This window comes from Cajanus cajan, chromosome 8, assembly GCF_000230855.2.
Source record: "Cajanus cajan strain Asha chromosome 8, NIPB_CcT2T_4, whole genome shotgun sequence".
In the NCBI taxonomy this organism is placed as follows: Eukaryota; Viridiplantae; Streptophyta; class Magnoliopsida; order Fabales; family Fabaceae; genus Cajanus; species Cajanus cajan.
The window spans coordinates 18623665-18760247 of NC_138524.1; the positions used below are offsets into that span (position 1 = coordinate 18623665).

The following is a 136583-nucleotide window of genomic DNA, read 5'->3' on the forward strand; positions in this document are numbered from 1 at the left end:
ATTTTATGATTTTCATAAGAGTTGTAGTCTTGGAATGTTATTTTTTAAGGGCACCAAAATCAGGTTCAATGGAGATCTAGAACTTCCGATATAATTAGTTTATTGAATAAAGGTCTAGCTGTTAGCGCTGATTATATCTATTACAATTTTTGGAATTTTTAGCTAAGTATATGATCATTTTAGAATTTTAAGTCTTCCTAAGAGTGATAGCTTATCTTGATAGCTTTCTTTTCGTAATAGGTTTGAAATCATTTGGCGATAGCCTGTATAATTTTCTATGTATCATTTTCTTTGATAGTTGTTAAAGGGATATATATGTTATCATGATATTTGTGAGTTATTAGGAAATCAATTTTATTCTGATGTTCTGAGGTGTTGTCTTGTGGATCAAAAGTTTCTTTAAGGTTGTATGATGTTATGGGGAAAAGGTTGTTCATGTACAGGCTATACGGAGTAAACGGAAATTGATTCATACATGCTTAAGGATGGTATATATATGAAGGTTTAAAGTAGGCATTCTAATTGATATGCATGTATGTTGATATGTGGATAGATGACCTTAGGGATCCATTAATGAATATTTGTGTGTTTAGTGAGATTGACCTTAGGATGTGATATCATCATATTGAAGTTGAGGATGAAAATATATTCAAAACAACTTTACACCAAGCTATTTAAGTATGAATTTCTATTGTATGAGGTGAACTTTCTAGGTCTTGTAATTTTTAGTGGAAACATAATGTAGATCTATCTGTGGTATACAGTGATACTTTGAAGACAGGTTTCGGTGGATTATTCCCATGACCTTGAATTAGAGGTTGTGATAGTTACGCTTGAGATTTTGGAGACATTACTGATATGATTCTAAGTTTAAGGTATTTAGTAATCATAAGGATCTTAAATATCTGTTTAATCCGAAGGAGTTGAATATGAGACAGAAGAGATAGTTGAAAATCGTAAGGATTAGGATTTTAATCTTAATTGTTATCTGGGTAAATCTAAAGTAGTGGTCGAAGCTTTGAGTATGAAATATCTATATTTATCTTTCTTTATGGTTAAAGAGATGTATCTTTTGGCTCAAATTAAGAACTTAAGTTTGACTAGTGAGATTACTCCTAGTAGTGTGAAACTAGGTATGACTTGAGTAACAATTGGATTCTTAAAAGAAATTGGAAAAGCACAATTAGTTTATTCATTTTTGGTGATAAGATATGAGACTATAGGATAAGGTGATGGATAAGAGTTTGACTTGGGTGTAGATGGAATGGTGAAATTAGAGATCTGGTATGTGTACCTAGTGAACTTATGCTTAAGTGTTTGATCTTTGGAAAGGTTGTGGAAAGGCTCACAAAAGTTAAACCAATATTGTGACAGATGCCTTGATTATGATGATCACTGATATATTATTTTTGATTATTTAAGGATTGGATTTGATTGAAGAATTTCGAGACTTATGCTTGATGTGTAAGATTACCCTTAGGAGCATTGAATTGATTATGATTGAAAGTAACTAGTGAATTAGTGATGAGATTAAAGAAGCTCAGGGGTTAGAGCCTTTCTTAGTAAATCAAGTGAAAAAGATTAGTAGGAGTATGAGTAACCTTTTCTAAATAGAAATTGATGTTGTTTTGAGAATAAATTTGGATGCTTAGTAATCTTGAATTAAGAAAGATGATTTTAGAGAAAGGACATAAGAATACTCTTTTATTTAGGAGCTACTAAGACGTATCAGAGTAGCGCAGCGGAAGTGTAGTAACCTAAGGTGAAGAGAAAAGAAATCATATACTCGTGTTTAGTATGCAAGAAGTCTTTAGAAATTTTGTAGCAATTAGACTTCTCATTTTGGAAGTGAGATGGTGAATGGATAGACTTTAATTATAGGTTTGTCTGAGACGTTTAAGAGATTGATTCTAATTGTGTTTTAGTAGATAGGCTTGCCAAATTTGCTTGTCTTATCCTTATAAATCCTTGGATGAAATTGATAGAGTTGTATATCGATAAGATAGTGAAGTTGCATAAGAATTAGAAGGTAAGAAGCGAAGAGCCTTCCATTACAAAAATTTCGGGGACGAAATTTTTAAAAGGAGGGGAGAATTGTAACACCCATTTTTTTTATGGCATTTTCGTAATTATTGATGGCATTTTCGTAATTTTATTAAAGTTATAGGGGTAATTTGGTAACTTGGAACGGGCTGTTCCAAAAATGGAACGGGCCGTTCCAAGCATTAAAAAATTTGTTGTTTTTGTTGTTTCGGAACGACCTTGGAACGGGCCGTTCTGGTATGGAGAACGGGCCGTTCTGGAAGCAGTACGGGCCGTTCTGCTGAGTCTGGAAGAAGAACGGGCCGTTTCGGAGGGAGAACGGGCCGTTTTGCTAAGATTGAGAACGGGTCGTTCTGCTTTTTGGGAACGGGCCGTTCCGATTTTGGAATGGGTCGTTCCAGTTGAGAAATTTGCCCACGTTTGAAGGCTCTGGAACGGGCCGTTCCGAAATCAGTACGGGCCGTTCCGGGGACCCCAGGATGCCTATAAATAGAGACTGGGGGGGTGAAAAATTATAACTGAGTGAAAAGTGAAAATTCTAGAGAGAGAGGGAGAGAGAGAGAGAGAGAGAGAGAGAGAAAGAAAGAAAGAAAGAGAGGGAAAGAAAGAGGGAATCTAGAGGAGGAGGTTCTGCTCAAGTTTTAGTTCCTGCTTATTCAGGTAAGGGGAAGGAGAACCTTATCTCTTTAAAATTTTATCTACTACTATTTTTATTTATTTATGTTATTTTTTATGTATATTTATTTAGTGGGGTGTCCCTAACCTCATTTATTTGCTTAACCTTTGATTATTTTTGTCTATAATAATTATTAAGGTGTTCATATTTTATATTGTTTCATTATTTTATAATGATTGTCATTTTTATTTATATCATTGGTATTCTTAATATATTCTTTTTACATAGATATATTTATTGTAAATATATTTATAATCAACTATGTTATAGTTGTGATATCTTGGACTCGTTTTGTTGTTATTTCTTCACGTATTTATGAAGATAAATATTGTTCTATGGCCATAGAAGATAAAGTTTGAATTATTTGTAGCTGGAGGTTTGACCTTGGGGATTTAAATGAGTAAAGAATGAAGGTGAAATATCCTATTGTTGGTTAAGGTGAAATATCCTTTTATTGGTTGATATTTTGATGATGCTCATTTATCCTGACTAGTCACTGCAAGTATAATTCAAATTTTATTGTATCATGAAAATCTAATATATGATTTGTATATATATTATATATATATGTATGTTTAATATTGATTATAAATAATTCTTTATATTCTTTTGAATTATTGTATTTATTGGATATTGTTCTTACTCCTCTCTTTTCTTTGTTTTTTTTAAATTAAATATATTATAAAATAGATGGATCTACTTGGGATTCCAGAGCATTTTACAGTGATTATAGCTGTTGTCTTTCTTGAAAGAAATTGGAATGTGGAGGCTATTTGATGAATCTATTATAATTGTTATTGTAAATTTATTTCTATTATCAATGTAAAGTTTGTAATAGAAGTGAAAGAAAGAAATATTGTGTATAATAATACATTATTATAAATACTTATGTTATGTATTAAATTCACAAAATATTCTGTTTCTTTATCTTTATCCATAAAAAAAATATTGTTAACGATATATTTACGAAAATATTATATAAGAAATATATAAATATTATTATATAAATTGGGCGTTAGAATCGGGCGTTACATTCCTCACACTCCGACTAGTAAGATTCGTTAGGCAGTTCACCAAATAATTCGTTATACACATTAGAAATATATTTTAATATGTATATCAGATCTATGTAAGATGTGCATGTAATGGTGGTGAACATGCTTACGTGCAGTAAGAACATGTGAGCATGACATGTGTAACTTTTGGAATTTGCCACAGTCACACCACTATTAATCTAGTCTATCTATGAAAGATCCAGTCGGTCATCCTTCCGTTGTGTTATTGGTCTCTTGCACTAGAAAACATGTATTATGACGATCTAGCTCGAGGACATGATGACTATTTGCCTTGGATTCTGCACCTCTCATAACCCTATTTATTATTTCTGTATAAACTTGGTCAGCTCTGAGTTTAGCATCAACTTCCTTCCCTCTCTAAATGAATAATGAATTACATCTCTTATAAGTCGACATGATAATTGCAGATATTGGCAAATTTCTTATTTTCCTAAGAATAGAATTTATTGCCTCTACCAAGTTGGTAGTTATGTGTCCCCATCGTCGGACACCGTCCCATGCAAGAGCCTATTGTTCTCTAGGAATAATGTTGAGCCAATCAATTACACCTTTAGTTTCTAGTTCGCTTCTCAATATATTAAAGTAGAATTGAACATAGGCTCAGTCATCCCATAAGCTGCAAATTTTGAAAAGAAATAAATCATCAATTTATTATTGTTGAAATATAGTAAAACAAATACGAATAAATGTTTAACTGATGATAAAAAAGAAATAAAAAAGGAACTACATAACCATGTTGATGCTTAATTTTTTTTTTATTTCTGCATTCTTGAAATGCCTCATGAAGTTTTGGGCAATGTGGCAAATGCAAAACACATGCATTGAGTTCTTTGGTGTTCTACCACTGCCTTGTCTTGAGTAGGAATTTTTTATGGACTCGTGCTTATAAGAAATTAAGCAAAGGCCATCTTGAAGGAAAACATGTCTTTTTAGATAATGTAGAAAGAATACCATGCATCTGCTATTTAACCCTCAACAATGGCAAAGACAATTGAAAATATTTTGTTGTTGCCATCTTGTGCCACGACCACGAGGAGAGTTCCTTTGTATTTTTCATACAAGAATGTGTCATCAACTTGAACAGCAGGCCTTCCAGTATTTAAAACCATCGATAAAAGGTTTAAATGTCCAAAATACTCGATGGAATTGAACATAATCAAGAACCATTTCACCTTGTTGGTTGTATAGTGGCCTTTTCTGCTTCTCAAGAACAAATCCATTAAGAAATATTTATTTGTGTGAGATTCGCATATAATTTAGCAGAAGTAAGAACTTTATGGCTATGAATCAGTTGAATCATGCCATGAACGTCTTCATTGTTGATAAGTTTGACAGGTTGGTAATGAAGCATTCCTCCACCTACCACTTGTGGATATCGAAAGTAAAGTTGATCAACTGAATAATATTGTGGTAACTTGATTCTTCTTTGGATTTGGTTTCTCAACATATCAAGTGTGATACATGGATTAACTGGCAAAAACATTGAGTCAAAAGATACAAAAGTGTCCCCTTCATTTGTTTGAGTGATCTCACCACTGTAAATAGTGCTAGTTGGGGAAATAAATTAGCACAGTTGTTATTTGGGTAAATGTTTTTTAAAATATATTATTTGAGTAAAAAACTCAATTAATACCAATAGTTATTTATGTGAAAAAATATTTAGAGGTTTTGTTTTTACGATTGGATTTTTAGCCAGTTTTTTAATTACAGTATATGAATTTTTTTAAATTTCTTATTTATTTTGATCCATATTTATAATATATATTTCTAACTTATGATAACTTTATTTTTAAATAAATTTTTAATTTAAATTTTATTGATAGAAGAGATGTGATATCTTAAGGAAAAAAAGAATTATAACATCTTCTCTTCTTCTAATAGGAAGAGTACAAATGTATTTTCTTTACTATTAGTATTTCTTTATTGTTGTGTGATAAAATTGATTATTTTAAATTATTTAACTAGAATCTTATTAATAATTTACTATATGATTTTAATATTTTTGTATAACTAATATATGATTTTAAACTTGATATGAAAATATTATGATATAACTAGATAAGATTTTAAATTAGTATTTTATTAATGGTTGATAATTAGAAAATAAAACAAGGATAAATACATTTTTTGAATTTTATATATTAGATTTAAGATGAATAAATATATTAAGTTAATTAATAATTTATTTAAAATGTTAAAATTTAATTTATAAAAATAATTTTAAAAGAGAAAGGTTATAATAACATCGGTGTAATAACAACAAAAAAAACACAAAAAAATAAAAATAAAAGTGGAAAAAAAAAAACTTATTTGGATGTGTAAAAAGGATAAGGTGCAGAAAAGAAGAAGACAGAACTATAAACAAAATTTTGAAACACAAATTGTGTATTTGAATTAAAATTTTAAAGATTTTTTATGTCGAGTATTATTTCATCCTTATAAAAGTTATTTTTATATATCAAGTGTCATTACACACATGATGGAAAGGTTAGAGTTAACCGTAAAATTAACCTTTCCCAACACATTTTATCATGATCTTAAAATATTGTCATATTTACAACTTTATCATCATATCACTTTTTATATTGTATAAATTATACTTGATATAAAACCTTCATCATAAAAACTTTTTTTACACTAGTAGTTATTTTAATATTTTACACCATTAGGTGTTTAGGGTGTGTTTTCAGCAGGATTTTAAGGTTTTAAGGTCCTTTCAAGGGTTAGTTTGAATTATTAATTTAGATCCCCTTCTATTGGATTTAGGACAACACATTGCTAGACCAAATTATTTGCCCAGCCCAAACCCTTATAACAACTATATACTATACATCTTATATTATAATTAATTATATATACCAAGGCTATTATTATTATTATTATTATTAATTTCAAACATAAAACCTTATGACATTAATTAACTAAACCTTGTATCAGCTTAATTAAATTAATTAATTAAAAATACAAACTAAATTAAATGAATACTATTCATTTAAATACTCCAGATTTATAAAATCGGGTAAATTCACGAGACCGTAAACTTTTCCGTATATTTTAAACATACACTTCTTTTTAAGAAAATTTTATTATTCTAAATTTAATTAATTAAATTAGAATAATTTAATTATCATAAAAAAATAAAATAAAAAACACTTAAAACCCGATAAATTTCTTAAGGTGAAAATTTGGTCGTCGTTACAAAACACACTGTCTAATAACAAATGATGGTATAGGAATAGGAACGGGAATAAAAAAAAACTTCACATATTTAGCAATATCATTTTTTTTAACAATTTGAATTGTTCTAGTTTATTTACAACTTGTCTAAGCATAATATGAGGTTGACAAACCTTTTGTACCCATAACACATGCACGATGTATATCAGTCAAAACCTATATGAAGCAAACCTAAAACCATGCAACACCATATACTTTAGAACCGATTTGGCTAAAAAAGGAGTTTGCATCTTCTCTATTTTTTATTTATTTTTATTTTTATCCATTTTTATGATTTTGAATGTATAAATGATATTAAATAGTAATAAAAAAATTGATTAACTATTACATCATTTATGCATTCAAAACTATAAAAATGGAGAGAATATGTCAATTCTAAAATAAGTGGTATATATTTTCCAAAAATAACTTAAACATCCACCTTTAAAAGCCCATCAAGATCCTCATTGTTCCTCAGACCTGCAAGCAAAGAAGATAAAGCAAAACACAATTGTTTCATCATCACACTCGCAGGTCTCCAAAACAAGTCACATTTTGTTCATCATGGACATGAAGAAGGTCACCTGTGTTGTCCTCATTGCTGCTGCCTCCATGAGTGCTGCAGTGGCTGCGACTGAGGTTCCTGCCCCTGCCCCTGGCCCAAGCAGTGGAGCCTCAGCTACCTTGCCCCTCGTTGGCTCCTTGGTTGGTGCCTCTGTCTTGTCTTTCTTTGCCTTGTTCCACTAAGCTTGCATGACATGGCATGCCAAGATTCATGCAAAAGAAAGAAAGAGTAATTGTAAGAATCGCATGCAATAGAATGAAAGAATGGATTATGTGATTTTGTAACGGAAAATATTCATATTGATATTACTTGATGAATGAGAATGTCCATGCTATTATTGTGTTAGCTCCTTCCTAATACGAGTACCTAATTCTGAAGCAAGATCTCTAATATATGTCTTGTCCAATCAACTAAAAAAGGCAGCTACATCCTCCATCTTGAGTAATAATCTAATTAATAAAACAGAAGTACTATTTATAAGGAGAGAGCGCAAGAATTCACACAGAAAACACAATTGTTTTTCTTTTCTTTCTAATATATAGTCATCAATTAAAACTTAAAAATATAAGACTTACATCGATGGAAATCATGCCTTCGGGTGGAAATGAAGGAAACGATTTTCATAACAATTAAATTAACAACTAGTAAGTAACTTGTACCTATGCACAAATAGGACGCATTGTCAAGCCTGTATAATATATTTTTTTTATTAATTAACATTTTTATATGCATGTTAAATTACTTATTTATTTTTTATTTTTATATTAAAATAAATAGATGAATGCTATTTATTTTCCTTTATTTTTAGCAAAAATTATAGAGATAATATTAGTACGCTTTTATTTTCTAATAAAAAAATTGAGTATCGTTTTTTTACTTTTTAATTAAAAGTCTTTTTATTTCATATTCCATTACTGATATTTTAAAAGTTATACATAATTGTATTTGCACTCAAATGAATTAATTGATTATTATTCTCTTTGAATAAATAAAGAATATTTATTAATATTGACTTTTAACTGTTTCTAACTAGTCAAAATTGACATAATTGAACTATATTCCCTTTCAGAAATAATTTAAATATTGATAATTGTTAACAACTCGAAAATATATAGCGTTAATATTAAGTATGCATTCAATATAACATATTCAATGAAGTACCAAAAATCAAAGATAAAATATATTCATTAATTTGATCAATAATCTCAAGGATAGGAAAATACTTCTAGAGTACTATAAAAAAATCCTTACTTTCTTGTTGTTGAATTACATTAGGATACATGCTTTGAATAATGACAACTATGTGATCATCAATGTTAATTTAGTATTAAAAGTTTTGGTGAAATATCAATGAAAACATAACTATCATTTAGTTTTGATATTTTGTCATCTTCAATTTCTAGTATCTATTGTAAAAATTGATTGAGTTATTATAAAACACTTATTTTATTTTGTATGTAAAGACAATTTTTTTGCGAGAGTTAATACGTGATAAAGATTTCAAATACCTGATGCATTAATAATTGTTATATGAACAATATAAAAACTACTCCTCTTGATATGTTGCGTAAAATTTGCCTGAAGTTCCACTCAAGACAATGACTTTCCCTCCAATGATTCAAGTATTGTCATGATGTATTTTCATAATGTCTCTTAGGATTTTATCAAGTGATTCAAAACAAAACTTACGTGCCATTGAAGATTCATCACATATAATCAACTTTGTTAATTTGATTAATTAAGTTCACTCGGTGAATGTTATAGAGTTATCTAATGTGAGATCAAAAATCTTGAATTTTGAGCATGTAGTTCTACTTCCAAGTAACAAGGTAATGTCACTTGATATAACTATTAGTACAATTTGTCGCTGAGACTATATATAACACGGAATCTAATGTTTTTCACATTAATGTTTCTCAATGCCCCCGCAACCATATAAGAAAAACATGTCACCTTGTTGATTTATAATTGCAAGCATTATTCGGTGAAATATGTTTTCTTGTTCATCTACGATAGTTATCTCTCCAAATTTATAAATAGTTAATTTATTAAATCAAATACGCAATGAACGTAGTTTACAGTTTGTGAAAATAATTTCTGTTAAATGTAAGAGAATTAAATAATTTTGGAATTGAGCATGTAAATTAGCTACATCATAATCATGTTCAACATATATATATGCGTTGCCAAATTAATTTATAATATAGCCACTTAGATCTGGGAGTGATAAATAGTCTTTTAGGATCCTTCAAAACTTCAATTGTTATCTAAAGTGAAGTCTATTGAAATGTAAGGGAAGCTCCATTAGTAAGGTTAGGAAATTTGTGGAAGTGTCAATATGGACCAACTCTCATTATAAAATTGATATTAAGTACCTTCAAGTGACTCTAAATTAAGATTACTTTTTTACACCATAAATCAACTAATCAAGATTAAAAAATCAAGATTATTTAAATTATTATCTTCATTTTGAGTACAACTATCATTTGACTTGATCCAATGTTCTAATCAAGATCAATCCATAAATATAGGACCAGATCGAACCTTTGAAAAGGTGGATTAAATAGGACTAAACTAGGCCTTAAGAAAAGTGGTTACACAAAATTTAAAGAAAATAAAAAGAAAGTTTTTTTTAGAATTAATTAAAAATAATAATTTTATACGGAGATCACAAAAAGAAATTAAAATTTAATTTAAAAAAATTCTTTGTATAAAAAATTCTTTGATTTGCGACAAAGTTCTTTTAAAAAAAAAAAATTATATTTGTCAAATAATATTTAAACAGGTCGTTTGTTTCACATTACTTTTTTGTAGTTAATGTATTATTTAGTAACTTTAATATTTTTTTATTGGTTAAAACCCTTTTTTGGTCCCTGATAACATTTTTTTGTTTCAATTTAATCTCACTTTAATTTTTGGTCTCAATTTGGTCTCCAATAATTTAAATTATTGCAATTTGGGACTTCTGTCCAAATGATTTAAACGGAGTTAACTGTTGGTCACGTGGATGCCACGTAGATGCATAGGTGAACGCCAAATTGCATGAATACATCTAGAACCAGAACGACCCATTCTAAAACCAGAACGGACCGTTCTGCTTGCACATGGTATGTGTTAATTTTGCAACTGGAACGGGCCGTTCTAAATGCAAATTTCACACACCATGAGTGTATCAGAACGGCCCGTTCCAAAAAGCCAACTTTATGCATGCGTTGACCAAAAATGCCGCAATGTGATTCAAAAATTGAAAATAAAAATTCATGACATATCATAAATTCAAAGACAGAAACATGATTCAGAAAATGAAAACATGATTCAGAAAATGAAAACAAAAATTCAGAACATAACATATACTAAAAAAGTTCAAAGAAATTACTAAGAAAGGAAATTATTTGGGTAACGCTCAAGGAAAAACACCGTTTTGTTTCATCCTTGACTGTATAGTGTCAATTTGGTAGTAAGTGGTTCACCCCAATTTGACTAACAATGAAATAAAATCTGCTACCATTGTCTTTAGTGATACACTGTATTGTCCTTATTGATACACTGTATAGCCCAACTATTTAGCAATTGAAATTATCAATTTTCATTGACAATATTACCAAATCTAGTGTTTGAAATGCTTTGTACCTTGGGTCTTTTTTCTTTCACGATTCACAACCGTAAACTATAATCAGTGATCATTTGTGTTTGGTATTCTGGAACCAGAATGGCCCTTTCTGAAACCAGAACGGCCCATTCTGGTTGCACTCTTAGTATGTTAATTTTGCACCTGGAACGGGCCGTTCCGGATGCAAAATTAACACACCAAGAGTGCATCCAGAACGGCCCGTTGTGGTTTCAGAAAGGGCCGTATTGGTTCCAAGTTTTTCAAAAAATTTGACGTCCACGTACGCATCTACGTGGCATCCACGTGACCAACAGTTAACTCCGTTTAAATCATGTGGATAAAAGTCCCAAATTACAATAATTTAAATTATTGAGGACCAAATTGAGACCAAAAATTAAAGTGGGACTAAATTGAAACAAAAAAAAGTTATCAGAGACCAAATAAGGGTTTTAACCTTTTTTATTCAAAGTTTGTTTGTAACACCTTGATTTTTCAGATCTAATAAAAAGTATTTTAATTAGTCATTGGATTTTGAAAATAATTTAAATGATTATGAAATGAAGGGAAAATGTTTTAATATATAATTTAATATAAATTGTTTTATTTGTAAATGACTTTAATAATAAAATGTGAGGGAAGGATTTTGTAACTGGAGTTAAAAATGGTTAACAAGGGAAGTTATATGGGGTTAAGGGTTATTTTGTGAAGGTCAAAGGTTACATTTTATTTTTTGCACTTAGGCTCTTCATATAAATTGAAGAATAGGAAGAGTAAAAGACAAAAGCATCACGAGCACACCTCGAAGATCTTCATCCTTTATCAAGCATTCATTTAGGTAAGAGGGAGTGAGTGTTTTCTCTTTTGAGTGTGGATCATCTATTACATGGAGGGTTTGACCCCAACCCCGTTGTCTGTGGTTTGTGTTCTTTGGAGAATTTATAGTTTTGACTTGTATAATGAAAATTTGTGTTTTGTACGCTTCATGTGAACCTTATTTGAAATAATTGAGTTGTATATGTAATTAATTTCATGTGCATTGCTTTGATCATGAAATCTTTGAGTACTTGTGGTTTCAGTAGAATCCCTTGATTCATAAAGTAGTATGGAGATAGATGTTCTTGATGATATATGTAAATGATGCATAAAATAAGAGGACAATGTCATAAAAAGTGGTAAGAGTAAACATTCAATTTGGTCTCTAAAAAATGGTAGAAATGATCGATTGGTCCCTAAAGATTTTTTGTGACATTTGGATCCTAAATTTAACTATGTTATTCAAGTTAGTCCTTCTATCATACTCAGTAACTAAATTTGTTAGTCTCATAATTAGTCAACAATTAATTGTCACATTGGCATATATTCTCTCTCTCAATTGACATGCAACAATTACAAATTAAGTAGATTTAGACACATGATAAAGATTAAGTAGATTTAGACACATGATAAAGTAAAATTTAATTTTTAATTAAATTTAAATTTAATTGAAGTGATGTTTGAATGGGTTATTTCTTCCCACCAACTCTCATTCTTATATTCCATTTCACCCTTGAAACTAATCTATGCAAGGCGCAAAACTCATTTCCATAAGACAAGGTTTTAAGACATTGTTGAAGACGAACATCATCCAACAATCTGTTTTAGTCTTTGAAGTTGTTAACCATCTTTTGGGCTTAAATACCAAAGTTTTACTTTTTACTTTTGAGGCTGGTTTTTTGTAAGTGTTTGTGGTTACATGTTTTTGTTGAAGGTGTTACATGACTGGTTTATTGAGTGAAGTACTATAAAAATGTATAAAAATAGAAACTTTATAGGTCTTTGTTTCTTGATAAAGGGAAAAGTAGTTGTTTTTGTTATTTTTTTTGTGGTAAATATTTGTATTTGTTGTTTGGATTTGATTTTACAAGGATTAGGGTTTCATATTAGAAGTTGTGGTTAATGTATTTGTGCAGGATGGTTTTCAAGCTTACTTTCGTGCTCCACCATGGAGGAAGATTTGTTAGGAATAAGGTTAGGTTGGGGAGCTTTGTGTTTGGGAAGGTTTGGGTGAACATTATATGAATACATGGATTCTAAAGGACCTGGCCATGCAAGGATTCTAATGAAGTTGGCGACATGTAATTTGTGTAGACTAGAAAAATAATGGAAGACGAGTTACACGCCATTGTTGATGACACTAACATTGTAGTTCTTGTGGATAATTGTGTAGCAAATCCTGGTAGGAAAGTTGATGTGTACTTTGGTCATAAACCCAACCCCACACCTAGAATTATTGAAAAGCCACCTAATCCTAAATTGGACCCTATACTTAAGGAGGAGAATGAGGAAGAACAAATTAAGAATGATGTTGGGAATAGTGCTAATGTGGAAGGTGGTTTGGGGTGAATTTTGATGTTAAGGGGGGAGGAAACCGATGTTGATGGGGAGGAAACCGATGTTGATGGGGAGGAAGGTGTTTTGAGGAGTTTATTGATATAAAATTGTATGCGAGTATTGAGAATAACCTATATAAACCATCCCCACTAGGTTGTGAGGATGATATTTCAGAGGATGAGCTTGAAGAATTGGTTCCTACAGGGAAAGGGGAAATCTATAGCAAGTGTTGCAACTTCTGTAGGGATAGGAAAGTCACTGGCACTACTAGATTTTCTCTTGAATAGGGTTCAAGGGTGAAACATGCATTGTCCTGATAGGTTCTCATTTCTAGGCTAATTTAGAAAGTTCATCAAGTGAAGACAATGTTCAACAAAATGTGGTACAACCTACATTAGTTGAGGGAGAAACGAGTTAGAATCAACCACAAAGGACCAATCCTACTAGTCTGCAACCAACTGTTTAGATGAGGCTACTAATCATATTGAAACACAACTACAGTATGAGTTTGAGCGCTAAGATCACTGACAAGCTCAAATGAAGATTCCAATAAAGGGGAAAGATATGTGTTCTCAATTGAATGAAAATGCACAATTTGGTGGCATTGAGCTGAAGGTTGGGATGGAATTTTCCAACCTACAAGTATTAAGAAAAAAAGCCTTTTTTAACTACACAATCAGAATTAGTATGGAAATTAAGTGGGTGAAAAATGACCTAATCAAGGTTAGAACTTCATGCAAGGTAAAGGAATGTCCATGGACAATTTATTGTGACAAGACTGTTGGTAGAATTTCTTTTTAGATAAAGACATATATTCAAGAACACACATGCTTCATATTGTTTAAGATTAAATATGCAACACATAAATGGGTAGCAAATAAATTTGAAGAGCAACTAAAGATACATCCTATAATGACCTCTATAGTACTATTTTACTACCTTAAAAGGGAATATGGAATTCAAGTTGCAAAAAACAAGATCTTCAAGGTCATGAGGGAAACTAGGGAAATGATTAAGGGTAACTACAAGGAAAAATATGTCCAAGTGTATGGCTATGAACATCAGGTGATGAGCAACCCTGATTCTACATACAAGATTGATTGTGTGCCTCTTCTTGCACCTTAAATTGCACCTCAGTTTCAAAGGTTATTTTTTTTCTAGATGTGTGTGAACATGTAATTAACTCATTTAAGGTAGAATGTAGACCATTTATTAGACTAGATGGTTGCTTTCTTAAGGGGTAATTTGGTGGTCAATTGCCATTAGTTGTTGGCTAAGATGCAAACAACCAAACTTTTGTTAATGTCTATGATAGAATGGATGTTGAAAACAAAGATAATTAGAATTGGTTTTTAACTCTGCTATAGAAAGACCTTAGAGATCATGCAACCAACAAGTAGAATTTTATAAGTGACATGCAGAAGGTACATGTACATGTAGTGTCTTAGACAATTTTCTTATTTGTTAAATGTTTTAAGAATGTAATTGATAGTTAATTTTGCAATATTACAAAGGACTAATTTGTCACTTAATTTTTCATATACAAGGCAGGCTTGAAAGAGGTCATGCCTACCACACCTCATAAATTCCATGTGATGCCTTTGTGGAAGAATTTGAGTAAATAATGGAAGGTCAACTATCATGTCTTCATTTGAAGTACATATGTAAATGGGTGTGCAATTCTTGAGGATAAAATGAAAAGCATAATAAGAAAATATTTTTACAAATTATTGTTGAGTTTGATTCGTACACATGGACCAAAACTTAAATTGGTACCTATAATACACATATGCGCACATAATATAATTTCCCAAAGTTTGTTAGTGATGGTTAAAATAAAAAACTTAAATATGTATTTAGTCTCGGTAAATTTATTTTAAGTTTGTCAAATTTAAAATTGATCTTTTTATTCTCTATAATTTTTTTAAAAAAATCCTATTTTAGTTATTATAATCAAATTTTGTTAGAAAATTTATCAAATACTGTCGCTTAAAATTTACAAATTGGTCTTCCTATAAATGAAAACATGACATTAAATCCAGCTAATGGTAAATAACTATCTTAATTTGTCACTTTCAGATATATTATTGGTGACCTGATGCACTAAAACAAGATTTTTAAAAATTACAGAAACTGAAAACATATTTTCATTTAAGGAACAATTTGAGGGATTATAAACATATTTAAACTATTAAAAAAAATGAGCTCTTGATTTTAAAAATAGTCACAAACATAAAGTTATGCAATTTGAACATTTACAACCTACCATTAAAGGAACAATTTTTAATTATCTTCTAGTACTATAGTAGAGGGAACACATATTAATTGAGAATTGAAATATCACTAGTACTACAGTAAGAACTAGAAATATAAATACAATTTTATTATTTTTTTTAATAATATATTTGCTCCTATATTTTATAAATGCAATATTTTTTAGTTTTAATTAATACTTTTTTTAATATGTAAGTTTAATAATTTATTAGAAGAAAATAAAAATATATTTTTTTCATGGACATTTTTAATATATTATAGTAAGTAAAATTAAGATTTCAAACAACATATGAAATTGTTAAAATTAACTTTGAATCAAAATAATATAAAGAACAAAATAAAAGGTACGATAAAAAAACATTTTTGAAATTATTATTATTGGTTTGAAGTTCCCATATAATACAAACTTTTTTTTTCTTTTTATGACTAAGATCTCTACACATGGACTAAAACTTAAACAGGTCCGTATCATGCACAAATGTAGACATAATATAATTTTCACTAGTATAATGTATTTCTACAACATATAATTGTTCTGTTGTTATTAGAGCTTTTTTTCTTATTCAACATTATCAATTACAATATCCTAAAATTCATTTCAACCCTATGAGTAACATATGACAATTATATTATGACTTACATTCATTAACCACTAAGATTGTGCAACTAAATTACAAATAATGAGAGTTTTTCTTTTCACTATAGGGCTCATATGACTAACAATAAGATAATTATATTATGTAGAAAAGTTCTATTACATTTTAAATACATGTTAGAATTTTTAGAAATTATAAATTTTTAAAAAAATACACCTTTTAACCCAATTTTCGTAAATTAACAGCAATCACAAATAGGTAGATAATAGTGGAGTTTCGGTAAACCAATAAAGTTAACAAAATACTTATAGTATAACTTAAGAATAGGTATATACATATGTAAATTTATAAGAATAGCTACAATGATAGAATCTCAATGATCTGACCAAAATGTAAAATTACCATAGATAGAGAGGTTCAATAATTTCTATGATATGTTTTTTACTTGTCATTTTTTACCCTATTTTGTATTTAATCGAATTTGTGCAAACATACTATAACTTCACATACTCGTACACATTATGCAGGTATATACCATGTCAACATGAATATGTAGCAATAACATACAAAAAATTTCCTCTAAAGGACTTTTGTGATGCTTTGTTGTCTACATGTGTATACAATGCAACACACCAACATTTCATCCAACCAATACTCAAAGTTCTTAGTATTGGCAAAGGACTAGTTATGCTAGGAGAGTTTCCCTACCAGTTAAGAGGAAATCAAGGAGGCCCAACACAAGAAATGACAAAACTAAAGAATTTGTTCAAAATAATAAGCTAAAAAGAAAATATGTTATTGTCCAATGCTAAATGTGTGGACACACATGACATAATCAAAGGGGATGTAAAACTGACGGATGTGCACCTAATCCCAATTTGAAGAAGAAGAGAGAGACTAGAGCAACCACTGCCCAAGTTGAAAATGTTGAGACTGAAACATCACAACATGAAGCACAAGTTGTAGGTGAAGATGCAGACTAACAAGCTGAAATAGAATTTCCTAGATTGCCCCAAATACTAGATGCCCTCAATGTCAGGATGTTAATCATGGACTTCCACCAATGCAATTTATCCCAACTCTAGGGCTTTACCAACAATGAAGTGAAGACCACAATTTAGTGCAACTTAGGAAAAAATTGAGCTTAGAATTTAGTAGATATTTACACAACTATTTTCTGTGATTTTTTTGGGTTTAATAGTTTTCATTTTGTTTTGTTTAGTACAAATGCTATTATATAATTTGAGCTCAAATTTCAGTTTTTTTTATTATATTTTTTGGGGTTTGTTATTATTAGGTAATTTAAGCTCAAATTTCAGTTGTTATTATGCTTTTTTTGAGTTATGTTATTATGTCATTTGAGCTCAAATTTCCCAAAAACATATGAAACTCATGTTATTCAATGTGCATGCAATTATGGTCAATATCCTAATGTTATTTGTTAATTTCTAATTATGCAAACAATGTTATTTATCATCCCATTATTTTGTCTCTTAAAATACAATTCTCATGGGTTTGCATCTTCAAGTCAACAAATAAAACTTAAACTTAACTATACAACATATAAAACACAAGACTCATGAATAATCTAATTTTTCATTACTACAAGTCATGCCAATTACATTTCAGTATAGTCATGTCACTTACATAACCAACCAAATACACTTATTGGTGGCAAAATTCGAGAAACTATTTCTATGTTAGTATAGGCTTTTAGTCCAAACGTATGTTGTTTGACCTAGAGAAGAAAGGTCTTTTTTTGTTGTTGGTTCAATAAGGTCAAAGTACTTAAATTGCTCACTTGTGTGTTGATGGAAATCTCTTGAGTTGAAATGTGTAACGACACTTATAAATGTTGAGTTGTTTCTTGTGTTACTAATTAATTTGTTTACCATGATGCTAAGGTGTATATGTAAGTGTTGATAAGTTCTATAACTGTGTTGTTGAGTTGCTTATCTTAATGAGAAGTTGTTGTTGAGTTGTACAATTGTGTTGTGAGTTGTATTTTTGAGTTGATGTGTTGTTTTTGTGTGAAGTTTATATGATGAAGATGTTCATGTTGATATAGATAGCTATTGCTTTCTATTTATATATGTTGTTTCTTGTTATACTAGTTGTCTCTTAATTTTTCTTTATGTGTTGAACAGTGATGATCATACTTAGTGTGAAAACATTTCAAGAATAGGTGAAGGCCAATTCTAGAGTTGGTTAGCCATGTGACCTTTTGATTGGAGTTGTTCTAATACAACTAGTTATTCTTATTTTACAATGGTAGGGACAATTGCTTCCATTACTAACCAGAAATACACCAAATCCTCCTTTAGGTGCTTTAACAACGATATAGATAGAAGGAGTTGGTAAGAAAAATTAAACCTTCTATATGAAGTTTGAAACGGTGAATTGAGCTAGAGTAGACGGATGATCTTATTTTCAGTCCTATTTTGTTGTAGATATTTGTACATCTTGTATATATGTATTTAGGATAACTATAACTCCATAAGGAGGCTTTATGGTTTTTAAATATGGGAAAGTTTTGTTTCATATTTTCTTGTACACACATATATTATTGTATGAATATCTAGGATCTTTTGCATTAGAACCCTACGTTAGCTGATTTTATGTTTCCTAGTGCCATTGTGTTGTTGTGTCTACATGTAGGCCTGTCGAGTCCTTATAATAAAAATATTTATTAACATTTAAAAGATTTAAGTCATGCATATATATCTTAAATAAATTATATAAGATAAACAATAATATATATCATATAATTAATAGAGATATAGACTTTGTTAATATTTATTTAATGAAATTTCAACTTTAATCAAATACTATAAACTGTGTTTTAATTTTTTTTATTATACATTTGTTCCGTTAGACAGAACCTCTAATAAATAATAACTAAAAATGGTATATAGGAAAAGCATCGAAGATAAAACAAGGAAAAAAAAACTACACATATTTAGCAACGACTTTAACAATATCAATTTTTGTAGCCATTTGAATAGTTTCAGCTTAATTAAAACTTGTCTAAGCATAACGTGAGGTTGAAACCTTTCATACCTGGATACAACACACGTATAATGTATATCAAGCAAAACCTAGGATAAAGACCCTAAAACTATGCAAGACCATACACTTAGAACCATTTCACTAGCTAAAAAAAGTAGTGTTTTCCCAAAATAACTCAAACCTTCGACTTTATAAGCCCATCAAGAGCCCCATTGTTCCTCAGACCTGCAAGCAAAGACAATAAAGCTAAACACAATTGTTTCATCAACACATTCGCAGGTCTCCAAAACCAAGTCATTTTATTCATCATGGACATGAAGAAGGTAACTTGCGCCGTCCTCATTGCTGCTGCCTCCATGAGTGCCGCAGTGGCTGCAGTTGAGGTTCCTGCCCCAGCCCCTGGCCCAAGCAGTGGAGCCTCAGCTACCTTGCCCCTTGTTGGCTCCTTAGTTGGTGCCTCTGTCTTGTCTTTCTTTGCCTTGTTCCACTAATTAAGCCAACATGACATGGCGAGAGACATGAAAAAAAACGAAGAATGTGATAATCACAACAGAATGTATGAATGGATGATGTGATTTTGTAAGAGAAAATATTCATATTGATATTATTTAATGAATTAGAATGTTCATGCTAATGTGTTACGATCTTGATATGCGTTTTAGTATAATTAGTGGATAAAATACACTTTGTGACTTTAGATGAATATACATATCGGTTAGTAAATATAATAGGTGGCTATTAAGAAATTTAAAGAAAAAACTAATACATCAAAAGATTTTTTTTTATTTTTATTAATTATTATTGTAAAGATTTATAAAGGATTAAAATTGTCAAAAATAAAATATACACGAAAATAAGAAATCATCTTTATATACAAGTATAAATTTTAGATGATAAATTATATTATGTAGTCTCACAGTAAAAATTATAATGAGATAACATAAACTTTTAAAGTAACAAAAAAATTTAAAGTAGTAGGCACCAAATTATTTTTCTAAAATTACTCTTAACATCTCTTAAATTAACATCCTCACTTTTCACTTAATCATTTCTTACCTAATTTATGTTTGGAAATATAAGATAGAGTTTTTATCCATTTAATTTCAAGCATTTATTATCTTTTATTTAAAATAATTATTAATTAGATAAGATTATTTTAAATTAGAAAAGAATATCATAAAAAGGGATAAGTAAAATAGTGAAAAGACACTTATATATAGAGATAAAACCAGTATATAGCATGTTCATACTTGTCAAATAGCATATGAACACATTAATTTCTCCATATTTCAACCATACAAAGAAAGCTATAAATCTTAATAACATGTCACAACATGCATCAACATAAAAGTACAACAAAACATACATAGAGTGAGACGGATTTGAGAGCCAAAACCCTTCTCAACTCTCCCACAGAGAAAGTATATATATTGATGAAAGAAATATCCTTCCCCCAATACCTTAAGCTAGGTATGACACTCTTGGGAGTGAGAGATAAATTCTCCAAACTTTTTTCTTCGTTCTTCTAGCTACCTTTGAACCCTCTAGGAACTCCCCTCTCTTAAGAAATTCTTTCGGGGACATTGTGATAGTGTGATGATAAATAGGTTAGGAAGGTTCGGAAAAGTTTGGGGCTAGAAAAAGGGTGACAAGGAAAGTCAATGGAGCTAGTCTCAGGGGCTTTAGGTAGGCAGCTACCTAAAGTATAAAGTGTGCATTGTATAAGAAAGAGACTAAACGTGATCCTCCCAAATCTTCCATATTGGATATGCACACTACTCCCTCATTGAGTGTGACACTTTTAATAATGAGTAAAAAAAAATAATTTTTTTATCGATATTAGACTTTGTCATGGATTCTAATTATATAAAATCTTATTTTTTAGGTTAATAATTGCTTCTATGTTACACTCTTTTTCTCTCATCACATCTCTTTATATTTTCTCACCACGCTCTTTTCTTCTCGTTGTTTCATCTCTTTGTATTTCACCATAACAATATTTAATTTCTCTCTGGTTGCATCTCTTTGTCTTTCACTACAATATTTTTTTTTCTCTTATCACATCTCTTCACACTAGTAGAAAAAGATGTTTAAGATAAGTTATTTTTTACTTTTAAAATTAGTTACTAAATCAATTTTAAAAGAGACGATCTTAAAAGCTAGACTTTTGAGATCAATTATTAAATAATCGATCTTAAAAGTATCAACATTTAAATGTCATAGTAGATGCGACAATGATAGAGCTCCGAGGGTTTCTCAAAGAGCTTGCAACCTCCAAGTTTGGGGATGTCGACGATGTTGTCATCGAGGTCAATCATCTCAGCGAGGTCAAGAATACGGTGCTCCTAGTGGGACTTTTTGCGAATGATTTTTTTGTCTCATCATTGAGGTCGTAAAGATGATGCTCCTTGAGGTCGTCGTTCTAGATCTCCACCACTTTGGCCTGATGTTGCGTATGATTTGCTAGAATCACTCTGCCTTCATCGTGATGAAGTGATTCAACATCAACTATGCCTTCTCCTCGTCGTGAGTCATCATCTTCGAGAATGGAACCTAACAGAATCATATTTTTGATTTTATTGATGGATAAGATGAGATGAGGGGGAGCGAGGGAGACCGAGAGAGACAACAAACACAAAGGCATAAACAAATACAAAAGGGAGCACGTTTCATTCATACTTATAAGATTTTTAAGGTCAATTAAATTTTAACTAATCTTAAAATTACTTTTATGATAGGTTCTTTTATAACTAATCTTAAAATGTATATTTGATACAACTTTTAAGATCAAGTATGAAAAGAACTGATCTTGTCTACCAATTTTATGATCGATTATTTTATATCTGATCTTAAAAGTTATATTAGACATATCTTTTAAGATCGGTCATAGAAGAATCGATCTTAAAGGTACTTTTAAGATCAATTAAAATTTAATCGATCTTAAAAGTGGTCACACTATTTATAAAATTGCCACCACGTCGCTTTTAAGATCAGTTCCCTCTTAACTGATCTTAAAAGTCTGATCTTAAAATTAATTTTTGCACTAGTATCATGTTTTGGCATTGTACTTGTCGTGTCTCTTCGTAATTCACCGTCATGTTCTTTATTTCTCATCACATATTTTTGCATTAATTATTGCCCTTTTTCCCTCTCATTTGCATTTTGGCATTATACGTTTTGCATTTTGCTACCACCATGTTTACTTCCAAATCGTCACATTATCAATATTTAAATAATAACAACAAAAGACACAAAAAATAAAAATAAAAGTGAAAAATAACTTACTTGGATGTGTAAAAAGGATAAGGTGCAAAAAGAAGAAGACAGAACTATTTTAAAATTTTGAAACACAAATTGTGTATTTGAATTAAAATTTTAAAGCATTTTTTATGTCGAGTATTATTTCACCCTTATAAAAAAATTATTTTTATATATCAAGTGTCATTACACACATGAAAAGGTTAGAGTTAACCGTAAAATAATTAACCTTTTCCAGCACATTTTATCACGATTATAAAATATTGTTATATTTATAACTTTATCATCATGTCGTATAAATTATACTTGATATAAAACCTTCATTATAAAATCTTCTTTTACCCTAGTAGTTATTTTAATATTTTACAACATTAGGTGTTTAGAGTGTGTTTTCAGCGGGATTATAAGGTTATAAGGTCCTTTCAAGGGTTAGTTAGAATTATTAATTTAGACCCCCTTCTATTGGATTTAGGACAACACATTGCTAGACCAAATTATTTGCCCAGCCCAAACCCTTATAACAACTATATACTATGCATCTTATATTATAATTATATATACCAAGGCTAATATTATTATTATTATTATTATTAATTTCAAACATAAAACCTTATAGCATTAATTAACTAAACCTTGTATCAGCTTAATTAAATTAATTAATTAAAAATACAAACTAAATTAAATGAATACTATTCATTTAAATACTCCAGATTTATAAAATCGGGTAAATTCACGAAACCGTAAATTTTTCCGTCTTTTAAACATATACTTCTTTTTAAGAAAATTTTATTATTCTAAATTTAATTAATTAAATTAGAATAATTTAATTATCATAAAAGCAAATAAATAAAAAACACTTAAAACCCGATAAATTTCTTAAGGTGAAAATTTGGTCGTCGTTACAAAACACACCGTCTAATAACAAATGGTGGTATAGGAATAGGAACGGGAATAAAAAAACTTCACATATTTAGCAATATCATATTTGAATTGTTCTAGTTTATTTACAACTTGTCTAAGCATAATGTGAGGTTGACAAACCTTTTGTACCCAAATACAACACATGCACGATGTATATCAGTCAAAACCTATGAAGCAAACCTGAAACCATGCAACACCATATACTTTAGAACCGATTCACTGGCTAAAAAAGGAGTTTGCATCTTCTCTATTTTTTATTTTTTATCCATTTTTATGATTTTGAATGTATGAATGACATTAAATAGTAATAAAAAAAATGATTAACTTTTACATCATTTATGCATTCAAAACTATAAAAATGGAGAGAATATGTCAATTCTAAAATAAGTGGTATATATTTTCCAAAAATAACTTAAACATCCACCTTTAAAAGCCCATCAAGATCCTCATTGTTCCTCAGACCTGCAAGCAAAGAAGATAAAGCAAAACACAATTGTTTCATCATCACACTCGCAGGTCTCCAAAACAAGTCACATTTTGTTCATCATGGACATGAAGAAGGTCACCTGTGTCGTCCTCATGGCTGCTGCCTCCGTGAGTGCTGCAGTGGCTGCCGTTGAGGTTCCTGCCCCAGCCCCTGGCCCAAGCAGTGGAGCCTCAGCTACCTTGCCCCTTGTTGGCTCCTTGGTTGGTGCCTCTGTCTTGTCTTTCTTTGCCTTGTTCCACTAAGCTTGCATGACATGGCATGCCAAGATTCATGCAAAAGAAAGAAAGAGTAATTGTAGGAATCGCATGCAATAGAATGAAAGAATGGATTATGTGATTTTGTAACCGAAAATATTCATATTGAGATTACTTGATGAATGAGAATGTCCATGCTATTACTTGATTTCTCAATTGGATTTTTAATTTCTTTTTGGCCGAATGAAAAATTGGTTACTTAAAACCGATTTCTCAACTGGACCTTTTTTCGTTTATTTGTTTTCTATTTTTTTGAAATATAAAAAATGATTTTTATTTAATTTAAAAATTCAAAATTTGAATATTATTTTTATTATTTAAATTTAACATTTTTAAGAATATATATATATATATAATTGTATAATTATATTTAAATTTTAAAAATTATATTTATTATTTAAATAAAATTTAAAAAATATAGAAAATTGAAGAATGTAATTTAATAATTAATTTGTTATATTTGTAAATATGTATACTTTTTTAATATATTTATTTTGCATTAATAATTATAGATAATTAAATTTGTTATTAAAAAATTATAATACTTTTTATTATATATTAAAATTCGAATTAAAAATAAAAAATGTTGGCATGAAAGACAAATTAAAAGTATAGGACATGATATTTGTAAAAAGACACGCAACAAAATCAACCAAAATTGATATGTAGGCCGTGAAAAATCGTCCATTTAAACTTGTTGACTTAAACTCACTTGACGATAAGAACATTTTTTCTTACAATGACCTACATTCCTACATAGAGAACATATTTTTGGTTGTCCTAGTTTAATCATATCCCACTACAAGAAAAATGATAATTTTTGACGAAAATTTCTGACGAAACAAGTAAATTTCTGACAGATTTTTTTTTCTGACAGATTTAAATCCGTCGGAAAAAATGACATTGAAAAAAAAAATCTGTGGGAAATTTTCAGCGAAAAATTCCGTCAAAAATTATAATTTTTTTTTAAAATTTTAATAAATTTATTAATGTAACAGCCCTCATATTTGGCCTTTCAAGGGTTCTATTTCACGATATTTCACTTTTTAGCGTGTTTTATCCTTACTTGCGCAATTTCTGGAAAACTTCTCAAAAGGTCACCCATCCCTATATTACTTTAGGTCAAGCACGCTTAACTGTGAAGTTCTGATGAGTAAGCTACCGAAATGTATATGTATGTTGTCAGTGTAACTTCTACAAATTAATTCATTTAAGTCATCTTCAAATATACAATCTCATACTTGTACTATAATAATAATATATAATAATTTTATATTACGAATAATAATAATAATAATAATAATAATATATTTAATTATTCTTTATTTATATGTACTTACTTTTATAATTAAAAATCTACTTATTTTTATTTAAAAATATAATTTAAATTATTTAATTTTATAATTTATAAAATTATAAATATTTATTTATTTCATACTTATAAATTAAATTTTAACATTTTAAATAAATTATTAATTAATTTAATATATTTATTTACCTTAAATCAAACATATAAAATCCAAAAAAATATATTTATCCTTGTTTTATTTTCTAATTATCAACCATTAATAAAATACTAACTTAAAATCTTATCTATATCATAATATTCTCATATCAAATTTAAAACCAGATATTAGTTATACAAAAATATTAAGATCATATAGTAAATTGTCAATAAGATTTTAGTTAAATAATTTAAAATAATTAATGTTTCAATTATATTGTTAATTAGAAAGTAATTTATTCCAAAGCTAATAAATTTTTTTTATATTAATTATTAGTAAAATTTAATAACTTTTAATTTAACAATTAATTGGATCGATGAAATTCAACACACACCATGAGTTATTGAGCGGAATAACTTTACCAAGAATTATTTTGTAAGTTATCTTAAATCAAACATATAAAATTCAAAAAATGTATTTATCCTTGTTTTATTTTCTAATTATCAACCATTAATAAAATACTAACTTAAAATCTTATCTAATTATACCATAATATTTTCATATCAAATTTAAAACTAGTTCTTACATTTTCCATAAATATAAATCTATTGGAAATATTCAATCAATAATATAGATTTTCCTACGAAATTTTTTTTTATCGAAAATATAAATTTTTCGACAGATTTAATTTTGTTTTATAAGAAATCATCTTCGATTAATATAACATTTTGAATATATGATTTAAGAGTAAAGAATTTTCAATTTAACGGTTGGATTTACAAAACTCACATTTAATATAAAGTTATTGAGCGGTGTAATACTCACCGGTGTAATTATAACCCCCTCATATATATATATATATATATATATATATATATATATATATATATATATATTAAATGTGACTTTTACTAAGTATTATATTGCTCAATAACATTAATTATATTAAATATGAATTTTGTAAATCCAACCGTTAGGTATTGAAAGTTCATATCTCTTAGATTATATATACAAAATTTTATATTAATCCAAGATGATTTGATACTTCATCTATATAAAAAAAAATTGATGTAATATATTCATTTCAAAATACACTAAAATATGAACACTTTGATTATCTTCCAGTTGTTGTTCAATTTTAACAAAATTTGATATACATGTATAAAGTGATATGAACTTTCAATTTAACGGTTGAATTTACAAAATTTACATTTAATATAAAGTTATTGAGCGGTGTAATACTTAGTAAAAGTTACACGGGTATAATTATAACCCCCTATATATATTATATATATGTATGTAATTTTAAGCTTATTACTTCTAGAAAATAAAAAATTTATATTTTTCCTTCTAAAATATAAACTACTATTTATGTTAAATAAACTAAGATTATTTAATAGAAAACTCATGAAACACACAAATATGAAAATATTCACACTTGAACTTGCTTACTATAATTTTAAAGACAATATTCTAACATCTCTAAGTATTTTATAAATCTTTAAAAATAAATATTATTTATATAAAATAATTGTTAAGATCGAAGATATTAATTTTAGAAGGTTTAAATATATTTTAGTCCCTATAAGATGAGTGATTTTGATTTTGGTCTTTGTAATTTTTTTTCCTTATTTTTCATCCTTGTAAGATTTATAAAGATTGTTTCGTACTTGTAAAATGAGTAAATTTGATTTTAATCATTGTAAAATATTTCTCTTTGATTTTCGTCCCTCTGAAATATAAATTCACTAGTTTGATTATTTTAAGGTAGATAAATAATATTTATTTTAAAAAACTAAAAAAAATTTAGAGGTGTTAAATATCAATATGATAATAATAATTGTTGTAGGTGACACCTAAGATAATTATTTATCTTTTTTTATAAAAAAAATAAGTAGTTAAAAATGGTTACATAAAAATAAGAATTAAAAATAAAAATTCCAATTTTAGAAAATGAAAAACAATTTTTTTTTACAGAAACTAAAATCAAAACTTATTAATTTTATAAGGATTAAAGACATATTTAAGTCATTTTAAAAGATAAAATTAAAGAAAAATATTTTTAAAAAAATAACAATAAAATTTATTTATTTTATAATATTAAAAATAATATTTATAAATTTAAAAAAGAGCGATCATCAGATTCTCGAAGAGTTCAAACAAGGTCTTAAATTTTTTGACGGAAAGAAAAATCCGTCAATCCGTCAGAAATTTATGACAGATTTAGTAGTGTCCATTTCAGTGTGTATTTGGGATGACTATTTTCCTTGGATTCTGCACCTTTCATAACCCTATTTATTATTTCTGTATAAACTTGGTCAACTCTGAGTTTAGCATCGACTATTCCTTCCCTCTCTAGATGAATAATGAATTACATCTCTTATAAGTCGATATGATAATTGCATATATTAGAAAATTTCTTATTTTCCTAAGAATGGAATTTATTGTCTCTATCAAGTTGGTAGTCATGTGTCCCCATCGTCGGCCACCGTCCCATGCAAGAGTCCATTGTTCTCTAGGAATAATGTTGAGCCAATCAATTACACCTTTAGTTTCTAGTTCGCCTCTCAATATATTAAAGTAGAATAGAACCTAGGCTCAGTCATCCTATAAGTTGCGAATTTTGAAGAGCAATAAAATCATCAATTTATTATTGTTGAAATATAGTAAAACAAATACAAATAAATGCTTAATTGATATAAAAAAAAAAAAAAGAAATAAAAAAGGAACTACATACCCATGTTGATGCTTAATTTTTTTTTCTTTCTGCATTCGTGAAATGCCTCATGAAGTTTTAGGCAATGTGGCAAATGCAAAACACATGCATTGAGTTCTTTGGCATTCTACCACTGCCTTGTCTAGAGTAGGTATTTTTGATGGACTCGTGCCTATCAGAAATTAAGCAAAGGCCATCTTGAAAGAAAACATGTTATTTTAGATAATGTAGAAAGAATACCATGCATCTGCTATTTAACCCTCAACAATGGCAAAGACAATTGGAAATATTTTGTTGTTACCATCTTGTGCCACGACCACGAGGAGAGTTCTTTTGTATTTTCCATACAAGAATGTGTCATCAACTTGAACAACGGGATTGCAGTATTCGAATCCATCGATACAAGGTTTAAATGTCCAAAATACTTGATGGAATTGAACATAATCAGGAACCATTTCACCTTGTTGGTTGTATAGTGGCCTTGTTTGCTTCTCAACAACAAATCCATTAAGAAATATTTATTTGTGTGAGATTCGCATATAGTTTAGCAGAAGTAAGAACTTTATGGCTATGAATCAGTTGAATCATACCATGAACGTCTTCATCGTCGATAAGTTTGACAGGTTGGTAATGAAGCATTCCTCCGCCTACCACTTGTGGATATCGAAAGTAAAGTTGATCAACTGAATAATATTGTGGTAACTTGATTCTTCTTTGGATTTGGTTTTTCAACACACCAAGTGTGATACGTGGATTAACTAGCAAAACATTGAGTAAAAAGATACAAAAGTGTCCCCTTCATTTGTTTGAGTGATATCACCATTGTAGAAGATCAACACACGAAAAGAAGAGGAAGACATTGTAGTAGACAAAGGGTTTGTATATCTGGATTTGAAAACAATAATACTTGGCTCAACTGCACTCTAGATTTGAAACCAAGAATGCTCTCATTTAAACAGAAGGTGGAGATAGCTAGGGTTCAATCATTTTCACGAATTATTGACACTCATGACTAAAGGCATTGGATTCCTGATGTACGTAAATCAATGATGCTCATGACTAAAGACATTAGGTTCTTGATGCGCGTAAATCAATGACACTATAAATCAATGATACTCTTAATCAATGACACTCACGACTAAGGCTTTGGATTCCTGACACACATAAATCAATGACACTCTGAATCAATGATACTCTTAATCAATGGCACTCATAACTAAAGGCATTAAATTCTCGACGCGCGTAAATCAACGACACTTTTAATCAATGATACTCATGATTAAAGGCATTGGATTCCTGATACATATGAATCAATGACTTTGAATCAATGATACTCTTAATCAATGACACTCTGAATCAATGACTCTTAATTAATGACACCCTACATAAAGTCATTGGATTCCTAACGCATCTACAAAGCACATATGATTACATGCAAAGTATGAATTTTTCTTCATTTTCTTCCTTTCACTTTGAGGCCAGTGGAAGTGCTTCGTCAAATCCTGCTACGAATAATGTTCAAATAAAACATGATCGGGACCAACTTGAACTAGAACAATCACGCATTGGTCGTCGAAACTCAACAAAGAAACCAACAACCTCTAAGGTGTGGAACTGGTGGACATAGACATCTTTAACTTAGCTTGCTGTTATGTAATTTGGTGGACTATGATTGTGTTGTTTTTCTTATTTATTTATCTTATAATTTGATCTCCTATTCTGTTGGCACAAGTATTTCAAAACTGTTCATCTTAATCAAAGTATTATCAACTATTCTATTCACACCAGTAAAGTATACAAATTAATTAACTCACTTCATGGCCTTTTATTACGCCTCTACTAAATTGATTTTTTTCTTTGCACAACTATTTCTTGTAGTCTTTATGTCAATCAATAGTACCACTTTCAAGTCTCAAAAATCTTCCTGACACCCTCTAAAAGTCACCCAAAAATTGAAAAAATTACACTGTCATACTAATGTTCATTGATTTATAATACAAATTTAAATATATAATATAAATATTTCTTGTTATATAACTTAAAAGTTTTATATAAATTGATTTAATTTAATTTAAAATTTTTTTCAAATTTTTTTCATTTCTAATTACTTATCTATAATTATTAAAGGAAAATAAAAAAAATATTTTACATATTTCAAAGTATAACAAATGATTTACTAAATTAAAATATTAAATTATATATATCTTTAAAATATATTTGAAATATTAAAAAAATATTATTATTATTTAAATTTTAATTCTGAATTTTAAATTCAATTCAACTAATTTATAAAAATAATTCTATTTTTATAAAATAAATAATTGTTTACATTACCTTTATTTTTAACATAAAATTTGAATATTAAATATAATTTTTTATAATTAATATATAATTATAATATTTAATATATAAAATTTAAAAATATATAATTTAAGTATTCAAAATAATCTTCAAATTCTGAATTTTAAATTAAATTAAAATAATCATTAAAATTAAAAAAATAACAAAAAACAAAAAAATAACAAAAAAAAAGAACCAGTTGAGAAATCAATTTCTGGATAACAAATTTCTCACTAGACCAAAAAAAAAAGTTAAAAATCCAGTTGAGAAATCGATTTTTCAACTGGGCCGAGAAAACGGGTCAGTTGCATGAATAAAAATTGGCCCAGGTTATTTAAAGAATTAAAAAAAACAAGTATATTAAAAAAAAAGTCGATGGCCAACTAAAATGCTGAAAATATTGTTAATGTTGTATGAGTGGAAAAATGCACCAGTAAACAGGTTTATTTCAATGTCACTGGTAACAAATTCATGACACAACACAAGTACCAATCCATTTTGTAATAACTTAGTAGAAGGTATAGCTTGCAGCCTTGCAGTCTTCCATAAGATTATTCATTCAATATGGATACCGTGAAACTTCAACGAAGAAAAATGGCGTTACAAAAAATGAATCGTACACAAATAAGTAAGACACAGACCCAATGTTCCAAATTACAAAATCAAACAATTATAGGCTGGTCAACAGACAAATGAGATATTGCTGGACTTGGGTTCTTTGCACTCATTTGTTTTTATCTTAGTTTGCACCGAAATCTCCCAACAAATATTTAGAGACTAATTCTTTCGAGTTGCAGAGATCATGAAAATAAGTATTGCCTCTTCTAACAAAATCATTTCCTTGTAAATGATCAGAAATCAATTCCTTGATAGCATGTTCAAGAGATCTAGTTATCTAAAAACTGTGTCGGACATTATTTGTCGTTTGTACTCAAATTTCATATCAACATTAATAGCTACATCATTTGCGTCACTCGTCGATTAAAAACATCATTTACTTGAGTCTGCATATTCTATCTTGCCTCAAAAATTGTAAGGGACATCTCATTTGTTGATAAAAGATTGCACGTTCTTAATGAAGATACAGATTCAGTAAACATTCCTGTGTAAAATCCCGGAGCTTTAGGCTGGGGCAATAATTTCTCACCATTCAGCATAGGAATCATAGAAGACATGTCTGGCCTATCTTCAGGTTTCTGTTGTACACACAACAAACCCACATGTATGCATCTTAAGACTTCAAAAGGAATGCATCTTTCACGTAAGTGTGCATCTATCAGTTCCAATGGTCTTTCTTCACTCCAAAGTCTCCATGCCTAAACACATGGAAATTAAAGTTGTCACATACTTTGTATCTATTCTGATGTAACACAATTCAACTAGGTAGTAAAGTGGATAGTCACTACACTTACATGTCCAAGAAGGTTAAGAGAGTGTTCTGGATCAGAAAATCCCCTGTTCTTGTTTCCAGTAACAATCTCTAATACTATCACACCGAAGCCGAAGACATCTGATTTTGCTGAGTAATGACCATGCACAGCATATTCTGGAGGCATGTAACCACTACAAGTATAATTTTCATAATAAGTCATAAAAACAATTGCATATAAACTATACAATAAGTACAAATAGAAAGAAACTTACTATGTTCCAACCACTTTTCTGGTTTTGGCTTCAATTTGATCACCGCCAAACATCCGAGCCAATCCAAAGTCCGAGATTTTAGGATTCATATGTGCATCTAGAAGGATATTGCTTGCTTTTAAATCTCTGTGAATAATTTTGAGTCTGGAGTCTTGGTGAAGATAGAGAAGCCCTCGAGCAATGCCAATAATAATGCGAAAACGTTGATGCCAGGCTAAGAGCTTGCTTCTAGCTTCATCTAGTTAATTTCACTCGCATGATTAGTACACCACTGATTTTGTAAACAGGATTTAATGGTAATCACATAAAGATAACCATAATTTTTTAATGCAAAGTTAGACTTCAAAGACACTAACCAAAGATGAAGTAGTCTAAGCTCTTGTTGGGCATGTATTCATAGATCAACAATTTTTCCTCTCCTTGAATGCAGCAACCTAGAAGTTTCACAAGATTTCGGTGCTGAAGCTTTGCGATCAACATAATTTCATTTTTAAATTCCTCCAGCCCTTGATCAGACATCTTTGAGTGCCGTTTAATGGCTACCTCTTGCCCATCTATGAGTGTACCCTGAAAACAAAAATTTGGAATACTTATGAAATGTTTATAAGGAAATACAGGTCTTTATAAGATATGGCAATACTACCTTGTAGACTGGCCCAAATCCACCCTCCCCTAGTTTATTTCTGCTAGAAAAGTTATTAGTGGCTTTAGCAATGATTGACCAATCAAATTTTGTAAGCTCCATGTCTTCCTTCCTCAAGCTAAAATATTCTTGCCGCCGTTGGAATAGTGAGATATGAAGATATTGTCTTCTTGCCACTAAAATGTGCAAGATGACGATGTCAGTATTAATCAATATGACTAGTGTCATTGTTTTATTTATTTCCCTATTCTCGAGACCCTATATACCGGAATATATATATATATATATATATATATATATATATATATATATATATTATAAGATATTGCAAATTCAAGCTAGATAATATGACCAAAATTTTCAAATCTTTTTCCAATAGAGGTGTTGCGCATCCAAAAATTATCAACCTCATGATTAGTATAGATGAAATGAGTTCAAAATTTACAACATTGTTATATTTGATACAAAATTTACCTTTTTTTCTAAATATTATTATGGAGACAAATGTAATGAGTCCAAAAATAGTCACGCCAACTGTGATTCCGATCAGCTGCTGCTTATTGCTCTGGCCATTAACTGCAACATGATATGACAGATGCAGAGGACGCATGATTAATCATTAACTATTAAAATCGCTAGTCAATTGAAGTTAAATATAGCATGACTAGTTTCTTTTGACTGAGGGAGTATGCAGATAATCGTTACAGTATTTAGTTTAGCCGTTATCACATGAGAAAAAAGGTAATCCGGTTAGAAATCAAAAGCAGTATAAGAACAGTTAACAACTAACAAGCACGAGGAAATAAGTAATAACTTCGTTGACAGTTGTTTGCAAAATATTATAACACTCAGATCTTTGTTTCAATTGCCGTAGCCTCCATTAGAGTATGACCTTATTTCCAGATGTGTAATACCAAAATTTTCTTTTAAACACGCCTTAAAAAATAGAAGTTCTCATTGCCTTGAAAATCAAAATGAAAAACAGTAATTAACATAACAAAAAAGCATGACTAATAAGTAACAACTTTGATTTGTAAAATCTTGTAACCCTCAAATGTTTCTTTCAATCACTTTAGCCTTCACTACTAGAGCAAGACCTTTTCAGATGTAATACATAAATTTTCTTTTGAACTTCATATATGTTAGATAAACTTATTCATAAACACGTTCAAAAGAAAAAAATAAGATGGAATAATGAAATAAGATTTTCTATAAGATAAAACTAGCTTATAAATTAGTTTAAAATAAGATTTTGGAGAAGTTAATATGGGAGTACTTATATAAATTAGTTTACATATAAGTTAATTTCAACTTATGAAGAAACTTATTTAAATTTTTCTTCTTATTTATTTCCCTTAGAAGTGTTTATATAGAGAAGTTTATCCAACCACCCTCATATCTTGTAATACAAGTTCTCATTGCCAAGCTCCTCTTCATCCACTTGTAATTATAATGAAAACTAGAAAACACTAGAATGAAAGGAAAATGGAAAAAGGAAAAACAGTTGCATACCAAGTTCTGAAGTTGGGACTCTGATATAAAGCTCTTGCCCCAACTGAGAGAATTTCCTCATGTCAACCAGATCATCATGCCAAAGCAAACAGCCACTTCCTCCGTGACGGATGTCCAAATTTGTGTATGCTGTACATGAACAGTCCTCCAGACATTTTTTCTGACATTCCTCAAGGTTCATGGTTTTACTATACCATGATGAAGATGTGTCTGGCAATTTCATGTTTGTGTACTTCCAGAAGCCATCATTGTTATTGCTTTTGCATGTAGAATTATTCCTCGTAACGCAGCCACTAGACCAATACGATACATCCCATTGATCAGGGAAGTAGGGAACATATCCTTTCAAGCATTCACATCTCGGAGCATTACCATCCATTCTGCACACAGAATTCACACCACAAAATGCATAATTATCGCACAAGTCTACCCCACCTGGGGTGATAACTTTACGACCGCTTGTTTCATTTGTCCAAACTAAACCTTGAAAAATGCCAGAAGGACTCAATCTATACATGGAGACAATTGATCTATTAATGACTTCATACTTAAAATACACTTCTTCTGCATTGAAGACAAATTCAAATCTTTGTATTTGCTTCAACTGCTGAGCTGGATATCCAGTGTAACCAATGCCATTCCATGATCCTATTCTAAATTTTATATCAGCTCCTTTCATAAAAAGTAGTTGTGGACATCCTCTAATGTCAATCTTTGCAGAGAACTCTCCCATTGCCGGATCATCTTCACTTTTCCAAGGTGTCAAAACCCTGTTTATACCAGTTAGTTTGTTCCATCCAAACTTCATTCCTGGCAAGTGCAAATCACACGGATAATCAAAACTCTGCCACAGAAATTTGTCCTCCATGCTGTTATCATCATGTTCATTCTTTAACACAAGATTGCCCGAGTCCATGAGCTTCACAATTGGGTTATTCATTGTTTTATTCGATACATTCGACGACCAGATACTCCTGTTTGTTCCACTGAGAATCAAAAGAACCCCATCTTCATTGAGTTTGAAAACTCCTGAATCATTCTGCAGTGGCGTTCCACGGTTGGCCACCCACACCACAGTTAAAGGAGATAAATTTCTGTACCAAACACCCAAATAACGACCAGTTGAATTTCCGGGACTGAAGAAACCCACTTCAAATGTTCCATCTGCTGAAACTAAACTCTCACCATCTCGGATAGATTCATTCACTGCTAAACTGCTTAGTGAAGTGCATGTTCTTGTATAGGAGAGTATAAGGAACCACAAGAATAACACTATGATGTGATCAACCATCAATTTCTACGATATGACTTCTCAAAGCTACCAATATGGAACTCTTTTATCTGAATTACACAACTAGGGAAAATGAGTTTAATGAACTGCATAGTTTTTAATTATGGACTGTGGAGGGGAAGATACATGATCCTGGAATAGTTAAAACAATTAAATCAAATTGCCACAAAAATTGACTTACTTAGTCAACTGCAGAGAACAACGTATCAAATCAAGATATGTCATAAGGCCTTAACCAGTCTTTCTCAACTGTTAAAAGAAATGTCAATGTGCACAATGTTATTTATGATTATTTTGTTTGACATTTTCAAATATAATTATATTTATTTTAATTTTCCAATCAAAATTATTTATTTAAATTTCTTAAACTTGCATGTACATATTTTAGTTCTTCTAATTATTTTTTTTTATTTATCAAAATTATAATGATAGTACTAGAGTTCGAACTTCAAATCTTGTGTAAACTACCTTAATCCCACCACGAGATCGTACTTCTAATTTAAGCCTAAATATCAAATAATAACAGATTTTATACCAACAGAATAGGTCACTTAGTCAATTATATGCATAAAAGTCAAAAAGTAAATACTTATCTTAATCCTGTTAACAAGACTTTGATTCGTATATGTGGAAGACTTTGTTTAGAGAAGTAAAATTCACATTGTTCAACTCGGCACATAAAAAAGAATAGTTTCAAGTGGATCTGCTTGGGAATGTTCATATGGTATTCAACAAAATGAATAAATATTTAACTTGTGCTTTAAACAAAGTCAAGTCAAAAGATAATATGAAACTCAATTATCGCTGAAAAGTCACAGAAGCAAAATCCTTTCAATATGAAAACAAAGCAATGAACGTTAATTTTTTTGTCCATGGACAACGACGTTAATTTGAGAGTGGTTTGATCACGCAAAATACAAATTTGGCATCGCCTCACACTGATTTCTTCGTGGAAATTTCTTTTGGATTTCTCTTCTAGCCAAGAATCTATGCGTCCTCTGCCCAGTTCCCACTACAACGTTTCAAGAACTATTAAGAAATATCGTGCTGACGATGGCGTGTAAATGGGATCAAGAAATGTGTACCGTCCACAAAGAAAAATAATGACAGCTAATATGGGTCAACAACCCAGTTTTCAATATATATTCTCATATTTGTGAAGGTAACTCGCATTAGCAAACAGTGGTTGCAACAAAATAATTTAAGAAACTAGCTTAGGTCAAACCTAGTGTTTAACGGTCTCAACAAAAGGGTGTCCAAAGTAAATAACATGTTTGGAAATGAGTACTAGTTTGTTTTTATTTTGACAATATTATTAAACTGACAACTGTAAAATTGATATGATTTGGTAGTCATGTACAAAAAATCAGTCTCAATAACGTGTGACATAAAGCTTCTTGATTTTTTGCTTCCCTGAGTTGTGTGGAACAAGTTGAGAGGGTTATAAACTGATCCTTTTCATGGCTTCTAACTGTTTTTCTTTCCTGCTTCACAACCACATTCCATCTCTAATCGCAATTAACAGTTTTTGGCATTATAGAACTCTTTGTTTATCTCACACATTTGCATGCATTAAACTGTAGTATTTTGTTTATAAATGCACAGAGAGAATGAATAATATAGAGTGGGAAGATACTGATATTTTATTAAAAGACTCAATAAAAAGAGCATAAACTATATCTCATTACAGTCCCTTATTTTACGGACATAACAATTTTATTTGAAATTTAAGAAAAGAATCATATCAGTCTAATATTTAGAATGTAAACAGTTTAAAATCTCTACAAACTAGGAAACAAAGTATAACTCAATCAATTTTTATAGGCAGGTGTTCAACATGAACAAAGATAATGCAGGAGCTCAAACAACAATTTGACTGTATGCTCAAATAACCGATATATCCCACATTAGAAGGTGAAGCCTTATCACATTCTTGCTTCTATTCTTTATCTTGCATCTAATATTGTGATGGAAAGTTCATTCACCGAGTACGGTTTGTGATTTGCCGATGGAGAACTTGCATCAGTTGAAATATCTATTGCAGTGTAAAAACCAGGAACCTTGGGCTTTGGCAATAGTTTATCACCATTCAACATTAAAATCACTGACGACATGTCTGGCCTATCTTCCGGTCTTTGTTGCACGCATAATAGACCTACCTGTATGCATCTTATGACTTCAGAGGGCGTGCACTGTTCTGCTAATAGTTCATCCAGTAATTCCAGGGCCCTCTCTTCAGTCCAAAATCTCCATGCCTGAGATAGTGACAATTAAATTAGTAAGAATGAAATAATTCAATTTATTTTAACTAGCAACATAATCAGATCAATATGCTTACATATCCAAGAAGATTATTGTCGTGTTCTGGGTCTGAAAATTCTCTATTTTTCTTTCCACTTACAATCTCTAGCACTATCACACCGTAACTGAAAACATCTGATTTCACTGAGAAATGTCCACGCGCAGCATATTCGGGGGGTATGTAACCACTGAAAATAAAATTTTCAAAATTAAATAATTAAAACTTTACATAACAATCTCAAAGAATCTTAATCATATAAAAACAAACTCACTATGTTCCAGCCACCCTATTTGTGTTTGCCTCTACTTGATCTCCCAACAATAATCGAGCCAAGCCAAAATCTGATATTTTAGGATTCAAATTTGCATCTAGTAAAATATTGCTAGTTTTTAGATCTCTGTGAATAATCCTCAGCGTAGAGTCCTGATGAAGATATAGAAGTCCTCGAGCGATGCCACTAATAATGTTGAAACGTTTACTCCAAGCTAGGAACTTTCTTTTGGTTTCATCTAGTCAAATACACGCACATATTTAGCATAGAGTAATGGTCTCCATAATTTACTAAAGTTTAAATAACTTATAAAAAGACTGTAATGGTGTTTAGAATAAATCGTAAGGCCTCTAACCAAAAACAAAGTAGTCCAAGCTGTTGTTGGGCATGTATTCATAAATTAACATCTTTTCTTCTCCATCAATGCAGCAACCAAGAAGCTTTACAAGATTACGGTGCTGAAGTTTGGCAATCAATGCCACTTCAGTTTTGAACTCATTCAACCCTTGTCCAGAGTTCTTTGAAAGCCTTTTCACAGCTATCTCTTTCCCATCTATCAGTGTGCCCTGGAATATATTCTGCTATAGTTAGAACTTAAAGAAAGTTTTTAAGTCAAATAGAAGTTCTAGATATCATTTTTTCTTCTATCACCTTGTGTACTGGTCCAAAGCCACCTTCTCCAATCTTGTTTTCAGTTGAAAAGTTTTCGGTGGCCTTAGCTATGACTGAAAAATTGAAAGTTGGCAAATCCATATCTTCCGCTCTCGGTATATTTTTGTAATTCTTGTTGCAAAATTTTCTTGCAGCCCCTGATTGGCATGGAAATAAAACTATGTAACAAAATATGTACTTTTTTGTGGAGATGATAAATTATATCTATATACTTACCTGGATGTCTAATAATAAATACGCATAAACATGTGGCAATTAATCCAAAAATAGTGACACCAACAACGACTCCTACTATCTTCTTTATGTTGCTTCCGTGGCCAGCTTGATCTAAAGAAACAAAGAACGATCAGTCACCAACTTTAAAATAAACAGCTCTTTTGACTGAAGCTGGGAGAGTGAATCTAGTTTTTTAAGACTGAGTTGCGGAGAAAGACATTGTGTTTAATTTAAAAAATAAATGTCATATAATAAATAAATGCATTACTAATAACTTTCTATGCAGTTGTTAGCTAAATCATGCCTTTCACACTGGTTTCAATTATTGCCCCGAGTTGAGCAAGCATTCCAAGGATCAAGAATAGAATGTTTGTTGAACTCACTTTGAATTTTCTCACGGCCTTATGTCACTCTACCCTTTTACCATGGAATAATGCCATAATCAACAGAAAATCAAACTGGAAAAGAAACCCAAGAAACCGAATGCAAAAATTGAAATCAAAATCAAAATATTGATTGAGTACCTAATTCTGAAGCAGGGACTCTGACATACAAGTCTTGTCCCCATTGAGAGAAATTCCTCAAGTCGACTAGATTATTAAACCAAAGTAGACAGCCACTTCCTCCATCACGGATATCTAAATTGGCATATGCTGTACAAGAACAGTTTTTAAGACATGACTTACGACATTCATCAAGGTTCAAGGTTGAACTAAACCATGATGAAGATGTGTCCGGTAATTTCATGTATTTGTATTTCAAGAACCCATCTGTATAACTGTTTATGCATGTAGATTTATTCTTTGGAACACAACCATTGAGCCAAATTGATATATTCCACTGATCAGGAGACTTTGGAACATAACCTCTCAGGCATTCACAATTTGGTTGGTTACCATCATAATTGCATAAAGAATTTGCACCACAAAAGGCATAATTTTCGCATTGATCTTGCTCCCCAGTTGAGACAACATGCCTGGTGCTTGTTTGAGTTGTCCAAGAAAAACTCTGCCCTATGCCTGATGGGGTCAGGATATACACAAAGAAGACCGAGCTATCGAGACGACGGTAATCATAATACACTTCTCTTTCATTTAACACAAAATTTGGTGTCGTTGCAAAACTTGGACCTGGATTTGCAACTAGAGACAAGCCATTCCATGACCCTAGTCTCTTTTCTATATCATGTCCCTTGAATATGATTATTTGAGGATATCCTCTTAGGTCAAGTTTTAGGGAATATTCTCCCTCAGCAGGATCATCTTCACTTTTCCATGATGATAAATATCTTTCTAGACCAGTCTCTAAGTTCCATCCAAGTTTCATTTCTGGCATCCATGTATCACCCATATAATCAAAACTCTGCCACAAGATGTTGCCCTCGTTAGTTTCCTGTCCACTTTTCACTATAAAGTTTCCCGAATCCAAGAGATTAGCAATTGGATCATTCACAGCTTTGGTGGATATATTGGATGACCAAATGGTGCTGTTTGTGCCATCGAGAAGCACAAGAATCCCTTTTTCATTGAGTTTGAGAATTCCTGAGTTATTCTCAAGAGGGTTATTTCTGTTGGCCACCCACACCACTGTCAAAGGGGATGCATTTGTGTACCATATCCCCAAGTATCGTCTTGTTGAACTTCCTGGACTAAAGAAACCCACTTCAATAATTCCACCTTTAGAAACCAAAGTCTCACCATCTCTGATAGATTGACTCACTGCTAAAGTGTCTGATGAAATTGAAGTTGTAGTCATGTATGAGAATAAGAACAGCAAGATAAACAGCATTATGATGTTACGGAAGAAATGGCTTCTAAATTTTGTAAGCAAGGAAGGTGCTCTCACTTAACTTTTTGGCCTTTCCTGGTAATATAAAGTTGAGGAAGATGAGCTTCTGTGAGTGTAAGGGCTTTTGCAGAGGAAGAGGATGATTACCATATAGAATCGGAAGGAACTCAATAAACTGCTGTGAAAGCAAAGGTATGATATAATGGAAGATGGCTCGTAGAGTAGTACCATGAAAATGCTCATTGTTTTCGTAAGAGAAAAACCAATGACAGAGTCCCTCGTAGAATTGCAGCATAAAAAAAGCATAATTGAAGTTGGATGGATTAAGATATCATCATGTATTTTATATTTGAATTTTGTAAAAATATTTATTTAATTACAAGAGTATGACCTAAATTTATTTATGATATTTCTATATTTAGAGAAAAACTATGATTTCTCTTATTCTAAAATTAAGGAAACTTCTATGTACTTATCATCAGGGAAGTCTAATGCTGTAGTGCTTAACTAATCTGTAAGATTGGGGACACTTGAGAATCTCACTTCAACCACATGGAGTTCTGGTAGCTGTTGCAAGAATTTATTAATCTTATCTTGAATGAATGGGATCTACAGTTGTTTACGGAGCCTCCATTCCAATTGGTATAGCCTGGTTCATTGGACACCTTCCCTGTTCGTGCTACTGAAAATTGGTGATCCTTCTTCTAAGCGCTTCCAAATCCATTTGACTCTAGAGAGGCTTATTTTGTAATTATATTTTGTAAAGTTATATTTTTAATGAGCTTTTTATACATAAGAAAAATAGGAAAATAAATTCTAAAATAATTAAAATAAATTAAATTTAAATATTTTAAATAAATAAAAGATTATTGTCAAAATTAATTTACAATATTAACTAAATTGTATTTTTATCTCTCTATTTTTATCAAGTAATCTTGATTTCTCTATTTTAAAATAAAGATATTTAATCTTTCTAATTTTAAAAATATAAAATTTTGATCTTCTCATCAAATTGACATCTATTAATTATTAAATTTTAACGTTCACTCATACTTAATTAATATAATATTTAATAATATAATATTTGAAAATAAAAAATATATATATATATATATAAGACTTTTATTAATTGTTCGGTTCAAAACTAGAGAGAACCTATTCCCAAATTATATAATTTGACATGATATCCTTTGCGATACGAATTAAAGCTATATTACTCCTCGTCCTAATTATTAACAATAAATTGAATTTATTTTTAAATTTAATTATAAATAATAATTATTAAATTTTAAAGTTATTTATGATTAATTTTTTTTATATTCTTTATTTATTTTTAACTTTATTTTCTATACATTCACATGTAACTAATATTAAATATAAAAACTATTTAAAATAAATGGTATATTTATAATAAAATTTGAATTTATGGTAGAATTGATTAAAAGTATTCAAATTAATTATTTATCTTTGTTTTGATAAGTCCTATATTGCTCTTTCCCATTAATTAGGAGAAGAGATGGTATTATTTTTAGTAATACTTGCATCCATAAATTGAAGAAAAGATGTAATTTTCTCAAATAAAAAAAATATATCAGTAAAAGTGGATATCTTTTCTTAATAACATAATTTTTCAATTTTTTTTTTATCTTTCATAATGTACGGAGAAAAAAGGACAAGAAGGGATAAACAATCAGAAATGTAAATTATTTGCTTTTTATAAAAAAAATAATTTAATATATATTTTTTATTTATGAATATGATTCACAACATATCTCAAAGTTAATAATTAAAGACTAATTAAATATAAATATAAATTTTAATTATTTTACAGTATTTATTTTCTTGATAAAACGATCTTGCAATTTATTTTTTTTTAACTTACATTTTATATATTGTTTATACTCTTTTAACAAAATTTTACTAATTATAAAGGTCAAAGTTTATTCAAATTTAATGTTATTTTTATGTTTGTGAGTGTATCTAAAAAAAAAGTCTTAATTGACAAAATTGTATTACCTAAAATGTCTAAGTTTATGTGTAACTACAATATAATAAAATGATTTTTTTAGTAGTACTTAATATTATTTTTAGTGATAATAAAAATAACTACAAAATATTTTAACAGCATTTTTATATTAGTTATTACATGCAATGTCGATAAAATATTTATGAACAATTATTTAATCATTATATACATTGTTGATAAAATATTTACTGACAATTATTCTGTATGCCGATAAAAAATTTTATAATAACCAAAAAAAAATGTAGGAATTGTTTAACATTTTTTTTTACTAATATTTAACATTTTTTACTATTACTACTAAAAATTTAAAAAAAGATTCATAATTTATATACTCTTTAATATTTTAACACATTTAACACACACTTTTACAAAACTTATTAAATAGATGCTTTTGACTTGTGTGTCACAGAAAATATCTCCAATTTAAGATTTAAGATAATTTATTGAATAAAAAATTACTAATTTCTAATTAAATAACATAATAAATTTAATTAAAATAAATCAAATAACAGTTGGTAATAGGGAGTGTTAATGCGATTTGATTTTACTCTGTATCCACAGTTTTGACTCAAACATTAGGTGATAAGGTTTTTACTTTAAATTTCTTTAAAAAAAATATTTTGTATTAATGTCTATAATTCAAAAGTCATATTTTTTGTAAAAAATATAATTATTTTTAAATTTTATTTTTTAAATTTTTATTTTATTTTTATTATAAAATATTATCATTAATTTTTTAAAAATCTCACTTTAAAATTTATTTTAAACATTAGAATGTGTTGGGTCGGTCTTGTGTGTCCCATCCACAATGAGCAGTAATTAGTATTTGGTGATATCCCAAAATAAGTCTCAACTCCAAAAAATTAAATGTTTTTAACCTATGTACCTTTGAAAATATATCCAATTTAAGAGATTTTATTAGGTAACGATTTTCCCAATTTAGGTACAATCTTTTTATGATATTTTTATATCAATACTAATAGTTATTAGAATGTTGAGGAAAGCAAAGAGGTCCTCAAGTAACACGTAAAATATAATAATTTTGAATTGTTCAACCACTTACGTCTACTTCCTTACCGTTGTAAAGGCTCAAAATGAAGTCTTCAAATCGAGCTTTGGTTATGACTACATCCATGAATCAACATTTCCCGGAACCATCAAGATTATGTTGAATCACATTTAAAAATAATTGATATTCCACTTCTTGTGGCGTGGTTGACTTTGACTTTTATATGATAATAGAATTGAGTAATGATTTAACCTTGGAACTTTTTGTCCGAAATTTCGTCCGAATAATTAAAATAATAATAATTTTTTAATAATTAATTATAAATAATTATTATTTTAATTATTCGGATGAAGTTCGAACAAAAATTGGTTTGACTTTGTAAAGGGGTACTCTATTAATCTACTAACTCAGACTTCACATGATCTATAATTTTATCTGCCAAGAGAAGGAAAAGGATTAATTTAAAACTAAGCGAGTTTATGCCATTGACCAAGTCAATATATCCGGAGAATATCAGACAGAATTCAACTGTGAGTGTTATTAGTTATGCGTAGAGCACGCACACAGAGAAAATATAGTTCTTATTTATCAAATGGAAGAATGAATTACAATTGACCTATGATAAACAATTGTTTTCTGTCACATATACAAACTAAAAAAGAGGGAGAAAAAACAAAAACTAAAGGCAATAATATACTCTCCCACAAGCTGGACTTTGGAGATCACAAAGGCCAAGTTTGGAGATGAAAGAGCTAAAGGATGGAACAAGTAAAAGCTTAGTGAACCCATCAATTATTGCATCTAAGTTTCAACCACTTAATCTCTACACGAATAGATTTGCATATAGAGTTCTCAAATTCCAACTAATATTTGACCCGCGCACGAATTCATATATAAATATATAAAATATAATTTTAAAATATTAAAAATATTTTAAAAATTATTACATGAAATTATAAAATTAAATAATCGTAAAATATGTATTGAAATAAGAAGAATATAAAGTTTCTATGTAAAAAAAATGTAGCAAAAAAATATGATATAATTACATCTATTGAATAAAGATTTTAACTTGATCACTTTGTAAGGAATGTTTTAGGTAGATTTATATAATGAAAAAATAGATTATCACTACATCAAAATTAGTTTTTTGTGGCAATTAATTTATTATTTAGTGGCTATATAAATAGTCATTACTTTTTTTACCAGCATTTAACTAATGGCTGGTGTATCCAGTGTCGCTAATACTATTACCGGCATTTATATAAAATGCCGGTAAAGATCTACTAAATTGTCGAAAAAACTTATTTTTTTTAGTGGCAATTCTAGTAGCCATTTTAAAGGCTATTAAAAGTTATTTTTTTTCAATTGTCTCCTTTACTTTAAATAATTTATTCCTATAATTTCATTTTCTAAATTCATAACTTATATACTTTTTTATTTCTACTCGATGTGGGATTTGTAAGATGAGAGTTGTCTTTTATTTATATATTTTTTAATTGTCTTGTCTTTTAAGAGATGTGAGATTTATAAGGTGAAAGTTGCTCTCTAATTATTTTATAGCACTATTGAACTTGGTAACAATGAGTGATTTGATACCAATTTAGAATAGTGAATTAGGAGTCAATCCTATAAAATGAACCTGTAAGGTGATAGTTATTAGTCACTTATATACTATTTAATTATCTTATCTCTAATCGATGTGGAACTTAAGTTTTTTCCAATAAATAATTGTCGCTAATAGTAAACTTTAGTGTATATAAATATATTTTTAGTGGCTATTATATATTAGCCATTAATATTTTTACATATGGCGGCAATTAAACTATTGCCATTAAATAATTGTCATTAATAACAAATTTTGTTGTAGTGTATAAACTTTGCGTTTATAAACATGATATATGAAATAATTTGTGTGATTGGAAGAAAAATGACATTTTTTAATAATAATAATAATAATAATAATAATAATAATAATGTTTAATTTAAAACAATCATTTTTAGTTATTCAATGATTTAGGAATTTTATTTTGAAATTATATGATTCAAATATAATAATTGTATTTAGGAATTATGCATAGGATATAATCATTAAAAAAGAGTGATAATAAAATTAACATTAATAATAAGTATTTTAAGAACACTAATTAATTTAGAAACTTGAGTCATAATGAAACATGATAATAGGGTTAGAATTTTATTTGTATTAATTAAGTAATTGATAAATATAGTAATACTTAATTATAATTATATATTAATAATTAATTTGTAATTAAGAAACTCATTTTTTTATTAATATGTTAGTTTTGAGAAATTTAATTCAATAAAAATTATTAACTATTATCTAATAATTAAAAAAAATTTCTTTCTTCAGGAGTGTTCTTCTTTCCTATGTTATTATAAAATTTTAAAAATATTTCACTTAAGATTTATTTTCATGTGACTGAAGCTGAGTAGAAAGTAGAAACCAATAATGTGTAAACTTATTTTATTTATATTTAATTACTCAATCTCTTTCATTAAAAAATATTCATTATTAATTCTCAACCTTTTTTTTATATTTTATATATAAAATGGTGTTTGAATTGTTAAATAATTCACTAATAATTTTGTGACAAACTTGAGGATCTATTATCTAGTTATCATATTCAAATCAAAAGAGAAAAATCAATAATTTAATATAATAATAATGTATAATTAATTTTTTTAATATTTTTATAAGGTATATTATACATTTAAGAGAATGATAGTCAAATTAAAATTTATAATAAATAATCAATTCAGAAAATTGTACCACAATAAAACATAATAATTATATTAGAATTTGAATTAAGTAATTAATATTTATAAATCTTAATTTATATGTGATAATGTTGCTATAAATTGTTACCAGTAATTAATAATTTTAAAATTTCAAAATTAATAGTTATATATTAATAATTAATTTGTAGTTTTTTTAATAAATATATTGATAATTAATTTGTAATTAAAGAATTCAATTTGATTGATATGTCAATTATAAGAAAATTAACTCAATAAATATTACTAAGTTTTATGCTTATTAAAATTATGAAGTTCTATGCTTGATTTGCAAAAAATAAAAATTAACTTTTTCTTAACATGTATTGATTCATTAAATGATGCAATATTGATTTTTGTACTAATATTATAATAATGTACAACTAAAATAAATATTCATTGTTTATTTATCTAATGATTAAAGTGTTGTACTAATTATTAAATTCAAATTTTATTTAAAATAACAACTAATTTATTTTTCTTTGACAACAAAAATAACGACTAATTTAAATTAATTTAATGATATGTATATCAATATCAGTATATGTATCATACTTTAAGCTAGATGATAAAAAAAAAAATTAAAGTTTGTAATAAATATTTAATTAACAAAAAATATATTAGATAATTAAGTCGTAATAAAACATAATAGTTATATTAAAATTTGTTTTAAGTTACTGATATTTTAAAATTTAATAATTATTTTAAAATTAAGGTTTGTAATAAATATTTAAACAATAATTAATTTAGACAATTATGTCATAATGAAATGTAATAATTAATAGTTATTATTGATTATTAATTTTTAATTAAGAGACATTGATTATATTTTAATTTAGTAAATAAAAAAAATTATTTATTTATTAATAATTTGACATCTTATTTTTTATAATTTTTTTCATGACTTTTTGAGATATCTCATCATCTACTTTCTTTAGAGTCACACATTTCTTAGTGAAAAAAGTTTAGAAAAAATTAAAAGAGAAAAAATATAATAAAGACTAAGTAAAATATGACAATGTATCTATCAACCACAAGGAGTGAATGCATTGTAATTTATGATATTTACACCACCTAAATAGCACAATCCGAAAGGAAAAAGACTTATGAAAAGTCATTCATAATTACAAATAGGTATATCTAAATTATGGAGATAAAAGAGGGAAATTACAAAATTTGAAACATGAGAAGGAATGAATACTTCCAACAATTACAATACAAGGTAATGACATTCAAAATATTTTTTTTGTTCAATTTATAATATATAAAGAAATATATATTTACAATTCTAAAAAATAGAGTTTCAAAAAGTAATTATAAAATTCTTCTAAACAAAGAACAACATACATAAGATAATGGAGAAAATTTTTAAAGATGAAGAAAAAATTCAATTCCATGATTCTTCCAAAGTTTGAAGTTCAGTTTCATGATTCCCCCAAAGTTTGAAGTTCAATTTCATGCGAGATCCACAATCCAATTCCATGAGAGATATGTGTAGATCTTGAGTGCAGGGTTGTCTCATCCACCAAGAATCTCATATGCTATCTCATCCATATATAATAATTTAAGAAGACATTTAAAAATAAGTTATTTATAAAATTTATAGAGGGCATATAGAAATGGGTGACCTCTTACCCCATTAATTTATGACCGGATTGTCAAAGATTTTACACCAGCAAAGGAAATGCCTTCGTGACACCTTAACAAATAGGGATAGAAGCTCCTGAAATTACCCTTATAACTTGATCAATCAAAAATAACTCAAACGGCCAACAAATTGAAGGTTAAAGACTTTTTTTTTTTTTTTTTATAAAAAAGATTACAAAGATGATCGCAATGAAGATTGAATGGGATTGTAGGCATTGCGCATCTACGATGAGGTTTCAGACGTTGTCCAGTTGAATCGGAGTTGCGACCGTCTCGCATCTGTGATGACATTGCGGGTGTCACATGTCTGTGGTGGTTGCACGCGTCTCCGGGTTGAATCAGAGTTGCGACCGGCTCACATCTGTGACAAGGTTGCGAGTGTTGTCTAGTGTTTAATTGTCTCAACAAAAGGGTGTCCAAAGTAAATAACTTGTTTGAAAATGAGTACTAGTATTCTTTTATTTTGACAATATTATTAATCTGACTGAACTTCAAAATTGAAATAATTCTAGCAGATTTGGTAGTCATGTACAAAAATCAAAGTCTTGGTAACGTGTGACATAAAGCTTGTTAATTTTTTGCTTCCCTGAGTCGTGTGGAACAAGTTGAGAGGAATCTAGATTGTTCCATGTAAAGGCTTCTAACTATTTTGTTTTCCTTCTTCACAATCGTATTCTATTGCAATCAGGAGCTTTTGACTAATTATGTATGCTCAAATAACCCTTTGGAAGGTGAAGTCTTAACATTTTCTTGCTTCCAATTTCTATCTTGCTTCTAACATTGTGATGGAAAGTTCATTAATTGAGTACGGTTTGTGATTTGTCGATGAAGAGCTTGCATCTATTATAATATCTATTTCAGTGTAAAAACCAGGAACCTTAGGCTTAGGCAATAATTTATCACCATTCAACATTAAAACTACTGATGACATGTCTGGCCTATCTTCTGGCCTTTGTTGCACGCATAATAGACCTACTTGTATGCATCGTATGACTTTAGAGGGTGTGTATTGTTCTGCTATCGCATTATCCAGTAGTTTCAGGGCCCTCTCTTCATTCCAAAATCTCCATGCCTAAGATAATAAAAATTAAATTAGTACGAATGAAATAAATCAAGTTATAAATACTAATATAATCAGATCAGATTAGATAAATGTGCTTACATGTCCAAGAAGATTATTTTTGGTGTTCTGAGTTTAAAAATTCTCTATTTTTTTCCCACTTACAATCTCTAATATTATCACACCATAACTAAAAACATTTGATTTAACATAGAAATGTCCACGAGCAACATATTCTGGAGGTATGTAACCACTGAAAATAAAATTTTTTCATAAATAATAATTAAAAGTTGATTGAAAAATGTCAAAGAATCATAATCTATCATTAAGAAACAAACTAACTCACTATGTTCCAGCCACTCTATTTATGTTTGCCTCAACTTGATCTCCCAACAATAACCGAGCTTAGCCAAAGTCTGATATTTTAGGATTTAAATTTGCATCTTGTAAAATATTGCTAGTTTTTAGATCTCTGTGAATAATCCTCAGTGTTGAGTCTTGATGAAGATATAGAAGTCCTCCAGTAATACCACTAATAATGTTGAAACGTTTACTCCAATCTAGGATTTTCCTCTTGGTTTCATCTAGTCAATTCACACATATTTAGCACAGCAGTGAAAGTCTTCATAATTTCCTAGACTGTAATTTATAACAATTAAAAAGACTGAAACGATGCTTAGAATAAAATCATAATGCCTCTAACCAAAAACAAAGTAGTCCAAGCTGTGGTTGGGCATCAACATTTTTTGTTCTCCTTCAATGCAGCAACCAAGAAGCTTCACAAGGATTACGGTGCTGAAGTTTTGCTATCAATGCCACTTCATTTTTAAACTCATATAATCCTTGTTCAGAATTCTTTGAAAGTCTTTTCACAGCTATCTCTTTCCCATCAATCAATGTGCCCTGAAAAATATTCTGCTAATGTTAGAAAGTTCCCAAGGAAAATATATGTTTCGATTATCATTATTTTCTATCACCTTGTGTACTGGTCCAAAGCCACCTTCTCCAATCTTGTTTTCAGTGGAAAAGTTTCCGGTGGCCTTAGCAAGGACTGACAAATTAAAAGTTGGCAAATCCATGTGTTCGGTTCTCTTTATTTTTTTGTAATGCCTGTTATAAAATTTTCTGTCAGCCCCTGATTTGTTGGAAAATAGAAGTATGCCATCATGGACACATAATATGCAATTTTTGTGTGCCTAATTTACGGTATTCGAAGATAAATTATATCTATATACTTACCTGGATTTCTAATTATAAATATGCATAAACATGTGGCAATTAATCCAAAACTAGTCACACCAACAACAATTCCTACTATCTTCTTTCTGCTGTTTCCGTGGCCAGCATGATCTAAGAAAAATAGCACGATCAGACACCCACTCTAAAATAAACAGCTCTATTGACTGAAGAAGAGAGAGTGAATCCAGTTTCTTAAGACTGAGTAGGAGAAGGATAATGTATTTAATTTGAAAAACAAATGCCATATAATTAATAACATACATTACTAATAACTTTCTATGCAGTTGTTGGCAAAATCATGCATTTCACATATCTGAAGCAGGAAAAAATTAAAATCAAAATCAAAATATTGATTGGGTACCTAATTCTGAAGTAGGGACTCTGACATACAAGTCTTGTCCCCATTGAGAGAATTTCCTCATGTCAACTAGAGTATTAAACCAAAGTAGACTCCCCCTTCCTCCATCAAGGATATCTAAATTGGCATATGCTGTACAAGAACAATTCTTAAGACATAACTTACGACATTTATCAAGGTTAATGGTTATATTAAATCATGATGAAGATGTGTCTGGCACTTTCAAGTTTGTGTACTTGAAGAAGCCATCTGTGTAACTGTTATTGCAAGTGGATTTATTCCTTGGAACACAACCATTGAGCCAAAGTGATATATTCCACTGATCAGGAGACTTTGGAACATAACCTCTCAGGCATTCACAAGTTGGATGGTTACTATCATAATTGCAAATAGAATTTGTGCCACAAAAGGCAAAATTCTCGCATTGATCTTGCTCCCCAGTTGAGACGTAAGGCCTGGTGCTTGTTTCAGTTGTCCAAGATAAACTCTTCCCTGTGCCTGATGGGGTCAAGGTAAATACGAAGAAGACAGAGCTATCAAAATCCTCGTAATAATAATACACTACATTTCCACTAGTATCAAATTCTGGTGTCGTCGTTTCAACGGTTTGAACTGGATTTCCAGCTAGAGAAAAGCCATTCCACGACCCTAATCTCTTTTCTATTTCACTTCCCTTGAAGATAACTATTTGAGGCAATCCTCTAAGGTCAAGTTTTAGAGTATATTCTCCCTCAGCAGGATCTTCACTTTTCCATGATGATAAATATCTTTCTTGACCAGTCTCTAAGTTCCATCCAATTTTCATTTCAGGCATCCATGCATCACCCGGATAATCAAAACTTTGCCACAAGGTTCCCTGTCTACTTTTCACAACAAGATTTCCTGAATCCAAAAGATAAGCCATTGGATTATTCACTTCTGTGCTTGATATGTCGAATGACCAAAGAGTGCTGTTTTTAGCATTGAGAAGCACAAGAATCCCTTTTTCATCGAGTTTGAAAACTCCCGAGTTATTCTCAAGAGGTGTATTTCTGTTAGCCACCCACACCACTGTTGTAGGGGATACATTTCTGTACCATATACCCAAGTATCGTCTTGTTGAATTTCCTAGGGGAAAGAATCCCAGTTCAATAATTCCACCTGCAGAAACCAAAGTCTCTCCATCTCTGATAGATTGACTCACTGCTAAAGTGTCTACTGAAGTGGAAGTTGTAATCATGTAGGAGAACAAGAAGAAACAAATAAGTAACAGGAAGTTTGAGAGAAAACATTTTTGTGGAGGAAGAGGAATAGAGGATCAACATAACATGGAAGGAACTCGATAAACTGGTGTGAAAGCGGGGCGAAATGCAAGCAGCGAAGAAATCAGTTTTCTCAGGGAAAGACCAAGTCCATCTTACGTAGAATTGCAGCATAAATAAAACAAACTTAGGTTGATTAATTTGCCGCGAAAGTGTGAATGAGAATTCTTACATCATATTAGATGAGTAATATATAACATGGGAAGCACCGATACACCTAGTAACGAAAGTGTTGGAGAGTGTGACACTCCTCCGACACCGAGCCACTTGCACACTTTTGTATGAGATACATTTTTGCGGTGTTGTTATTTATTTATTTATTTATTTATTTATGGCTTTGATACAGCCGGTCACACCTTAAATGGCTAGATATGGTTTTTTTTTTTTTACCAATCTTTTTACAATTATAAATAGAATCATAAGAAATAAATTTCTTATTTTTATTTTATAAATGGTGTTTTGGACTCTATTAAAAATCTTAGCAATTTGTTGGTTAATTTTTTTGAGAAATTCTATGGTACCTATCTTATTTAAGAGGGTACCGGTACAGTTTTTTATATTTTATATTTTTAATAATTTATTTATATAATATTTATGATATTTTATTTTTTTAATTTTTAAATTATTTACTCATTTTATTTTTATTTTATATAATCTAATTTATTTGTAATAATATTATTATATATTTAAATAGTTTAATTTTAATAATTTTTTAAATATATTTTTATCTTTTCACTTAAAATTTTTGAATTTTTATATTTTAATTTTAATAGTTTTTAAAGTATATTTTTTGTATTTTTGTCTTAAATTTTTGAATTTCTATATTGTAATTTTAATAATTTTTTATTTTTATTATTTATTAATTTTTTCCTTTTTTTTTAATATTTTATAATATTATTGAAATCTTATAGTTTTAATATATATAATTTTTTATTATTTTTTATTTTATAATATAATTTAGATTATTTATTTTATAATTAAATTAATTTTTTTAAAATATTTTATGAGTTTACATAAAAAAAATGTATTGAAACCCCTCAATCTTTGATGGTAGCGTAGCAACTCCCAATTTTTTTTAATGTAAAACGACAAAGTTTAGTATTGTGAACTTTTTTTTCTATGATAATGACACCGTTTAATTATCAAATGTTAATCAATTTAATATTTTGTTTATGATATATAGACTTTAGTTGTGTGAAGGTGTTGTGTCCAATGTATCGATGTTGGAGTCGGTGCTTCATATTATATAAGTGATAAAAACCCTTATGTTTAGATTTGGTGGCAAGTTTAGTTGATACTCCCAATGTTAACATCCAGCTACTTTCCAACAATTGGTTTAGAGATAATGATACAACCAAGTGAGTAATTTGGATGAGTGTTAGGCAATAAAAATGACAATTTATCCCTGGAAGAGAGTCCCTTGTGTCGAAAGTATAGTGGAAATAAGATATTGTTAGTGTAATTATAAAGGTAAGGTTTCACGTTGAATAAAGATGAGTATATGTAAGTTTCATAAAGGCCCATAAAAATGATGTCTTACAAATTTTGATAAAGGATTCCTTGAAATATAAGTGATGGGTTATTTTATGATATTTATTTGAGAGCATATTTTATGAGAATTATTTTTATATGGTTATTAAACAAACATATTCTACAATGATGAGATATTGTCCGCTTTGAGTCTAAGTTCTCACGATTTTACTTTTAGTCATTACCCAAAAGGCCTCTCAACATTGAAGTATGTGTATTTTATAAGTTGTTATTTTTTCTCTTATTTTATCGATGTGGGACTTGTTTGTAACCTAATAATCCTCTCCTTGTTTTTATATATCACATTATATGTTATGAGTTATGAGGGTTGTTATCGCATCTAACCTTGCGACTCTGATACTAGAGATGGGGTTATTTTTGTAGTATTTGTTTGATGTGATATTTTATGAGGGTTATTTTTATAAGGTTATTACACAAACATACTTCACAATGATGAGATATTGTCCACTTTGCACCTAAGCCCTCACGATTTTACTCATTACCCAAAAGGCCTCTCAACATTGAAGTATGTGTGTGTTTTATAAGTTATTTTTTTTTTCTTATTTTATCGATGTGAGACTTGTTTGTATCCCAACACTCTAATATATATTAATACATAAAAATACAATACTAAATGCGACATCCTCTATCTCACATACTATAAAATATGAATAATATAAAATTGAATAACCTTAATATAATAAAAGAACTCAAAATCAATATAGGTATAGAAAATATCACATTATTAAATCAAACTAAACATGACAAAAATAATAAAATTATAAAGGAATTAAAATCGAACTATTCAAATTAAATAACATGAATCAAATACTAGCTAGTCCTAACTAATCTTCGATATCATGATCACATTCTATCAGAGCAAAATCCAATATTGAAGTTTAGGCCTCATCACCAACATCCTCAGCACCATGCTAATGATCATATGTAGAAATCATAAGGAAACAACACAAAAGAAAAGGGAGTGAGAAACATCTTACTCTAGCTCATGGTGTAGGAATGCAAATCGACTAGCTAAACACAAAAAATACATATAATAAGATATAACATATACAGTTACACATCATCATACTTAACTCATTCATAGTATAGTAAGCAAAATAGATAAGATTATAATGCATATACAATGGACACGAATTATATATTATCATGCATGTGATGTTAGTAAAAATCTCACATATTACACTTGTGCATTGTCGCGATCAACACACTAGAGTAGTCTAGGAGTACATACCGGGTCACCCCCTTTGTGCACTCTCACTAGACGGATATCCTATCAAGATCTGGTCAGGGTAACTAAGTCATGCAAGATACATTCCATGCTCACGAGGATAAGGATGAGACTTCCAAACTAAGTTATCTCCAAAGTTGGCTCCCAAGCTTTCACACAATGGACCTTCTTTGACGGTATATTCCATATTGTTCCCTTAAAAAACCACTTTTATGCACATGATGCATGTCAAACACGCTCTATGCGTAACATTTCACATGATCTCTTTAATTCACCGTCAACTGATCCCATATCATAAAATCATCAACCATTCTAAATATAGCAATTAACAATTCAGATATTTCAATTAAATATTAGAAATCAATGGCATAAGGGATCACATCACTATAACTCATACATAGCTCACAAGCATATCAATAGCACACTCACATCTATACTACATTTCCATAACATAATCTTCTATAATATCATGTGGTCCGAACACCTTAGCTAGCTATATATATGTTATTAAGTTGAGATCTTAATTTTATTAAAAAGCTAAGATAATTATTTTCAACTTCTATGTTGACCTCAAGAGCTAATTATTTCATCTACTATTTTAAATAAATATAAAATCACAATGTTTTAACCTAAACTTAGCAGCCTGACCTTTGCTCACTAATTTGACCATAATTTGAGTTTTACACCTTTTTTGTAGGTGATTTTAACAGCATTTGAAAGCTAACATCTAAGGCTACAAATTTTATGAAGACAACAAAAGCCAATTCAGACATCTACTTGCTTAACAAAGCCAATCTTTTGCTTAAGAGCGAGTGTTGACCAAAAGATCAACTCGACGCGAGATAAAATTCACTCGAAGCAAGCACCACCCAAATCTCTCTATGAGGCCTCAATTAATCGAGCCTGAATTCACTTGAAGCGAGATAAATTCGCTTAGAGCGTGACTATGGTCGCTTGAAATAGAATATGATAGTTCCGAATGGGAAATTACACTATTTATGGATTTCTAACTTTTTTTACACCATTCCCTAACATCTCCAACCCATATTAAGCCAAACTCAAAAATTTCCAACACCTTCATATTAATTAAATCAATCAAAGCATACAACGAGAAGCAAAGAAGATAAAGACATTTGGGAAAAACCCCTCATACATAGACATATCACATAGGTTGAGGGTCAATCCTACTATTCAGCATACATTCTCACACCCAAAGCAAAGTTTCTCACTTCTCTCAGTACTTGGATAAGCACTAGACGATGGGTACATGGTTTCAAGGTGATTTCCTTCTAGCTTCTATTTTCTGAGCTCTAAAGCACGAATGCGTGCCTAAAAGAATAAGAAAACGTGAAAACTAAACAAAAATCTTTTATTTTTAAAATCTTAACATTCCTTTAACCTTATAGTTAAAAGAATTAACTATAATTACAAATCTCTTCCCTTTTAATAAAATATGTTACATTATATATTAAAACATAATAATTAAGTAAATATTAAATAACTCCTATTAATAAAACAAATATCAAAATTATTAATAAAATATTTATATTATATTCTTAAAAAAAAAGATGTTACACTTTAAATTATAGTCACTACTAGAATTTCTCTTATTATATGCGACTTTTCATGCAAATTTTGTATTAAAATTCGCAGCAAACATTATTCCTACAAATTATTCACGCGAATTTTTATCCTGTGAATTTTTTTGCAAGAAATTCTACAAGAATATTTTTTACGAAAAATATCAAAGAAATTACTACAAATTCTTCAACTTTCAAATGCTCACAATGAATTCATCGCCTCCAACATGTGATACATAATATTTTAAACTCTAAGATTGTATATTATAAGGCAAACACTCAACCTTACAAATCAACTTGTAAGGTAAGTGTTGCCTCAACTTATATACTCTTTAATTGTTTTATTTTCAATCGATGTGGGACTTGAAGTTTTTTTAAAATATTAAACTTATAAATTCAAATTTTTTTTATTTTTCTTGCGGATTAAAATTGACAGGAAAATCCGCAGGAAAAGTTACCTGTGAAAGTTTTCTACCATTTAGTAAACATTACGTGCAAATTTATTTTTGCAAGAAAATCTGCAAGAAACAAAATAAAATTCTTACAATATTTTCTTCAAATTTTTACCATGCCAAAAAATTTGTATGATCATTAAGATTGTAGCAAAATTTACAAAAATTTCTTGTAGATTATTTTTCATAAAAAAATTTGTAAGAAATAACTGTAAATTATTTTTCGCAAATAAATTCGTAAATTTTTTTTGTGAAATTATTATTGTAAAAAAATTTGCAAAAAATTTCTATGAATATTTCTTTTAGGAAAATTCGCAGGAGAATGACAATTTTTTTAGTAGGGAGTGTTCTATCACCGGTAGCATTTTTAAAAAGACTAATGAACGTCTATATCGAAAATGTTAAGTTATTAAGTAGCGTATTGTCTCTTTGAACTATTTAAAACTTTTCAAATGACTCTTTAAATTATAAATTTTAATTTGGTTCTTTATTTATATTTATATGATATATAAAAAATTGAGCTACACACCAATGCATTATCACGTCGCACTAAGCTATATAATATTACCATCAACCTATTAGTTTATTCGTTTATATCTTAAGAATTTGACTTTCTATTATAGTTTTCCTCTTCTAAATACTCTACACAACCCTAATAGTATTATTCTTTTTCTTTTATTCCTCCATTGTCATATGTCATCCACCACCAGAACCACCGTAATGCGTTTCTCCTATCCCTTTCCTTCCTTCATCTCTCCCTCTTCCTACAACCAAAAACGTCCATGTAGGGACACACACTGCTCTCCACTCTCTTCCCAGTTCTTCCTTCTCTTCTTTACCCACTAGTGTGATTGTTGTCGACATCGCACCCTACATATCCCCAACAAGTGTCTTGTACCCCCCTCCCCTCACATTCTTTCTCTTAATTTAACCTAATTAGTAATCATTTACACCAAATTTTAAATGGTGAATAGGTTTTAAATTTTAGAATACTGTTTTATATAAAGTTTATTATATATGTCGACAGGTGATATATTATCATAATTAAATATTTTAAAATTTATGTAATTCTCTATTTTATTTGTAAGTTTAGTTAAAAAATTACTTATATTTTTAAAAAAAGTAAATTATGTAGAAAAAATTATGTTTGTTTATTATCTTAGTCATAATTTATTGTTTGTTTTATTCAATTAAAAGTTAATTAGTTTTAGTATTTAAACACTTATAGCACTTTTAATGTGTACAAAACTAAATTTATTACTCAAATATATCATATAAGTTTTTGTCACTTTTTTATATTTTGTTGTTTGGATTTTCTAATCTCAACCTATGATATTTGTTTTTAGTCACACACCTCTCTTTTATGTTCTATTTTTAACAATATAAAAATTAAGATTTTGTTTTGACTCTATAGTTTGAGTTTGGTTGATGGTTATGTAGATGTGAGCATTTAGTATTTCGTAGAATTATTCATCAAAATTAACCAATCGAAGGTAATTGTGAGTTGTTGTTCATGTTGTAGTATCTCCGAGTTGTAAGAGATCTCCAAAGTTGAAAAATGTGTGACAATGCATAAAGTTTTTGAGTTGTTACCTTTATTTGTGAACTTACTCATATGTTTCCATGTGTTTGATTGCAATGATCATATAGTTGGTGTAATGAGAGTAGGTCAGGATTATGTTGGAGGACTAGGCTTAGTGGCCATTTTTGTGAATGACTTTTGTAGGTGATGTTCTTATATGCAACATATAAATGTCATGGCCAACACTTAAATCTTATTTTCAATTTTTGGTTTTGTACATATTATATATATATATATATATATATATATATATATATATGTGTGTGTGTGGAGCATATTAAGTGAGAGAGAATTTATTATGAGAAATGAGAGGGTTAAAATATAACCCTTAGATTAATTTCCTCTCACTTGATTAAACCCCAAATTTTCTCTCACTTGATTAATCTAAGGGTTATATTTTAACTCTCTCATCTCTTATAATAAATTTCCTCTCACTTGATATGCTCCCTATATATATATATATATATATATATATATATATAAAAGGATGAATGTAACTCTATAAGAAAATTATGTTTTTAGTCATATATTTAGGAACTATTTATGTTTTCTTGCACCTTATATATATAATGTTACATAAATATGCAAGGACTGTTTGCACTGTTTGCATGAAATCCTAGTTTAATTGACTTTAAGCTTTCCATTACTTATATGTGTTGTAATCTTGTAACGATCTATTGAGTCATTACATTACATATTATAAGTAGAGTTAATCACCTATACACTGTCCGTGTAAATTTTTTTTACAATGGCAACTAATTAGATCTGTTAATAGTGTCATGTCATTTGCTCATTTAATTAAATTAACATAAAAAAGGTACTAGTAACAGATCTGATTGGCTACCAGTGTAAAAAACTTTACACTGGTAGTATATAAGTGATTAACTCTTATAAGTATTTAATGTTTTTCACCGTTGTACCTTACAAAATATCTCCATCTAGGTGCAATTTTTTTTTTCAATATTTTTATATCATTAATAATACTTTGAATGTTAGTTAGTTCCTCAAGTAAGACACAATAATAAAATAATATTGAATTGTTCAGCAACTTCATTGCGTCTACTTCCATCCCGTTGTAAGGAATAAATGTTCAAGTTGGCATTGGTTATGACTACATCTATAAATTAACATAATTCCTTTTTATGGAACCATCAAAATTATGTTGAATCACATTTAAAAGAAAGGGATCCACTTCATGTAGCGTGGTTGACCTTTTAATTAGATTTCTATGATAGTAGAATCCATACACCACCTTGGAATTAACACATATCCTAATCAAGTACCTCTTACTTTGACTTTTTTAAAGGGCTACTCTTTATTAATCTACAAAACTCGGACTTCAACAAATTGTCTTTTCCTTGGACTAATTGGTGAATATCTTATCCGGTAAGAAAAATAAAACAGTCATTTAAACTAAGTGCATATATATATTTCATTTACCAAGTCAGAGACAAGACAAGGCAATATCTGGAGAATATTGGACAGAATTCAACTGTAATGCCATGAACCAAGGAAGGGAGGTACAACCACACAAATGCTATCTGTTGTAAAGAACCCGATGAGGGATCTTCAGACATTGATGTTATAATGGCACCTTGAAAACAAGTGAATTGTGTTCTGAATCGAAGGAAGAAGTTTATGCCTTGAAAACTAGCAACCGAATAAGTGCTACTCTACAAGTTGATCTTATAAGGCAGTTTTATAAGTTTGATTTCGGTTGCTCAACAAATTGACCTTATAAAACTACTGATTTATAAGTTTGATTATCCTAAAAAAAAATTGTCATTGGCAGATATCCAGTTTTGCTTATAAGGGTCATATTTACTTTAATTTTGTAGTATAAATTACAACACTTTTCTTAATTTTCTTTGACTTGAGCTCTTGATTTAAATGTATCTTAATTTGTTAGAAGTTAACTTTAGTTTATAACTTAAGTTTTTAAGAAATTTACAAGTCTTTTGATGTTATTTTATAGATGAGAAAAAATTTGGCTAAGTGGACAGCTTGGTAAGTATCAAGAAAGACAAAGAAATTTGGCTAAGTTTTGACACTGGTGTGGAATCTCACGCTTAGCACCTTTGAGAGAATTTAACAAGCTAATTCATTTTGTCACGCTAAACGTGGAATTTCACGTTTAGCACCATAGTTTCAGAGGTCAATTTTTGTTCTTCCTTGTCTCACACTGAGTGTGGATTTCCACGCTTAGTGCCAAAATGTTAATATGTCATTAATGAGAAAAGACAAGATTTTATAAGTTTACCCTTCTTAGGGTTTGATATAATTATACTTATTTACATGTTCGCATTCTAAGTTATTCTTCCTAGTTATTATTCAATATTATTGTTTTCTTATTTGCTTAATATTTGTTGTCCCTTAAGTTAATTTTGTGAGTTTAATGTGATTGGAAAATGTTTGTGAAGCTTTGAATTAAAGTAGAGTAACTAATGGTATTTACCTCTAGGAATAGAGTAAATGTTATTAGTCATTCATAAGCTATTGTTCTTAAAGTTGGCTTCTTGGTTAAGTTATTCCAAGGAATTGATAATTTAGTCAAGAAACTTAAACTCCAACTTGTAAGGAATTAAAGTTTAAGGACTCGTTTGGAAAAATAACTTATTTAAGATCTTATTTAATAAGCTTTTATGCAATAACAACTTATGTTATAAGTGCTCAAAATTTAGTAAGTTATTGTATTTGGATATATCATTATTTAAGCACTTATAAAATGTTATTTTATTTTAAAAATTAAAAATTAAATTTTGACTGAAAGTTAAATCAAAGGCTTAAAGATATCTTTATTCTCTACAAAAGTAGCTAATTTTGATTTTAGTCTATAAAATAAATTTTTTTTTTCACCCATCTGAATATGAAACTATTATTTTTGGTCTGTATTATTTGTGTGATCATTTTTAACAACATTTTGTTTATTAAAATCACTAAAAAAATGTAAATTGCCGACAGATAATTTCTTACGAATACAAATTTGTTGGGAAATTTATATTTCCGACGAGAAAAAGATTTCAAAGGAAAAGTTATATTATAGACAGATAATTTCTGATGGATACAAATTTTTTGAAAAATTTATATTTTTGATGGATTTTACCAACGGATAATTTTTGACAGACACAATGTGTCGGAAAATTTATATTTTTGACGGATAATTTTTTACAGATATAAATCTATCGAAAAATTTATATTTATGATAGGTATCCGTCGGTAATTTTTAACAGATATAAATATGTCAAAAAAAATTTATTGTCGATAAAAAAAAATTCATAAAAAATTATATTACTAATGAAATATTTTTGACGAATTTATATTTGTAAAAAATATAAGAATTTTTTACAAAATTGACAATGATAATTAAAAAAGATCAATAAAATTATATATATATATATATATATATATATATATATATATATATATATATAGAGAGAGAGAGAGAGAGAGAGAGAGAGAGAGAGAGGGAGGAGGAGGAGGAGGCACTACAAGAAATGTTACATATATAGTGGCATACAAAAAGTGTCACTATAGGTATAATATATGTAGGTATATATCTATTTGACATATAGTTACATACAATTTTAGTGTTGATTTTGAATGAGATTTAATAACATATTTTGTGTGTCACTATAGCCTATACCCACACTTTTTAACAATATACCAACATATATTATATTTATTGTATAGATAAAAGTAGTTTTTAGTGACACATATTGTGTTACTATAGGATGTGTGTCACTATATGACAATTTTCTTATAGTGAGGAGGAATCAAATGACTCACAAAGTAATTCTTAGTAAAGTTACTCTGCTTAATAACTTATGGTGTATGTTGATTTTCATCGATCCAACTGTTAAATTAAAAATTATTAAATTGTATTGATAATTAATATAGAAAAAATTGATTAGCTTTGGAATAAATTATTTGCTAACAATATAGTTGAAAAATTAATTATTTTAAATTATTTAATTAGAATCTTATTGACAATTTACTATATGATCTTAATATTTTTGTATAACTAATATCTAGTTTTAAATTTGATATAAAAATATTATGATATAATTAGATAAGATTTTAAATTAGTATTTTATTAATGGTTGATAATTAGAAAATAAAATAAGGATAAATATAATAAGTTAATTAATAACTATTTAAAATGTTAAATTTAATTTATAAGTATGTAATAAATAAATACTTATAATTTTATAAATTATATTATAATTATAAATTATAAAAATAATATTTTAAAATATATAAATTATTAGTTAAACATTTAAATTTATAATAAATAATTGAAATTTTATCATAATATTAATTTTAAATAGAAATAAGTAGGTTTAATGAAATATAAAAGTGATTATATATACAAATAAAGATTAATTAAATATAATATAATTATTATTATTGGTAATATATTATTATATTTTTATAACAGTCTAGACACATCAGAATGAGAGAATATAGAAATAGTACAAGTATGAGATTGTATAGTTGAGAATGACTTGCATGAATTAATTTGTATTACATATGCTAACAACATGCATCTACTTTTCTGTAGCTTATCTTATTAGAACTCTACAGTTAAGCGTGCTTGACTTGAAGTATTATATGGATGGGTGACCTTCTGGGAAGTTTTTCAGAAATTGTGCAAGTAAGGACAATGCATGCGGAAAAATAAAGTATCATGAAATGGAACCCTTGAGAAACCAATATGAGGGGTGTTACATTAATAAATTTATTAAAATTAAACAGAAATTTTTTGATAGATATATTCGTCGGAATCACATAAAGATTTTCAAACAATTTTTTATAGATATATCTGTCGGAAATTTCTGACGAGTTAAATTGTTTTTAACGGATTTTTTTACGCCCAATTTTTTGACGGATGCAAATCCATTAAAAATTCTCTTTTTCCGATGGATATTCCTTTTTATCGACGGATTATGTCCGTTAGAAATTTACTTTTTTGTTGTAGTGAATATGGCTTAAATATGTTTTGCCTCTTAATTTTAAGGTATGTTTGTTTTTAGTCTCTCAAATTTAAAACTGATCTCTTTAATCCTTGTAATTTTAAAAAAATTATTTTAGTCCTTATACTCAAATTTTGTTAGAATATTTGTCAAAAATGTACATAAAATCTATCTACTAATATCCTTATTAGTGAAAATATCACATTATACCTATCTGATATTGCATAATTATTTAAACTTATCACTTTCACATATGTTATTAGTGATATGAGGAACTAAAATAAGATTTTTGCAAATTACAAGGACTAAAAATAATAGTTTCAAATTTGAGGGACCAAAAATAAATTTATCTTAAATTTGGGGAACTAAAAACATATTTAAATCTTAAAATATTAATTGAATATCTTCGGTGTTACATACACAACTGTTAGTGATATCATGTTAGTGTTTAATAACTCTAAAAATTTGTTTACATCCTTAAAATAATTGTTATTCATCACCTTAAAATATCTATTAGAGACAAAAAAAAAATACTGCCTTTGAATTTCAGAGGTGTGAAAATCAAAAAAATATCTTATAGGGATCGATCAAACCAAATTTTATTTATCTTATTAGGACAAAAAACAATGCTTACAAATTTTAGAAGGATGAAAAAAATAATTTTTTTTATGAGAATTAAAATCATAACTTCTAATTTTATGAGGATTAAAAACATATTTAATCCAAATACAAATGCAAAAAGTTAAAAATGACATTTTACAGCACAATAATATTAAACAAATTACTAGAAACAATTCACCTATTTTTGGTTTATAAAAAAAATAAAATTATTAATAAAATATGATAATTCAATTATATATAACCATGATAAAAAAATAATAAGAAAAATAAATTTTAAAAATTAAATATTAATTCTATGTATTTTACAAAATCATGATAAAAAAATTATTGTATAAATATGAACAACAAAATTATTCGAGATGTGGTATTTTATTGAGAGAAAAAAAAGCTACAAGGTTGCTTATATACTAGGGGAATCCGAATTTTGGGGGAAGAGATAAAAAAATTGGAGAAGAGAAAAAAAATAAAGAAGAATATAAACTTTTGAAGGGAGAAATGAAAAGCTTTGAAAGGAGTAATGGAAAAATATTAAAATGAGTTTTAGTGAAATAAAAAAAATAAAAAAAAATTATTTATGTGAGTGACAAGATTCAAACTTAGGTATTTTTCAATAAGTTATTGCATAAGCTAAGTAATAAACTATACTAGACAACTTATCAAAATAAGTTAAAAACATGTTATGAGCTACTCATAAGATATTTTATAAGTTTGTCCAAACACTCTTATAAGTACTTATAGAATAAAATAAGCACAAATAAATTATTCATAAAATTTTCCAAACAGAGACTAAGTATATTTGTAAGTTGAATGATAATTTCTTAATGTATGACCAGATTAAAACTTGTTTGTAAGCATGAAAAGATTGTTTACAAAGTTAAACCCCAACATATTTTATTATTGTGTTGAAATCAGTTTTTATTGCATACCAATTGTTTGTAAAAATACCAAAAAGAGTTTTTTATCACATTTATCTTTATTTGAGAACTGTCTTTATTTTTGCAAACAATCAAAATTTTAATTCCTAATACATCAGTTTATTAAAATTAGTGATTTGTGATAGTATTGTGTAAGCTCCTTGGAAGACAATACTTATACTGATCATTGAACTACTTGTACGAATTGATACACTTGCCAAGGAGATAACACATGTGAACTTCATGTTCAAGATGTTCGGTCTTTGACATGATGAGAGGGTGTGTTGCAGATAAGGACATAATAGTATATATAGGTGGACAACAATCCCCACCTTATATAAAGTTATGAGAATTAAAAATATTATTTTATAAAATCATACTTAAAATATTATTATATAAATATTAACAAAAATATTATTCCATATATGCTATTTTAGAGAGAAAAAAGTTATGAGAATTTTTTTTTTATAATAAGGGAATGTGGATTTCGGGGAAAGAGATAAAAAAAATATTGAAGGAGATGAGAAAAATAATTAAAGAGGAACAAAAACTTTTGGAGGAAGAAATGAAAATCCATTGGAGGGAGTCATTAATATATATATATATATATATATATATATATATATATATATATATGAGTTAATCATATATATAGAGAGAGAGAGAGAGAGTTAATTACCTATACACTGTCAGTGTATAGGTGATTAACTCATATATATATATATATATATATATATATATATATATATATATATATATATATATATATATATATATATATATAACTAGTTTTTAGTGAAAGAATGAAAAAAGAAAATTTATGTTAATGATAAGATTTGAATTTAGGTGTTTTTAATAAGTCTTCACATAAGGTAAGCAATAAGCTATATTGGACATGTTGGATTAAGCGCTTATCACCAGGCCAAAAGTTATAATTGATAGTTCGGGTGCAAATCTTTCTATTTAATCATAGCAACCTAAGCATTATGTGCCTTGACTATGGCTTAATTCACCTAGGCTTCCGCCACGAGAAAATTGATGTCACTCAACAAACAATCTCCCCCTCAGGAATTGCTCCCACTTGGAATCAAACATGAACTTTGGTGTTTTTCAATAAGTTCTTGCATAAGCTAAGTAATAAACTATATTGGATATGTTGTATTGAGCACTTACCACTAGGTCAAAAGCTATAACTGATAGTCAAAGTGTAACTCTTTCTATTTAATCGTAGTTGCCCATGCCCCACATGTCTCTAGGCTTCCACCATGGGACAATTGACGTCTCCTAGCAAACAATCTCTCCCTCAAAAATTGCTCCTGCTATAGGAATCAAACATGTGACCTTGACTTTGATACCAATTGTTGGATTGACTGTTTATCATTAGGTCAAAAGTTATAATTGATAGTAAAGGTGCAACTTTTTACACATAATCATAGTAGCCTAAGTGCCATGTGTCTTGACTTTGACTTGACTCACCTAGGCCTCCGTCACAAGACAATTGATGTCACTCAACAAATAGCTTATCAAAATAAGTTCAAAACATCTTATGGACTACTCATAAGATATTTTATAAATTCATCCTAATACTCTCATAAGTACTTATAAGATAAGTACAAATAAGTTGTTAATAAGTTTTTCCAAAGGGACCTAAATACGATAACTTGTAATTGATCGTGTTTAATAGAGTAGGGATATTTAATTCCCATAATAATTAAATTTTTTTTTTCATTATTTATTAGGATGAAACAATTAATTGTCTCTTAAGTTGCCTACAAGTATTAGGAGATAATGGTAATTTATAGGTTTCTTCATAAAGAAATTAAAGCGAATCTATTTAGTGTTAAAATCTTAGCCCATAGGTAGATTTTGATGACTTATTAACTCACGTGTACTTTTGAATTATTATAAAAGCATTTATTTATTAATTTTGGTTCTTGTAATTCAATATTTGATTATCTCTGATAACAAAAATGAAGTTCCTATGTTGACTAGTGACAACTATAAGGAATGGAAGGAGAGAGTTCTTCTCTATTTGAGGGTTTGTGACCTTGATTATGCACTCTGTAGGGATGAGCCAACTGACCTCACTAATGCTAGTACTTTAGAAGACATTGTTAGAAAAGATGGCTTAATCAAGAAGGCAAGTGAATTGGTTGCTAAAAAAATCATTGTGCAACTTTTTTGATTTTGAAAAAATTTATTATTAAAACATTCCAAAGAAGTATATTAATCTATAGTTATATATATAGGATAACAAGTTCATATTCTATATAAATTCAAATTCACTTAATTCTATATGCAATGGACATGATTCATACCACATAACATCAAGCATAAAATTAGAATTGGAAGAATGTAACTTTAGGCATAGGGAGAGAGAAAAATGCACAGTCAATTTATATTGGTTCAATCATATCTACTTGTGACTTACATCTAGTCCCCAATTAACTTGATTGAGACTTTTCACTAATTTTTAATATCATAAGTTTTACAATCACAATATCACATGCAATACACTTATATACTGTTAAAGAAACCACTTCTTGCAGCCTAGAAGCACTTACTTGTAGCACTCCACTATAAGATTTTCCTTTTTTAAGAAACCTACTTAAGAAAAACAAAACATAGAAGTTAAGGAACAAATTCACTTGATGTACAAAATAAATCAGAATAGGTGAATCAACCTAAGTAACTTATCCTATCACTTTGTGAATATAATCAATTCAATTTTTGAAATCTTTCTTGAGGCTAACACAAAGGTTTTGCAAAGAAAAATGTTTCTTAGAGAGTGTTTTCAAAAAATATATCACAAAGATTCAAGTCTCTCTGTTCGAAGTGTGAAAAATGATATAAATAAGTTTTCTAACAAAAATAATCAATTATTCACATGGATAATCAATTATTTTGTTCTTATCAATTATGAAAATCAACCAAGAAAAATTTAATCGATTATTTTTAGCAATAATGCATTATTTCATAAATAAATTTTTGAAATAATCAATTATTTTGTTGAATTATTGATTATTAAAGCAACTGCTCCTCAGGTTACTGAAAAACAAAATAAATAATCGATTATTACTTAAAATAATCGAATATTTTAAGTGAAAAGACTTAATATCTCAATTTGGCATACCATTTTTCTTTAGAAATCAATTTTAAAACTTATTTTCATCGTCAATCATCATTTAGATAGAGATCTAAGACTAAGTTACTTACCAAGCGCAAAGAACAAAAGAAACAAAGCTCTAAACACACAAATAAGATATAATTTGCACTATTTTTTTTCAAGAGGTTCAAAACATAAACAAATATTACAAGTTGCACTCTTTTCTTTCCATAGGCATATTTGTAATCATCAAAACTAACTACGGCCATGTCTTTATCTTGAGCTTGATCAATAGACATTACGTTGTATGAATGATGGGAAAGATCTAACAAAAACATGTATCTTTGTTAATAATCGTGGTTCTATTCTAGAATGCCAGAAATTCAAGGACTTTCTGAAAGCTATAGATGACCAATTTGAAACATTTAATAAGGGTTTAGCTAGTACCCTAATCGGAAGATTGTTATCGATGAAACTCATGTGATCAGTTGTTTGGGTAAGAAAACGCATTATGGAAAAGAGGGATATAGCGATTCAATAAAGTTGCTTGAAGTTGACATTTATAAGTCTTCCTTGGTGCACCTGATTCTAAATTCACTCTCATATTTCTAATACCATGCAAGGCTTCTTAAGCAAGAGGAAGCCAAATGAAGGTGAACAATTCATCTATGCATGTAAGCAATCGAATGCGTTTGAGTGTGGTAGTTGTTGGCACTTGCAAACTTGATTTATGATCTAGATTTCTTTTTTAATTGAATAATGTCTTTTATATTCTTGAGTTTTTTAGGAATGTAATTTTTGTTTCAAGACTTATTCTTTTTGGATTATTCAGTAAATTTTAATGTATGTGTTAAATGACGGTTTGTTCAAAATTAATTTATCTAACATGTTTTCGAATAGTTTGATAGTTACATATAAGAAAATGCTAATAGTAAATGTTGTATCATGAACAAAATGTCCTCAAAATTGTGGAATAGGAGACTAGGGCATATCTCCATATAAATAATTCAAAGATTAATGAATGATGGAGTACTTGTGACTCTTGACTTTACTGGCTTTAACACTTGTGTGAACTACATAAAAGGAAAGCACACTAACAAGACAAAGAAAAATGCCAAAAAGAGTTCAAAAATATTTGAAATTATACATACTAATATATGTTGTTCCAATATGGCCTTTTATAGATGACTACTCACTATACATGTATATTTACTTAATCTTCTATTTATAATATAAAAGTTGAACTATATTCTAATACGTCAACACATCACTTTAAAATGAATCTTATATGTTGTCATGTCAGCGAAAAAGTTTGTGTCATTTTGTAATCTTTAAAAAATTTTCCTTATTCTACTATATCTCTATGTATAGAAATAAAAAGCTACAAAACCTAAGTCTCACTCTCCACAATGACATCAATCTTGTCATTGTTGTCGTCTATCTCTACCTCCTCCTCATGTCAGTCCCGTCACTATTGTTTCCTCTCTCCTCCCTCCCCTTCACCTCTACTGATATTAACCTCTTCCTCTTAAGCTCACCTGTCCCAACACTGTCTCTTGCACCAACATCCTCTTCGTTGTCATTTATGACCTATCCTTGCCACATTAAAATCATATTTGTAGCAACCAGAATCGTATCAATATCAAAATGAGGTAATGTTTAACCTTTATTATGATTTCTCTAACCTATGGCTAGAAGAAACAATTTTCACGCAGCTTGAACATATCACTATTACATTTTTACATTTTTACAATTTTCACAGTTTGAACATATCATTGTATTAAATGTGTGAAATTTCATTTTGTTATCTTAACCGTCAATCTATTTATAATATAAATGTTTAGTTACATTTTAATATGTCGACACATCACTTTAAAATAAATCTTATACACTGCCATGTCAGTGAAAAAACTTGTGTCATTTTGTAATCTTTTTTTTTATTCTACTATATCCCTATGTATAGAAACTAAAAGCTACAAAATCTAAAAGTCCCAATCTCCACAATGACATCAATCTCGTCATTGTCATTGTCTCTCTCTACCTCCTCCTCACGTCAATCCTGTCACTACTATTGCCTCTCTCCTCCACCGCCTTCATCTCCATTGACATCAATCTCTTTCTCTCGAGCTCGCCTATCCCAACACTATCACTTGCACTAACATCCTCTTCATTGCCATTTATGACCTCCTCACCACATTGAAATCAAATTTGTAGCAACCAGAATTGTATCTATATAAAAAGGAGGTAATGTTTGACCTTCATCATGATTTCTCTAACCTGTACTTAGAAGAAACAATTTTCACACAGCTTGAACATATCACTGTTACATTTTTACTTTTTTACAATTTTCATAGTTTGAATATATCACCGTATTAAATTTATGAAATTTTATTTTGTTATCTTAAGAATTTAAATTCTTTATCACTAATTTGTATTATGACCCATAGAATCAAGGACAAAAGAGATTTCATGTTAAGGTGTAGATGATATTGCAATTAATTCCTATTTTTACCGGTTTTGATAACAACATATTTGTTACATTTTCTCTATAATTATTTCTTTCCTTTTTCCAATGTTTCTCCATTTGGTGTAGGTTGGTTATTTGTTACATTTTTACATTTGTTACAATTTTTCATTAATTTATACATGATAATTAACTATTTTATATTAGTATCAAAATTAACATGAAACTATTTAAAAAATAAAAAATTATATATCTCAAGAAATTAGTTAATTTTTATTTACCAAATTAAGTATAATATTTATTATTTTTAAACAATTTTTATTGTGTTAATTTTTCAATTATCGAGTTATTAATCAAATTGGATCTCTTAATTGTAAATCAATATACATTGTAATATAATTATTTCATTTTATTATGACATAATTAACTAAATTAATTTTTTATTAATTAAATAGTTATTACAAATAATTTTATTTTCATCTATTTTAAAGTATGATACGTACACATATAGTTAGATTAACATATCTATTTGGGTATGATTTTTTTTTTTATACAATGCTATAGAAATTAGCTTAATTATAAAGAAACTTAATTTAAATTATAGAGGTAAAATACAATCAAATAATAATATTATAAAAAAAAATTCAATGTTAATAAAAAATATTTTTTATATGTATCAATTTGTATTATGCATAATTTTTTTTATAACAAGAAATCAAATAAATTTATATGATTTGATTTATAATATAAGTATTTTTATGCATAATTTAATGTATTTATTATTTTACATTAATTTTATTCATTTATTATAATTTATGTATAATCATTTAAATTTACATTGAATTAGCTATTATGATGGCTTACATTTAAAATATAATAATAACACTATAAACTATCTTTTTAAAATTAAAAGGAATTTCTATCATTTATGCTTTTTCGCACAGATCAATAAAATACTTGAAAAAAAAAAAACATAATTCTCAAAAAGACAAATTTTGTGATATAATTAATTTATAATTTAAGACTTTTATGCATTGTTTATGCTAATTTTGTATTACTTATACTCACTTATTATATTTCATATACTTTGGTATTTTATTTAAATTTTCATTAAAATAAAAGAGTACCATAATTAATATAGAATGTGTAAGGTTAAAATATATAGTTTTTATTTTTTACATTTGTGTAAATTGAGTCTTTTAATTATAAATTAATTATTAAAATAAAGTTGTATAAAATCAAAATATCTCCAAATTCTCCTGTAATTTGAACCTCAAATTATTGATATCATTTTTTTTAACTTGACAATAATAATTAACTATTGAACTCTGATATTAGTACCAAAATTAATATAAAAGTAAATCAAGTTTTATATATCTCAAACAATTGATTAATCTTTATTTAACAAATTAAGTATTATATTTATTATTTTTAAACATAAGTTTTATTAAGTAATTTTTTTAATAATCGACCTATTAATCAAATAGGTTCTCTTAATCACAAATCAATTATAAATATGTAACATTTAATTATTAAAAATTATAAAAATATTTCTATTAATTATTAAAATTCTAAATAGAAATTACTTAATACATATTTTAATACAATTGTTTCATTTTCAATATGATATAATTGTTTAAATTAATTTTATCAATTAAATAATTATTAAAAATTCTACGTATGATACCTACGCATATAATTAGATTAATAGATGTTGAAATATGATTTTAATTAAAAAATAGCTAGGTTATAGAGAAATCAAATTTGAAAGATAGGATTAAAATACAATCAAATTAGTATATTATAAAAAAAATTAATTTCTTATTTATTTTATATAAATTTGTATTATGCATATCTTTTATATCAGAGAATCAAATCGATTTATCTATTTTGATTTGTAATTTAAGCAATTTTATGCATAATTTATTATATTTATTATTTTACATTAATTTTATTCATTTATTATAACTTATCTATAATCATTTAAATTTATATTAAGTTAGTTGTTACGTTATCCTACATTTAAAATATAATAATAACATCAAATTGTCATTTAAAATTTAAAAGAATTTCCATAATATTTTTTTTCCATATAGAATAAAATATTTGAAAAATAAAAGAAAAATTATATTTCTCAAAAAATTTATATTTGCTATTTCAAACTCTTTACAATTTTATTAAATATAAAATTAAATATAAATTTAATTTTTTAAAAATACATTATATTATTTCCCGTGGAACGCAAAGGTTAATATCTTGTTCATAATAAATATGAAGCTTTGGATGCCTTTAAAATTTTCAAGATAAAAGTAGAGATATAATGTGAAAAACAAATAAAAATTGTGAGAATAGATAGAGGTGGTGAATTTTATGGCAAATATATTAAAAATGGATAAACACATGGTCTTTTTGTAAAGTTTCTTTAAGAGCATGGTATTGTGGCTCACCAAATTAAAATGATGTAGCTGAAAAAAGAAATCAAACCTTAATGGAGATGGTAAGGAGTATGCTTAGCAATTCCAAACTTCCTCTTTCACTATGGAATGAATCACTTAAGACAACAACGTACATATCAAATTGAGTTCTAACTTAAGCGGTCCCTAAAAGCCCTTTTGAATTAATGGAAGGTTGGAAACCAAGTTTGAAACATAAGTATGTTTAGGCACTACAAAAAAATAGGTCATTACTGGCGGTTTCTTTTTTGCGGTTTCCATAAACCGCAAAAAAATGTTACATTTGTGATCAGGATGCCAAACGCTGCAAATTATTGACACTTTCTGGCGGTTTTAAACCGCAGGAATGGTAATTGTTATGTGTTGGCACTTTCTGTCGGTTTTAAACCGCCAGAATGTTCAATAGTTTTTTTATTAAAATTAATCTTAAAAAAAATGAAGTCCGATAATAACGGTAAGTACGCAGGGGCCAAAATGGATGCAAGCTACTCCCTTTTGAAAATTTCACAATTTCACTGACAATAGCAAAGATCAGAAAAGAAGAGAAAACAACATGCAAGACCAAGAGGCGAAATTGAAGAAAACCAATTCGGAAGTGTGAAGCTTCGTTTCGTTTAGTTTTCTTCTTCCATTGAATCCCATGGCGAGAGTGAAGCACACGTCAGCTTCTCGCAAGCCTGGTACGTTTCGATTTCAAGTTTTTGCTTTCGATTTTCGCAAAACCCTCATTTCTGCAAACTTAATTTCAGTTAAATTTCAGTTAAGTTTTCGATTTTGGTTTAATTTCGGTTTAAGAACAAAGCACCGCCCGCATCCACCTCCGCAAACTGTCTCTTTCTCTTCGCGTTTCCGATTTTTGAAATCCCTAACAACCTTTGTTTTCTGAATTTCAATACCGCGAATGAATCACATATGAAATATATTATTAAATGGTTTTGGGAAAAATGAAATTTAATAGAACCACAACTTAGAAGATCCAACTCTCTGGCTGATGGCTCTATAGCTGGGTCACAGAATCAGACACAATCTCTGGCTGATTGTGTACACTATTGTGGCTACCATGTTTGCAGCATGCATCCTGTATCCTTTTGTCATCTCTGTCTAGTCTCGAATCGATTGAACTTGTGTTAATATTGTGGATTTTTTAAGCATTTTATTTGTGTACAACTTGACTTTTTATACATATATAGTTGATGTATATGATATATTTCAACTGCTATGCAACTTTCACTGTTATCGTGTGATGCTATCTGCTATATGATATATCAGATATTGGCCTTTCACCATTTTCTGCGTGAGATCTCAACACACACTCCTCATGTATATGACTGTTTGTTTATTATTGTGAATTTTGAATTTGATTCCGAAGGAAATTACAACCCGCAGATTATACACAAGGACCTGAAATGTGATAATATATTTATCAATGGTCATCAAGGAGAAGTTAAAATTGGAGATCTGGGGCTGGCAACTTTCTTGGAGCGAAGTAATGCCAAGAGTGTAATTGGTATGCTCTTTTGTGTCCCTGTACTTTATTTTGCTATACATGTGTGATGTATGAATCTCCCCTGCCCTTTTTCCTTGGTTTTGGCCAGTTGTTCATTTATTTATGTTGTTTGCAACAGAGCCATTGTCTTTAGAGCTAGGGAACCCGTCTATGAAGAGTCAGCTAAAGGCATTAGCAGCTGTTGAGGGTAACTGCTTTTTTTTTTTTTTTTCCGTATCTTGTACTAATGGATTGATTTTTTCTGTAATATTTTTTAAGTGTAAAATTTCAAATCGCTATTTTCATATGTCATTGAGATGAGCAACTCAAGTTTTTTCTTGATATTGGGCATCATCACCTCCTTATCACCACTATTTTCTTCTGTCAAAGCCTTCCAGTTCTACTGTATTTAGTTTAATGATGTTTATAATATAGAAATATTTTATTGAATGGCCTTATACTCCCTTGTCCAGCTACACCATGGAAGAATTTCAATAAAAAGAAAGAGGCTGCCCTTAAGAAAAGGAAAGAGGGAACCCTTCAAGGTGATTAAAATTCACATATTTCTGACATAGCTTCAATTAATCTTAAGATGGTATCACTTAGCAGTGTTGAAACCTTTAAGATAAATTTCTGTTAGCATGAGTGATTTATCTGGAATTCGAGTGTTAGCTTACCCAAAGAACTCAATCGAGCATTTCCTGAAAAATCTAGTTCAGAATAAACAGGTCGAAGATCCATAGATAAACAGGGTGAAAGCATAAGGCATGGCGAAAAACACTTCGTGAAGCCTCTGTGCACAAAGATAAATCTCATAGAGATGGCTTGAATGAGGATATTCATGCCATTGAGAAAAAAGCCCCCAGGAATTCCAGGGATGATAATAGAGGTAAACATAACAGTCACTATCCATGGATTCTTATTACCAAAAACAAGGTGAAATGGTTGGTAAATTAAAGGAAGGCTGACAAAGTACACAGTCACACTTCGGAGCATCACCTAAGGACAAAAATAGAATTGGTCTTGATCAATCCCCTGTAACTAATGGGCGAGGTATCCCCAATCACCACCTCAAAAATAAAAAAATTAAAAAACTAAAAAAAAATAAAAATATATATATATATATAGAAGTTTTTATGATCCTTTTTCATTAACTTGTATGTTTTCTTCTTTTTTCTTTTTATCTTTATCTATCAGGTTCGCAACTATTCTCCACCTCCACAAATTAACAATAGCATCAAGGTGAGCACTGTCATGGTAATTGAATTTTAATGCCGTCTAGCACATATTCATTGCCATTGTACAAACTGTGGTAGTAATTCACGTCCACAACTTTCTGTTAATTGAAAGTAACAATGACTCAAGCAATAATAAATTGAAGTTATTTCATCAACCTCAATCATTTCCTTTTAATTACCCATTTTTAAATGGTTATTGGCTTATTGCCTTGTGCTTTACCTCAACTGTTATTGGCTACTTTTATTTCTTAATTATATTTCATAATATTTTACCTTGTACAGATGGAAGTTGGAATTGAAGATTGTTTGCACATTGAATTCGAATACAACAAAAGCAAGTAAGCTGGTTGAGAAATCCAAATTTCCTAATGTTTCATATTAGATAAAATAATTAGACTAGTCTAGATAAATTTTGTTCTTGATCTAGTCTCTTTTTAATAATATATAGTGCATAGCTGCAGTGTTTCTGAGTAAACACTTTTGATAGTGCATAGTCTCTTGTTTTGCATTATTCATAAATTTTCATTATATTTTTATATTTGAAGTAAGATTAATTTTGGGATAATTTACATATTTTGCTTTTGAGCATTGATCATGAATTTGATTGAGTTACTTAATATGTTAGATATGTTTTAGAATTGATGGATCTTAATGTCTTAATAATAAAAAATGTCATGCTAGACCTATGGCTAGATGTTGTCTTGATTTTTTTTATAATGTTAAAAGTTGTTAATTTAATGTATCATTATGTAATTATATTTGAACAAGAAACATACAAAACACATAAATATTATTATTATTATAGGTAGAATTTACTAAATAAGTCATCCTAGAATTTGACAAGTAAAATTTTTATTTATAGGTTACTTGAATTAAATAAAAATATAATATAGTCATTATTAATTTTTAATGATTAATATGGTTAGTGATAATTTTTAATAATAATTTGATAAATACCTAAATATATAGAATATTATTTGTCGATTTATAATAAAAATGCGCTTTTAAAATAATTTCAAACATATTTTAAAAAAATTACCATAAAGTAAAGTGTATTTTTTATGGTTTAAAATTGTTGAAATCCGAGACAAAAAAAAAATATATTTTTGGCAATCTAAAACCGGCACAAAATGTAAACAAACAAATATAATAATAATTTTGTGGGGGTTTAAAACCGCTAGAAAATGATGAACAAGTCAAAGAGCAATTTTGTGGCGGTTTTAAACCGCCAGAAAACGACAAACAAATCAAACTAAAATGCATTTTGTAGCGGTTTCAGACCGCCAGAAACAGTTTGAATTTTCTAGCGCCCAAAACCAGCGTTTACAAAATATCCGTCGCAAACGGTTTTTGGCGACCGTAGATCCGGCGGTTATTAATGACGCCGGTAATGCAATTTGTGGCGGGTTTTAACCGCCAGAAAACGCCAAAACAACCGCCACAAATTGCACATTTTTTTGTAGTGAGGCTTGCCCAACTAAAGTTAGGATTTATAATCCAAATGAAAGGAAGTTAGACCCAAGGACAATTAGTGCATATTTCATTGCTATTTTAAAAGGTCTAAGGGGTATATATTTTATTGTCCAACTCATAGCACTAGAATTGTTGAATAAAGAAATGCAATTTTTCTTGAGAATGATGTGGATAGTAGGAGTAATTCAACTAAAGTCATTGGATTTGAGAAAGATCAATGTGAAGACACAATTCCTACATTAAGCTTTAAGCTAGTAGTTTTTGGTGATGCTCACCAAAATCAAGTAACCCAAGCTTCATGTCAAGTTGAACCTATTTTAGATGATTCAGATGAACAACATCCATTACAAGATGTTGAGAAACCTATTGAACAACAACCTTCTCTAGAGGTTGTGGATGTAACTTTGAGAAGGTTAACTAGAATAAGGAAATCAACAATTCGTAGTGATTATCAAGTGTATTTACATGAGCCTAAATATGACTTTTGGAGTTGAAGATGATCCTAAAACATTTTCACAAGTAATTGATAGTTTTAATTCTAAGTTGTGGTATGATGTTATGGAAGAAAAATTGGATTCTATGGCAAATAATGAAGTTTTGGATCCTGTTGAGTTGCCTAATGGAGTAAACTTATTGAGTATGTAGGTGGGTTCTTAAGACCAAGAAGGATTCACTAGATAACATTGAGAGATACAAAGTCTGATTGGTTGCCAAAGGATTCTCTTTAAAGGAAGGAGTTGATTATAGTGAAACTTTTTCTCTTGTATCCATGAAAGACTCCTTATGTATAATAATGACATTAGTTACTCATTTTGACTTGGAATTACATCAAATGGATGTGAAACACAATTTTCCTAAATGTTGACCCAGAGGAAAAGGTTTATATAACTCAACCTGAAGGTTTTTCCTCTAGAGATGGGACTCACTTAGTTTACAAGCTCAACAAATCTATATATGAACTAAAACAGGCATCTCATCAATGGTATTTGAAATTCCATAGTATTATCTCATCATTTGGTTTTGTTGAGAACAATATATATGGATTAGTGCATATACCACAAGGTTAATAGAAGTAAAATTATCTTTTCAGTTGTATATGTCGATGATATACTTCTTACAACCAATGATTTTGGAATGTTACATAAGGTGAGACAATTCCTTTTTAAAATTTTTGACATGATATGGGTATAACATCATATGTCATTGGCATTGAGATCCACATAAATAGATCTTGTGAAATTCTTCACTTATCTCAAAAGGCCTATATTAACATAGTTTTGGAAAGGTTTACGATGAAAGATTATTCATCAAGTGTGGCACCTATTAAGATGGGTGATATGTTCAATTTGAATCAATAACCCTAAAAATGAGCATAAAAAGGAACAAATGAAAAGCATTCCATGTGCTTCTATTGTAGGAAGCCTTCTGTAGTTTGTACAAGACCTAACATTACTTTAGTTGTTGGAATGTTAGGGATTTATAAAAGAAATACATTAAATGTAAGACTAGAAAGCTGCAAAGAAAGTGTTGAAGTATCTTCAAGAGGTAATAACTCGAATGGTTTTATTCTTGGCACAAAGGAACATCTAGAACAATAGGTCATAATAGAAGACACCAAGAAATTAAACCTAGCATACAAAGAATGGATTGTAAACAATCAACAACTTCTAGGTTGGCTATTCAACTCAAGATGTGGCCACCCAATTGTTACACTATGAAACCTTTAAGGATCTTTAGGAATGTACCGAAAGCCTTATTGGTGCCCACACCCAATCTTGGGTGACATCACTAAAAATAGAGTTCCACAATACCGAAAAAGGGACACTAAAAATGGAGGAATACTTCATCAAAATGAAGAATTTGTTAGATAATTTAAAGCTTGCAAGAAGTACATCTTTGGTGATCTCTTTATTCAAACTCTTATTGGTTTACATGAGTACAATGCAATAGTGGTACAACTTTCTAATTAGTCAGACATTAAGTGGGTTTATCTACAAGCTCAATTGTTGGCTTATGAAAATTGACTTGAACAACTAAAAAAATTCTCCAACCTTGCCATCAGCCCAACAAAAAATGTTGCTTATCAGTCAAAATTTTAAGGGATTAAATAAGGGCATCTAGAGGGAACCAAATCACCAACCCGAGGCAACTGGAGAGGAAACAACTAGAGAGAATATAGAGGTGGACGAGGAAGAAGCAAAAACTTACAACAAACTTGTGTGTGTCAAGTATGCAACAAAACAAGACATATAGCAACACGTTATTTTCATAGGTTTGACAAAAATTGCATGGGCTACCAACCAGGTGAGAATAGACAACACAATAATCATCACACAGTTGTTAGATAATCTTAAATTTTAGAGATATTCGAGTTAGTTATTCGAAATTATCTGTTTAGTTTGTTTTATCTTTTGAGTTATTTGTTTCATTCTAGATAAGATAGTTTTGATAAGTTTTGTTTTGATAAGATATTTTAATTATCTTCTTGTCAGTTCAGTACGTTGTATAATGACTATTTAAAGGTCATCCCTTATTCAATGAAAATACAGTGAGTTGCTACGTTCCCCACAATATTTAGTATTACTCGTCTCTCTTAGTTTTCTACAAATTGGTATCAGAGCTTTATGCTCTGAGTGCCGAGTGTGAGAGAAAAACAATGTGCGCCTGTGAAGGGGAAGGAAGAAGAAAGAGAGAGTAATGGCGAAGGTTGTTAATGGAATGACCGTGCCACAATTGTCAAAGAAAACCAATTATGATAATTGGTGTATACAGATGAAGACCCTATTGGGTTCCCAAAATCTATGGGACATAGTGGAGAAGGGGTTCCAAGAACCCAAGGAGGACGAAGACCAATCTGTGGCTCAGATTGCCGCATTGGAAAAGACACAAGTGAAGGACAAATCGGCTTTGTATTTTTTGTACAATGCCGTGGATGAGTCAGGCTTCGAGAAGATTGCAAACGCTGCGTCTTCAAAGGAAGCATGGGAGATCTTGGAGGTTGTACATAGAGGTAACCACCGTGTCAGACAAATCCGACTTCAAACTCTCCGAGGAGAGTTTGAGTGTTTAAAGATGGAAGATAAGGAACGAGTATCCGAGTACATAACTCGGGTGGAGAAGTTGGCTAACCAACTCGGAAGGAATGGGGAGCCAATGCCAGCAAGTAGAATTGTGGAGAAATTTTTGAGATCATTAACAGATGATTTTGGGAGCATTGCATGCGTAATCGAGGAGTCAAAGGACTTGTCAGTTCTCTCACTGGAATAGCTCGCTGGGTCACTCGAAGCCCACGAACAAAGGAGGAGGAAGATGAAGGATACACTTGATCAAGCATTACAGGCGCAAATTGATTTGAATGGAACTCGGAACACTCAGGGCCGAAGATCAAGTGGTCAAGGACGAGGTATAGGACGAGGTGATTATGAAGGTGGACAAGGACGAGGTGATCGTAGCCAAGGAAGTCAGCCAAGGTCGGAGGTGGAATGCTATAAGTGTGGCAAACATGGCCACTACGCAAAGGACTGTGGACAAGGATGAGGTGATCGTAGTCAAGGAAGTCAGCCAAGGTCGGAGGTGGAATGTTATAAGTGTGGCAAACTCGGCCACTACGCAAAGGAATGCAGATCGGAAAATTGCTACAACTGTGGCAAATACGGTCACATAGCAAAGTATTGCCGAGCTAAAAGTCGAAGTGAAGAGAAAGAGAAGAATCTTCTCACAGAAGAAGAGGACGAGGAAGTAGGAATTTTAATGATGACGCAGAGCTCGGAGACCAAGCTACGTCCGAGTTGTGCCTCCGAGGTTGAGCTAAACTTGAGTTACGTGGAGAGATCAGCAGTTGAGCTTCCAAGCTCAGATGAGAAGTCAGAGGCCGAGCTTGATTGGGGTTGCTTAAACAACTCGGTCTGGTATTTGGACACTGGAGCGAGCAATCATATGTGTGGAGAAGAAAGTTTTTTCAACGAACTCATCAAGGTGAAGGCTGGATTTGTGTCATTTGGGGATGATTCCAAGGTGGCGATAAAAGAGCGCGAAACCATCAGGCATATGCAGAAGGATGGACGAGTTGGAGAAATAAGGAATGTCTACTACGTTCCCGAACTTAAGAGCAACATCTTAAGCATGGGGCAGATGATGGAGAAAGGCAACTCGGTTCTGATGAAGGATCGAGTGCTTTATTTGAAGGACAAGCATGATCGTTTAATAGCCCGAGTGGAGATGAAAAAGAATCGGATGTATAAAATGGAGATGAACATCATTCAAAATAAGTGCTTAAAGCTGGACGTGAAGGATGAAGCAATGATGAGGCATTCTCGTTTTGGGCATTTAAACGTTGGAGGTTTGGCCGAGCTATCAAGGAAGGAGTTAGTGCACGGACTACGTGGTGTTGGGTATTCAAGAACAAGTTTTCCGAGCTCGTCCGAATACAAAGCAAAGGAGCAAGACATCTACAACTCCACTGACGAGTTACATGTAGTATGTCTATTGACAGGAACAGAAGATATAAAATTTGAAGAGGCGATACTTGATGAGAGATGGAAGAAAGCAATGGATAAGGAGATTGAATCAGACATGGTGCTAAGGAAAAATAGAGATGGAAATTCTATGGTTGGATGTTTGGGTTACCCTCAGTTCATTCCAACAACATTAACCCTTGATTCAAGAGTAACCCGACCACCACCACTTCTGAGTGAAGCTGATTTGCTGAGTTGTATAGATAACGAGGGTATTGGTACGGATGCTACAATGCATGATCACATCAAGAAGCTGCTTGATCGGTTTTATGCAACTAAGAATGCTAGCACTCGTTTCACACCAACTAGTCTTGGCGAGGCACTTGTTATGGGATATGATGACATGGGGTATAAACTATGGAAACCATATCTTAGAGCAGTTATGGAACGCGACATGAAATTAGTCAGCGAAGGAAATAAAAGCAAAGCTGAAGTTTTGGCAACTAGCTTGCAGCAGATGGAAGCTTGTTTCCAAGATGCAAGATTGAATAAAGTCAAACTTTTAGAAGCCATGGCAATATTTTTTGAAAGATCTGGTAGATCAGGCAATGACGGGCTGCATATTATTGGAGAAGTTGTTCGACGATGTGGACTTTGTCAAGAATCATTTCAAGAGTTAAGGAAGTTACTCGGAATGAAAGAAGAAGGAGAAATTTAAGCTTATGGGGGAGTTTTGTTAGATAATCTTAAATTTTAGAGATATCCGAGTTAGTTATTCGGAATTATCTGTTTAGTTTGTTTTATCTTTTGAGTTATTTGTTTCATTCTAGATAAGATAGTTTTTGATAAGTTTTGTTTTGATAAGATATTTTAATTATCTTCTTGTCAGTTTAGTACGTTGTACAATGGCTATTTAAAGGTCATCCCTTATTCAATGAAAATACAGTGAGTTGCTACGTTCCCTACAATATTAGTATTACCTCGTCTCTCTTTGTTTTCTACAACAGTCATTGACTCACCAACCTTAGTTCGTGATTTTGATTGGTATTTTGACAATATGGCTAGCAATCATGTCACCTATGATTCAAACCAATTTTAGGAGATTTTAGATAATGATGGTAAGAATGCATTGAAAATAGGTAATGGTGAGAAACTAAAAATTCTAGCTTCTAGATCTACTACCCTTAATACCAATTAAAAGCCTTTAAGTTTATATGATATGTTGTATGTTCCAAAAGTCACCAAGAGTATTTGTTAAGTGAATCTAGACTTAATGCTGACTGCACTATTTTTTATGGAATTTCATTCAAATCATTGCTTTGTGAAGGACAAGGTGATAGGGAAGGTTCTAATGCAAGGACAATTAAGGATGGTCTCTACCAGTTGAATAATAGTCCAAGAACATTTCTTTACCTCAAGAAAAGTTGGCATAGGAGACTAGGACATCCGAACAACAGGATCTTACAGCAAGTCCTAAAGAATTTCAATATAAAAGTTCCTTTTGGTGACTCGTAATCATTTTGTGAAGCATGGGAATTTGGAAAATCCCATCTTTTACCCTTCAAAAGTTCAATTTCTCAAGCCAAAGAACCATTAGATTTAATTCACACCAATGTATAGGGTCTTGCACCCATAGGCTCATCTAGTTGTTTCAGGTATTATGTACATTTTCTTGATGATTTAAGTAGATTTACTTGGATTTTCCCTTTCAAACAAAAGTCTGATGTCTTACAAAACTTTATGAAATTTAAAAATATGGTTGAAAATCAATGTAATAGGAAAATCAAGTTCTTGCATTTGGATGGTGTTGGCGAGTATAAAGCATTACAAAAACTAATCCAAGATTTTGGAATCCAACAAAGGATGTCTTGCCCATATAGTTCAACCTAAAATGGTCGAGTAGAGAGGAAGCACATACATGTAGTTTTCTTTATATTTTTCTCTTTTAGAAGTGTTTGCGAAGAAGCTTATTAAATCAAACTCATTATAAAACTTTTTCTTTGAACCTGTTTGGATACAAGATTGAAGTGATTTTGAGAGTCTTTCTACCAAAAATAAAGTTATTTTTAGTAGAAAAAATCTCAAAAACACTTCTAAACTTATCAAACAGACTTTGCCTCTCACATTTGTTTGGTTACATATTAAACAAAGATAAAGCAAGAGCTCAAATAGAAATTTGACTAATCATGTATGATCAAATAGCCCATATATCCAATATTGGAAGGTGAACCCTAAACATTTTCTTGCTTCCAATTTCTATCTTGCTTCTAACATTGTGATGGAAAGTTCATTAATCGAGTACGGTCTGTGATTTGTCGATGAAGGACTTGCACCTGTTGTAATATCTATTTCAGTGTAAAAACCAGGAACCTTAGGTTTTGGCAATGATTGATCACATTTCAACATTAAAACCACTGATGACATGTCTGGCCTATCTTCTGGCCTTTGTTGCACGCATAATAGACCTATCTGTATGCATCGTATGACCTCTGAGGGCGTGCACTGTTCTGTTAACACCTCATCCAATAATTCTAGGGCCTTCTCTTCAGTCCAAAATCTCCATGCCTAAGTGAGAATTAAATTAGTATACAAACCAAGTAATTCAATTTATAAATAATTAGCAACATAATCAAATCAAATCAATATGCTCACATGTCCAAGAAGATTATTGTCGTGTTCTAGGTTCAAAAATTCTCTGTTTTTCTTCCCACTTACAATCTCTAGTACTATCACACCGTAACTAAACACATCTGATTTCACTGAGAAATGTCCACGGGAAGCATACTCAGGAGGTATGTAACCACTGAAAATAAAATTTTTGAAGTAAAATAATTAGAACTTGACAGAATAATATCTAAGAATCGTAATAATTAAGAAACAGACTAACTCACTATGTTCCAGCCACCCTAGTTGTGTTTGCCTCAACTTGATCTCCCAACAGTAATCGAGCCAAGCCAAAGTCTGATATTTTAGGATCCAAATTTGCATCTAGTAAAATATTGCTAGTTTTAAGATCTCTATGAATAATCCGCAACGTAGAGTCTTGATGAAGATATAGAAGTCCTCGAGCAATGCCACTAATAATATTGAAACGTTTACTCCAATCTAGGAACTTTCTTTTGGTTTCATCTAGTCAAATACACGAAGATATTTAGCATAGCAGTAAGTCTCCATAATTCCTAAACTGTAAATAACAATAAAAAGACAGTAATGGATGTTTAGAATAAAATCATGAGAACTCCAACCAAAAATAAAGTAGTCCAAGCTGTGGTTGGACATGTACTCATAAATCAACATTTTTTCTTCTCCTTCAATGCAGCAACCCAGAAGTTTAACCAGATTACGGTGCTGAAGTTTGGCAATCAATGCCACTTCATTTTTGAACTCATACAACCCTTGTCCAGAGTTCTTTGAGAGCCTTTTCACAGCTATCTCTTTCCCATCGATCAGTGTTCCCTGAGAAATATTCTACAAAAGTTATGAAGATTTCAAGGAAAATAGATATGCTGAATATAATTTTGTTTTCTATCACCTTGTGTACTGGTCCAAAGCCACCTTCTCCAACCTTGTTTTCAGTTGAAAAGTTTCCGGTGGCCTTAGCTATGACTGACAAATTAAAAGTTGGCAAATCCGAGTCTTCCATTATAAGTATACTTTTGTAATGCTGGTTGTAAAATTTTCTTGCAGCCCCTGATTGGTTGTAAAATAAAAGTATGTAAACATGGAAACATAATATGCACCTTTTTTGGGTCTAATTTACAGTACTAGATGATAAATTACACCTATATACTTACCTGGATTTTTAATTATAAATATGCATAAACATGTGGCAATTAATCCAAAACTAGTCACACCAACAATGATTCCTACTATCTTCTTTTTGTTGTTTCCGTGGCCAGCATGATCTAAAAGAAAAATAGATCGATCAGTCACCAACTTTAAAATAAACAGCTCTATTGACAAAAGCTGAGAGAGTGAATCTAGTTTCTCAAGACTGAGTAGGGGGAAAAAACATTGTATTTTATTTGAAAAATAAATGCCACATAATAAATAACTAGCATTACAAATAATTTTCTGTGCAGTTGTTAGCAAAATCATACCTTTCACAGACCTGATGAAGCAGGGAAAAATTAAGGTCAAAATTAAAATATTGATTACCTAATTCTGAAGCAGGGACTCTGACATACAAGTCTTGACCCCATTGAGAGAATTTTCTCATGTCAACTAGAGTATTAAACCAAAGTAGACAGCCCCTTCCTCCATCACGGATATCTAAATTGGCATATGCTGTACAAGAACAGTTTTTAAGACATAACTCGCGACATTCATCCAGGTTAATGGTTATATTAAACCATGATGAAGATGTGTCTGGCAATTTCAAGTTTGTGTACTTGAAGAAGCCATCTGTGTAACTGTTATTGCAAGTAGATTTATTCCTTGGAACACAGCCATTGCGCCAAATTGATATTTTCCACTGATCAGGAGACTTTGGAACATAACTTCTCAGGCATTCACAAGTTGGACGGTTACCATCATAATTGCAAATAGAATTTGTGCCACAAAAAGCATAATTCTCGCATTGATCATGCTCCCCAGTGGAGACGAAATTCCGAGTGCTTGTTTGAGTTGTCCAAGATGAACTCTGCCCTGTGCCTGATGGGGTCAGGGTGTATACAAAGAAGACCGAGCTATCATGAACCTGGTAATAATTATACACTTCTTTTCCATTAGCCACAAATTTTGGTGACGTTTCAAAATCTTGAACTGGATCTGCAACTAGAGAAACACCATTCCATGATCCTAATCTCTTATATATGTCATGTCCCTTGAATATAATCATTTGAGGCAATCCTCTAAGGTCAAGTTTTAGAGCATATTCTCCCTCAGCAGGATCGTTAGCACTTTTCCAAGATGATAAATATCTTTCTTGACCAGTCTCTAAGTTCCATCCAATTTTCATTTCAGGCATCCATGTATCACCCGGATAATCAAAACTTTGCCACAAGACCATGTCCTTGTTGGTTCCCTGTCCACTTTTGACTACAAGATTTCCCGAATCCAAAAGATAAGCAATTGGATTGTTCACTGCTTTGCTTGATATGTTGGATGACCAAATGGTGGTGTTTGTAGCATTGAGAAGCACAAGAATCCCTTTTTGGTTGAGTTTGAGAACTCCTGAGTTATTCTCAAGAGGGTTATTTCTGTTGGCCACCCACACCACTGTTAAAGGGGATACGTTTGTGTACCATATACCCAAGTATCGCCTTGTTGAATTTTCTGAGCCTGGGCTAAAGAAACCCAGTTCAGTAATTCCTCCTGCTGAAGTTAAAGTCTTACCATCTTGGATGGATTGACTCACTGCTAAAGTGTCTACTGAAGTGGAAATTGTAGTCATGTAGGAGAACAAGAAGAACCAAATAAATAACATTGCGATGTTATGTAAGGAATGATTTCTAAATTACATTTGCAAGAGTGCTGCTCTTAATTTTTTGGCCTTTCCTAGTAATAGAAGGTTGAGGAAATGTGAGGGTAAGCTCTGCTTTTGTAGAGGAAGAGATGACCATAACATGGAATGAGAAGGAACTCAATAAACTGGTGTGAAAGCGGGGCTAAATGGAAGCAGCAAAGGAATCATTGTTGTCACACGAATACCAAGGACGGAGTCCATCGTACAAGTGCAGCATTTTCATTGACTGCAATCATAAATTAACATTTCCATTTCACTGAATCAACGAGATTGTGTTGAATCACATTTAAAATGAAATAAGCTCCCCTTCATTTAGCTTGTTTGACCTATTAATTGATTTTTATTATCATAGAATCAATCACCAATTTTAAATTAACACATGTCCCAATCAATTACCATGAATGGAAATTAACGTTTGAAAGGGCTTTTCTGTATGAATCTTCAAATCGTAGGAATTTAGAAAAATTAGAAGGTTGAAACTCATGTATTTTTATTCATACTTACAACCTTTAAATACACAAAATACAATTGAAAATTGATACAAATTCTGCTCATAAACATAAAACTAAATGATAAATGTAAATACTCATAAAAGTGTAACAACACCTATAATTCTTATAATTAAAATTCATAATTGTAAGAATTCTAATAATGTTCCATTAATCTGAAATAAACTCAAATAATAGATGATGATTCAGATTCTCAACACTCCTTGTATCAGTAGTTATTGACTCTGAGTTTTCCTCTCAAGTTCTCAAACTTTCCTTTTGGAAGTGCATTTGTGAAGATGTTTGCCAATTGATCTTCTGTCTTATAATATACTAACACAACATTACCTTTTTTCTGAAAATCTCTAACAAAATACAGCTTAACATTGAAGTGTTTAGTCTTCCCATGAAAGACTGAATTTTTAGAAATTGCAATTGCTGCTTGATTGTCTACGAACACCTTAGTTGGATTTGTTTGAACCACTTGTAGATCATCTAGAATTTTCCTCAACCATAAAGCTTGATTAACAGTTTCAGCAGTAGCTATGAGCTCTGCTTCTACAGTTGATTGTGCCACATTATCTTCTTGCTTTCTTAAGGCCCATGAAAACATTCTTGAACCTAATGTAAAACAATAACCAAAAGTGCTTTTCATATCATTCAATGAACCTCCCAATCGCTATCAGAGAATCCATGGAAATTAAATTCTTGATCATATTTGAACCTTTCTCCATAGTCAAGAGTACCTTTAACATATCTTAGCACATATTTAGCAGCTTGAAGATGTACTTCACTTGCATGATGTATGAATCTAAAGAAAAGACTTACAGCTTGCAAAATATTAGGTCTTGTTGTCGTAAGATACATTAAGCACCCAACAAGACTTCTAAAATTATTCTCATTGACCTTTTCTGCACCATCCTTTTTGCAAAGCTTCAACTTTTGAAACTTTGGAGTACTCATAGGCTTAGAGTTTTCCATTTGAAACTTCTTCAGAATTTCTTTTGCATATTTCTTCTGATGGATAAAAATTCCTTTTTGGTCTTGTTTGACTTTCAAGCCAAGAAAGAAAAACATTTTTCCACAATCAGTCATCTAAAAAACTTTCATCATATCTTGTTTGAACTCCTCAACAAATGCAATACTGCTTCCTGTCACTAAAAGGTCATCCACATACAAAGAAACAATTAAAATTTCATAATTCAAGCATTTCACATAGAGAGTTGACTCACTAAGACTTTTTGTGAAGCCAATACTTAGCAAGTACTCATCAATTCTGCTATATCAGGCCCTTGGAGCTTGCTTCAAACCATACAAGGCCTTCTTTAGCAAATAGACCTTTTTGTCCTTTAACCACAAAGCTTTCAGGTTGCTCAACATATATCTCCTCTTCTAAATAACCATTTAGAAAAGCCACTACTAGAAAAATTAATATTTGTGACGAATTTTGTGACGGAAAAAATAGCATTGCTAATAATGACGCATTTTGTGAGGGAATTTTAAGTTTTGTGACGGACTAGAATTTATTGAATTTTGTGACGGATTTTGTGACGGAATATATTCCTTCTCTAAAAATCCGTCACAAAGTTCGTCACTGAATAAAAAAAAAAAAACATTTGTGACGGATTTTGTGACGAAAAAATTTCCGTCTCTAAAAATCCGTCACAAATTTCATCGCTAAATAAAAAAAAATGTTTGTGACGGATTTTGTGACGGAATGAACTTCGTCTCTAAAAAATCCGTCACAAATTTCGTCACTAAATATAAACAAATTTAGTGACGGATTTTTCCCTCTCAAAATTCCGTCACAAATAGGTTAAAATATTTTGTGAAAAAATTTGTGATGAATTGTTCCCTCTCAAAATATTAAATTTTATTTATGAAACTTTTATATTTAAGAATTATGCATAATTAAAGAAAATATTATAAATATTTTTTTAAAAAAATAATAAAATTAAAAATATTTTATTTTATTAAAGGACTGAAAAAATTATGAAATTTATTTGATTAAAAAAAATTGTCAATTTTGAGCATAAGAAATTAAGACATTCATTAAAAATATTTTAAAAAAAACTTGTGAAATTAAAAAAAAAAAGAGTATTAATTTAATTTTGGCTTAATTACATTTTTGATCCCTCAAGTATTGTAATTTTGCAATTTTGATCCTAAAGATTTTAATTGGATAATTTTAGTTCCTAAAGAATTGTAATTGTGCAATTTTAGTTCTTTAATTTTTAATTGAACAATTTTAGTCCTCAAATATCATAATTGTGCAATTTGAATGTCTCCCATTAAAAATTTAATAATTTTAGAATTTTAATATATATATATATATATATAATAATTTAAAATTATATAATTATTTACTTATTTAAGTTAACATATACTATAATTTTTATTAACGTAACAAATGATATATATTTATTATTACTAAATAAATAAAATGTATATATTATTAATAATTTAATATTGCTAATAAATTAATATCAATAATATTTTTAGTATATTTATAGATAAACTCATAATTTGATAAATATAACTTAGTATATGTTAATATAATTTTACAAAAATATAAATATACTAGATAAGATATGTATATTTATAATTAATATACTTATAATTTTGTAAAAGTATATTAATATATAATAAGTTATATTTATCAAATTATGAGTTTATCTATAAATATACTAATAATATTATTGATATTAATTTATCAATAATATTATAAAAATAATAATATATAAATTTTATTTATTTAGTAATAATAAACTATTATACTAATAGAAAATTCGGGATGTTACAATTTGTTATATTAATAAAAATTATAATATACATTGATTTGAATAGACAAATAATATAATTTTAAAATATTGTATATATATATATGTATGTATGTATATATAGTAAAATTATTAAATTTTTAATGAGAGAGACTAAAATCACACAGTTATGATATTTAATAGACTAAAATTATTCAATTAAAAATTGAAGGACTAAAATTGCACAATTGCAATCTAAAATTACTCAATTAAAATCTTAGGAATCACAGGACCAAAAAGTCTTAACCTGGTTCCTCTGCGTATGCAACTTCTTAATCTAATAATCTCCTTCTACGGGCTAGTGTTGTACTTCTATTTGTTATCAAGCATTGGTGCCATTGTGATTTGGTGGGTACACGAAGGAAAAAAGCAAAAGAGATTGTGTAGTTAAAATGTGTAGTTACATTTTTTAAATATGAGAGAAGTGGTTTGAACAAAAGAGAGATTTTAGCGAGAGGGTTAGTTAAAATGTGCAGTTACATTTTTTAAATGTGAGAGAAGTGGTTTCAACAAAAGAGAGATTGTAGCGAGAGGGGTGTAATTTTTGAACGTAACATTTTTATTTTCCATTTAAGCCCAAGATAGTCATACAATTAAGTAAAAGCATATGCAGTTAAAAAAGGATATAAATGTCTTAAAAATAATGGAAACCAAACTCATGTATTCCCTTTATTTATTGTTATAGATAATGATATAACTAAAATAAAGTATATATAAATAATAAAAATTCGTACATTACAAATCACTTATATATATATATATATGTGATTAAATTAAACTTAGATTCATATAGTTAAGAGAAAACTAAAGATTGTGTAAGGCTTAAAAAAGTGTTTAAAAGGATCGACTAATATTTTAAATATAAAATTAATAAAATTTATTTGAAATCATCAACGTTACAAGAAAATTAATAAAATCTATTTATTGAATTATATTTTAAATCATCAGCGTTGATAGTAGCTAGCTTTAACAATTTTATCTATATATGGATAAAAAAATGTTGAAACATATTGATGTTAGTAATATTATTTATAATCGCTTTGCTTCTAGAACGCTATAAAGAAATTTCACTTTGTGATAATTTCTATATATTTTTTGTTTTATAAGGAATAATAAGTGACATATTTAAGAGCAAATTAAAATATTTTATTGATGATAGATGATAATATAAAAGTATTTTGAATGAAAAATATAATTATATTTTTTTATATTTGTTAAAATGCTATCTTGAATTAAAATTAAGACTTAATCACTTACTTCATCTCTTAATTTATTTATTTGTTTGGATTTGGTATTTTTTTATTATTAATAATCGTTGATTTTTAAAACTAATATAATATAATCTTTTCTATCCAATTAAGTTAGTGTCATTAACTCTATAATTTCTAGTGATTTTAATTTACACTTGATGTCCATTTTTAACCTCCACTATTAATTTTTTTTGGATTTTAAACCATGTAAGTTTTAATTAGAGATTCAACGAATCATATTAATATTAAAGATTTTAACAAATTATATTATTATTAAACATCCGATAAATAAGGATATATTTTAAGAAATAACTTATTTAAGATATTATATAATAAGTTATTGTATATGTTAGAAACTAAAATAAAATAAAAATATTTATTTAGGCTAGTAAAAAAAAGGAAACACTTGATACCTCTTAATTTTTAAAAAATAAATAAAAAATAAATTAAAATAATAGTTGTGAGTAATTACTTTAAAAAAATATATCAATGATTATTATTATTTTAACGGACCCATTTTGGTGAGTGGAGAGAGCGCCAAAACAAAAATTTTACCCCTCTTTTCTCTCTTCCTAGGTTTCTCTCTTCCTAATTTTAACTCTCTCCTTTTGAAAATTCTAATTCCTCCATTCTCACTCCATCAGGGCAAAGACGGAGACGAATTCGAAGCGGGAGGCAGAGGAGCCAGGTGTGGCCGTACTCCTGCAGCTGGTTCTTGTGGAAGGTTTTGGGGCTTTTCAACTTCTTCACACTGTCCTCCAACATGGCCAGCGCGCCCAAATCCTCCTTACCACCGGAGAGCATCAAACGCGGTTGCTGGGAGCCGGAGCGGCTCGGAACGGGGTAGGCCGAACCGGAACCCGAACCGGAAGGGGAAGTGGTCGTTCTCTTGCGGTGGTTGTACTGCAAAGCTGCCGCTGTGGTTGTAACCCTAGTTACTCTGAGCCACCTCTTGGCTGTACAACACTTACCCTTTTTCTATCTCATTCTTTAAACCCTTTTCTTCATCACTCATTCGCCTCATCTCTAACCTCTTCACAGTAAGTCTTACTTCAGAATTCATCAAATTTCTAACTTTTTACATGGGTCTTCTTTGTTTTTCTTCATTTTTTGTTCTCTTTCAGGACACCCAATTGGATAAAGATTTGATTTTTTGTTATTGGTTTCTTCAATTATCGACCCATCTTATTTAGGGTTTCAGAAGTCATATTTTTAGGAGTTGCCACCATGTCGGACGATGAAAGGGAGGAGAAGGAGTTGGATCTCTCTTCTCATGAAGTTGTCACCAAATACAAGACTGCGGCTGAGATCGCTAACAATGTGTTTCTCACCCTCTTAATGTCTTTATTTTCTCAAGAATTTTTATTTTTAATTTCGTATCTTGGATGAATTTTTTTTCTGGAATCTTGATGAAGTACACCTTTTTTTTTTATTTGCATTTTTGGTTTTATTGATGATTTCATTTTTTTTCACCTTTTATTGTTTGTCTGTTTATGATTTTGCAGAGGCCTTGAAGTTAGTTATTTCAGAATGTAAACCTAAGGCCAAAGCTGTGGACATTTGTGAGAAAGGGGATTCATATATTAGAGAGTAAGGTTTTATTATTTATATATGAAGGAGCATTTTTTTGTGAATTGTGTCTTGCTCGATGCTAATGGTGGGTGGGTGGTGGTGTTTCACTTCTGCTGTCGATTTGGTTTACTGTCGCTTTCTCTCAATGGAATGTGTTTGGTTTATCTGATAATTTTTAGCTTTTTATGGAATTCGACTTTGAAAGAATTGGTGTTGAGAAAGTTGAGTTGTGGTTGGGAATGGTGTTTTAGTCAATTATACTTGCAGTCTGGTTAGATAAATTTATCCATAAGTATTTCTAGGAGAAGAAAATAAGAACATTACATGAAATGAACTTCTCTAAAAACTAAAATTTGTTTTAAGTTTAAGCTAATTTGTGGAAATTCTCGTGTTAGCTTCTTCCAAATATGATACAAATTTAATTTGTGAAAGATTGATGATACAAATTAAATTTAGTCTTTCTTGATTGCATGAAGCTCTAGTAGTCTTGGCAGGTCTGCGATAGTTCACCTAGACAAAGCACATATTTTAGTGGCTCTGTCATGTTTATAAATACATAATCATAGGTAAAATATGGCTTATGCAGCCAAATTGCAGTTGCAGGGTATCTTAAACCACAACATTGTGGTGAAAATTGCAGTTATGGACTTTAATTTCAAATCACAGTTCTTCTATCAATGAAAAAAAATTGTCAAAAGTTCCTACCTATGTCAAATATCCCAGATTCTCAAGTATGGGATAAAATTCCTCGGCCCAAAGACAACCTGTTTAAAGAACGCGATAGAAATTGCATAAAAAATGGAAGACAAACAGAATTTATTTATGGATTAAGTGTATCTATACAAAGAAATCCCTAGATATTTGAGTGATTCAGGCCTCTCCCTTGTCTCAATTCTGTTTTCACCAAATGTTCCACGTCAATGTTTTGGATGTTTGAACTTCAAAACATCATGTTCAACGCAACAAACAGGACCTCTACAGCCCAATTAACTTTCAATCCTACAGTGTCAAACACAATTATGTGAGTGGTGCTGCCTCCATTCTTCTCTTTTGCTTGATTTTCTGCAGTATTTTTGGCCATGAACAGAGCATCTAAACCTCTATAGTTTCATAGGGTGTTTTAAAATTCTTTTTTATTTTCTAATTCTGTTTTAAAATTATTTTTTATTTTCTAATTCTTTTTTAAAATTGTTATTTTTAATTCTATAACTCTTAATTCTGTTTCTTTTATAAATTCTGTTGTATTTTTAATTATATTTTATATTACTATTTTTATTGTTTCCTTTTAAATTATAATTTTTAATTCTATTCTTTTTTGTTATATTTTAAATTACATTTCTTCATTCTGTTTTTTAGTTTTCTTACTTAATTAATTATGCTTTTTCATTTTGCTATTCTTGTAATTCTGTTAAACATAATTTCTTTCTGCCATTGGCAGAAAAATTTAGGAAAGCACCAACTGATGTCACTTGAATGTGCTAACCAGGTAGCAAATGAACGGGTAAGGTTTTCCTTCCGATATGATATCCTAGAGTTGAGCTTGAAAGAACTAATAAAGTTCGGTATTTCACATGCCAAATGTCAATGCCTGAATCTTGTTTATGATTCCAAATTTTTGTCTAATTCTTTTTTTCAGAACTAGAATGGCTGGTGTTCCAGGTCCATCACCAAGTTCAGCACCATCAACACCCTCAACTCATACGCCTGGAGATGTGATATCAATGCCTTCTCTGCCTCATACTGGTAGTTCTTCAAAGTGTATGTCTGAATTTCCCTCACTCCAATGTGAAAGTTTGTAGTCATTTCTTTGAATAGATTAATAGATAATCTGTTGTTCTTATGGTGATAATCTGCTGTGTGATACAGGGCTTGTGTTCGTTGAATAATTTGGTGCAATATTGATATTTAAAGACCCTTTATATTTTGAGAAGGCTTTGTATTTGATGAATAATTAGTCTAGCTTTTGTTTGGATGATTGATTTGAATGATGATTTTCAAAAAAGACAATTTTTATTAAATAAAAAGAGTTTAATACATTACCTAATTCTATTTAGTTTTTTGTTTCAGTGGAATGAAATCAATTATCTAGTTCATTTACTTTCATTTTTATAAATAATTATATAAACTAAATATGTTGTAAATCTGCTATATAAGTAATCTGCTATAGTAAATATGCTATATAGACTAAGTAATTATCTTTAAACTTTCATGTGTTCATAAATATCCTTTTTGTGTATAATATTCTTATAGTTCTTTCCTGATTTCATTTTAGAATTTTCTTAGTGGAAACATTATTTAATCAGTTTGGTGATGGCTTGGATGAAGCTATTCCAGCTACTCTTAGGTCTCGAACATGTGAAGCTGGTGCTGGCATGTTGGAGCATGCCTTTTGCTGCAGGAGGAACCACAACTCAGCTGGAGCTGGATGCAACATGTGGTATGCTTTCTCAGAATATGTCCGATTGAATGTGTCATTTGATTTTTGGCTTTGCTAGTGGGGTGTGGCACGAGGGAGAGGGGTCACTTTGTTGAAAATGAACGGGTCTTTGATTATTTAACTTTGCTACCTCTATAGAAGTTGAGATTTTGGAATTATGTAGATCTGTGTTGTGTAAAAGGAACTGGATTTGGATAATAGAATTATAGAATACTTGTTTGTTAATATTTTTAATTACATGTCAGATGGAATATGGCTATATACTACTATATTGTCACAGTTATTGTTTGAAATTATCTATGAAACAGTACAGAAGGGTAAATTGGATTATGGATTTATAGACTAGATCTTCATTCAATGGGTGCTGTTATGATTGATTTAAGGATTATTTGTGGAATAGAATCTTCTCTTATTTTAGTTATTGAAATGTGACAGAAACTGTTACTTCCAGCATTTAGTTGTTATTAGTGTTTGTGCTAAAGAAAATGTTTTAGTGAGTACTAGAAGTTATTATTGGTTTTAAAATGTTTTAATTAGGATGGACTACACCTTTAGTGATAATAATTTTCTAGAATGACTTATCAATTAATATCAATGCTTAATTTTTAACTGTTAGTCATTGAATAAGGGTGAATGCATTGGAATTACTCATTTATCATGCCCATTGTTCTGGTAATCGATTACAATAAATGGGTAATCGATTACCAGAGAACCCTTTTAAATAAGTAAATTTCGAACATATGATTTTTCAATTGTCTGGTAATCGATTACATGTATAGGTAATCGATTACCAGAGAACCCTTTAAATAAGTAAATTTCGAACATATGATTTTTCAATTGTCTGGTAATCGATTACATGTATAGGTAATCGATTACCAGACTCTTAAAAATAATGGTTTCCTCAAATTTAGTCATAAACAGTTAGTGAGGGATTCATCCCAGTTAGTGAGGGATTCATCCCAGTTAGTGACGGATAAAATCCGTCGCAAATTGTGACGGAATTTTGGCGTCGCAAATTGTGACGGATTCTACTTAATTAAAGTCATCACAGTTTGTGACGGATTTAATCCCTCACAAATTGCGAGGGATTTAATCCCTCACAAATTGCGACGGATTTTTATTAATTTCTAAACATTTATTATTAGAAATTAGTGACGAAAATTATACTGTTTGTGATGTCTTAATTCCGTCACTAATTGTGACGGAGAAAATAATCCGTCACTAAATATTTTGTGACGCCAAATTTTGTGACGGAATCATTTCCGTCACAAATTTCGTCACTAATTGATTTGTGACGGATTTTATCAAAATTAGTGAGGGATTTGTTCCCTCTCTAATTTTAATTTTTCTAGTAGTGAGCATATTTTACATCTAGTTGAAACATATTCCAACCATTTTGTGTTGTAAAAGCTAGAACCAATAATATGATGGTATCAAGTTGGGCAACGAGAGCAAATATTTCAAAGAAATCAACTCCATATTTTTTAGCATATCCTTTCACTGCAAGCCTAGTCTTGTGCTTATTAATGGAACCATCTACATTGAGTTTTGTTCTAAACACCCATTTGACACCAATAACATTTTGATGTTGAGGTCTAGAAACCAATTCCCAGGTTTGGTTCTTTTCAATCATGCAAAACTCCTCCTGCATTGCAACAATACACTTTGGATCCTTTTCTGTTTCAAAAAAATTTGCAGGTTCTAATATAGCAACATTACATCTTTCATAAATATCATAAAGTAATCTGGTTCCTCTAACTAGTGGATCAACATTATTTTCATCAAAAATTTCATCTTTTTCTTCTGTAAAAGAAAAATTAGGAACTTGCTTCCAATCATCTTTCTCCCAGCTCTGTTTTTTATCTTCAACAAAACAAACATCTCTGCTTATGAGAATCTTACCAGTTTGTGGTTGGTAAACTCTATAAGCTTTTGAAGATGTGCTATAGCCAATGAAAATTCCTGCTTTTACCTTTTTGTCTAGCTTATCTCTTTTCACCTTTGGCACATAAGTAGAACAAATATAGCCAAAAACTTTGAAGTTATGAACAAAAGGTTTATAGCCATACCATGCTTCATAAGAATTTTCTCCTGGCATAGTGTAGGAAGCCTATTTAATAGAAACACAGTCGTAATTGCAGCTTCAGCCCAAAACTTCATCGGAAGTCCTTTCTCATGCATCATGCTTCTAGCCATCTCCATTATTGTTCTATTTTTCCTTTCACTCACTCCATTTTGTTGTGGAGTGTAAGGAGTAGTAAGTTGGTGCTCAACCCCAACTTCTTCACAGAAAGAATTAAATTGATCTGAAATGTACTCTTTTCCATTATCAGATCGTAGAACCTGAATTTTATAGCCATATTGATTTTCAATCCAAGCCTTGAACCTCCAGAAAATTCGTGCAACTTCATATTTAAATTTCAAGAAATAAATCCAACACATTCTTGTTAAATCATCAATAAAGAGAATGTAATATTTACTCCCATTTAGAGATAATTCAGGTAGAGGTCCTCCAAGGTCTGTGTGAATCAATTGCAGTTTCTATAATACTCTCCAACTAGTTTGTGAAAATTGTAGCCTGTACTGTTTCCCATATTGGCATGCATTATAATTATTTAAGTCAGTTTCTAATGATGGCAAGCTTTCCACAATATTGTGCTTCTTCATGTTCAATAGTGCAACATGGTTAAAATGACCCATTCTCTTGTGCCAAAGCTTAGTGACATTAATCGTGCTTGAAACAGCAGCTTGCACCTCTTCCATTAAATCTAAAGAGAAGCTTTTTCCCTTCATTTTGACCTTGAATAGATCATGTCCACTTGTATCTTTGATCAAACACATTTCGTCTTCAAACAGAATTTTGTAGCCTTTTTCAAGCAACTATCCAACACTTAACATGTTTTGATTAATTTCAGGTACATAAAGTACATCAGTGATTATTTTGTACCTAAACAACTTTCAATTGCAACACTGCCCTTCCCTTTCATAGTTATGCACTCTTCATTACCAATTCTGACTTTTAAAACAATTGTCCTATCCAACTCCTTGAACAATTCTTCACCATAAGTCATATGATGTGTGCATCCACTATCAATCAACTAGCTCACACAATTATTATTGGTGGCAACACAAGTTGCTACAAATAACTGCTCTTCCTCCTCTTGTTGATTAGCCACTTAAGCCTCTGTTTTGCAATATGCCTTTTGCAATATGTTACAGCGTGCATTGGGTCTTCTCCAACATCTGAAGTGGTGATGATTTCTCTTTCCACAATGTTGACAAGGAGGATGATTTGGTTTCTCATCATCTCCTTTACCACCTTTGTTAGAACTTTCTCCTTGCTCAAAGTTGTTCCCTTAAGCCTTTTTTTTCTTTCCTTTGTAACCATGAATAAGTTTCAGTTTCGCATGTAAAGCACCTTTAATCACGCCTTCCTCCCTCACGAGTCTCATCTGTTCTTAGGCTTGCAAAGCATACATCAATTTTGCCAAAGTAATATTTGACAGATCCTTAGAATTTTCCAAAGAGGAAATAATGGATTCAAACCTCTCAAGAAGAGTCACAAGGATTTTCTACACTATCCTTGTATCAGAAAATTCTGTCCCAAGCAACCTCACCTTGTTTACAATGCTTAGAAGTCTATTAGAATATTTTTTCACCCTTTCTGACTCCTTTATCCGTTGCATCTGAAACTCCCTGGTCAAATTCAACACTAGCATCCCTTTGACTCTCTCATTTCCTTCATACTCTTGTTTGAGAAAATCCCGTATAGCCCTTGCTGACTTTAGAGTCACAATTCTGGTGAAGATTGATTGAGAAACAACAAAAAATAGACAAGACTTTGCCTTTGATTTTCACTGCATTCTTTTCTTATGATAATTGATTTGATTAAGTGTTGGATTTTCTAGTAATTGACCAACCTCATAATCCTCCTCAACAACTTCCCAAAGATCATTTGCATCAAGAAAAGCCTCCATTCTGACTCTCCATAGGTGATAATTCTCACAATCAAATGCCGGTAGTGTTTGGACTGAATAATCAGATTGCATTTTTAATTCTCAATATAAGTGTTTAGGTGTTTGGTGGAACTCTCAACCTTACACGTCCCTCAAGAACATAATAAGCTCTTGATACCAATTGTAGGAATTCAGAAAAATTATAAGGCTGAAACTCATGTATTTTTATTCATACTTGTAACCTTTAAATACACAAAACACAATTGAAAGCTGATACAAATTCTGTTCATAAACCTAAAACTAAATGACAAATATAAATACTCATAAAAGTGTAACAACACTTGTAATTCCTATAATTAAAATTCATAACCGTAAGAATTCTAATAATGCTCCATTAATCTAAAATAAACTCAAATAATAGATGTTGATTCAGATTAACACAAACTTATACTTCAGCAGATTGTCTTATGGACTTGGAGAATAGTTTTATCTAGTACGAGTTAAAAAAATGGAGTAATTTAAAGTGAATTTAGGCCATTTACCAAGTCAGAGATAAGACTAAGAAATATCTGGAGAATATTGTTAAAAATGTGCTTTTGTAACTGAAATTTAGTTATTATTATTTTTTATTAAGCATTAACGGAGTCAATAAGTGGTTCCTAAACGTTAGGAGTAAGATAATTATGTTTTAATTTTGCTGAAATCCTGGTTAGGTGCATTTTTGTTTTCAAATTATATATTGTATTGCAGCTCATTGAAATAAAATGTGAGAGAATAATTATTCATTTTTTACTCTTCCACAATACGTATTGTCTTTCTCTTCTTCTCTCAATTTTACGATTCTCACAATAAAACCTTCAGATTGGTATCAGAGCCTTCTTCTTAGAAGGACCTGTGAGTGAACCTAGTAAAACCCACCATAAAAGCCTATACGCCTTGTTTCAGTTCATCAAAGATGGATTCTGAAACTCCTTACACAGCACTAGCACCGCCTGTGTTTGATGGTGATAATTATCACATCTGGGCAGCAAGAATGGAGGCACACCTTGAGGCAAATGACCTTTGGGAAGCTGTTGAGGAAGACTACGATGTTCCTCCTTTACCAACCAATCCAACTATGGCTCAGATTAAACATCATAAGGAGAGGAAAGCAAGAAAGTCAAAGGCAAGAGCTACTTTATTTGATGTTGTCTCACAAGACATTTTTACCATAATCATGACAATCATATCAGCATTTCAAATCTGGAATTTCCTCAAGGATGAATATGGAGGAGATGAAAGGATCAAGGGAATGCAAGCACTGAATCTGGTTAGAGAATTTGAGATGCAAAAAATGAAGGAGTCAGAAACAATCAAGGAGTATGCTAACAAACTTCTTGGCATTGCAAACAAGGTGAGATTACTAGGTACTGAATTTTTTGATTCAAGAATAGTTCAGAAAATATTGGTAACAGTTCCTGAAAAATTTGAGGCTTCTATTACCTTATTGGAAAATACTAAGGATTTGTCAAAGATCACCTTGGAAGAACTTGTAAGTGCTATGCAGGCCCAAGAGAAAAGGAGCAAAATGAGGGATGAAGTTTATGTGGAAGGAGCATTGCAAGCTAAATTGCAAATAAACCAAGCAGAAAAGAAAAAAATGAAGAATTAAAAGAAGAACTTCAAAGGTTCAGAAGCAACCACCAACACCAGCAAAAATAACGAAAAAGGGAACAAAGAGTTTCCTCCTTGCAAGCATTGTGGCAAAATGGGTCATCCTCCTTTCAAATGTTGGAGAAGACCCGATGTCAAGTGTGAAAAGTGAAACAAGCTAGGACATCATGTGAGAATTTGCAAAAGCAATTTTCAACAGAAGAATGAAGCTCAAGTTGTTGGCCGGCAGGAGGAAGAACGATTGTTTGTAGCAAAATGTTTTACAAGCAGTAGTTCAACTGAATGTTGGTTAGTAGACAGTGGTTGTACCAATCACATGACCCATGATCAAGAGCTTTTTATAGAGCTGGACAGATCAAAGGTATCAAAAGTCAGAATTGGTAATGGTGTTTTCATTACTGCTGAAGGAAAGGGAACTGTAGCCATTGAAAGTTGCAAAGGTACAAAATTAATTTACGATGTTTTGTAAGTGCCTGAAATTGATCAAAACTTGCTTAGTGTCGGACAATTACTTGAGAAGGGATTTAAACTCAACTTTGAAAATAAGCATTGTTTTATTAAAGATGTCAATGACAAGGAAATTTTCAGTATTAAAATGAGTGGCAGAAGTTTCACTTGATCCCATGGAGGAGGAGCAGGCAGCATATCCAGCTACTACAAATAGTACAGAGATTTGGCACAAAAGGTTGGGTCATTTTCTTCATGCAGCTGTGTTGAATATGCAACGAAAGGAATTGGTTTGTGGCTTACCTCACTTAGATTCTAAATTACCAAGCTGCGAAGCATGTCAATATGGCAAGCAAACAAGATTACCATTTAAGCAAGCAACTTGGAGAGCAACAAAGAGGCTGTAGTTAATTCACACTGATTTGGTTGGACCTCAAAGGACGACTTCACTTAAAGAAAGTAAATATTATATCATCTTCATAGATGATTTTCCAAAATGTGCTAGATTTACTTTCTCAAGTCTAAGTCAGAAGTTGCAGGTGTATTTTGGAGATTTAAGTGGCTGCATGATTCAAGCTCTGAGGTCTGATAATGGCAAGGAGTACATTCAGAACAATTCAACATGTATTGTGGGGAAGCTGGCATTGAGCATCAATTAACAACTCCTTATACCCCTCAACAAAATCACTATAAGAAAAATGTAAATTTCCGACGGATATGGATCCGTCAGAAATTTCCGACGGATTTATATTTCCGTCAGAAATTTTTGACAGAATTTTCCGTCAGAAATTTTCCGTCAGAAATTTTTGACAGAAATATAAATCCGTCAGAAATTTTCGACAGAAACCTTCTGACGGAAAATTCCGTCAGAAAATTCTGGCAGAAAAATAAATCCGTCAAAAACTTCTGCCGGAAAATTTCAGACGGAATTATTCCGTCAGAAATTTCTGACGAAATTTTCCGTCAGAAATTTTCGACAGAATTTTCTGTCGGAAATCTTATTTTTAATTTATATTTTTAATTTCTTTTTTTAATTTCTTATTTTTAATTTCTTATTTTTAATTTCTTATATATATTTGTAATATTAAAAATTTTATATATCTTTTAAAGGTATAAATATATATTATAATTACTTATTACAAGTTTTTTATATCTACGATTAGTATTAAAGATGAAAATAAATTAGGTTATGTAACAGCCCATTTTCGTGGGCCAAAGGCCCAATTCGTGGCCCAGAACGGGCCGTTTTAATTTTGAAACGGGCCGTTCTGATGGGAGAACGGGCCATTCTGGTTTGGAGAACGGGCCGTTCTGGTTTGGAGAACGGGTCGTTCTAGTTTGGAGAACGAGCCGTTCTAGAATTAGAACGGGCCGTTCTGCTGGGTTTGAGAACGGGTCGTTCTGGTTTGGGAATGGGCCGTTCCAGTTGAAAAATCTACGTAGGTTTGAAGGGCCCAGAACGGACCGTTCCGATTTTGGAACGGGCCGTAGTGGTAGGTGGGCGAAAAATCCTATAAATAGGCCTCAAATCCTCTCATTTCTAGACACCTCTCATTCTCACTCTCTCTTCTCTTCTGTTCTCTCTTTCGTTCCTCTTCTTCTCTCTGAAGACCAAGGGGAACTCAAGAGGATGAGGTTCTGCTCCAGTTTTAGTTCCGATCCTTATTTAAGGAAAAAGAGGAGGAGGTTCTGCCCGAGTTCCTATTTATCCAGGTACGGGGGAAAAGGAGATTATTTATATGTAGAGTTACATGAGGAAATTGGGTAGAGGAATAGCCCTTAGAGTTATGAATAATTTTATAATTATTTATGTTTGGAGAATTAATTATCTTATGTGATTCTATATATATTTAGGATTACGAATATATTTTTAACTTGTAAAAATGATGCTCTGGGAGAGAGAACGAAATTATAGAAAAGTGTCTGTAAGCTAGGTTGTGAAAAATTGGATGATTTCTATTTGAGAAATTGAGGATCCCATTAGATTTTGTATGTGTTGAGGATTATAGATATGCTAATAATTTGTAAGAATGATGATCTGAGAGGGAGAACGAAATTGTAGAAAAGTGCATGTGAGTTAGGTTTTGGAACAATTGGGGATTTTACTGTTTGCGTTAAAATTATATTAAATTGATAATTCTGTTGTTTGTTATATTAGTTTATGAATGTTATTGTTATATTATTTGATGATCTAGATGATGAATTACTTGAGAGGTATGTGAATCACCATTTTGTGTGGATTGTGTATGTATTGTGGAGTTGAGATGTGGATGTGAATGTGGATGTGGATGTGGATGTGGATGTGAATGTGAATGTGAATGTGGATGTGAATGAGATGTGATTGTGGTTCTTCACACCTATGACCAGGGGTGAGCACGGCCCGAGATTGTTACCTGAGTATCGTGACCTTGGTTAACATGTCAGGGGTGAGCACGGCCCTAGGTTAGGGATAACGTGACCTTGGCACAGTGTTATATCAGGCGTGAGCACGGCTCTGGATTGTTACATGAGTATCGTGACCTTGGTTAACATGTCAGGGGTGAGCACGGCCCTGGAATAGGGATAACGTGACCTTGGCACAGTGTTATATCAGGGGTGAGCACGGCTCTGGATTGTTACGTGGGTATCATGACCTTGGTTAACATGTCAAGGGTGAGCACGGCCCTGGGATAGGGATAACGTGACCTTGGCACAGTGTTATATCAGGGGTGAGCACGCCCTGAGATTGTTAAATGGGTTGCGTGACCTTGGCATAGTGTGAAGTGCAAGATTTGTGATGATTGGTGTGATTGAGAATTATGACGTGATGACGATGTATGATTGATTGAAATACGATATGTTGAAATATTTATGAATATTAAGTTATAATGAGATAATATGTTGTGTTTTCTTATGTGCTATATATATAGATGTTTTCTTTTCTCACCGTGCGATTTGTGGATATTTTAGGTGAGGAAGATCCGACTACGAGTGACATCTAGAATGCTAACGGTTGAGTTGTGGTTATGCTCTGATATTGTGACATCGGGGCAGAGGATTTTCTTTAGGACATAGATTGTTATATGAAATTAGAATTGTAAATATTATTTTTGAAAATCATTTGTAAACTCTCACGTTTCATTTTTATCGTTGTGGTTATTGAAGAATAATTTTGAAGATTCTCATGTGAACCCTTTTACCGAAATAGAGAAATTGTTTTTGTTAAGTTTTCATTATTACAATATATGTGTTGGGGTAGTAAGGGTGTCACATTTAGTGGTATCAGAGCAGGTCGATCCAATCGGCCGTGAGTTATGAGTCTACTATGCTTGTTTGGTAGATGAGTAATGTGATGATTTGATTGTAACTTATTGATGTGCTAATGTGATGATTGATTTTGTTTGTTTATTTGTGTGCATTGTGTTCTTAGGATTTATTTGGAAGACATGATATAGCTTAGTTGATGATTACTCATTGGTTTTGATACTTTTTACTTATGTAAGAAGTAGTGGTTAAATAGTATCGCTCGTGTTGCGAACACATGTGCCATTAATAGTGAACGAAGCCTTGTGCTAGCCAACTAGAACTTTAGATGTAAGTGATACATTGATTTGTCGAGTGTACTAAGAATTTGCGATTAGTGGAGTTTCTGACATCTATAGTTGTAGCGGTTGAATCTAAGGTGATTGTCTCCTTGGTGAGAGATTGAAATGACGGTAATTCCCTTGAGTGTTAGTACTGACATGTTAACTATTTATGGTTTAGGTAGCATGTGAGTTGTTTTCATTGAGGATAATAGTGAGAGACTTGAATGAGAAATTGAGGTGTGAGTTTGGAAAGAGTCGAGGTAGTTTGTGGCATACACTATTGTTGTTTGGTGTAGAAGATATTTTCACTACAGTTTTGTTGTGCCAGTATGAGTATCGTATTGACAGAATTAGATGTTGTGGTCTTCATGAAAGTTGTGGCTTTGGATATTATCTTTCCAATGAAACTGGAATAACATAAAACAGAGGTCTAGAACTTTAGTTATAATTGCTTTGGTGATCAGAAGTTTAGTTGTAAGAGCGAAATACATTTGTGGTGATTTTTTTTAGCTAAGAAAATGATCTTTTGGGAATCTTATGTTTTCATAAAAGTTGTAGCTTATTTTTTTTAGCTTTCTTTTGAGATAGGTTTGAAATCATTTGGATGAATATAACTCTATGTGTCAGGTAGATATATGTTGTTATGAATGTTTTTGAGATTTTAGGCATAACAAGGTTAAAAATGGATTTGGTGATGTTTTGAGGTTTGGTCATTGAAAGGTTGATTAAAATGATATGATTGGTTCATGGTGTAAAAGATGATCAATTCATACATGCTTAGGGAGGTATATGTTATCATGATGTTTTTGAGTTACTAGGCAATGCAAGGATAAAAATGATTTTGTTATGATGTTCTTAGGTGTTGTCATGTGGATTGTAAGGTTGTTAAAGGTTGTATGATGCTATGTGGTAAAGTTAAGTTCATGCACATGTTATATGGTGTAAAATAGTGATAGATTCATATATATGATTGGGAATGATATATATAAAGGTTTAAATAGGTATTCTAATATGTTTTGATATGCATGTATGTTGATATGAGGATAGATGACCTTATGGATCAATTAGCGGGTGTTCAGTAAGGTTGACCTTAAGGTGTGCTATCATCAAATTGGAATTAAGAGTGAGGATTTATCCAAGATAGCTTTAGGCTAAGTTATCTAAGTATGAATTTTGGTTGTATAAGAAGAGTTTTCTAAGCCATGTAATTTCTTGTGGAGGTAAAACGTAGATCTATCTAAGATAGAAGTTGTGCTTAAGTGAGAGATACTTGAGTCTATTAGCGAGGTTATGAGTGTCTTGGATTAACTCATTGTTGTTGGATATTGATTGAGTAACTTTCTAAGATAGCACTACCTTTGAGCAGATTGAGTAAGAAGAGTGTTATTTTTGTGTGAGATAGTAAGTGTGAGAGTAATTTCCAAATTCTTAAGGAAAGATTGACTAGTGCACTAGTGTTAAGCCTTTTGTGGTATGGGTTGATGTTTCTAAGATAGGTTTGGGTGGAGTGTTGATGCAAGAAGGAAAGGTAGTAGCTTGTGATTCTAGGCAATTGAAAACTCATTAGAAGAATTACCTTACCTATGATTTTTTAAGTTAGCAGTTGTAATATTTAGAGATACTGCCTATATGAATCTAAGCTTGAGGTATTTATTGATAATTAGAGCCTTAATTATTGGTTGACTGAAGGAGTTAATTATTAGACAAAAGAGATAGTTTAACTTTCTGGAGGACTAATATTTCAAACTTAGTTGTTATTTGAGTAAAGTCATTGTGGTGACCGATGTTTTGTGTAGGAAACCTTTATATTTATCTTTCCTTATGATTAGAGAGATGAATCCTTTTGGCTCAAATTAGAGATTTAAGTTTGGCTTATAAGGTTACCCTTAGTAGTGTGAGACTAAGTATGACTTGAGTAATGAATGGATTGTTGAAGGAAATTGGAGAGGCATAACTTTGTGGACAAGATATGACGCTATAGGATAAGGTGATGGATAAGAATTTGACTTGGGTGTAGATGGAGTGGTGAAATTAGAGATCTGATATGTATACCTAGTGAACTTACGCTTAGGTGCTTGATCTTTAGAAATGATCATAGAAGTAAAACTAATATTGTGGCAGATGCCTTGATTATGATAACCTCTGATATATCATTCTTGATGATTTAAGGATTAGATTTGATTGAAGAATTTAAAGACTTATGCTTGGTGTGTGAGATTATCCTTAGGAGCATTGAATTGATTATGTTGAAAGTGACTAGTGAATTAATCGATGATCTTAGAAAAAGAATGTAAGAGTACTCTTAACATTCATTTAAGAGCTACTACGATGTATCAGAGTAGCGCAGCGGAAGTGTAGTGACCTAAGATGAAGAGAGAAGTAAAGCAATTGTATACTTGTGGTTAGCATACTAGAAATCTTTAAGAATTTTGTAGCACTTAGACGCTCCATTTTGGAAGTGAGATGGTGAGTGGATAGACCTTAGTGGTAGGTTTGTCTAAGACGCTTAAGAGATTGATTTTATTTGTGTTTCAGTGGATAGACTCGCCAAGTTTATATGTCTTACCCTTAGAAATCCTTTGATAAAATTGATAGAGTTGTATATCAGTAACGTAGTGAGGTTGCATAAGGAATAGAAAGTAAGAAGAGAGAAGTCTACCATTACAAAAATTTCGGGGACAAAATTTCTTAAAGGAGGGGAGTATTGTAACAGCCCATTTTTCGTGGGCCAAAGGCCCAATTCGTGGCCCAGAACGGGCCGTTTCAATTTTGAAACGGGCCGTTCTGGAATAGTGAGTATGGCCAAAATTGTAGAAGCAGAACGGGCCGTTCTGGTTTGGAGAACGGGCCGTTCTGGTTTGGAGAACGGGTCGTTCTGGTTTGGAGAACGAGCCGTTCTGGAATTAGAACGGGCCGTTCTGCTGGGTTTGAGAACGGGCCGTTCTGGTTTGGGAACGGGCCGTTCCAGTTGAAAAATTTACGTAGGTTTGAAGGGCCCAGAACGGGCCGTTCCGATTTTGGAACGGGCCGTAGTGGTAGGTGGGCGAAAAATCCTATAAATAGGCCTCAAATCCTCTCATTTCTAGACACCTCTCATTCTCACTCTCTCTTCTCTTCTGTTCTCTCTTTCGTTCCTCTTCTTCTCTCTGAAGACCAAGGGGAACTCAAGAGGATGAGGTTCTGCTCCAGTTTTAGTTCCGATCCTTATTTAAGGAAAAAGAGGAGGAGGTTCTGCCCGAGTTCCTATTTATCCAGGTACGGGGGAAAAAGAGATTATTTATATGTAGAGTTACATGAGGAAATTGGGTAGAGGAATAGCCCTTAGGGTTATGAATAATTTTATAATTATTTATGTTTGGAGAATTAATTATCTTATGTGATTCTATATATATTTAGGATTACGAATATATGTTTAACTTGTAAAAATGATGTTCTGGGAGAGAGAACGAAATTATAGAAAAGTGTCTGTAAGTTAGGTTGTGAAAAATTGGATGATTTCTGTTTGAGAAATTGAGGATCCCATTATATTTTGTATGTGTTGAGGATTATAGATATGCTAATAATTTGTAAGAATGATGATCTGAGAGGGAGAACGAAATTGTAGAAAAGTGCCTGTGAGTTAGGTTTTGGAACAATTGGGGATTTTACTGTTTACGTTAAAATTATATTAAATTGATAATTCTGCTGTTTGTTATATTAGTTTATGAATGTTATTGTTATAATATTTGATGATCTAGATGATGAATTACTTGAGGGGTATGTGAATCACCATTTTGTGTGGATTGTGTATGTATTGTGGAGTTGAGATGTGGATGTGAATGTGGATGTGGATGTGGATGTGGATGTGAATGTGAATGTGAATGTGGATGTGAATGAGATGTGAATGAGATGTGATTGTGGTTCTTCACACCTATGACCAGGGGTGAGCACGGCCCGAGATTGTTACCTGAGTATCGTGACCTTGGTTAACATGTCAGGGGTGAGCACGGCCCTAGGTTAGGGATAACGTGACCTTGGCACAGTGTTATATCAGGGGTGAGCACGGCTCTGGATTGTTACATGAGTATCGTGACCTTGGTTAACATGTCAGGGGTGAGCATGGCCCTGGAATAGGGATAACGTGACCTTGGCACAGTGTTATATCAGGGGTGAGCACGGCTCTGGATTGTTACGTGGGTATCGTGACATTTGTTAACATGTCAAGGGTGAGCACGGCCCTGGGATAGGGATAACGTGACCTTGGCACAGTGTTATATCAGGGGTGAGCACGGCCTGAGATTGTTAAATGGGTTGCGTGACCTTGGCATAGTGTGAAGTGCAAGATTTGTGATGATTGGTGTGATTGAGAATTATGACGTGATGATGATGTATGATTGATTGAAATACGATATGTTGAAATATTTATGAATATTAAGTTATAATGAGATAATATGTTGTGTTTTCTTATGTGCTATATATATAGATGTTTTCTTTTCTCACCGTGCGATTTGTGGATATTTTAGGTGAGGAAGATCTGACTACGAGTGACATCTAGAATGCTAACGGTTGAGTTGTGGTTATGCTATGATATTGTGACATCGGGGCAGAGGATTTTCTTTAGGACATAGATTGTTATATGAAATTAGAATTGTAAATATTATTTTTGAAAATCATTTGTAAACTCTCACGTTTCATTTTTATCGTTGTGGTTATTGAAGAATAATTTTGAAGATTCTCATGTGAACCCTTTTACCGAAATAGAGAAATTGTTTTTGTTAAGTTTTCATTATTACAATATATGTGTTGGGGTAGTAAGGGTGTCACAGGTTATACTATATTTTATTATAATTTACTTGGTTTGAACCTAACTTTCTTTAAAAATATATATTTTAAGTGTGACTTATTTATCTATCATAGATAATTTTTAAATATTTGGGTAGAACTACAATCATATAGATTTATTTTATAATAATTTAACACTATTAAAAATATAAAAATCTATATGTTAAACTTATAAAAATAAAGTTTAATTTATTTATGATATAAATATGTTTTTAATATCTAATATATATTTTTAGATGATAATTTATTTTAAAATATATCCTATAATAACAATTCTAAATGAAATATAAATCTTATGATTTTTCTTATTTTGATTTTTTTAATCAATGTATACAATTTTACTATTTTGATTTTTTCAATCAACGTATACAATAAATAAAAAACACAAAAGAAAAACATGCATGCTACAAATTTTATTTTATCAAAAAATTATTTGTTTTAATATATTACATTATATATGTGAATATTAAGACATATATATATATATATATATATATATATATATATATATATATATTATAATTAAACTTTTTTTAAAAATAAATTCATTATTAAGAAAAAAAATTTATCACATGAGAATTAATTTCCTTCAAAAATTTGACAGATATCAAATAAATAAACATTTTTTCTGAATCTATATATTTATTTTATTAGAATATAATTTTTATTTTTTAAAATATATTATTTTTTTAGATAAAAAATGATGTATATGTCAAATAGTAGTGAGGGCAAGTGCCTCACTATTCCAAACGTGCAGCTGTCGCTGTATATATATGTATGTGTGTGTGTGTATATATATATATATATATATATATATAGTATAAGGGGTTATAATTATACCGGTGTAACTTTTACTAAGTATTATGCCGCTCTATAACTTTATATTAAATGTGAATTTTGTAAATCCAACCGTTAAATTGAAAGTTCATATCACTTTATACGTGTATATCAAATTTTGTTAAAATTGAACAACAACTGGAAGATAATCCAAGTGTTCATATTTTAGTGTATTTTGAAATGAATATATTACATCAATTTTGTTTTATAAAAATGAAGTATCAAATCATCTTGGATTAATATAAAGTTTTGTATATATAATCTATAAGAGATATGAACTTTCAATCTAACAGTTGGATTTACCAAATTCACATTTAATATAAAGTTATTGAGCGGTGTAATACATTGTAAAAGTCGCATTTAATATATATATATATATATATATATATATATATATATATATATATATATATATATGAGGGGGGTTATAATTACAATGGTATAAATTTTACTAAGTATTACACCGCTCAATAACTTTATATTAAATGTGAATTTTGTAAATTCAACCGTTAAATTGAAAATTTTTTACTCTTAAATCATATATATATATATAGACACACACACACACACACACATATATATATATATATATGAGGGGAGCTATAATTACAATGGTATAAATTTTACTAAGTGTTACACCGCTCAATAACTTTATATTAAATGTGAATTTTGTAAATTCAACCGTTAAATTGAAAATCTTTTACTCTTAAATCATATATACAAAATGTTATATTAATCGAAGATGATTTTTTATAAAACAAAATTAAATCTGTCGAAAAATTTATATTTTTGATGAGAAAATTTTTGTAAGAAAAGTTATATTATTGATAGAATATTTCAGACAAATTTATATTTGTCGAAAATGTAAGAATTGGTTTTAAATTTGATATGAAAATATTATGATATAATTAGATAAGATTTTAAGTTAGTATTTTATTAATGGTTGATAATTAAAAAATAAAACATGGATAAATACATTATTTGAATTTTATATGTTTGATTTAAGATAACTTACAAAATAACTCTTGGTAAAGTTATTCCGCTCAATAACTCATGGTGTGTTGAATTTCATCGATCCAATTAATTGTTAAATTAAAAGTTATTAAATTTTACTAATAATTAATATAAAAAATTAATTAGTTTTGGAATAAATTATTTGCTAATTAACAATATAATTGAAATATTAATTATTTTAAATTATTTAACTAAAATCTTATTAACAATTTACTATATGATCTTAATATTTTTGTATAACTAATATCTGGTTTTAAATTTGATATGAAAATATTATATATAATTAGATAAGATTTTAAGTTAGTATTTTATTAATAGTTGATAATTAGAAAAAAAAAATAAGGATAAATACATTTTTTAAATTTTATATGTTTGATTTAAGGTAAATAAATATATTAAATTAATTAATAATTTATTTAAAATATTAAAATTTAATTTATAAGTATGTAATAAATAAATATTTATAATTTTATAAATTATATTATCATTATAAATTATAAAATTAAATAATTTAAATTATAATTTTAAATAAATAAGTAGATGTTAATTATAAAAGTAAGTACATATAAATAAAGAATAATTAAATATATTATTATTATTATTATTATTATTCATAATATAAAATTATTATATATTATTATTATAGTACAAATATGATATTGTATATTTGAGGATGACTTAAATGAATTAATTTGTACAAGTTATACTGACAACATACATAGACATTTCCGTCGGAAATCAGCATTTTTCTTGTAGTGAATGGGGTTAGTGAAAGAAAGAATCGAACGATAATGGAAATGGTCAAATGTATGCTTCATGAGAAAGGGTTACCTAAGGAATACTGGGCAGAGGCTGCAAACACTGCAGTATTTTTGCTAAATAGACTACCCACCAAAGCCGTTGAAGGGAAGACTCCTTTTGAAGTTTGGTATGGCTATAAACCTTTTTTAAAAAACTTTAAAGTATTTGGATGCTTGTGTTTTACTTATGTGCCACAGATTAAGAGAGACAAGCTTGACAAAAAGGCTGAACCTGGTGTATTTGTGGCATACAGTTCAGTTTTTAAAGCTTATAGAATTTTCCAACCTCACACAAAGAAAATTCTGATAAGTAGAGATGTGCACTTCATGGAGAATGAGAAATGGAGTTGGAATATTGTAGAAAAAATTTCAACAGCTGATCCTTTGCACAATCAAGATGAGTTAATTGATCATATTCCTGTAAGATGCACTAGATTGGTCTCTGATATTTACCAAAAGTGCAACGTTGCTGTCCTTGAACTTGCGGGGTACTGGGATGCAAAAGAAGATCCCAAGTGAAGGGCTGCAATGCAGGAGGAGCTAGCCATGATTGAAAAAAATCAGACTTGGGAACTTGTTGAAAAGCCTGAAGATAGAAAAGTCATTGGAGTTAAATGTGTTTTCAGAACAAAGCTTAATGCAGATTGCTCAATCAACAAGTACAAGGCCAGACTCGTAGTAAAAGGGTATGCACAAACTTTTGGTGTTGATTATTCTGACACTTTTGCTCCTGTGTCTAGATTGGATACAATTAGATTGGTGCTAGCAGTGACTGCGCAAAATGGCTGGAAAATATTTCAATTAGATGTTAAATCAGCTTTTTTAAATGGAGAACTACAAGAAGAAATATATGTGGAGCAGCCAGAAGGATTTATGAAGAAAGGTGAAGAAGATAAAGTCTATCTTCTTAAAAAGGCCCTCTATGGCCTAAAGCAAGCACTAAGGGCTTGGTACAACAAGATAAATGATCACCTATTGAGCATAGGCTTTGCAAAAAGCTTATCCGAGTCCACTCTTTATGTGAAACATAAGGGACATAACCTTCTCATAGTTTCCCTCTATGTTGATGATCTTTTAGTGACTGGAGATGACACAAGACTGGTTGAGGAGTTCAAACAAGAAATGATGCAAGCCTTTGAAATGACAGATCTTGGTCTCATGACCTATTTTCTTGGAATTGAGATAAAACAAAGTGTGAATGAACTTTTTTTCTGTCAAAGAAAATATGCTAAGGAAATTCTGAAGAAATTTCAAATGGAGGAATGCAAATCTGTTAGCACACCAATGAATCAAAAGGAGAAGTTGAGCAAGGAAGATGGTGCTGATAAAATTGATGAAGGATATTATAGGAGCTTGATTGGATGTCTAATGTATCTCACTGCAACAAGGCCGGACATTCTATTTGCTGTAAGTCTCTTGTCTCATTTTATGCATTGTGCAAGTGAAATGCATTGAAAAACAGAAAAAAAAAATATTGAGGTATGTTAAAGGCACACTATTGATTATGGTGTCAAATTTGAGAAGTGTCAAGAATTCAAATTGTATGGATTCTCTGATAGTGATTGGGCTAGATCTGTTGATGACATGAAGAGTACTTCAGGATATTGTTTCAGCCTAGGCTCTGGAGTTTTCTCATGGTGCACAAAGAAGCAAGAGATTGTAACACAATCTACTACTGAAGCTGAATTCATAGCTGCAACAGTAGCTATAAATCAAGTTTTATGGTTGAAGGAGATTTTAAGTGATTTACTTTTACACCAGAAGAACAAAACTGAAATTTTTGTTGACAACCAAACAACAATTGCTATTGCAAACAATCCAGTGTGTCATGAGAAGACTAAACATTTCAATATCAAGCTCTACTTCTTGAGAGAGATGCAGCAAAGTGGAGAAGTAAACTTAGTTTACTGCAAGACTGAAGATCAACTAGCTTATATATTTACAAAGTCATTGCCTATCAGAAAATTTGAACTTCTAAGGAAAAGAATTGGAGTTTGCAGTTCCTAAAGCAAGGAGGAGTGTTAAAACTGTGCTTTTGTAACTGAAATTTAGTTATTATTATTTTTTATTAAGCATTAACGGAGTCAATAAGTGGTTCCTAAACGTTAGGAGCAAGATAATTATGTTTTAATTTTGCTGAAATCCTGGTTAGGTGCATTTTTGTTTTCAAATTATATATTGTACCGCAGCTCATTGAAATAAAATGTGAGAGAATAATCATTCAACTTTTACTCTTTCACAATACGTATTGTCTTTCTCTTCTTCTCTCAGTTTTACAATTCTCACAATAAAACCTTCAAATATTGTAAAGAATTCAACTGTGATGACATGAACCTAGTAAGGGCCGAAGGTGCAATCTCAAAAGTGATATCTTGTAAAGAACATGGTCAAGAATCTTTAGACGCTGATATTGTGATTCCACAATGAAAACAAATGTCTTTATACCAGAGTTGCATAGAAGGTGCTAATAAGGGTTGGGTTATATTTTGTGACAAGTTAGTTGTGTTATTGCTGGAAGGACATAAGTTCAAGCCTTGAAAATAGCAATAGAGTAATAAGTGTTACTCTACAAATTTCTTTTTTTCTGAATTGGTCATTTTCCTGTGCTCTGATGCAATAGCAATTGCATAATTAAGTGTTCCTTTAAAGGTTCTTCATTCCGGAAAAGGTCACTTTTCTGTGCTCTAAATGCAATCTAACTTGTTCAGAAATGTCAATTAACGCTAGCTGCATCACGTCTTACTGGAAGCACTTCGAATACCCTTACAAAATAGGTACAGGTTCAATATTTTACCTTATCATAGCTCCTGCATACAGATGACCCAAGTGAGTATTTCTTTTCCCAACAAAATCTTTTACATACACTTCACCAAGACTCGAATTCATGACAATATGCTTAAGGAGTCAACTATTTATGAACTGTGTAGACTTTGTTAGTCTTTGTACTCAAATTTCATCAGTGTTACGATTTGGAAGATATACCATTTCTTTTACTCGTCAATTAAACACATCATTTACTTGAGTCTTCATATTCTATCTTGCCTCTAAAATTGTGAGGGACATCTCATTTGTTGATAAAAGATTGCATGTTCTAGTTGAAGATCCTGTATAAAATCCAGGAGCCTTCGGCTGATGCAATAATTTCTCACCATTCAGCATAGGAATGACAGAAGACATGTCCGGCCTGTCTCCTGGTTTTTGTTGTACACACAACAAACCCACATGTATGCATCTTAAGACTTCAAAAGGAACGCATCTTTCACGTAAGTGTGTATCTATCAGTTCCAAAGGTCTTTCTTCAGTCCAAAGTCTCCATGCCTAAACCAATGGAAATTAAAGTTGTCACGTACTTCGAATCTGTTGATGTTACACAACTCAACCAGGTAGTAAAGTGGATAGTCATTGTGCTTACATGTCCAAGAAGATTAAGAGAGTGCTCTGGGTCAGAAAATCCCCTGTTCTTGTTTCCACTGACTATCTCTAATATAATCACCCCAAAGCCAAAGACATCTGATTTCACAGAGTAATGACCATGCACAGCATACTCTGGGGGCATGTAACCACTGCAAATATAAATTTCAAAATAAGTCATAAAAAAAATTGCATATAAAGTATAAACTAAACAATAAGCATGAATAATAGGCAACTTACTATGTTCCAACTACTTTTTTGGTTTTGGCTTCAATTTGATCACCAAAAGTTCGAGCATTGCCAAAGTCTGAAATTTTAGGATTCATTTGCGCATCTAGTAGGATATTACTGGTTTTTAAATCTCTGTGAATAATTCTCAATCTAGAATCTTGGTGAAGATAGAGAAGCCCTCGAGCGATACCAACAATAATGTGAAAACGTTGATGCCAGGCTAAGAGCTTGCTTCTTGCTTCATCTAGTAAATTAATTAAACTTACATGTTTAGTACAACACTGACAATGTAAAAAGGATTTAATGGTAATCACATAAAGATAGCCATAATCTTTTAAATGTAAAGTTAGACTCAAAGGCACTAACCAAAGATGAAGCAATCTAAGCTCTTGTTGGGCAGGTATTCATAGATCAACAATTTTTCCTCTCCTTGAATGCAGCAACCCAAAAGTTTCACAAGATTACGGTGCTGAAGATTTGCAATCAAAGCAACTTCATTTTTAAATTCCTCCAGTCCTTGATCAGACATCTTTGAGTTTCGTTTTACAGCTACTTCTTGCCCATCTATCAGTGTACCCTGATGAAAACCATCATTTGAACTACTTATGAAATGTAGTTGAGAAAATAAAGGTCTTACTAAGATATGGCTGTATTACCTTATACACTGGTCCAAATCCACCTTCCCCTAGTTTATTTCTGTTAGAAAAATTACTAGTGGCTTTAGCAATCGTTGACAACTCATATGTTGGCAAATCCATGTCTTCCTTCCTCAATCTAAAATATTCTTTCCGGCATTGGATTTGTGCATTATGACAATATACTCTTGTCCACACTAAAATGTGCAAAATGACAATATCAAAAAATTAATAAGACTAGTGTCCTTATGTTGTTTATTTCCCTAATTTTGGAATTAATCAAGAAGACTAGTGTCCTTATTTTGTTTATTTCCCTATTTTTGGAAGCCTGTATACTGGCATAACTAAGAATAAATTGCAAATTCAAGCTTGATAATATGCACCAGAATTTTCAAGTCTTTTTAATACAGGTGTTGCACATCCAAGGATTATCAAACACATAACTAATATAGATGGTACCTACTGTATATGTTTGTAATGGCTGCCGTAAAATTTTATTGCAGGCCCTGATTGGTTTAGAAATAACAGTGTAAAAACATTCGTACATAATATACCCATTTTACTTTTATGTGTCAGAAATAACAGTGTACCTGGATTTTTAATTACCAGTATGCAGACACATGTGATGAATAATCCAAAAACAGTCGCACCAATAGTGATTCCTACAATCTTTTTCTTGATATTTCCATGGCCACCATGATCTAAAAGAAAGAGAGCAGATCAGTCCCCACTTCAAAATAAATAGCTCTATTGATTTGATATAAGCTTAGAAAGTGAGTCTCGTTTCTTTAGACTGAGTTGGGCAAAAACGCACAAATGTGAAGCTGTTAGGTGTTTCTGCTTGCACTACCTTAATAAAATGTGTGCTTGCTCACCCTTGAATATTCACATGGCCTTAGACTACTCCACCCTTTCCTCTTATAGTAATTCAATAATTGACAAGAAGTCAAATGGGAGAAGAAAGCAAAAAAACTAAAGGATAAAATCATAATCATAGTAAAAAAAAACAATGGAGTACCTAATTCTGAATCAGGGATCCTGATATACAAGTCTTGTCCCCATTGAGAGAATTTCCTCAAGTCTGCTAGAGTATTAAACCAAAGTAGACAGCCACTTCCTCCATCACGGATATCTAAATTGGCATATGCTGTACAAGAACAGTTTTTAAGACAGGACATCTGACATTCATCGAGGTTCATGGTTGTATTAAACCATGATGAAGACGTGTCAGGCAATTTCATGTGTGAGTACTTGAAGAAGCCATCCGTATAACTGTTATTGCAATTAGATTTATTCCTTGGAACACAACCATTGCGCCAAATTGATATATTCCACTGATCAGGAGACTTTGGAATATAACTTCTCAGACATTCACAAGTTGGATGGTTACCATCATAAATGCATATAGAATTTGCACCACAAAAAGCGTAATTCTCGCATTGATCTTGTTCCCCAGTTGAGGCGACTTGTGGAGTGCTTGTTTGAGGTGTCCAAAATAAAGTCTGCCCCGTGCCTGAAGGAGTCAGTTTATACACAAAGAAGACCGATCTATCAAGAACATGGTACTCATAAAACACTTCTTTTTCATTCATCACAAATTTTGGTTCCGTTTCATGAATTGGACCCGGATTTCCAACTATAGACAAGCCATTCCATGATCCAGCTCTCGATTTTATATCAGGTCCCTTGAATATCATTATTTGAGGGTATCCTCTTAGATCAAGTTTTACGGCATACTCTCCCTCAGCAGGATCGTCAACCCTTTTCCAAGATGATACATATCTTTCTAAACCAGTCTCTAAGTTCCATCCAATTTTCATTTCTGGCAAATGTGTATCACCCGGATAATCAAAACTCTGCCACAAGACACCATCCTCGTTAGTTTGCTGTCCATTTTTCACTATAAAATTTCCTGAATCCAAGAGATGAGCAATTGGATTATTCACTGCTTTGCTTGATATGTTGGATGACCAAATGGTGCTGTTTGTGCTATTGAGAAGCACAAGAATCCCTTTTTCATTGAGTTTGAGAACTCCTGAGTTATTCTCAAGAGGTTTATTTCGGTTAGCCACCCACACCACTGTTAAAGGGGATATATTTGTGAACCATATACCCAAGTATCGTCTTGTTGAATTTCCTGGACTAAAGAAACCCACTTCAGTAATTCCACCTGCTGAAACCAAAGTCTCTCCATCGTGGATAGATTGACTCACTGCTAAACTATCCGGTGATGTTGAAGCTCCTGAAATAATTGAGAATAAGAAGAACCAAGTACACAACATTATGATGCTATGCCCCATTGTGTATTCGAATTTCGAAGCAATAAAATGACTACTAAATTCTGGAAGATGAGGTTTTGCGTTGAGTAAGCGGTCTTGGCTATGCATAGGCAGATGCATGTCAATATAATAAAATAAGAAAAAATCGAACAAACAGTTTTGTAGACGAGCCGTATTTGTTGAATCGTGATTAGTGCAACTTTTTGTTGAAGTTAGAACTAGAAGAGAAGACTGTTATAAGTCAATGTTGTAGTTGGTGGATGACTAATTTGCATACTCCATCTTTTCAACAGAAACCTAACACGGGTCGTCTTTTGAGATAAGTTTATAGGAAGATTATGCTTCAGTCGGGTCAAGCTCTGCTTACCATTATGGCACAATCTACTGTGTACTCAAGATTCATAAGTAAATGAGAATCAACAAGATAAAAGTTTGATTTTCATGTAGTTCATAGTTGAGTCATTATATTATCACCATTAGATGTGATAAATAGCGTAGATTATCTTAATTATTTGAATATGTTAAAGCTGTAAATTTTTTCTTTATTTTTTACTGTTGTAATTAATTATGGTTGTTTGAATTAATGAGTAAAATTTCATTGTAATTATTTTTACTTACTTTAATGGATAATATTCTGTTAGGTATTTGATTTTAAGTAAATTTACGCACCTAATGATGATGGGTATATATGTTTTGTTGACAACATTTATGGACATTATATATGATTGTCATTTTTCATGTATTTGTCATATATATGAATGAAAAACATGGAGAATAATATAGTTATCCGACAAATACAAAATTGCTTTGTTTTCTAACATTTCCTCTTTTCTATTTTATGGTTTTATATGATTTTTTTTATGTTTTATGCTTTTGTTATTCATTGCATGTCCTAATAAAATAATATAATAATTAAAAATTTATATTAAAAGTTGAAATGTCATTTTTATTCTTTGGTAAAAAAAAAAAAAAAACACTAACAATCTCATCTAGGCACCTCCACTGTGCGCCTCAGTTGTCTTCCTCCTCTTCCAACCTCTGTTGTTGTCATTTGACTTCCGTTGCACCTCTATGATGGAAACACCTAAGAAAAAGGTATTTGAATTCTCCATAGATCCTTCCTAGCTTCTTGATTTTCATCCATGACTCCAAATATCAAATAAATAAAACAAATATAGAGGAGAATGAGAATGTTTGATGCATGTTTGGTGCATCACTTCCAAGTGGAAGATAAATAATAGATGATAAACTTGCTACAAGGAATAGTTCCTTAATAAAAGTTCATCACAAAAAAAATTATTCAAGGAGAGAACAAGACTTTAAAGAAAGGATTTGGAAAATCTCAAATCTCATTTGAGCATTAAAGTGATGTCCAATACATTAGGATATCCTATATATAGAATTTGATAATTTGTGCTGCAAGTTTATAAGCTAACCAAGATTAAGTTAACTTGCAATTAAGCTAACTAACTCTAGTATAAGTTTGAATTCCCTCTAAAAATGTCTACATCATAAATCTAAAAGAGAAAATAAGAGCTTGTCACATATCAAGGTACAAAAGGTGTGATCGAGGTGTGTTAGTAGAAAAGAGAGTGTAGTAGCAAGCATGCAAAAAGTATGACTAGTGTGTCAAATATGTGACTTGTTGATGATGTTTGAACCAATGAGAGAGAGTGGGGACTAGTTTGGATGACCCACTAAAGGAGAGATGGTCTCCACTCTCTCTTGGCCAAAACAAACCCAATTAAGCACATTTTTCAAACACTAATGGAACCCCCAATAAATTACTAAATATACCTTTAAAAAGAAAATTACAAGGAAATAAATTGTCTTTTTCTTCTACCCTTAGCTTTTTTCTGGTGTTAATGTTCCGATTGTAAATCTATTAGCATCATTAGAGTCACTACGTTGTCTGAGGTATTGTCTACTTTGACGCTCATTGGGTCGTCACAATTTTATTCTTCAAAAGATGCCTTGGTGAGTTAAGGGAGGATGATATTTATAAACTACCCTTAACTTCGACTTTTAAGTAATGGGAAACTTTTAGGCAATATCGAACAATTCCCTTTTGATCTAACTAGAAATCCTATATCTTTATCTAAACCAAAACTATATTTTTAAGTTTTTCTAAAAGAGGTTTTCCCCTAAAATCTACAAAAACATGCCTTGGGTATTTTTTTGTGATCACCAATACTCCTAAGAACTAAGCTATTTACAAAAATCTTTTCTTGCCTCCCTAAAGAACTAGGTGACTTAGGGTCACAATGAATGACAAGCTTCTTAGTAACAAAGTGATGTCCCCAAGATTAAAAGACTTGGAAGAGAGTATAAAGCTCCTTGTTATAGGTGGGGTAGTTGAAAGTGATACCATAAAGAGTTATCTTTAAAGAAACAATAAGTTGTCCACCCTTCAACAAAATAGCTACTTCACCTAATCCAAATGTATAATATTCTAGCTTAAAAGTTTTAGAAATGTTAGGAAGAGCTAAAACATATGTATTGGAGAGCTCATCTTGTAAGGGCTGAAAAGCCTACTCTAACTTTTCTTCCATAAAGGAAGGAATAATGTTCTTCACCAACTCTTTGAGTGGTGGAACAAAGGATTGTTCAAGATAGATAATCCTCTTGATTTCAGTTTTTAAAGAAAAGTGAATCTTTTTCTTAACAACCTCTTATGAAGAGACATCTTTCTCCTTTTTACCCTTCTTGCCTTTTAAGGATTGCTCTTGTTTTTCTTTTCTCTTTTTATTTTTCCCATCTCTTTTAAGTTTTATGTGTAGTTAATTTTCTACCACTTCTGAAGGTGTAAGAGGATACAACACAAACATTTTATCCATATTAATAAGGGATACTTCATTGATAAGATCACTGTGGATACCTTCTTGTCAAATTATCATGTCCTTCTCAACAAATTATGACTAGCTTCCATAAAAACTATATCAAATAAAACTTCTTGATAGTTCCTAATATAAATCATAATCTTTACTTATTGGTCTACTACTATTTTTCCTTTTTTTTATTTAATTATTGAAGCTTATAAGGCATTGAGTAATGAATGATAGTAAAGACTAACTTGTTAACCAATCTTATGCTACAATAATTACTACATAATTCATTACTCACAATGAGAGAACAAATCTTACAAAAAACCTTACATCTTGTATGAAAAAGGTTTTTTTTTTTGGGATTATTTTAATTTACAAGATTGACTTCCAAGAAGCATCTTAACCATCAAGAGGTCATCTAACACTGGTAAGCTCCCTTTCCACTAGACTTTGCTCCTCCTTATTCTTCACTACCATTAGATGTGAAGGAAGAAACTATAGTCTTCTTTGAACTACTATATTAGTATATGTCCTTAAGATGATGACCTTTGGTGAAGGTCTCCATAAAAAAAAATACAATGTAACTTAAAATAACCAAAAATATATATAACAATAATGCCAACACTATAACAAAATTGTCATATAGTGACACACACCCTATAGTGACATTATACATGTCACTAAAAATTACTTTTATCCACACAATAACTACAATATATGTTGGAATATTATTAAAAAAGTATGGGTATAAACTATAGTGACACACAAAATATATTGTTAAATCTCATTCAAAATCAACACTAAAATTGTGTGTAACTATATCTCAAATAGATATATACCTACATATATTATACCTATATAGTGACACTTTTTGTATGTCACTATATGTAACATTTCTTGTAGTGCTGCAACCCCCTCCCTCCAGGAAGTCTCTTTTTAATTTTACCGTATCTATTTTCAATTAATATATTTTTATTCATAGAAAATTACATTCAATTTTTATTGTATATGATGATTTGAAGAACTTGTATTATAGCTTGTGATGAAAAATATTTTTTTAAATAAATAAAACAATTATAAATAAAATACTATGAGCGTATAAATTATTTTATAATCAGATCGTAATATTTTTATCTGTTAATAATTTCTTTTAAAAATATTAAAATTTTATTTTATTATTATTATTTTAGTATGTGTAATACATAAAATAATTATTTTTATAATTAAAATTTATAATAAATAAATATATTATATTATGATTAAATTTAATAATAAATAAATATTATTTATTATATAAAATATATTTTAGATTTATGATAAATAATTTATGATAATCTTTTTTATTATTAAAAAGGATGTAACACATTGATCATTTTCCAAAGAATACTATTAAAAAACATAAAAAATAAAAAAAGAAAAAATAAAAGAAAAACAAATAAAAAGAGGAGTATAAATAAATAAATAAAAAGTGATAATTAATATTACAAACTAGCATAATACATATTTAAAAATAAAAATAAAAAAATTCTTCATGGCGTCACCATAACATCAGAATTTGAAGATTCTTTACCATAGCCCTGGTGCCATCTTTCCATACTAAGTAAGTTCATGTCATCACAGATGTCTTCTTCCAATATTCTCCGGATATTTCTTAGTCTTAACCATGCATAGGTAAAATACAAAATTCACATTGTTTTAAATATTTAATTATTCCTTTCTTTTTGTAATTATCAAAAAAAAAAAAAAAAGAACCCATTTTTTACACAACTCCTGAACTTAATAATATTAAATAAAATTGTTGTCCAAGGCTAAGGCCAAGGCCAAGGCCAAGACAAACCGTAGATCGTGCATCGTGTTACTTTTCTAATATGTAACTAATTAAGTAAAAATAATTAATTTTATATGGATTAAAAAATTTATTAAATACATTTAATTTTTGCAATTTTATATAAATATGTATTACATTTATTTTTAATATAAATATTTCTTTTATTTATTATTATAGAGATAATTTTTAATTAAAAATATTAAATGAGATTAATTTAATTAAAATTTGCTTATATTTCGGTTTAAAGTTTTTAAATTTTTTTTTACACATAAGTTTAGGGAAGTAATAGATTAAGACACGCAATGATTTCAAGGTAGTGATTGATTCAATGATAGAATTTCTCTAAAATAAAATAAAAATCAAACTGAAGGTCAAAGATGATACCGGAGTGGGGCTCATTTCATTTCATAAATTAATGAATGGAGATGGAAGTTGATGCAAGTTATTGAACAATTCAACATTAATTATGGCGAGTGTTACTTGGGGTTGGGGACTATTCTTGGACTTCGTCATCATTCTAAGGACCATTCATAGGAATTAAAAATATATAAAACAAAAAAAAAAGGTACACAAATTTGAGATATTTTCTATGACACAATGTCCAAAGGCCTTAAACTTTTTTATATTGAAGCTTACTTTGTTATATCATCCACTTAAAGCACAATTGTGGACTGGATACATGCACTTTGTTTTACTCACCTTCATGCTACATAAATTCAGTAAATTGGAAACAAAGGTTGACACACATGTAATGAAATTAAAACGACATATAGCAAGTTTATGCATTTGTAAAAGGATTTAAGAGAAACAGAAACCGTAAAATAAAATGAGGATGGAATCGATAACGAAAAATAAAATAAATAAATAAATAAATAAAGGACCAAAAGTATAATTAAAGAAGTAAAAATGAAAAGGAAAATGTGTTGAATGTTGATGTTAAAAGAGATTAAAACATAGAAATGTTGTTTATACATAGGAATTAAAATTAACAATTTTTAAATGTAGGGACCAATAGGTTAAAATAATCCCAAGCAAAATGATCAAAATATAAAATTAAAAAAAAAAGAAATTTTTTAAGAATAAACATTAAAATGTAAAACACAACACATGTTAAGTACTGACATATCAATTAGTGTACGTCAGCTACATTTAACAACATTAACATTTTTTATTGGTAGGAATTAAAAGTAATTTTTAAGTGTTTGTATACGAGGACTAAAATAAATTATTTAAAAAAAAACTACCTCAATAATATAATAAATAACTCAATTTATAACTTTTCAATGGTTAAAATCATCTATATATATTATTTTAGATTAATGTTAGAGAACTAACATATATCATATAACAATATACAACATAACACTAGTGCAAAAAGAGCCTTTTACGTCACCTAAATTACGTCGGAATAGGTTAACACCGACGTTATAAAAATGCGATGGCAGAATGGTAAATAAAGAGAGCTAATTTACGTAGGCCTGGTGGGGGTCCAACGTAAATTATCAATTCTACGTCGGAGCAGTATACAAGCCGACGTAGAATTGTTAATTTACGTCGGACCCCCACCAGGCCGACGTAAATTAGCCTCGTATTCCCGCATAAAAGAATCGTTCACGTACGCATGGAAAATTCAAAATTTTCAACCCAAACTCATCTCCCGCTTCCTTCTCAAATCGTGGCTCTTCATTGATCTACATCTTGCTCTTTTCTTCGTTTTCTTCACTTTTCTTCACAGCAAGGTACTCATTTGCTATTTTCGTTTTCTTCACATGACACAATGTTTTCTCACTGAAAAAAATGGATTTTTTCATGTTTAAGGTTGCATTTGTCCTCGTGAGGGTCTTTAAGGTAACTCATCTTCTTCTACTTACTACTTTCTTCGTGCATTCTGAGTTTTCGAAGCTGAGTTTTTGTGCATTCTATTTTTTTCCCAGCAGAACGGGCCGTTCTGGTTGGAGAACGGCCCGTTCTCCAAGCAGAACGGGCCGTTCTCCATGAAGAACGGGACGTTCTCCGTTTAGAACGGGCCGTTCTCCATTCAGAACGGCTCGTGCTGCTTGGAGAACGGGCCGTTCTCCAACCAGAACGGCCCGTTCTGCTTGCAGTCATTCTTCTTTTTTTTTAAATTTTTTACAACTTTTTACGTCGAACTTTGTAATGTCCGACGTAAATTTACGTCGGTTTTCGCGCCCCCGACGTAAAATTTACGTCTCCCGCTTCTACGTCGCACCGTTTTCCGACGTAAAACCCCTTAAAATGACCGACGTAAAATCTATATTCTGTACCAGTGTAAGCACTCTTATTTATGTATATTATGTTCAACATATAGCTAAAAACAACATATTTTCACCAAACAACTCACACGTGCCCATTGTCATTCTTCCCATGCCCGACATAAATGAGACAGAGAGAAACTTTGGCTCGCTCACGTCCAACATTACCAATCTCGTGTTCAACATTAGTAAGGAAATGAGTCCATGTGACAATTATGTCTAACATGGTCAAACCCATGTCAGACCCCATTTCAAGCACAAAGCCTTTGTCCACTCACGTTTGACATCACAACACTAATGTCCATTGTCATTTAGACAAAGTGTTTTTGTCTTGATCACACTTGGCGTCATTCAACTAGGATCCAACTTTACTAAGTCAGAGAACTCTAAAGGCCTTCACTCACAACACCATTTAACCCATGTTCGACGTCATCAAGTTGGAGAGTTCTCTTTAACTCACATTTGACACAAACAATCTTACACCTGACATAAGTGAGAGAAAGAGCCTTTGACTTGTATCACACCCGACGTCTTAAAATTATGCCCAACACGATAGTAAAATCTACACTTGATAGAATCACAAAATTAGCTCACTTCACCTAAAATTTAGGAAAACCAAGCATGCAATATAGAACAAAACATGTATACATATAAGGAAACTCCTTTCTATTCTCAAAATCAACATTCAACCATAATCAAACACAATACTCATCATATCTTTCAAGAGTGGTAAAGCATGCAAAACTCAACAACTCCAATTTTCTCTCATGATTGATGATTCAATTCAATCAACAATTCATAGGAGAAGTACAACATAAATCAGCAACACTCAACTTCATAAATCAACAAATAATTGAATTTTAACTCCTCTTACCTCTAACTCCAAGAGGAAAAAAGGAAGAAAGAAGGAAAAAAGAAGCTCTTCCGGAAACTCCATTGGGAACCACCACCACTCGATTCTTAACCTTGTGTGCCTTGAATCTTAATATCACTCTTATAACTGAGTTTGGGAAAAGATCATTACACTCTAAAAAAAGTCTCGAAGAAGAAGGACACTCACAAATTCTAGAACTTCCCTCTCCAACTTTCCTTTAATTTCCTTAAAATTAATACAACAATAGATTTTTATTGAACACTATACAAGTTTTAAAATTACAATATAAAACCATTAAATTCTTTAACTAATTATAATTAGGCTAAATTATATTTTTGTCTCTTTATTTTTATTCATTTGTAATTTTAGTCCTTTAATTTTAAAATAGAGACATTTAATCTCCTATTTTTAAAAATATAATTTTATAATCATAACATCAATTTGATATTTATTAATAATTAAATTATGGGATTTTTCTGGTGATCTGATACCATTTAAGTGATGTAATATTTATAGACATGATGCATGCTTAAAAATTAAAAAAAAATAACATACAAAAAAAGTCATTTGTAAATATTTTTACAAGTAATTAATATTTTTTTAATAAAAATATTATTTTCCATTTTTTAGTTATTTTTTATTTTAAATATCATATTAAATATAGCTTAAAATTAAAACATAACGATTAATATAGATGACAATTTGATGGAATGACCAAAATTTTATATTTAAAATTAGAAAAACTAAATATTTTAATTTTATAATAAAAATTAAATTATAAATTAATAAAAATAGAGAAAAAAAATTAGCCTTATAATTATTAATGCAAGGATCATTACTAGAAAAGTGTTATTTTTCTACAAATTTTCCTACAAAAAAATATTCCCAACTTTTTTTATGATTTTTCTTGCAATAATAATTTTACAATTTTTTTTTGCAAATTTATTTATGAAAAATAATTTACAAAAATTTCTTATAAATTTTTTTATGAAAAATAATCCACAAATTTTTTTTGCAAATTTTTCTACAATTTTAATGATCATAGAGATATTTTTTCACGATAAAAATTTGTAGAAAATGTTGTAAGAATTTTATCTTGTTTCTTGAAAATTTTCTTGTAAAAATAAATTCTTAAGTAATGTTTACTAAATGTTAAAAAAATTTCGCAGGTAACTTTTCTTGCAAATTTTAATTCGTAAGAAAAATAATATATATATATATATATATAAATTTATAAGTTTAAGAATTAAAAGATTTACCTCAAGTCTCACATCGATTAGAAATAAAACAATTAAAGAATATATAAGTTAGGTCAACACTCACCTTACAAGTTGATTTTGTATGATTGAGTGTTAGACCTATAATTTACATGTTTTAGATGAATTCATTGTAAGTATTTAAAAATTGAAGAATTATTAACAGAAATTGTACAAAAATTACTTCCGAATAGTAATTTCTTTGATTTTTTTCTTACAAAAAAGTTCGCAATAAATTTTACAGGAAAGTTTCTTGTAAATTTTTTTTTTGCAGAAAACTTTTCAGCAAATTTTTTTCGTATTAAAGTTTTTTGCGAATTTTAAAATTCGCAAAAACATATTATCTACGAAGATATTACCTAGAGATAAAATTTCGCAAAAAAAATTGTAAGAACAACATTGCTCGTAAATTTTTATGAAAAATTCAAAAAAAAAAATCGCATGTAATAAGATAAATCCTAGTAGTGAGTATTTTTACTTTTGTCATGATCTTAATAAATTTTTTTCAAAATGAAAACCATAATGGTGAGTGATCGAGATAGTAAGCACAAGGTTTTAAATCCGAAGTTTATTTCTTTCTTTGTAAAGTGAAAAATGAAAACTGTTAATAACAGTGTTTTAATCCATCATTATCGAAATACGTCATTATTAAGGCCGGCATAAATTTTATGTGAGGGATGTTAGTATTGGAAGGATCTCTTTGGTGGCAACGGGCAATCCTATCCAACTTATAAGCAGGGTTGAAATAAAAAAAAAATAAAAAAAAAGACTTATAATCTTTTGATTTTTTAATATTGAAACTTTTATTTTTCTGTTGAAAATAATTTTAGATCGATATTCAAAAATATACTACAATATCTCATTATATGCTATGATGCTACAATGTAATATAAAAATATATCATAAACTTCTTTAAAAATACTTTTTGAGATAAATAAAATAAAATAAATGAATAAAACAAGAATTTCTACAAATTAAAAAATAATTTATAATTTTTTTAAAAAATATTTGAGAGAATTTTTATAAATTAACTTATACATAAATTAAGTTTAATTTTTTAAAAAAATATATTTTATTTTTTCTTTCTAATTTTTTCCATCTAAAAAGAAATTATAGAGAAAATTATCGAATCATTTGGCACTCCTTAAATTCCTTTGCTTCTCCCTTGCTCCTGGGAGGAAGATATCATCATGGTGGCTTATGTGATGCAAACTACAAGTCCTTGCTTCTATATCATCACAATGTTATCAACTTGGTTCTTATTATTCTCGTACACGACTACAACTTCCACTTCAACAGAGATATTAGTAGTGAGTCAATATATCAGCGATGGTCAAACTTTGGTATCAGTAGGTGGAGTTGTTGAAGTGGGTTTCTTCAGTCCAGGAAATTCAACAAGACGATACTTGGGTATATGGTACACAAACGTATCCCCTTTAACAGTGGTGTGGGTGGCTAACCGAAATAAACCTCTTGATGACAAATCAGGAGTTCTCAAACTCAATGAAAATGGGATTCTTGTGCTTCTCAATGCTAAAAACAACACTATTTGGTCTTCCAACATATCAAGCAACGAAGGGAATAATCCAACTGCTCATCTTTTGGATTCCGGAAATTTTGTTGTGAAAAATGGACAAGAAACTAACAGTTTCTTGTGGCAAAGTTTTGATGAAATTGGGGATACAATGATCCCAGGAATGAAGCTTGGATGGAACTTGGAGACTGGTCTAGAAAGATATATATCATCTTGGAATAGTGACAACGATCCTGCTGAGGGAAAATATGCTCTAAAACTTGACCTTAGAGGATATCCTCAAATAATTATATTCAACGGATCTGAGATAAAGGTCAGAATAGGGCCATGGAATGGCCAATCTTGGGCTGGATATCCTGTTACAAGCGATCAGAGTTTGCAAAATTTTGTTTTCAATGAAAAAGAGGTGTATTATGAGTATAAGGTTCTTGACAGTTCGGACTTCAGCATATTTAAACTCACCCCTTCAGGCACTGGGCAGAAAATTGATTGGACAACTCAAACATCCACCAGGCCAGTCCTCTCAACTCAGGAGCAAGATCAATGTGAGAATTATGCCTTTTGTGGTGACAATTCTATATGCAATTATGATGGTAACCATCCAACTTGTGAATGCCTGAGAAGTTATGTTCCCAAGTCTCCTGATCAGTGGAATATGTCAATTTGGATCAATGGTTGTGTTCCAAGGAATAAATCTAGTTGCAATAACAGTTATACCGATGGCTTCTTCAAGTACTCACACATGAAATGGCCGGACACATCTTCATCATGGTTTAGTAAGACCATGGACCTTGATGAATGTGAGAAGTCATGTCTTGAAAACTGTTCTTGTACAGCATATGCCAATTTAGATATCCGTGATGGAGGAAGTGGCTGTTTACTTTGGTTTAATACTCTAGTTGACTTGAGAAATTTTTCTCAATCGGGGCAAGACCTTTATATCAGAGTCCCTGCTTCAGAATTAGGTACTCAAATTTTTATTTATTTTAATATTTGCCTTTGATTACTTTGCTCTCTTTTCCTTTGATTACTTGTATATTGCATCATTCTAAGAGAAAAGGTGGAGTGGGGTAAGGCAATGAGAATTGAGAACATTCAATGGTGAGCTAAACAAACATTCTATTTTTGCACCTTGAAAAGCATGCCCAAGTGGAGGCAAAAATTAAAACGAAGATATATGAGTTGCAAGATTTTTCTGACAATAGCATGGAAAATTATTAGAAATGCATGTTATTTATTATATGGCATGTATTAGTCTTTCTCTCAGTTCCAGGCAGAGCTGTTTATTTTAAAGTTGGTGACTAATTATGCTCATTTCCTTTTAGATGATGCTGGCCATGGAAACATCAAGAAAAAGATAGTCGGAATCACTGTTGGTGTAACTGTTTCTGGATTAATAATCATATGTGCAGGCATATTTATATATAAAAATCCAGGTAAGTATGTAGACATAATTTACGATCTAATAAAAGCAATTAGGCACAAAAACGCGTATTATGTGTCCATGTTTATATGCTGTTATTTTCTAACCAATCAGGGGCTGCAAGAAAAATTTACAACAAGCATTACAGAAGTATATTGAAGAAGGAAGACATTGATTTCCCGACTTTTGATTTTTTAGTCTTAGCTAATGCAACTGAAAACTTTTCAACTAAAAACATGCTTGGAGAAGGTGGATTTGGACCAGTATACAAGGTGATAAAGAAATTAAAACTGATATCTAGAACTTATGGTTTCCTTAAAAACAATCTATGTTTCTTAATTCTTACTATAGCGGAAGATTATTTTTCAGGGCACATTGATAGATGGGAAAGAGATAGCTGTGAAAAGGCTTTCAAAGAAATCTGAACAGGGGTTGGATGAGTTAAAAAATGAAGTGGCGTTGATTGCAAAACTTCAGCACCGTAATCTTGTAAAACTTCTTGGTTGTTGCATTGAAGGAGAAGAAAAAATGTTGATATATGAATACATGTCCAACGGAAGTTTGGATTACTTTGTTTTTGGTTAGACACATAGACCCCTAATATCTCTTCCAACCCTATGGCGTTATGGCAATCTTCTTATTTCTTATTAAGAGTTAATGAAATTGTGGAGATTGCAGCTGCTATGCTAAATACTTGTGTATTTTTTACTAGATGAAACCAAAAGGAAGATCCTAGATTGGCATAAGCGATTCAACATTATTAATGGCATTGCTTGAGGACTTTTGTATCTTCATCAAGATTCAAGGTTGAGGATTATTCACAGAGATCTTAAAACTAGTAATATTTTACTAGATGAAAATTTGGATCCCAAAATTTCAGACTTTGGCTTGGCTCGATCATTTTTGGGAGATCAAGTTGAAGCTAACACAAATAGGGTGGCTGGAACCTAGTTAGTATCTATTTGATTATAATTCTTTGATATTGTGCTGTCAAGTTTAGTTATTTTACATTTGAAATTTTAATTTTTCAGTGGTTACATGCCTCCTGAATATGCAACACGTGGACATTTTTCCGTGAAATCAGATGTCTTTAGTTATGGTGTGATAATATTAGAGATTTTAAGTGGAAAGAAAAATAGAGAATTTTCAGACCCAGGACACTACAATAATCTTTTAGGACATGTAAGCACATACCTATGTGACTGAGTTATTAATCTGTTTGAAGAATTATTTCCAACGTATTTTAATTAATCCTCACCATCACAGGCATGGAGATTATGGACCGAAGAGAGGGCGTTGGATCTACTAGATGATGTGTTGGGACAGCAGTGTGAGCCTTTAGAAGTCTTACGATGCATACAAGTAGGCCTATTATGTGTGCAACAAAGACCAGAAGATAGGCCAGACATGTCAACAGTGGTTTTAATATTGAATGGTGATAAATATTTATTGTCCAAGCCAAAGGTTCCTGGCTTCTACACAGAAACAGATGTTACATCTGAAGTTAATTCTTCACCAGAAAATCACAAACTACGCTCGATTAATGAACTATCCATCACAATGTTAGACGCAAGATAGGAAACAGAGGCAAGAAAATGTTAAGGCGACAGCTTTCAATGTGGGATATATCAAGTTATTGAGCATTCATATCAGGTGAAAGTGTTACTCAGAATATCTATTGTGATTGGTTTCCATTTTTAGTCAGATTTCTTTTCTCTTTATTGTGTATAAACTTGGATTTCATTGAATATATCTATGGTATATATTCTCTTATTTAGGAGGTTAATAAGGTATTAAAATGATTTTAGTTAATGGTTGTAATTTTTTTTCTTTTTATTTATGAGAATTTCATAATGGAAATTGAGATCAAAATCAATTTTTTGACATGATTAGTGACAAAATCCTCTACCACTCTTGGTTAGTGTGTTGTGCCTTCATGCTAGGGACAGAATCCTATGTCACTCTTGATTATCATGTGTTTGTTGTTCTTGGTCAGATCTTAAAGAAGAGTGTGTTTAAAAGTAAATGTTCTTAACATTTGTCTAATTTAGTTTTTTTTAAATAATTTCTCTAATTTAGTTAAACTTAATTTATTCATATGATTAGTAAATGTTTATTAATTAATAATAAAATAATAAGTAAAAGTTTTAATTTTTATTGATAAATATAATAAATAGAAATAAATTAACATGTAAAATATATTAATTGGTTATAATTTTAATAATTACTATTAAATTAATAGATATAAATTTAGTAATAAATTAATAATTTTTTAATTAGTAATAAATTAATGAGGAAAATTATTTATTTCATTAATAAATTTTGATAATTATTAATAGAATAATAAGTAAAATATAATAATTATGTAATATTTATAACTCATGTGTCTATCATAAAGTGAATGTTAGACTATAAGAAGGGAATTAAATTGTTTTGTTCTTTTAAGATTCAATTCTTCATGGAACTCTATTCCTCAAAAGGGGTAAACTTCTAAGTACGTATTTAAGCTTAGAGTATTCTTTTAAAAATAGTTTGAGTTAACTTGTTTTCACAACAAATTATGTAGTAATAGAATACAAGATGCAATAAAATAAAAGAAAGAGATAGAGTTAGATAGATTGCACACAAATTTTTTATACTGATTCACCCCTAATTTGTGCTATGTCTAGTCCTCGCACAAATTTATGGGATTTTCACTATTACAACCAACTACTGTTCAAGAACAACTCAACCACTTGTTGATAGAAGAACTCCATGACACAACCACCTACTGTTAGTGATACACACTTAGTCATTTGCTAAGATTTTCACACTCAACAACTTGTTGAAAAAAACAATCTCATAACCACCTCTTATGAGATTACACAGTCATTGTTGTAATTCCTTTCTACCTTCCTACACCTCAACACACTTAGATCTAGGTAGGAAAGGTTTTATAGTGATGAATTTTGTTACCTTGCACACAGTTAATATTATAGCAAGTTCTCCTATAATGGATCTTCCACTAAGGAAGATTCATGCTTCTTTTTCTATTACAAGAATGATACAGAATATAGATGTGGAGATCTCTTAATGAATCAAAGCATGAAGCAAGGATTACAACTTGACATCTTGTATTTTAATTTCTCTCTTTAATCTTGCTTGCTTCCAAAATATAGCTTTAATCTTCCGTTTATAACCACTAAAATAGATCTGTTGTGGCTAGCTTAGGTTTTAAGCAAAGCTAACATCATCGTACTTTGTCTTTTTTAGTACTATCAAATTTTTTTTTCTTTAGATGAGATACCTTTTAAGTAGATCTTCTCTTCAAACCTTTTGAGCAGAGTCTTTAATATAAGTTTTCTGAGAAATTGTGTTTTAATTGAAACCTTCTGATAAATGGCTCAAAGTGTCAATCATCTAAGCTAAGTTTTCAAGTCACTTCCCTTGAGAGGAAATGATTAACTTGAACCTCTTTGAATAGAGACACAGTATGCTAATCTTATTGCTTAGGACAGACAAGACTCTTGGTGCTAAATGACAATTTAAATAGATTGATTGACGTCTTGTAAAGCTTTTAAATTGCTAAGTTTAGACAATCTTATGAAATAGTTGAACAAACTTGTTAACACTTGCATTGCTTTTGTATTAAAATTTGAAACCAAAAGTTTGTCATTATTAGAACTTATATTTAGACAATATTCAACATATCATCGATAAAAAATAATTTTCTCAATTAAAATCAACAATTTAATTATGATAAAAACTCAAGTCTCACATCTCTTTCAGTGCCACCTTTCTATTTCTATTACTTGTGAAGTCTCACATCAAACAAATTATTTCAAAGCATTTTCTCCTTCAGTTTTTCTCCTATTTAAGGTGGAGACTACTAAGAAATGAAGACATGAGAATAAATGGTTTGAGAAATTACAAAACATGCATGAAGCATGTGACAATTTAAGCTTTTTGTGTTATTATTATTTGGCTCATAAATCATGATATATATATATATATATATATATATATATATATATATATTAAATACACCTTCCTTATTATTTTTCTCTGAGCCCAAAATTAAAAATTAAAGCCCAAAAGTTGCTTTATATTGCATTACGCATTGTGCCCAAGAAAGATTGGGTTGTCCGAAGGTAAGTGTATCTTATCCTTAATTTTGGTTGGGTATTACAAAAAGTTGTAGTTGTCAGTGATAATCATTTTGAATATGCGTTTTTTGTTTTATTAATAAAAGTTATAAGGTAGTTAGTGATAATCATTTTAAATATATACTTTTTGTTTGATTATTGCGAAGTTTTTATCTAAAGTAAAATATCTTCATAAGAAAATAGTGATAATCAAATCATATTTACTTCTTGTTTAATTATTATGAAAATCTTGTATTAATGATAATTTTTAGATTTTATTTTTGGAGTGGTTATAACAAACGCCTTGTCTAATAACTTTTTGAATGGAGAGGAAAATCAGGTTGAAGAGAGAAGAATAATATTTGTCTGGTAAAGAGAAAAAAAAATGTGAAAAAATATAGAGAAATAAGTAAGATATATGGAGATGAACTAAAAATTGTTTGATCAAAGAAAATAGAGAAATAATAGAGTAGAGGTTAATTCTTTTATAAATATTATTTTTATTAAAATAATCAATAAAAACTATTATTTTATTTATTATTTATTTTATTATA

General features: G+C 30.2%; 9 protein-coding genes and 2 pseudogenes across 22 annotated transcripts; 5 read left to right on the forward strand and 6 right to left on the reverse strand.

Annotated features, from left to right (window-relative positions):
- Positions 1-31704: 31704 nt before the first annotated feature.
- Positions 31705-36100, reverse strand: LOC109791066 (G-type lectin S-receptor-like serine/threonine-protein kinase At4g27290). Of its 2 annotated transcripts, XM_020350319.3 has the most exons (7): positions 34656-36095; positions 33618-33719; positions 33144-33319; positions 32857-33067; positions 32501-32738; positions 32269-32419; positions 31705-32172 (listed from the first exon to the last, which is right to left on the reverse strand). In XM_020350319.3, the coding sequence occupies exons 1-7, from the start codon at positions 35944-35946 to the stop codon at positions 31870-31872; spliced, it is 2472 nt and encodes an 823-aa protein (XP_020205908.2). In that variant the 5' UTR covers positions 35947-36095; the 3' UTR covers positions 31705-31869. The 2 variants fall into 2 exon arrangements, with proteins under 2 accessions (XP_020205908.2, XP_082918783.1); XM_083062657.1 differs by lacking the exon at positions 31705-32172 and having other exon boundaries at positions 32268-32402; positions 34656-36100.
- Positions 36101-37576: 1476 nt separating this feature from the next.
- LOC109791061 (G-type lectin S-receptor-like serine/threonine-protein kinase At4g27290) lies at positions 37577-42253 on the reverse strand. The gene is made up of 7 exons (XM_020350315.3): positions 39932-42253; positions 39408-39518; positions 39171-39328; positions 38875-39085; positions 38520-38757; positions 38285-38435; positions 37577-38201 (listed from the first exon to the last, which is right to left on the reverse strand). The coding sequence occupies exons 1-7, from the start codon at positions 41193-41195 to the stop codon at positions 37893-37895; spliced, it is 2442 nt and encodes an 813-aa protein (XP_020205904.1). The 5' UTR covers positions 41196-42253; the 3' UTR covers positions 37577-37892.
- Positions 42254-47904: 5651 nt separating this feature from the next.
- LOC109791064 (G-type lectin S-receptor-like serine/threonine-protein kinase At4g27290 pseudogene) lies at positions 47905-53944 on the reverse strand (annotated as a pseudogene). Of its 2 annotated transcripts, XR_014428737.1 has the most exons (3): positions 50440-53944; positions 50083-50320; positions 47905-49748 (listed from the first exon to the last, which is right to left on the reverse strand). The product of XR_014428737.1 is annotated as a G-type lectin S-receptor-like serine/threonine-protein kinase At4g27290 pseudogene, transcript variant X2 (transcript). The 2 variants fall into 2 exon arrangements; XR_014428736.1 differs by having other exon boundaries at positions 50083-53944.
- On the reverse strand, positions 49440-50815 carry LOC145949255 (G-type lectin S-receptor-like serine/threonine-protein kinase SD1-1). Its single transcript, XM_083061370.1, has 4 exons — positions 50723-50815; positions 50506-50639; positions 49902-49989; positions 49440-49748 (listed from the first exon to the last, which is right to left on the reverse strand). Exons 1-4 carry the CDS (start codon positions 50813-50815, stop codon positions 49440-49442), a joined length of 624 nt encoding a protein of 207 aa, XP_082917496.1.
- Positions 53945-73900: 19956 nt separating the features above from the next.
- LOC145950896 (uncharacterized) lies at positions 73901-96142 on the forward strand. 8 transcript variants are annotated; one of them, XR_014428729.1, is made up of 8 exons: positions 74008-74238; positions 74928-75065; positions 75154-75252; positions 75518-75589; positions 76242-76620; positions 92878-93823; positions 95244-95306; positions 95442-96142. XR_014428729.1 is itself a non-coding variant. In XM_083062773.1 (6 exons), exon 6 carries the CDS (start codon positions 81506-81508, stop codon positions 82925-82927), a length of 1422 nt encoding a protein of 473 aa, XP_082918899.1. In that variant the 5' UTR covers positions 73904-74238; positions 74928-75065; positions 75184-75252; positions 75518-75589; positions 76242-76286; positions 76565-81505; the 3' UTR covers positions 82928-83522. The 8 variants fall into 8 exon arrangements, 7 of the variants coding, with proteins under 7 accessions (XP_082918901.1, XP_082918902.1, XP_082918900.1 ...); XM_083062773.1 differs by lacking the exons at positions 92878-93823; positions 95244-95306; positions 95442-96142 and having other exon boundaries at positions 73904-74238; positions 75184-75252; positions 76242-76286; positions 76565-83522; XM_083062771.1 differs by lacking the exons at positions 92878-93823; positions 95244-95306; positions 95442-96142 and having other exon boundaries at positions 73905-74238; positions 74945-75065; positions 76242-76286; positions 76565-83522.
- On the forward strand, positions 80453-81022 carry LOC145950288 (uncharacterized). The gene has a single exon (XM_083061371.1). It carries the CDS (start codon positions 80453-80455, stop codon positions 81020-81022), a length of 570 nt encoding a protein of 189 aa, XP_082917497.1.
- Positions 83935-87772, reverse strand: LOC109794066 (G-type lectin S-receptor-like serine/threonine-protein kinase At4g27290). The gene is made up of 7 exons (XM_020353530.3): positions 86368-87772; positions 86004-86114; positions 85742-85899; positions 85455-85665; positions 85101-85338; positions 84862-85012; positions 83935-84774 (listed from the first exon to the last, which is right to left on the reverse strand). The coding sequence occupies exons 1-7, from the start codon at positions 87635-87637 to the stop codon at positions 84466-84468; spliced, it is 2448 nt and encodes an 815-aa protein (XP_020209119.2). The 5' UTR covers positions 87638-87772; the 3' UTR covers positions 83935-84465.
- Positions 96143-101153: 5011 nt separating the features above from the next.
- Positions 101154-101849, forward strand: LOC109817823 (uncharacterized). The gene has a single exon (XM_020383161.2). It carries the CDS (start codon positions 101154-101156, stop codon positions 101847-101849), a length of 696 nt encoding a protein of 231 aa, XP_020238750.2.
- Positions 101850-116094: 14245 nt separating this feature from the next.
- LOC109817822 (G-type lectin S-receptor-like serine/threonine-protein kinase At4g27290) lies at positions 116095-120477 on the reverse strand. Of its 3 annotated transcripts, none has more exons than XR_014428727.1 (8): positions 118632-120473; positions 118204-118314; positions 117635-117810; positions 117345-117555; positions 116988-117222; positions 116749-116899; positions 116319-116654; positions 116095-116143 (listed from the first exon to the last, which is right to left on the reverse strand). XR_014428727.1 is itself a non-coding variant. In XM_029268706.2 (8 exons), the coding sequence occupies exons 1-8, from the start codon at positions 120010-120012 to the stop codon at positions 116127-116129; spliced, it is 2451 nt and encodes an 816-aa protein (XP_029124539.1). In that variant the 5' UTR covers positions 120013-120477; the 3' UTR covers positions 116095-116126. The 3 variants fall into 3 exon arrangements, 2 of the variants coding, with proteins under 2 accessions (XP_029124539.1, XP_029124538.1); XM_029268706.2 differs by having other exon boundaries at positions 116486-116654; positions 118632-120477; XM_029268705.2 differs by having other exon boundaries at positions 116095-116654; positions 118632-120472.
- Positions 120478-129411: 8934 nt separating this feature from the next.
- Positions 129412-133678, forward strand: LOC109817821 (G-type lectin S-receptor-like serine/threonine-protein kinase At4g27290). Of its 2 annotated transcripts, XM_083062768.1 has the most exons (7): positions 129412-131447; positions 131808-131918; positions 132020-132177; positions 132275-132485; positions 132618-132855; positions 132937-133087; positions 133172-133678. In XM_083062768.1, the coding sequence occupies exons 1-5, from the start codon at positions 130139-130141 to the stop codon at positions 132680-132682; spliced, it is 1854 nt and encodes a 617-aa protein (XP_082918894.1). In that variant the 5' UTR covers positions 129412-130138; the 3' UTR covers positions 132683-132855; positions 132937-133087; positions 133172-133678. The 2 variants fall into 2 exon arrangements, with proteins under 2 accessions (XP_082918894.1, XP_082918895.1); XM_083062769.1 differs by lacking the exon at positions 132937-133087.
- On the forward strand, positions 132944-133483 carry LOC145950289 (G-type lectin S-receptor-like serine/threonine-protein kinase SD1-1 pseudogene; annotated as a pseudogene).
- Positions 133679-136583: the final 2905 nt, after the last annotated feature.

What these genes read in the sequence shown, in the direction of transcription:
- LOC109791066 (XM_020350319.3), bottom strand. Translation starts at nt 35,946, where the DNA reads ATGGTTGATCACATCATAGTGTTATTCTTGTGGTTCCTTATACTCTCC. An exon ending in GATTTGGGCCAGTCTACAAG is followed by an intron (nt 33,068 to 33,143) that starts GTAGTATTGCCA and finishes TTTTGTTTTCAG; the next exon opens with GGTACACTCATAGATGGGCA. An exon ending in CTCTTAACCTTCTTGGACAT is followed by an intron (nt 32,173 to 32,268) that starts GTAAGTGTAGTG and finishes CCATGTGTTTAG; the next exon opens with GCATGGAGACTTTGGAGTGA.
- LOC109791061 (XM_020350315.3), bottom strand. Translation starts at nt 41,195, where the DNA reads ATGCTGTTTATCTTGCTGTTCTTATTCTCATACATGACTACAACTTCA. An exon ending in AGTCCCTGCTTCAGAATTAG is followed by an intron (nt 39,519 to 39,931) that starts GTACTCAATCAA and finishes TTGTTTCTTTAG; the next exon opens with ATCAAGCTGGCCACGGAAGC. An exon ending in AATAGGGTGGCTGGAACATA is followed by an intron (nt 38,436 to 38,519) that starts GTGAGTTTGTTT and finishes TTTTATTTTCAG; the next exon opens with TGGTTACATACCCCCCGAAT.
- LOC145949255 (XM_083061370.1), bottom strand. Translation starts at nt 50,815, where the DNA reads ATGGATTTGCCAACTTTTAATTTGTCAGTCCTTGCTAAGGCCACCGGA. An exon ending in GAGAAGGTGGCTTTGGACCA is followed by an intron (nt 50,640 to 50,722) that starts GTACACAAGGTG and finishes AATATTTTTCAG; the next exon opens with GGCACATTGATTGATGGGAA. An exon ending in GTGTGATAATATTAGAGATT is followed by an intron (nt 49,749 to 49,901) that starts GTAAGTGGGAAA and finishes TTATTATCTTAG; the next exon opens with GCATGGAGATTTTGGAATGA.
- LOC145950288 (XM_083061371.1), top strand. Translation starts at nt 80,453, where the DNA reads ATGGCGAAGGTTGTTAATGGAATGACCGTGCCACAATTGTCAAAGAAA.
- LOC145950896 (XM_083062775.1), top strand. Translation starts at nt 81,506, where the DNA reads ATGATGACGCAGAGCTCGGAGACCAAGCTACGTCCGAGTTGTGCCTCC.
- LOC109794066 (XM_020353530.3), bottom strand. Translation starts at nt 87,637, where the DNA reads ATGTTATTTATTTGGTTCTTCTTGTTCTCCTACATGACTACAATTTCC. An exon ending in AGTCCCTGCTTCAGAATTAG is followed by an intron (nt 86,115 to 86,367) that starts GTAATCAATATT and finishes TTTTTCTTTTAG; the next exon opens with ATCATGCTGGCCACGGAAAC. An exon ending in CTTGGACTACTTTATTTTTG is followed by an intron (nt 85,339 to 85,454) that starts GTTGGAGTTCTC and finishes GTATTTGACTAG; the next exon opens with ATGAAACCAAAAGAAAGTTC.
- LOC109817823 (XM_020383161.2), top strand. Translation starts at nt 101,154, where the DNA reads ATGGATTCTGAAACTCCTTACACAGCACTAGCACCGCCTGTGTTTGAT.
- LOC109817822 (XM_029268705.2), bottom strand. Translation starts at nt 120,012, where the DNA reads ATGCATCTGCCTATGCATAGCCAAGACCGCTTACTCAACGCAAAACCT. An exon ending in GATTTGGACCAGTGTATAAG is followed by an intron (nt 117,556 to 117,634) that starts GTAATACAGCCA and finishes GGTTTTCATCAG; the next exon opens with GGTACACTGATAGATGGGCA. An exon ending in CTTAGATTGCTTCATCTTTG is followed by an intron (nt 117,223 to 117,344) that starts GTTAGTGCCTTT and finishes TTAATTTACTAG; the next exon opens with ATGAAGCAAGAAGCAAGCTC.
- LOC109817821 (XM_083062768.1), top strand. Translation starts at nt 130,139, where the DNA reads ATGGTGGCTTATGTGATGCAAACTACAAGTCCTTGCTTCTATATCATC. An exon ending in GATTTGGACCAGTATACAAG is followed by an intron (nt 132,178 to 132,274) that starts GTGATAAAGAAA and finishes ATTATTTTTCAG; the next exon opens with GGCACATTGATAGATGGGAA. An exon ending in TTTGGATTACTTTGTTTTTG is followed by an intron (nt 132,486 to 132,617) that starts GTTAGACACATA and finishes ATTTTTTACTAG; the next exon opens with ATGAAACCAAAAGGAAGATC.